We start from the raw sequence: 121,896 nt of genomic DNA, 5'->3' as shown, positions 1-121,896 counted from the left end.
TCCACCGTCGCTGCTGCGACTTTCTTTCTTCTCAACCTATTCTTGATCCACTCCAATCTGGCTTTCGTCCCCTTCATTCAACTGAAACAGCACTTGCTAAAGTCTCCAATGATCTATTCCTGGCTAAATCCAAAGGGCTCTAATTCTATCCTCCTCCTCCTCCTTCTCGATCTTTCTGCTGCTTTTGACACTGTTGATCACAGCCTACTCCTTGACACGCTGTCCTCACTTGGATTTCAGAATTCTGCTCTCTCATGGTTTTCTTCCTATCTCTCACAGCGTTCTTTTAGTGTGTACTCTGGTGGATCTTCCTCTTCCTCTATCCCGCTGTCAGTGGGTGTACCTCAAGGATCCGTCCTAGGACCTCTCCTTTTCTCCATCTATACTTCCTCCCTTGGTGCTCTGATCTCTTCCCACAGTTTTCATTATCACTTTTACGCTGATGACTCCCAGATCTACCTCTCCACACTAGAAATTGCGGCAGAAATCCTGTCCAAGGTATCTGCCTGCCTCTCTGACATTGCTACCTGGATGTCTCACTGCCACCTGAAGCTCAATATGGCCAAAACTGAGCTCCTTATCTTCCCACCTAAACCAACCTCTCCCCTTCCCCCATTCTTCCTGTCTCATCTGCTCGTAACCTTGGGGTCATCTTTGACTCCTCCCTCTCCTCTGCACATATTCAACAGATTGCTAAAACCTGTCGTTTCTTCCTTTATAATATCGCCAAAATTCGCCCTTTCCTTTCTGAACACGCTATCAAAACCCTCATCACCTCTCGCTTAGATTACTGCAACTTGCTTCTCACAGGTCTTCCACTCAGCCACCTCTCTCCTCTTCAATCTGTTCAAAATTCTGCTGCACGACTAATATTTCACCAAAGTCGTTATGCCCATATCAGCCCTCTCCTGAAGTCACTTCACTGGCTCCCTATCCATTTCTGTATAAAATTCAAGCTCCTCTTATTGACTTATAAGTGCATTCACTCTGCAGCCCCTCACTACCTCTCCACCCTCATCTCTCCCTACACTCCTGCCCAGGAACGCCGTTCACTAGGCAAATCTCTCCTAATTGCACCCTTCTCCTCCATCGCTAACTCCAGACTCCGTTCCTTTTGTCTCGCCACACCTTATGCCTGGAATGGGCTTCCTGAGCCATTACGACTAGCTCCATCCCTGGCCGCCTTCAAATCCAGGTTAAAGGCCTACCGGTTTGATGCTGCTTTTGACTCCTAACTTGTCACTTGCTCGTAACCTTTATCTTGTCTTTCTCTTTTCAATAGTCCCTTTTCCTATGTGTCCTTCTGTCTGTCTTACCCTTATTGGTCCTGTCTGTCTGTCCTGATTTAGATTGTAAGCTCTTTTGAGCAGGGACTGTCTTTTCTTCATGTTCAATTGTGAAGTGCTGCATACAACTGGTAGCGCTATAGAAATGATTTATAGTAGTAATAGGGATTCCAAGATGTGTTTTGTTTCCTGCAGAATTTTGAATCTATTTGATTCAAGGCCCTCCTTAACATATAATGCTACCCCCCTCCTCTTCGATATAATTTGTACCCCGGTATGACAGTGTCCCACTGGTTATCCTCCTCCTTCCACCAGGTCTCAGAGATCTGTGTATTAGAATATATTGTCTAAATGAAAAATTAGATATAACTCTCTCATCTTATCTCTTAGGATTCTGGCATTCAGACAGACATTTCAAACTATGTTTGTTGTTTCTATTTACATTCTGCTCAGTAGTTGACAGTATAAATTTGCAATATTTGTCTGACTTTTATTTAAGGCCACCTGCTCTACTATGATCTCTTTTGCAACCTCGCTATCTGGATACCCTATCTTCCCTGTTTTGGTGATATCTTTGAAAGATATCTTGTTCTGAACAATGCGTTTTTGAACACCTGTCAGCATTCCCCCCAGATTCAAGTTTAAAAGCTGCTCTATCTCCTTTTTAAAGGCCGATGTTAGCCGCCTGGTTCCACCCTGGGTAAGGTGAAGGTCCATCCTTCCAGAATAGGCTCCCCCTTCCCCAGAATGGTGCCCAGTTCCTTACAAATCTAAAACATTCATCCCTGCACCATCACTTCATCTCTTGGAACTGGTAGCACTTCAGAAAATGCTACCTTAGAGGTTCTGGATTTGAGCTTACTACCAAACAACCTAAATTTGGCTTCCAGAACCCCTCTCCCATATTTTCCTGTGTCATTGGTACCCACATGTACCAAGACAGCTGGCTCCTCCCCAGCACTATCTAAAAGCGTATTTAGGTGACATGTGAGGTCTGCCACCTTCGCACCAGGCAGGCAAGTGACCAGGCAATCCTCATGTCCACTAGCTACCAAGCTATCTACATGCCTAATAATGGAATCAGCAACTAAAACAGCCGTCCTAACACTTCCCACCTGGGCAGAAGCTCCTGGAGATACATCCTCAGTGTGAGAGTATATTGCATCCCCTCGTGTTGCTGGTCCTGTCTACAGGATTACTTCCAGCTCCACCAGGGTGATGCTCTCCTTTTAGAAGACCTCCCTCCTCCAAGGCAGCACAGGGGCTGCCAGATTTGAGGTAGGACTTCTCTATGTACCTCTCTGTCTCCCTCAGCTCCTCCTCCTGCTACTCTAGCATCAACAGACTCATGCTCTGAGAGCTAGGAGCTCTTTGCATCGAGCACAAACATATGACATCTCACCAACTGGGAGATACTCCATACATGTGACACTCAATACAAAAGACTAGATAGCACCCCTCTTGCTGATTGTTGAGCACCTGATTCTCATAACATGTCTGCTTTGGTGGCCCTTTACTAGGTGAAAACAAGGGAGCCCCTATAATCAGTCCTTCCAAATGACACAATGATTATGATTTAGAACTAATTACTGCTCTGATCAATGAAACTTCCTCTGTGTACATACATATGCTGCATAAGCTGGCATGTTTGAAAATATAAGTGAGATCAAATAAAAATGCTACCAACAATAAAGAATGACGTAGATGCAGCAGCTCATAGGTTTGTTTGATTTGTATTCGGTGTATGGGAATGACAGCTGTATTCATACACCACAGGATTCGGTAACTTGACTTTTACTGCACATTGAAACTCTTCCCCCCACCCCCCCAAACTCCTGCAATTAACTACATTTTTTTGTACCAACTTCCACCTCACAAGCACTGCATTAAACCTCTATTATTATAAAGAAAACAACAAAGATCAATTTGTATCTTTTATTCCTTTTATCTAAGAGGTCACTATTAAAAACAAATAATTATAATGCAGTTCTTCCTTGATGTCATAAACTAAAAGAATTCCCTATCCAAGCATTAAATTTTATTAAAGGAAAATGAAAGTCAAGGTTGCCTGTTGGTCAGTAACATATCATACAGGCCTCTCCTAATCAGTGACAAATTTATTTACTGATCAATCTTCCAACTCCTTTCTGAAAAGTGCTAGACAGAATCATAGAACAATTTATTTACAATTTGTAACTCTAAATATATTTACATATTAACAATGCATTTAAAATCATTAAATACTGTTCAACTTTGCTATATGTAGTGTAAACTTATATAAAATTCTTATTAGAAAAGCACAGCCTTATTTGTCCACTCCTATTCATTCTCCATGTCACTTATGTTTACGATGTGGCCATGCCATTCCCCAAATGAAAACTAAAACACACTTTCTCTTAAAAACATCATGCATTTCCAAATAGTGAAATAACCACAACTAGCAAAACTTCTGAAACAGAAGTGCCACAATCACTGGAAAATGATGATCCAAGAGCTCCAGGTCTCAGTTGCAAGGCTTTGCTTGTTTTCAATTTGAAAGTCCATGTATTGTGGGACTTTGTCAATTTTTTTTTTCTTTTTAAAGGCTGCTCAGAAATCCACAACATTCCCCCCAAAATCAGGTTTTTAAGATGTTAATGCATATTTGACCAGTAGGGATAGAAATTAAAAACAAAATGTGGCAAAGAACTCACTGGAGTCAATTTACATTATTAAACTTGTACAGTCGCTGCCACAATTGTTATCTGCACCAGTCCAAAAGACAAGGAAGGAAACATCGTAAGTTATGTCCTCATTCTACTTTCTTACATCACAGTGTGTGCAGCACTTCATGCTGTTAGGTGTGCAGGGGTTTCTCTTCTTACTAAAAGGCTGCACTGAGCCGGGGCTCCACCAAGACAGCCCAGGACACATGAAGACCTTTGCCATGCTGATCCTCAGATTTTTTCTACACAAAAAGAAATGAGAAGTTTTCACTTTTCACCACGACAGCAGACCAGTTCAATTAGATGTAGGTATTTAAACTGTACTCCCACTACATATCAATACTTGCTGGTCAACACAGCCAACTTTAACACTTAAAAGTAACGTAATTTATTAATATATTGTTCAGACAAGCATTAAGCACAATGGGGCCCTCTTACTAAGATGCGGCAAAAAGTGACCTTAGTGTGGCCGAGCATGGGTTTTTTCTGTGCACTAAGGCCATTTTTAAAGCAGCAGTAAAAATCTTTTTCTATTTTCTGTATTAATGGCCATGCACTAAATGTTGTGATTAACTCACGGTCATTATTAAAACATTACTGTATACGCACTTAATGACACCCATTTTGTAGGTGGTAAGAAGGTCTCATGTGCTAGTATATATAATGTAGCTGCTCTGATTAGTGCCCTCTGCCCCCAACATGCCCCCTCAAAACAAAATTCCAAAACAAATATTTAGTGTGTGGACATTCCAAAACTAATCATGAGACTTTTAGCGTGTCCTGCATTAGGTGCGTTAGTGAAATGACCCCTAAAAGCGCTGTCCTATGTAGAAGACAAAATAAAGAGGTAGCTGCAAAGAAAAAAAAAAAAAAACAACCCCCCCCCCCCCCAGGTTTTCAAGGAACAAGTAGGTCTATAGTCCAGTCTATTGGCTAAATAGGATGGCATTTCTTTATAAAGGACCTTGAACATTGTTAATTAAAATCGAGTGATTCAATTCTAACTCGGTACCACTCACTACTGGCTTTAAACATAGAAAGTTAGAATAATGCCACAATACACTGCAACAGATTTATTGAATTTAACACCAATAAACAATCCAAACTGTTCTCTTCTACATTTCAAAGTCAGCCTGTCTCTCTCATGTATATTGATTGTGGTAAAAGAAGGCCAATGCAGTAGCCATGTGGTAGAACCGCATGTGGATGGCTGAGTAAGTAGTTTCTACTGTGAACTTAAAACTGCAGTATGCAGAAATTTAACTCTATGCAAATATTGTGTGTACAGAACTCACGCACTAGTTGGCAGATGCCTGCTCGACACATGAACACAAATGTGCAGTGGCATTCACGGCTTCTTGTGCTCCTGTCCAAAGAAAAAAGTGCTACCACCCATTTGCAGCAACTGGTCTGCACATGAATATTAGCCTCCCAAACATTTCTTACAGAGTTTTATGAGGTTGATATAAACAAAGCAGATATTGAAATTCTCCAAGTGCATGGGGTCAGTACAAGTGAACTTGTTTCCCTGTTATTAAACACAGATGAGAGAATTTCAGGAAAAGGTTGCTCCAACTGCACCCGGTAGAAGTGGTGGAGACAAACACAGTATCTGAATTCAAGAGAGCTTAGGACAAGTACATAGCATCTCTATGGGAGTGATAGGGAGAGTAGATGGCATGGATGAGCAGACTGGATAGGCCATATGGTGTTATCTATCTACATTTTTCTCTGTTTCTATTTATGCATCAGCAGCTGCAGATATGTGCTGTCACTTGCATTTTTGTTTGGATATTGCTGTTTCCTCCCTTCTATAATTTTTATACAAGTTTTTAAAATAATAAATACATTTGCTTATAAACAATTCAGAAACGTATGGTCTTTAGTTCTAGAATTTGCTAATAATGGATCTGTCTGATTGCCACATCATGTTCCATGTTCCTTTTTCTTTAAATTTGTTAAGTTCTTATTTTACCTTTTTAATATAAATATCAATTATTATTATTTGATATTTTATCTTAATGAAAATGCAATTACTTGTGCTATGTATTCCACTGTCATGCCTAGTACTGTGATATATATCATAAGATACTAATTATCATTCTTATTACCAAGAGTATTACACAATAGAATTTATGTAGTTTCATTTCTTTATATCATATGTCACTGCACCTTTGACAACAAACTTACATATATTACAATGAGGCATATTTTCAAAGCACTTAGCCTTCCAAAGTTCCATAGAAACCTATGGAACTTTGGAAGGCTAAGTGCTTTGAAAATATGCCTCAATACATACCAATAAAAATTATTTGACCAAAAAAAATAAAACAGGCATATAAATTACAAAAAGGGATGAAATCCTCTCAACCAACCCTTCCTAGTTGCTCAAACACTTGGCAAAAAATTTCTCTTATTCTGCCATCGAAAGCCACTGTTTCCTTCTATACATTACAGTGGAATACTTAATGATCTCATTACCGTGTGTTTTAATGCAAGGTGCAGCGATAACTAACAAATACTCAAGTTAACACCCATGCTTATTTCAGTATTGTTTCATCAGTAATATGTTTGTGGTAGCTTTCTGCATCAATCCCTAGGTGTACCTCCCATGAGCTGAGAAACATTGCCCTAATGTGTGCATAAAAAAAGCGAAGATACTTACCTGTGGCGGGTATTCTCCGAGGACAGCAGGCTGATTGTTCTCACATGTGGGTCGGCGTCCACGGCGTCCCAGGAACGGAGACTTTTCCAGCAAAAATCCATAGAGCTTTGTGACAGCTTCTGGAGTGCGGGGCACTCACACCGCACATGCACAGCCATCTTCCCGCCCACGCGCGTCTGTTCCCGCCTTAGTTATATCAAAAAGCAAATAAAGAACAACAACAACTCCAAAAGGGGGGAGGTGGGTGGGTTGGTGAGAACAATCAGCCTGCTGTCCTTGGAGAATACCTGTTACAGGTAAGTATCTTCGCTTTCTCCGAGGACAAGTAGGCTGCTTGTTCTCACATGTGGGGTATCCCTAGCCCCCAGGCTCACTCAAAACAACAAAGAAGGTCAATTGGGCCTCGCAACGGTGAGGACATAACAAAGATTGACCTAAGAAGAAACATCTGAGAGTGCAGCCTGGAACAGAACAAAACTTGGGCCCAGGGGGGTGGAGTTGGATTCTAAACCCCAAACAGATTCTGCAGCACCGACTGCCCAAACAGACTGTCGCGCCGGGAATCCTGCTGAAGGCAGTAATGAGATGTGAATGTGTGGACCGATGACCACGTCGCAGCCTTGCGAATCTCTTCTATAGTAGCTGACTTCAAGTGAGCCACCGACGCTGCCATGGCTCTAACACTATGAGCCGTGACAGGACCTTCAAGAGTCAGCCCAGCTTGGGCATAAGTGAAGGAAATGCAATCTGTTAGCCAACTGGAAATGGGGCGTTTCCCAACAGTGACTCCCCTTCTGTTGGGATCAAAAGAAACAAACATTTGGGTGGACTGTCTGAAAGGGCTTGTCTGCACCACATAGAAGGCCAACGCTCTCTTGCAGTCCAATGTATGCAACTGATGTTCAGCAGGGCGGGTATGAGGACAGGGAAAGAATGCTGGCAAGACAATTGACTGGTGCAGATGGAACTCCGACACCACCTTCGGCAGGAACTTAGGGTGAGTGCGGAGGACTACTCTGTTGTGATGAAACTTGAGGTAAGGAGCATTGCACTACCAAGGCTTGAAGCTCAAAGACTTTACGAGCTGAAGTAACAGCCACCAAGAAAATGACCTTCCAGGTCAAATACTTCAGATGGCAGGAATTCAGTGGCTCAAAAGGAGGCTTTATCAGCTGGGTGAGAACGACGTTGAGATCCCATGATACTGGTGGAGGTTTCACAGGGGGCTTTGACAAAAGCAAACCTCTCATGAAGCGAACAACTAAAGGCTGTCCAGAGATAGGCTTTCCTTCTATACGGTAATGAAAAGCACTAATTGCACTAAGATGTACTCTTACGGAGTTGGTCTTGAGAGCAGACTCTAAGTGTAGAAGGTATTCAAGCAGGATCTGTGTAGGACAAAAGCGAGGATCTAGGGCCTTGCTGTCACACCAGATGGCAAACCACCTCCATTTGAAAGAGTAACACCTCTTCGTGGAATCTTTTCTGGAAGCAAGCAAGACTCTGGAGACACCCTCAGAAAGACCCAAGGAGGCAAAGTCTACGCCCTCAACATCCAGGCAGGAGGTTGGGATGCAGAAGCACCCCCTCGTTCTGAGGGTTGGAAAACACTCCAATCTCCACGGTTCTTCGCAGGACAACTACAGAAGAAGAGGGAACCAAATCTGATGCGGCCAAACAGGGGCAATCAGAATCATGGTTCCGCGATCTTGCTTGAGTTTCAGCAAAGTCTTCCCCACCAGAGGTATGGGAGGATACGCATACAGAAGGCCGTTCCCCCAATAGAGAAAAGCACCTGATGCTAGTCTGTCGTGGGCCTGAAGTCTGGAACAGAATTGAGGTACCTTGTGATTGATCTGAGTGGCGAAAAGATCCACCAAGGGGGTGTCCCACTCTTGGAAGATCTTGCGCACTATGTGCGAGTTGAGCGACCACTCGTGAGGTTCCATGATCCTGCTTAACCTGTCGGCCAGACTGTGGTTTATGCCTGCCAGATACGTGGCCTGGAGATACATTTGGAAATGGCGAGCCCAAAGCCACATCTGGACAGCTTCCTGACACAGGGGGCGAGATCCGGTGCCCCCCCTGCTTGTTGATGTTGTACATGGCAACCTGATTGTCTGAATTTGAATAATTTGATTGGACAGCCCATCTCTGAAAGCCTTTAGAGTGTTCCAGACCGCTCGCAACTCCAGGAGATTGATTTGAAGACCGGATTCCTGGAGGGACCAAGCTCCTTGAGTGTGGAGCCCATCTACATGCGCTCCCCACCCCAGGAGAGATGCATCCGTTGTCAGCACTTTTAGAGGCTGAGGAATTTGAAAGGGACGTCCCAAGGTCAAATTGGATCGAATTGTCCACCACCGAAGGGAATTGTGAAATTCAGTGGACAGCTGGATCGTATCCTCTAGATTCCCTGCAGCTTGATACCACTCGGAAGCTAGGGTCCATTGAGCAGATCTCATGTGCAGGCGGGACATGGCCGTCACATGGACTGTGGAGGCCATGTGGCCGAGAAGTCTCAACATCTGCCGAGCTGTGATCTGCTGAGACGCTCTGGCCAAGGAAACTAGGGACAGAAGATTGTCTGTCCTCGCATCGGGAAGATAGGCGCGAGCCGTCTGTGAATCCAGCAGAGCTCCTATGAATTCTAGTTTTTGAACTGGAAGAAGATGGGACTTTGGGTAATTTATAACAAATCCGAGTAGTTGCAGCAGTTGAATAGTCATCTGCAAGGACTGTAGAGCTCCTGCCTCCGAGGTGTTCTTTATCAGCCAATCGTCGAGATAAGGGAACATATGCACTCCCAGTCTGCGTAGCGACGCTGCAACTACTGCCAGGCATTTTGTAAAGACCCTGGGCGCAGACGCAAGACCAAAGGGTAGCACACAATACTGGAAGTGATGTGTTCCCAGATGGAATCGAAGATACCTCCTGTGAGCTGGAAGTATCGAGATGTGTGTATAAGCATCCTTTAAGTCCAGAGAGCATAGCCAATCGTTTTTCTGAATCATGGGAAGAAGGGTGCCCAGGGAAACCATCCTGAACTTTTCTCGGACCAGGTATTTGTTCAGGGCCCTTAGGTCTAGGATGGGACGCATCCCCCCATTTTCTTTTGCACAAGGAAGTACCTGGAATAGAATTCTAGTCCTTCTTGCCCTGGTGGAACGGGCTCGACTGCATTGGCGCTGAGAAGGGCGGAGAGTTCTTCTGCAAGTACCTGCCTGTGCTGGCAGCTGAAGGACTGAGCTCCCAGTGGGCAATTTGGAGGTGTGGAAATCAAATTGAGGGAGTATCCTAGCTTGACTATTTGAAGAACCCACCGATCGGAGGTTATAAGAGGCCACCTTTGGTGAATAAATTTTATCTTCCCTCTGACCGGCAGATCGTCCAGCACAGAAACTTTTATAGTGGCTATACCCAACTGGAGCCAGTCAAAAGCCCATCCCTTGCTTTTACTGGGGAGCTGCAGAGGCCTGTCTAGGCGCATGCTGTTGACGAGAACGAGCGCGCTGGGGCTGAGCCTGAGAAGGCTGTCGAGAAGGTGGATTGTACCTACGCTTATTGTAAGCGTAGGGAGCATTCCTACTTCCTCTGAAAAAACGTCTACCTAATGAGGTAGATGCTGAAAGCGCCCGGTGGGAAAGTTTGTCGAGGGCGTTTTCCCGCTGGTGAAGCTGCTCGACCAGCTGCTCGACTTTCTCACCAAAAATATTATCCCCCCGGCAAGGAACATCCGCAAGCCGCTGCTGGACTCTATTGTCCAGGTCAGAGGCACGCAGCCATGAGAGTCTGCGCATCACTATACCTTGAGCAGCGGATCTGCATGCAACATCAAAAGGGTTGTAAGCACCCCTGGACAGGAATTTACGACACGCCTTCAGCTACCTGACCACCTCTTGAAAAGGCCTGGCGTGCTCCGGAGGGAGCTTGTCCACCAAGTCCGCCAGTTGCTTGACATTGTTCCGCATATGGATGCTCGTGTAGAGCTGGTACGACTGAATTTTGGACACGAGGATGGAGGACTGATAGGCCTTCCTCCCAAAAGAGTCCAGGGTTCTAGATTCTTGTCCCGGGGGCACCGAGGCAAAATCTCTAGAACTCCTGGCTCTCTTGAGAGCGGAATCCACAACCATAGAGTCGTGAGCTAACTGCGACTTCATCAACTCAGGTTCTCCATGAATCCGATATTGGGACTCAGCTTTTTTGGGGATGGTGGGATTACTTAGTGGTTTCATCCAGTTCCTAAGCAATGTCTCCTTAAGGACATTATGCAAAGGGACAGTGGATGACTCCTTAGGTGGCGAAGGATATTCAAGGACCTCCAGCATCTCAGTCCTGGGCTCATCCTCGGATACCACAGGGAAGGGAACAGCCACAGACATTTCCTGGACAAATGAAGAGAAAGAAAGGCTCTCGGGGGAGAAAGCTTTCTTTCTGGTGAAGGAGTAGGATCAGAAGGAAGACCATAAGACTCCTTGGAAGAGAAATACCTGGGATCTTCTTCTTCATTCCACGAGGCATCCTCCTCGGAATCAGACAAGAGTTCTCTAACTGCAGTCCGAAACCGGGCCTGTCTCAACGCCGAGGAACCCAGTCCTCGATGGTGATGCCGAGAAGTTGACTCCCGTGCCGGCGGCGATGAAGCTCCCTCCAGCGACGTCGACGGGGAGTCGACCTGGATGGCAGCCGAGGCCGATGTCGCAAGCGGTACCGGCGTCGGGGACTGCACCACAGACCTCGAGCCAGCTGCCGTTTCCATCGACGGTACCGAGGGCGCAAGCACCCCCGGTACAGAGGCAGACTGATGCAGCAACCCCTCCAGAAGGCCTGGAATAATGGCTCGCATGCGCTCGACTAGAGTCGCTGTCGAGGAAGGCTGTGGGGTCGGTGGAGAAGTCGACATCAGAATCTGTGGAGGCCTGGGAGGCGGTACCGGGCTGTCCGAAGATCGACACACCAACACCTCTTGTATGGAGGGTGAGCGCTCCTCCCGGCGTCGACACTTCTCGGGTGCCGAATTCCTCAACGCCCCGGAGCTCCTGGTACCGCGTCTCGAAGGAGACCGATGATGATGCTTCTTCGCCTTCGCTCGAAGCATGTCACTGGTACTCCTTGGTACTGACGAGGAGGACGTGGAATCCACACGCCTCCTTGGGGGGGGGGGGGGCCTGCACAGCAGGAGCCTTCGAGACAGGTGGAGACCCACTCGACGGCTCGCTACTCCCCAGCCAGTGGTGATGTCCGGACAGCCATTACCTGCACTCCCGATGTCGATCTCGACGCCGAGGAATCAGTTGGAGCTCCGAAAAGACGGTCCCAAAGAGCTCTTCTTGACGCCTGTGTCCGCCTTTACAAGCTGAGACACAACTTACAAGCGTCTGGGCGAAGGTCGGGCCCAAGGCACTGGATGCACCACATGTGCGGATCAGTACCCGAGATCGACCGCTGGCATCGAGCACACTTTATGAAGCCGCTGGGAGTCTTCGATGACATGGGCGGAAAAATTGTGGCAGCGAAATCAAAAGGCTTGATTGTGCCAACAGAGGGGCACAAAATGAGAACCGCGTATGCGCAGCCTAAGAAGGCTGCTACGAAATCGAAAGGAAACTTAAAAAAAGGGGAAAAACTAAGAATATAAGGTTTGTTTGTTTTTTTTGAAAACTGGAAAAAAGAAAAAGACAAAAGAGGCAACTTAAAACAAAAAGAAAGCATGAATAAAGAGTGCGAAGAGCGCTGAAGTCTTTCTCTGGCCTGAGAGAGAGGAGACCGACATGCAGCCACTCTCCTCCGTGGAAAAAGAAAAAAAGAGGCGGGAACGGACGCGCCCGGGGCGGGAAGATGGCCGCGCATGCGCGGTGCGAGTGCCCCACGCTCCGGAAGCTGTCGCAAAGCTCTAAGGATTTTTGCTGGGAAAATCTCCGTTCCTGGGCCGCCATGGACGCCGACCCACATGTGAGAACAAGCAGCCTGCTTGTCCTCGGAGAAGAATGCTTACACCTGATGAAATGAACAATTCATATGCAAATAATTTTGCACATTTTTTTTGAGCACACAACATGGAGTGTGCACAGATCACCATAGAAAGATGCATACATTGAGCATGCATTAGCAGCCAAAATCTCTCTCTATATATATTTTTTTATAATTCAATCTAGAGGAGCATGTGCAATAGGGTGTGTATCTGTTATGCCATTATATGGAATGTGTGAGTTATTGAAAGGTGATCTTCTTTCCTAGGCACAGTTACTGAAACATGATTCATGTCAGTAGCTGCTTCTTGACTGCTTCTTAAGTTATGATTTAAAAATTTTTTTTTGCAATATACAACCTTGTGTTTCTGCGACACTAATAATTCTTTAAAATATTGAGGTTTATATTTAAGATATGGATTAATAAAAAGTTTACAGATCATAAACTGGACCAACAAGGATGTGTGACGATGGGACACTTTTACTGAAGTTGCAAATAACTTTACCATAGTCCACATTACTACTTTGTTGACCTAAGTGGAGTTAAAAGATTTTATATCACGCTGGGATATTTGTGTGATTGACTGCTATATCCCTTGTGCTAAAAGTTAATGTTTTGACTAGTTTTAAATTTTCTGTGCATTAAAAAGGTAAAATATTTGCAGTTGATCATCAATTTTACAACCATGACGCCTCTTTCTTAACCCTGCATTTGACAACACCATCACCTCATTCTCCTGAGGGGTTTTTTTTTTTTTGCCTTCATTTGTCCACCATTCCCTTCAATAAAACAAAAAGAAAAAAAAAGTTGCTGATACTTCATGTTGGCACTAACCCTCACTAATTCTAGGCAGAGAAAAGCAAGCTAACCTTTTGCTCCACCTCAGACTACACACTAACATCTCAACATTAGAAAAAGAGACTTAAGCCTTTAGCCATGTGTGTAGTTCTTTGCATCCAGGTTTAATAGCTAATGGATATAAATGAGCAGTGCTTTGTCATCTATACAATCCTTTGGGCAAAATTTCTTTTGCATCCTAAGCTGAAATTCTCAACCAGCATTCATCAGGCCTCCACTACCACATACAAATATGTGCTCTCTAAACACAAAGTGCAGAGATCTCTCTTGGCTGAAAAAAGTAGTATGAAGCCCTCTAAATACTGCTCTATAACTGGATAGCACAAATTTCCAACAGGACTCCCTACTCAGCAAGGTGAATCCAGAATAAAATCCAGCAACCTCCTGCTTGCCATCACATAATACTAATCTCCCATTCCTATATTATTCAAAACGTTAGGCCCTTAACTTTGATAATATGGCTTCTAAAATAGCTTCTTTGAAAATGTAATAAGTCTAGGAGCATAAATTTAGGTGCTTACAATTTCTTTTTTAATATTTGGTCTCATATTTTGTATTCAAAGAATAATTATGTCAAATTCACCATGAAGGATTACACGGTAAGTCAGATACAACAGAAAAACTCTTCCTTCACAGTATAGTTGTACGAAGTATTCAAGTTTGAGAAGACTTACTTTCTGACTCAACATCTTCTCTCTAGCTTCTTCGTGCACAGCTGGATTCCATGGAGAAAAACTAGAAGAAAGCAAAAAAACAAAAAAAAAAACACACACAAAAAAAAGGTTTTGTAGCTATGACTGGAATTCAACTGAGTGAAACACCCTCCCAATTTTGGGACTACATATATACTAGTTGGGATTGAATAATAAGTAATGCATAGAAACACTATGCATGCTATTGCTAAAGATTTGCTTCATATAAGAGATACTCCAGAAGAAGTAGAAATATTTTTAAAAGATGTTAGCAAATTATTTCTTGAGGGAATGAGAGACTAACTTTTGCACTGGAGATTCCAAGTCACATTCAAGACCAGTGGCCTGAGGTATGAGAGAGACCTTCATGATTCTAGAAATCCAGTAACATATGTGAAAGTGTCAGCTCTTCAGCAAAAGAACAATGTTTCCATCTTTCTAATTTAGGATGGCTGGAAAACCACTGCCTATATTTTCAGTCACGGGACAGCATCATATACTGAACAGCATGTGCCCGCCTGCATTATGGACAACAGGAAGGTCATTTCTTTTGCCATGCTGCAATAAGATTCAAGATTTTTAGTTCTGCCTACGTGAGGATAATTATCTACCAAATACATCTGGGTTTGGATTAGGAATAATGTACCAAAACATTATTATACATTTTTAATGAGGTACGTGCGATGGGTCGCATCTGTTGCGACCTATCACACACAATAATGCTATTGTGCATGGTACCCACAGGTTTGTGGGCTCTTTTACCACATGCCTCTATTTGTGATACCTAAGACAAAACAAAACAACAACAAAAGAACTCCAGAAAACCCACAGATTCAGGTGGGCTTACAGGAGGTAGGGATCCTGAAAAATGGTTAGGGCTGGATCTAGTTTCATATTTTTAAACGTGTACTCTATAGGATCATTTTCATTTGGATTCAGTAGGTTGATGTTAAGAACAGATTTGGGGGATTGATATGAGAGAGAGAGATTCTGAGCAGTATAGGCAGAGGACCACTGGGGGACAGAAAAAGATGGCAGGATTACCAATCCCCTTATCATTTAAATCTGTGTGTAATGATTGAACAAACCCCCATCCCAGCCCTGGATATGACGTGTTTCATAAACTCAAGCACCATATGTCAGATGGCACAAAGATTGAGACCCTCTGATGTTCAGTATGTTTTTCAGATATCTGGTTTGCAAAGACTGAAAATAAAAGATGTAAAAAAAAAAAAAAAAAAAAATTTCCTTCAAAACTCATGCACTCCCAAATACTAACTTGGAGAACATCAGCAATGAATATCTGAAAAAAAAGTGATCTTCAAGAACTTGATTTGCTTTAGTTTGTGTTCCATGCATACAGAATAGAGAGCTTAGCTAGTTAAACAGAACACTTACCTAATTGCATAGGGATCAGCTATTTTAGGCTGATCAAATAAGTGACTGTTGCATAGTCTGACACTGTCCACTACTTTACTTTTAAACAGCTGAACATCCTTTTCATACCTAAGGTGAAAAGCAAGACAAAGATCAAAGATTTAAGATTCAATGCCCTCGAAATTTCAACATTTAGTTGATGACCAGTGGATCTCATCCAGGTGATGAAAACCATATAGTATAATTGCACAAAATAAAACAGAATAGGCTTACAGCACAGCAGCTTCTGGGTTTAAGGGACTGGTTGTATCTATCTTGTAGAAGACTCGCCGGGCATACATGAGTACTTGCCATATGTGATTATGATTTCGCCTAATTGGAAAAACAAATCAACCATTAAATCAGCTACATTTACTGGCTTTCAGATGATCATTATTTTAACACAATCATGCTTTAAAAAGAAGACTGTTTTCAATCATACACTATAAAAGGAACCATTAAGTGGCTCTCCTCAATAACCAAATATTCACATTCCAATACTTGTACAGGTTGTTGTTCTATGAGCTCTTAAGCAGCAACATTAATGATGTCAAGAAATACAATATATAAAAATGAACACCTTACACCAATATGGAGCTGCACCCAAGTTGGACTTAAGCATATAAAACCCAATCCAATGCAGAACATACAGATTACTTTTACAAGCTTAAGTACTACAGGTAAACGACTTAGAATGTTAGCACTCATACTGAGATCCTTTTAGAGCATCAAACCAGAGAGTGGGTTCATAGTTTATGCAACAATTTTAATAGTGGAATTCTCCAGAGAAGTATAAATCACCATTATTTAGAAACAATCCTAAATGTAAAGCAGTAGAGAGTGCATGTGTCAAGCTGCATGTGTGCCCACAGCAGTATGTGATCATTTTTACATTTATGAATGTAACCTGTTGCTCTGAATGGACATTTCTGAAGTAAGCATTAGTATGGACAAAATGCTAAGCCATAGATCATGTCCTCAAATAGATGCATATACAGTGGGGGAAATAAGTATTTGATCCCTTGCTGATTTTGTAAGTTTGCCCACTGACAAAGACATGAGCAGCCCATAATTGAAGGGTAGGTTATTGGTAACAGTGAGAGATAGCACATCACAAATTAAATCCGGAAAATCACATTGTGGAAAGTATATGAATTTATTTGCATTCTGCAGAGGGAAATAAGTATTTAATCCCTCTGGCAAACAAGACCTAATACTTGGTGGCAAAACCCTTGTTGGCAAGCACAGCGGTCAGACGTCTTCTGTAGTTGATGATGAGGTTTGCACACATGTCAGGAGGAATTTTGGTCCACTCCTCTTTGCAGATCATCTCTAAATCATTAAGAGTTCTGGGCTGTCGCTTGGCAACTCGCAGCTTCAGCTCCCTCCATAAGTTTTCAATGGGATTAAGGTCTGGTGACTGGCTAGGCCACTCCATGACCCTAATGTGCTTCTTCCTGAGCCACTCCTTTGTTGCCTTGGCTGTATGTTTTGGGTCATTGTCGTGCTGGAAGACCCAGCCACGACCCATTTTTAAGGCCCTGGCGGAGGAAGGAGGTTGTCACTCAGAATTGTACGGTACATGGCCCCATCCATTCTCCCATTGATGCGGTGAAGTAGTCCTGTGCCCTTAGCAGAGAAACACCCCCAAAACATAACATTTCCACCTCCATGCTTGACAGTGGGGACGGTGTTCTTTGGGTCATAGGCAGCATTTCTCTTCCTCCAAACACGGCGAGTTGAGTTCATGCCAAAGAGCTCAATTTTTGTCTCATCTGACCACAGCACCTTCTCCCAATCACTCTCGGCATCATCCAGGTGTTCACTGGCAAACTTCAGACGGGCCGTCACATGTGCCTTCCGGAGCAGGGGGACCTTGCGGGCACTGCAGGATTGCAATCCGTTATGTCGTAATGTGTTACCAATGGTTTTCGTGGTGACAGTGGTCCCAGCTGCCTTGAGATCATTGACAAGTTCCCCCCTTGTACTTGTAGGCTGATTTCTAACCTTCCTCATGATCAAGGATACCCCACGAGGTGAGATTTTGCGTGGAGCCCCAGATCTTTGTCGATTGACAGTCATTTTGTACTTCTTCCATTTTCTTACTATGGCACCAACAGTTGTCTCCTTCTCGCCCAGCGTCTTACTGATGGTTTTGTAGCCCATTCCAGCCTTGTGCAGGTGTATGATCTTGTCCCTGACATCCTTAGACAGCTCCTTGCTCTTGGCCATTTTGTAGAGGTTAGAGTCTGACTGATTCACTGAGTCTGTGGACAGGTGTCTTTCATACAGGTGACCATTGCCGACAGCTGTCTGTCATGCAGGTAACGAGTTGATTTGGAGCATCTACCTGGTCTGTAGGGGCCAGATCTCTTACTGGTTGGTGGGGGATCAAATACTTATTTCCCTCTGCAGAATGCAAATAAATTCATATACTTTCCACAATGTGATTTTCCGGATTTAATTTGTGATGCGCTATCTCTCACTGTTACCAATAACCTACCCTTCAATTATGGGCTGCTCATGTCTTTGTCAGTGGGCAAACTTACAAAATCAGCAAGGGATCAAATACTTATTTCCCCCACTGTATGCTTAATCAGAAAGGAGGTGTGTAGTATCTTGCTTTTAAGTGAGGTAAAAGGCAATGTGTGTATTGTACATATCTACATGAGCCACTAAGTTTATAATCAGCATGTATAAATCAAGTTTAATACCAACCTCTAAGATAGTGCTGTACAGTTTGCTGCCAGAAAGGAGTGAGAAATTTTATCCTACTGTACTTAAAGGACATGTATTATAGCACAGCAGTTAAAGCAACCAGAGAAATTAGGGTTCAAGTCATGCCGATATGCCTTGTGACCTTGGGCAAGTGTCTTTTCTCTCTGCTGTTTCAGGTAGAAACTTAATGCAGGGTCGTGAATGAGGCCCTAACATTTTAATGCGTGTTAATGTACATTAGTAAATAACACACGCTCACTAAGCAAAACTTGTATTAAGTTCCTTTATGGGCATGTGTCCTGGATAAGAGCATTGGAAAGACAAATCGATTAATAAGCTTGCTGTCTAATGCATTCTTAAGTTGCATGTGCAGAAAACTTTATGAAGAAAATACCTGTAGGGCAAATAAGTTATAAGCACTGGAGTTTACTGAACTCACTGCTCAAAGGCATGAGCTGACCTGATGTGTTTACTTTGTTCAGCATTACTTTGCGGCTGTTTTAATAGGTCTCCTGCCTTGGGGGAAGACCTAACAAGGATGCTTCTTCTGTAGACAATGGCACACTAAGAGGGGACATTTTTCTCTTATGAAAATGAGCCCCTTAGTGTACCATATAGAGACGATGTACTACTACTACTACTATTAAACATTTCTATAGCGCTACTAGACTTACGCAGCGCTGTACAAATTAACATGAAAAGACAGTCCCTGCTCAACAGAGCTTACAATCTAAATTGGACAGACGAACAGACAGCTAGGGGTAGGGAAATTGAGGGGTGATAAGTGAGGGTGTTGAGTAAGAGAGTCATGGTTAGGAGTCGAAAGCAGTAGCAAAGAGGTGGGCTTTAAGCCTAGACTTGAAGACAGCCAGAGACTGAGCTTGACGTACTGGCTCAGGGAGTCTATTCCAGGCATAGGGAGCAGCGAGATAGAAGGAACCGAGCCAGGAGTTAGCAGTGGGGGAGAAGGGGGACGACAGGGGACATTTACCCAGCGAACGGAGTTCACGAGGAGGAGTGTAGGGAGAGATGAGAGCGGAAAGGTACTGAGGAGCTGCGGAGTGGATGCACTTGTAGGTCAAAAGGAGAAGTTTGAACCGTATGCGGAAGCGGATAGGGAGCCAGTGAAGCGACTTGAGGAGAGGGCCAACGTGAGTATGGCGACTCTGGCGGAATATAAGACGCGCAGCAGAGTTTTGGACAGATTGAAGAGGAGATAGATGGCTGAGCGGGAGACCAGCGAGAAGCAAATTGCAGTAGTCTAGGCGACAGGTGATAAGGGATGTACATCATGTACTGCCACACTCATGCTCAGCATGGATCCTTAGAAAATCTTTAGAGAGAGCAATCATGTAACCAGAACTATTTTTCTGAGCCCAAAGTGGGAGCAAAGAACTTTGCCCTCTCTCTCCCCAAGTACCTGAGCCCTTAACATGAAGAAGACATGGAAAGTTGAATGAAAGCAGCATTCCTTTTTAAGTGGTGCTGGGTGGTATTAAGTATTAATAAGGGACCTCACAAATCAGGTGAATAACTTCCTCTTGTTTCAGAAATTAAGGGACAATTTGAGAAAATATCAGATTTCTTGGAGTGGTTGGAGGACAGCAGTCAAAATGAACATTTTACTGAAATTTCTGTAATATTTTCAGGCTCTGCCACTGGAATTACTGGCAGAGGATTTGAATGCAGTGCCAAATCAACAGGTCTACATTATTAAACTCTCCTGAATAGTGGATATTATTTAGGAGTAAGACGTTGAGGAGATGGCCCTGCCTAGCTACTGCCAATACTATTTGGCAGCTTAGCTGAAGCACGTCATGGAGTGGAAGTTAAAGACATATTCTGGACAGTGAACTAAAGCAGAAACTGGCAGAGAGATTGTCTCTTGTAATGGGCTGACAAGCTTTGAAAATCTGAAACCTCTTCACCAGGTACCTTAACACCTTAGAGATAATAATTTAGCCCCATGGAGAGATTCAGCAAGTTATAAGGCTTACCAGAATTGAACAGCGGGAGGGCTGCAAACTGATGAAGAATGAATGGGTTTCAATACGTTACATGAGGAGTAAGGCCTGACAGGGAAGGAATTTTTCTATGTCACAAGTCTATCATAATTTGAAGCAAGCAGGCTTAGTGGAGGAAGGGGAAGGTCTTACAGGAGGTAGAAAAGGTTCGGCTGGAAGCCTCTAGTATGACAGGGACAATCATTACATTCTATAAATCTATGAAAGGGGCGGATATAATAAAATATCAGTTTAGGAGGGCATAGAAAACATTTGGGATGGGAATGTAATAAGAACCAATGGGGGGGGGGGGGGGGGGGGAGAAATTCTTGAAGGAGTGGTTTCAATACTGACAAGAGAATTGCTAAAAAATACTCTATCAATAGTATCTCACTCCTGACAGGCGGTTCAGAAAATGTACCCTGCTGCATGGCATGGGCAATATATTTATATTGGAGGCAGTGCTCCCAGATACAGAGCTACTGGAGAGAGTTCACCTGCTAACTGATGAAATGCTTCAGATTTCCCTACCATATACAGCCCCAAATTGTCAGATTGGAAATGGGACGAGAAAACTGATAAAGATGAGAATTGTGGCAGTTACGAGCATCTACAAATATGGGTGAAGAGACTTTGGATGTAAATGTAGGAACACTGGACAAGTTGTTTTATTGTGTTTTATATGTTAATTTGTTTTATGATTACATATGCTACTTTGTTACGTGCCTTGGTTAAGGCGAGCTATAAATGAACATAAAAAACAAGATGTAAACTGGCAGCACACTGAGGGGTCTTTTACTAAGCTGTGGTAAAAGGGGGCCTGTGCTAGTGTCAGCACGTGTTTTTGACATGCGCTAAACCTTCCTTTTACTGCAGTGGGTAAAAGGCTGTCACTGTCTTTTTTTCACAAAAAGAAATGGCCGTGCGGTAAGTGAACTATTTACTGCCACCGCCAATTACCACCAGGTAAGCACCGGTGCTACAAAAAATATTTTTGTAGCACCAGAAATGGCATGCACTGGGGGTGGGAACTACTGCTGTGCTCTTGCAGTAGCCCAGTGGCAGTTCCAGATTGGTATGCAGCAAGCCTGTTGCCGCGCACCAACCCTTTAGTAAAAGAGCACCTGAATGAGGACAGAATTACCTACCTTGTGAAAGTGAGAGTTTATCAAATTGAGGTGATGGAAAACTGACAGTAATAAGAAAGATGGGATAAATACAGGGAAACCTGGAGGGTGCTATTAGAGTATGCAATCTAATCAGATGTGTAGTGAATGATGGGGAATTGATGAAAATGGATGCTTCAGATGGGAAGGGATGGAGTGATGAGAAAATAAAACAAAACAATGTAGGGCTTGGTTAAGAGAAGCTTTGTGTGAAAAGAAACAATTGAATGCTGGACTGTTTTTCTTTTTGTTGAAAACAAAGTTAAAAAGAAAATCTTAAGACAGTACAAAGGCTTGGGATTATTTTCCATATAAGGCCAACTATACCACCACCAGATGTTGGACAACATCAAACCTGGAACTGGGTTGGACCTTGTTTTTAAGTTCAGCTTCCTTGCTGCTGGTGCACAGGTGATAGGATCCCGCCAAATGTGTTAACATCTCAAACCAGCCTGTACTGGTACTGCAACTAAATTTCTACAGGACATCTATGTAATGTAGGAGGCCAAACATATCTAGTCTAGGTTTCTTTTCTTCTTATAAAGAAATGGTGGAGACAGCCCCATTTTCTTACGAATCTTGGGTAAGAAACTTTCAGGTGACAAAATACTTCTTGGTCAGGAAAAACACCCCCCCCCACACCCAAAAGGAAAAAAATAAAAATTTGAGAGCAACCCTGTTATGTCTCCCTTTTTGACCACTCAGGTGTCTCCAGTCAGGAGTCATCCATGCCTCTGGCTCTGCTTGCATTAAAAAGGAAATAGAGAAGGATTGTGATGTACACTGCTCAAAGTAAGGGTAACTGAGAAGCAGGCAAGAGCATAGATCTTATAGTTCCTGAACATCCTGGCAGCAAAAGCAGTTTAAGAGGTAGAATCAGGCAGTGTAAGTCTTCCAGTACAGATTGCTGGCAGAGGTTTCTACCTAGTAGCAAAACTTCTTGAGGACTATCTAAAATTCTTCCTTGCTAGCATATAGTGGGACTAATTCTGAGAAGGAATGATAAGAGGGGCCTAGTGAGGAATCATCCTCTTCTGAGACAAGGGTTACTTCAGATAGTGATGGTGCTAAGTGTTTTGGCACAGATGGAGTCTCTTGTGCTGATCCCATTTGGCAAAGAGTGGTCTGACAGTTCTGATCCCCAAGTGTGCACTGCAAAGGCTGAATATATCATTGTTTTTGATGCCTAACATCTCTTCCAGTGTCTGTTTTCAGTACTCAAAATCCTTGTGTCAAGACCTAAGGCATAGTGGGATTGAGCATCTTTTCAATATCCTCCTCCTGATGGCCATTTTCTCTGAAAAAGGACAACTTCTCATCAGCCAGTGGGACATGCATTCTGGAACAACTAGAAATGCACCTGTCTCCCCAATGCTTAGACCTATGTTTGTCTGTGGGGACATTAAATGAGAATACAGTTAAGTGCAGTTTCTAAACTTTGGAACACTAGGGCCTTAGACAATTGCGCACGCAGTGGGAGCAGTTCAGAATGTTGTCGTGTGAACCAAGGCACCTACGCATTTGTAGGCATGGGTCTCTGCCACTCACAAGTACATCTTTTGAACCTACTGGCAATGTTTGTCAAAGGAAAAGGGGCCAAATAAATTTAGTTTTAAGGAATGAAGTAATGTTTTCCTTACAGGCAAAACAGAGCAAGAGTAGATGAAAATAGATCGAAGAATGTGTGAGACAGAAGCTGCACAAAAACTCCTATGTTTGTTTAGAAAAATCTTCTAGGTTTTCTGAACTCAGAGCCAATTCTGTGTTGGTACTGTAACAAATTTACCCACCTGTGTGGCTAATTCATCCTGTACAGAGAAGGGCAACAAAAATGATAAAGGGGATGGGACGACTTCTCTACGAGGAAAGGCTAAAGCGGCTAGGGCTCTTCAGATTGGAGAAGAGACGGCTGAGGGGAGATATGATAGAGGTCTATAAAATAATGAGTGGAATGGAATGGGTAGATGTGAATCATGTGTTTACTCTTTCCAAAAATACTAGAACTAGGAGGCACGAAATGAAGTTACAAAGAAGTAAAATTAAAATGAATCAGAGAAAATATTTCTTCACTCAATGTGTAATTATACTCTGGAATTTGTTGCCAGAGAATGTAGTAAAAGCAGTTAGCTTAGCAGTATTAAAAAAAAGGTTTTGATAGCTTCCTAAAAGAAAAGTCCATAAGCCATTATTAAAATGACTTGGGGAAAATCCACTGCTTATAAAACAGCATAAAATGTATTGTACTGTTTTGGGATCTTGACAGGTACGTGTGACCTGGATTGGCCACTGCTGGAAAACAGGATGCTAGGCTTGATGGACCTTCGGTCTGTCCCAGTATGGCAATACTTATGCACTTATTGGCAAACATATTCTATTCTGCAGGTGTCCTTTGGATTCAAGGTGGATCACAAAAGAGATTCCTAACGCATTTAGGGAGAAATTACAATCTATTTCAAGACAGTTACACAAATAAAAATATCTAGCCTACTGTTGAAAACAAATATGTCTTTAGAGCTTTACAAAATAACACCACCTTGAGTGAATTTCTTCAAAAAAGGCAGTAAGTAAATCCTAACAAATAAGAAAAAAAAAACAGCTTTTACTTTTAAAAGTATTTTGTTCCAAATTTTTGCACTCTGATAATCAAAAGAATCCTATATAATAAAACGCACCTCCAACGCTCTGAAGCTGACTGCATGGCTGAGGCATTCCTGCTCTCTGTATCCATCTCCTGAATTGACATCATGTACTGCCGGGTTCGTCACAAGCAGAAGTGACCAACCACACGAGGTTTCTCGGCTTCAGAATGTTGGAGGTGCATTCTATTAAATAGGATTGGTCAGTTCCTTGAAGCACAGCCAAAGCTCAGCGTCCTGCAAAGTAACGCTCAAGACACCAGAGAGAGAGAGAGAGTGGGGGTCTCACACCAGAGAGAGGGAGGGAGGGGGCATCTCTGTCACACACATACACACACACACACACACTCTCTCTCTCTCTCTCTCTCTCACAGTCAATGTCTTTCTCTCTCTCACTCTCACACACTCTATGTCTCAACACTGTATCACATTCACTCTCTATGTGTCACACAGTCACTCACACACTCTCTTGGTCTCATACACTCAGTCACACAGAGAGTCTGTGTCTCACCACACTCTCTCTCTCTCGCTCACACTGTATCTGTGTGAAACACACTCTCTCTCTCACAGTGTCTCACATATGCACTTGCACACACTCATTCTCACACACACACTCTCTCTCTCTCTCACACACACACTCGCACATTCTCTCTCTCTCACACACACACTCGCACATTCACTCTCTCTCACACACACACTCGCACATTCACTCTCTCTCACACACAGTCACTCTCACATACACTCTCTCAAACATACACACTCCGAGGAAAACCTTGCTAGCGCCCGTTTCATTTGCGTTAGAAACGGGCCTTTTTCACTAGTATTCTAGATTTATATCAAATCTTATGCACCGAGATATTCTAATTAAAAAAAAAAGTAGTAGTACGAGCCAAAGAATAATTGTTTCAATGAAGTTTCCATCCGAGAGAGAGTTAAAGAACTCATACCAAATAGCGATTTATAAGTTAAAACAAGCCATTTAAAAAAACAATTCTAAGTTTTACAGGAAGCCAAGCTTAGATATTAATTTAGATGATATAACACTAGGGCATTGCAATAATCAAATTGGGGGAGCAAAATAGCTAGTGCTATAATCCTAAAATTTTCCTGACTCAGAGTAGATCTAATAAATTGCCTGAGCTTAAAGAAATGTTTCTGGGTAAGTTCCATTATCTGGGCTTCAAAGGTAAGTTTGGAACCTAACATTATACCCAATACTTTTTCCCAGTTGATAATACAGTTCAAATATTTATGGATTAAAATTTTCCAAACCAACCTACCTTAGGGAGTCTTTTCCTAAGGTGTGTTAGCATTCTTAGCTGGCGCTAAACACTGAGATGCCCATTATATTCCTATGGGTGTCTCAGCGTTTAGTGCCACCCGATTTGCAGCACAAGCTAAAAAAAACGCTAATGCACCTTAGTAAAAGCCCCCCCCCCCTAAGTTTTAGCATCAGAAAGTTAACCTGATCCCAACTATCCACATCATATTATCTACCACTGCAGTGCCGTAGCGAGGGCGGCTGACACCCAGGGCGGGTCGCCGCTGCGCACCCCCCCCCCCCCGGGTGCAGCACGGCGCACCCCCCTTCGGCGCACGCACCCCCCCACCCCCCCGGGAGCACATTCTTACATGCATTGAGAAGAGAAGCAAGGAGAGGGCGGGAGGGCCGATCCGCCCCCGTGTGCACGTCGCTGGGAGCTGCATTGGCTCCGCTGGTTCCCTGCTCTCTCTGCCCTGGAACAGGAAGTAACCTGTTCCAGGGCAGAGAGAGCAGGGAACCAGCGGAGCCGACACCCCCCCAGCAGCGTGCACCCGGGGCGGACCGCCCCACCCCTTCCTACGCCACTGTACTACTGTTCTCAGAATTTCTTGGATATGCCTTATAACAGGAATTAAAATAAATCTCTCAGCATACAGCATAAATATCAAATCCAGACAGACTTTTCTCCAATGGATCCATATGTATATCAAAAAGAGGGAACGTGGGGAGCCCCATATGTAGCCAACCACTTATCCAAAACTGATAACTGCCTGCAGACACTATAGGAATGTTTATTCAGAAATTCTGAGAACCAATTAATAATTTGACCTGTTAAACCTCTCTCGCCCAAACTATTATAAAGTATTGTGGAAATAGCCCCCAGACAAATTACTGTTATATTTAAAAAGCATACAAAAATTCTTGTGAATTCAGATACCAACCTCCACCTTGTAAATGCTCTTTTCACATCCAATTCTCCTGTCACTGGATCTACCAACGGGTGGAAGACTGGGATGTCAAACAATAAATGCTGAAGAAGAAATGTAGAATTATTTTTAGATAACAGATTTAGATTTCAAAGCATTACAATTTTTTTTCAAGACTTCGGATGTCTAAATTTGTTAAAGGCCCTCTTCATGTTTGTGTTCCTTAAAATAACAGTTGGCACATCTTTAAAAAAATACAGCAAGAATGCTAACATTCTCTAGAAAAATGCCATGCATCCAAATATATGTGCACGTTACAAAAAAAAAAAAAAAAAAATAGCCAGATGTTCATTTTTTTTTTTTGGGGGGGGGGGGGGGAGGGCAGAGGGCACAACATTTTGCCCCAGCCCCCAACAAACCCTAACTCAAATTGTAAATATCTGAGATGATAAGTATCCCCATGCTCCGCCAGCTGAAGAGGTCCTCCTCCAGTGGTTAGAAACTCCCTTAAGTTTGCAGTCAGCAGCAATTTCCATGGGCTGTCTACGCACCACCCTCCAATGCGAACGATCAGTTTTTGTGTATGTGCAGTGGGGAAAGGATCACCGACTGCAAGCATAGAGGAGTTTCTGGAGGTCCTCTTCTACTGGCAGGGCTTGGGGATCCCTGCTAGTCATAGAAGTGATGCTGCAAATGGGAGGGGGGGGGGGGAAGTGGGTAGGCCTGAGCCTAAAGTTGGTAGGACTGGTACTCACAAATGGAGCCTATGTGTTAATGTCCAGATAGATGCTCAGTATAGCAGTAGTGACCAGCTAAAAAGGAAGCTGAAAGTGCTGCACAACATGCTGACAGATTAGAAGGACACAAGGGAAGTGGAAGGACAACAGGTTAAAATGAAAGGAGATATAACAATGGTAACTGGTCTTTATGTACGGAAAGTAAAGAAAAACTAGAGGAAAAACTTAAATGAAAGGAAAACATTTAACAAGGTACAAAGGATCACAGAAAAAGGAATATAGTAACAGAATTCAAAAAGGTATTAAATAGACAGAATATCCCTATATTTATTTATTTACTGCACTTGTATCCCACGCTTTCCCACCTATTTGCAGGCTCAATGTGGCTTACAAAGATCTGTTATGGCATCGCCGTAACAGGGAAGAAATACAATTGGTGTTACAATAACAAGAGGATGGAATAAAAACCTAGTGCATTTCCACTCAAAGCAAAACAAATGACTTTCACACTTCACTGAACTATCTGGCCAGGTTTGGCGATGCTCTGACCCTAAGCAGTTTAAAGAAACTTTTGAAAACAAAACTGTTTTGTTTCTGTGTTTTGGTAATTATACATGAGTCTGCCGTTTGATGCTGAGTAATGTCTTCGTATTTGTAGTTGATTATGAATGTTTTTATGGAAACCAATAAGTGTTTTTAAATAAATAAAACAAAAAAACAAACAACAAAAAAAGGCATTGAAGGGGTTACCTGGACAGAGCAGCAAGTACAACCATACCTACTATTATAGGCAGATTAGAAAGGCTCTGCTATCATTTACTATGTTACTATGAGAAGAATATCAAGTAATGCTGAAAGAGGCAAAGAAAAATCAGGAAGGCAAAAAGCATTGGCAAAAGGTAACTGAAGAAAGAAACCTCAGGATGACAGTGTCCAAGATGTCAAAGTTGGAAAAAAATGTAACAAGGTGGTGAGAAAAGCTAGAAGGATACCAAGACTGAACTCAGAGGCACAACCAAAAGAAAGTTGGCCTGTGATAATGTCTCTGTACAGGTCACTGGTGAATCATTTAGAGTAGAGCAGCGAGTTAATTTTGGATGCTGTGTCTCAGTAAATACAGAGGCAGTCCAGAAGAAAACAACCAAAATGGTAAAAGACCTGCAAAGGTTGACATATGAACAGAGACTAGAAGTCCTAACTATGTATACACCATAGAGAAAAGGAGGAATTATGATGTAAAACCCTTAAATACTTGAACAATACTGTGAACAAATGAATCTTTTCCAAAGAAGGAAAGCTGTAGAAATAAAAGACATGATATAAAGATAGAAGGAAGCAGACCCAATAATGCTTGGAATGCCTTCCCAGAACAGGTGGTGGAATGCAAAAAAGGAGTGGCTTATAGAGTATAAATACCTAAAAGGGCAAGAGGATGGAAATTAAGCGTTGTGTGCTTCAGTTCAAAACAGCAGTGAAATGACTTATGCTTCTAAAGAAGGGACTGGAGAGGTAACCTGTACAGTGGCAGTTGCAATCTCAAAAATGAAGACATGGGGGAGGTAGCTTGCATGGAGTGGCAGACTGGATGGGCCACCACTAGTCTTTCTTTACCTGTTGTTTTTTTTAACACTACATTTTTGTTGTAAACAGAATACAGAAAGGCAACAGCGCCCCAGCAAAAGCAGTAGAAAACAATACAAGAATATTCTCAAAGGAACAACCAGGCAATGTAGAACTAATCCTTGCCCCGAACATAAAGCAGCCCCTTAAACCCCTTCCTTCCAAATCAGCACCATAATTTTGGCACTGACAACTGGGACCCAGGTACTCTTCAGCGTCCAGAACCAAGTATCCCCCCCCCCCCCCAACTCCCAACCCCTCTAAGAAGAGTTCACAAGTTGTAGCAAATTGTCCGGGCGAGTCCATTCTTCAGCAGTCAAATCAAACGTCCCAAACATCTGACAGTCATTTGCTCCATTTCCCCAAGAAACTTCAACATCACGCTCCACTATAAAGGGTGTTGAGCCCTCAGAACGATTTCAGTGATCTGCAGTAACAGATTTAGCAGCTACCAAGCACATCCTCCATTGGAGGAGTAGCCTAACGGTTAAGTGCAGTGGGCTTTGAACTCGGTAATCTGGGTTCGATTCCCACTGCAGCTCCCTGTGACCTTGGGCAAGTCATTTGACCCTCCATTGCCTTAGGTACAAAAAAAAACCAAAAAAAACTTACCAACTGTAAGCCTCTAGAAACAGAAAAAGTACCTGCATACGTGTACAATGATGCATATGCCTAGTGACGTTATAGAAATGATTAGAAGTAATAGAATAAACAGTGCAGCCACTTAGGACCCCTCTAATTATCCAACCCCAGCAAACACCACTTGGGATCCAAAAAGAAAACACATTCAAAGATTGTGGAAATACACTGTTACTGTAGTCCAAAAGTCCCGTATAGGCCTACATGTCCACCAAATTTTATTTATTAGGATTTACCACCTTTTTGAAGGAATTCACTCAAGGCAGTGTACAGCAAGAATAAGTCAAACATGAGCAATAGACCAGTGGTTCCCAAACCTGGTCCTGGAGGCACCCCAGCCAGTCAGGATTTCAGGATAGCCACAATACTCATGAGAGAGATTTGCATGCAGTGGACAATTTGTTTTAGTAGCTGTGACCCCATAATTGTGGCCAAATAAAGCTCCAATACTCTCCAATCCAAGATGGAATGCCCACCCAGACTGTGACCTGAGCCCGAAACAAGGGTTTTATGACCCTCATTTGAGGTCCCAATCCCAACCCCAGTTTGGGAAGCTCTGCTCTAGCACTTTCTTTTAACTTTTTAAAAAATTATTATTTCAAACAAATGGTACACACTTCCATGAGCATATAGTACCAAGAACATGAATAAAGCTGCACAACAAAATGCTTCTTTACAGCAATCAAAAATTGAACATAAAATTCTAGTCTTTTCATATATAAATAGTTGTATACAACAGGCCCAATATGCAGGTTCCTTTACTGAACAGCAGGTGTCAATAACTGACAAAATGCATTATAAAGTACCATATGAAGACATTTTGCTTGGCATACGAGTACCAGGACCACTGGAAACAAGAAGTCAGCACCTCCCCTCTGGGCAATTAATCTACTTCCATGCTTGTCAGAAAAAGATTCTGCTCTGAACCACTAGATCCCCAATATCTTGGGAGTACTGGATGCAGGTTTTTTTAATGCACTGCTGTAAAAGCCTAAAGATGGCCAACCCCTGTTGTCATAGGTGCTAGCTCTGTGGGTGTTCAATATTGGGAGTGCTTGAGCAAACTCCTTTACTCTGTCCAATGAAGGGCAGTTTACCCCCATTTCAGTTAAGTTTAGGGTTTGAAAAGTGAGATGACAGTACAAGAAACAAATCCTGCATTTATCCAAAATAGTAGAGCAGAGCTACCCAAATCTTTTTGAAAAGTTAGCTTCTATGATTGTAGTAATTAAAACTATAAGTAAGCAGAACTGCTGCTTGAAACCTAATTTCAACATCAAAGTCAAGGTCTCATACAACTTTCCTTTTCAATGCAGCAACTAAAAGCAAAGATATTACAAGTTTTAAACTGTTAGCCAAAGCTTGTATCATTTCTTGACCTCCCAAAACAATATTTTGACATTTAAAAAGCTACGCACTGAATCAGGGAAGCTAAGGTTCAAATCCTGCTTCTCCCACCAATGCATCTTTTGAGCTTGGACTGGAGGCTGACCGAATTTCTGTTTCAGTTATGGTGCCGAAACTGGACCAAAATCCTTTTTCTGCCCGGTTTCAGCAAAAAGGCTATGGCCATGGTTATGGTCGAAATTGACAATGAGTTTTCATCGGAAGTTGAAAATTTGCACTTTTCCTTGTTTCCCTCACTCTCCACTACAAACAGAAGTTGCCTTTCCCCCCTGCCCATGTGTAGGTGCCCCCCTCAAGCCTGCCTTAATCTCTGGTAGTCTAGGGGTGTAAGGGCAAAAGTGATCCCCAGTCGCTCCTGCTCAAGTTGATTCTGCTCTCAATATGGCTCCCATGACTTCTAGTGGCAATCGCATGAGACTGCCCCAAGAGGTCACAGCAGCCATTTTGACAGGAGAGCCATCATGGGCAAGAGTGACCGGGGATCACTCCTGCCCTGACTACACTACAAGGGATTGTAAGGTAATCTGGGGGGCTACTCTTTGCAATTACTTTATTTATTTATTTTCTGAAATGAAGTTACAAGTAATTCAGTTTGATCTTGCATATTAGTTTATATGGTAACTAGAGTGCTCCAAATAAGGTTTAGCAGGAATTTTAAGTCAATAAATTTGGGATAAGCTCCTCAGGAATTAGCGCTCTGTGGAGATATGACATCAGCTTTCATTCCAAATGTGGAATAAAGTCAGCCATTGTAAAACACTGTGGCTTGTATGTTTCAGTTTTTATTAGCTGAGGTCCATCTGTGCAAAGGGTATTTTACTTGGAGGTAAAATATGGTCTTTCATTATTTAAATTATTCTGACTTGGATACTGCTTGAGTGATTCTGAAGAATTTCCAGGCTCTGTTGTGTGTGATGGTTTATAAGTATTTGTTATGCCGCCTGGATGGACTGGCAGGTCACTGCTGTTTACAATAATCCAAAATACTTAGAAAAAAAAAAAAAGAAAAGGAACTACAATTGGAAGTGGACGAGGGAGAGGGGAGGCTTACAGAGAAAGGGACCAGGCAGGCAGAAAGGAAGGAAGGAAAGAAGGAGGGGGAGGTAGTTAAGGAAGGTGTGCACGAGAGAGGGAGAGGACAGCAGCTGCTAACCCCAACATTTTAGGAGAAGGTGAATGCCTGGGTAAAAAGCCAGGTCTTTAAATCCAGATTTGAAATTCTTAAATGAGAGTTCCGGATGGAGACTCAAAGGAAGAAAATTCCAAAAGAAAGGAGCAGCAAAGAAGGCACAGTGTTGAGTTGACTCCAGCTGAGCGAGTTTAGGGCCCGGTAGAAATAAGCGGTGACCGTTTATGGAACAAAGGAGGCGAGCTGGTGAATATAGAATGGTAAAGAAAATAATGGCGGAAGATCAAGCCCGTGGCCTTGAACGTAAGAACCAGTAGGTTGAAGAGAATGTGCTGGTGGACAGGAAGCCAATAAAACTTCTGGAGCAGTGGAGACATGGTTGTAATGAGCATGACGTGAAGTATAACTTGTAGTGTGCTGAAGCTAGATTCTATGAGAAAGGAACCTATAGTGATTGTTTTCAAGCACAAGTACTTGTTGAGCTTATAGTGTTAGTAGGGAAATATTACAATGAAATTAAATGTATATATTAGAAAATAATTTGAGAAATGCATTGCTCGATTGTAATTTTTCAAAGCATATAGTCCTTGCATTCAGTAACAATGTGATTTTTTTATTGTGCATTAGGCAGGTATAATGTCCGCAGTGTAGACCAATGTCTGAACTTCTTTACCTTATTTTAGTAAGAATCTACACCATGCTTGTCTTTTAAATACAAAACAGGAAACATCTCAATGTTACTTTCTGTTATTATTTGTGCACGGTTTAAGCATAAAAAGCTGGTAATCATGTTTATTTTCTTACACATTCTCATAAAGGTCCTGTCTCAGAGGATATTTAACTATATATCTGCATTGACTTGGGAACCTAAATGTGCCAGACTTGAGAAGTCTTTGTTAAAATGGCTCTCCCAGTTATCAGCCTGTGCTTGCAGTTCCTGGGACTGGAGGGTAATCTCCTGTGGCTTTAGCAGAGGGCTGCTAACTGCAAGCTCTGACAATCCCCAGTGGGTCTCATTGGTTCACATTCACACAATCAAAGGTCAGTTTTTGGGTTTGGCCAAAACCAGGCAATACATTTTGGATGCAGTAAAACACAGTTTCAGTCGGCCTCTACCTTGGACAAATCACATCATTCTCTATACTTGATACCACTAAACGGAGAAATAAAAAAACATAGAAACATTTTCTCTCTCAGGACCAGGTGAAGTCTTATTTTTATTCTTTTTTATTCCTATTCTTTTTATTTTATACTAGTAATAATGGCCCTTTTCTGGCGGCGATTAAACGGGCGCTAGCGGGCACAGGACTCCCTTCCCCTCCCCTTACGGTACCTGTTCGGTCAGGGCAGGAAAGAAAGAGCCCCCTCTTTCCTGCCCGTAGCGGTGGTGGTAGCTTGCATCGTGTGGGAGTCCGGCTCTCGGCGTTTCAAAATGGCCGCCGAGAGTTGAAGTCTCGCGAGGCAGCTTGAACTCTCGGCGGCCATTTTCAAACGCCGAGAGCCGGACTCCCACACGATGTAGCAAGGAAGCCACCGCTACGGGAGGAAAGAGGGGACTCTTTCTTTCCTGCCCCGACCGAACAGGTACCTCTAGACCACCAGGGAGACACGCGTAAGGGGAGGGGAGGTGGCAGGGGGGGAGGGAGGTTGGTGAGGTTAAGAGTGTGCTACCGTGGGCGGGGCGGTAAGTTGTAAGGGGTGGGGCTATGTGGCGAAAGGGGCCGGGTTCATGTGCACGTCGGAGGCGACTGGGATTTGTTGGAAGGGGAGGAGTAGGGAAACACTGCTCCCCATGCGTTAATTTGTTTTGGTGTTCCGCCCTCGACGTCATCATGTGTGACGCGAGGGCAGGGCATGAAGATGTGTGGCTTCACCACCATGAAACCACGAACCGGTGTGTGAGTGACTTCAGTGACGTCAGTGTCCTCAGAACGTTGAGGCTGCGTTTTATTATAGTAGATTATCTTTAATTTATATTTTCTGTTTTAGTTTACTTATCCTGTCTCCAATAGCTCTTGTGAGGGTCCTTTTTTTCCTATTTTTATTAGGGCATTGTCCAAACCATATTCAGATAACCTGTAAAGTATATGCCTCTGAAACAGGCAGGAACAGTTTTTTATATAACTATTGACAAAATGTTATGAGTTTGAAGTGGCTCACTTAACATTGGGCTGCTGTGTTTTATGAAATAAAACTATATTTTTTGGTCGAGTTAGTCTAACAGCCACCTTCTTTGCCTGTATTTATCCTTGGGTTGGGTTAATTGACTTCTGTACAGTATTGTGTACATTGGTATGTGTAATATAAATGATTAATAATGAGAAAAGTATTAGATAACTCATCCTATGTGATTAAAATTGACTCTTACTCACTGGACAATCTCCATCAGGGTAATTATCAGGAATATAAACCGTGAATTTGAACACACCATCTTGATAGAGTCCATTTCTTATGAATATCACACCAAACCACACTGTAAATTTAAAAAATACTCTACTTAGTTAACATGAATATTTTCAAAAACAGGTAATCTAAAATGAAACAATATGGTAATTCTGAAGTACCACCAGCCTTAAATAACCTTCAAGATTGCAAATCCATGTATCATGACTTCCCCTCACCCCCCAAGTTAAGGACTAGGTGGTATGGAAAAATTCTCCCCATTTTAGTTAGGTTTAGGGACTGAAGTGAGATAGCAGTACAAGAAATAAATCCTGTATTTATCCAAACTGGTAGAGCACAGCCAGCAAAAAACACCTCATCTTTACTCAGCAGGGAGCATGAGAAATCTTTGGCACTGCCAATGCACCCAATTGTAAGGGTGGTTTGAACTTGAACACTCATCTTTTGGAATACAGAGACTAACAAATCATTTTACAAAGTCCATAGTATTTACCTAAGTTTGGATTTAAATTATTGAAACAATATTTATTTTCAGGAGCCCAGCCATGCTAGCGGCTTAGTAAACCCCAGCAATAATATTAAAATGCCATAGGTCTTTACCAATCCTGTCAGGGCTCTAAAGGCTTTGTATTACCTCTGCTAGAGTTCCTTAATTGTTGTGTTAGGAGTTTACAACCAACTGGGCAATGTAATATGAATGCCCAGGTTCTTGGGCATTTTGATAATTGGAGGAGGTCTTGTTTTCCTGATAAATAATTTCCTTTTAATTAAAGGGACAGTATATTAAAAGTTCAGGGTGATCAAACAGGAAACCATTTTGTTTTGTAGAACATGCAACATTCCAGTCACTAAACCTAGCACAAACCAAAATCAAATATACTCACCCCCCAACCCAGGTTTTATTTCCTTCCATTTTCTAAAATCTCTTTGGTAGAGTGTGTGTCAGTCAATACCTTTGGCACAGAATATAACTGCTAGAGTTGCAATGAAAATAAGTAGCCTCATACTTGAGGGACTAATACATAACTGGATTTCAACAAACTTGTATAAAATTAAATTTCTGGTATCACAACCATGCTTAAATTTTTCTAATATTAAAGGATTTCTACTATTAAAAGCCTGCTTATTTTCCTTGATTTTAACAAGTCAATAAAGGCTAAATTACTAAAAGGTACTAGGACTAAGGTGTACCTCATGTCCAGTAGAAGGAAACATGCATTGGTTAAATGCCCTATGCAAAGATTTTTAAAACACAACAACCAGTAAATAAATAAATAAAACACAGCCTTACTTAATGCAGATTGATAAGATGGCTGAACGTATACTCCAGGTAGTCTCTGCTTTACAACTAATGTGCTGTAGAACAAAATAATACATAGCAGTTACAAAATATAAAAATGAGAGTGTACAAATAAATACTATCAAAACCAATACTCATTTACCCTCAAAGATCAGCGAACAGTATTCTAACATATGCACTTATATATTTTGAAACCAGAAAATGAGCTTGTACTGAAAGAGGACCTCTAACTGTCCTGCCCTCCATTACAGAACTCTCTTGGTATAGATCAGTGCAATTCTTCAGGTTTGGCCTAGTATTTCCAGCATGTTTTGCATCTTAAACATCAACAGTGCAAAAAAGAATGTGTGCAATTACATTGCATAATTCTGCAATGGACACAGCGTTTCCATCTGCGGAATCGGAAAGAAGTAGAGAGATCGTAGATGCTTTCCAAAGTGCTCTGCTCAGACAAATGGTGACGGAACCCACGAGAGAGGGAGTGACGCCGGATCTGGTGCTCACAAATGGGGATAGTGTGTCTAATGTCCGAGTGGATGCCCACTTGGGCAGCAGTGACCATCAAATGGTTTGGTTTGACATGACAGCTGAGTGGAGGGCGGCCACTCAAAGTCCTTGATTTTAAGCATGCTGACTTTAGTAAAATGGGGGAATACCTGAAGAACGAGCTGATGGGCTGGGAGGACGTACGAAAAGTGGAAGGGCAGTGGTCCAGGCTGAAAGAAACTATAAATAGGGCCACAAACCTTTATGTAAGGAGAGCAAATAAAAGCAAGAGAAAAAGAAAACCGATATGGCTCTCCAAGCAAGTGGCTGAGAAAATAAAGGCTAGGGTTGGCGTTCCAGAAATACAGAAAAACTGAAGAGGAGGAACACGGAGAGGAATACCGGATGAAACTGAAAGAAGCCAAGAGAGAGAGAGATGTCTGGCGAAAGCGCAAGTGGAAGAACAAATGGCTAGAAAGGTAAGGAGGGGTGACAAAAATTTCTATATTACTGAAAGGAAATGACTAAAAAGGGAATTGTGAGACTGAAAGATGCTGCGAACCACTATGTAGATGATGATAAAGAAAAAGCAAATTTGCTAAATAGATACTTTTGTTCTGTTTTCACTGAAGAAAATCCTGGAGAATGACCGCGATTGACTGGCAAAAGTACATATGAGAATGGAGTGGATATAGCACCGTTCACAGAACGGTGTATGAACAACTAGGAAACCTAAAGGTGGACAAAGCCATGGGACCGGTCGGGATCCATCCCAGGATATTGAGGGAGCTCAGAGAGGTTCTGGCGGGTCATCTTAAAGATTTGTTTACTAAATCCTTGGAGATGGGAGAGGTTCCGTGGGATTGGAGAACGGCGGAGGTGGTCCCTCTTCACAAAAGTGGTGATAGGGAAGAAGCTGGAAACTACAGGCCGGTAAGCCTCACTTCAGTTATTGGAAAAGTAATAGAAGCGATGCTAAAGGAAAGGATAGTGAATTTCCTGGAAGCCAGTAAGTTGCAAGATCCGAGAAAACATGGTTTTCCCAAAGGGAAATCGTGCCAATGAATCTCATTGAATTCTTTGACTGGGTGACCGGAGAATTGAAACAGGGGCGTGCTATAGACGTAATCTACTTAGATTTCAGCAAAGCTTTTGACACGGTTCCCCACAGGAGGCTCTTAAATAAACTGGACAGGCTGAAGATAGAACCTGACATGGTGAACTGGATTAGGAACTGGTTGACGGACAGACGCCAGAGGGTGGTAGTTAATGGAATTTGCTCGGATGATGGAAAGGTGAGTAGTGGAGTGCCTCATGGATCGGTGCTGGGGCTGATTCTGTTCAACAGATTTATGAGTGACATTGCCGAAGGGTTAGAAGGTAAAGTTTGCCTTTTTGCGGACGATACTAAGATTTGTAACAGAGTGGACACCCGGGAGTGGAAAACATGAAAAAGATCTGCGGAAGCTAGAAGAATGGTCTAAGGTTTGGCAATTAAAATTCAATGCAAAGTGATGCACTTAGGGAGCAGAAATCCACGGGAGACGTATGTGTTAGGCAGTGAGAGTCTGATAAGTTTGGACAGGGAGAAGGATCTTGGGGTAATAGTATCTGAGGATCTGAAGGCGACGAAACAGTGCGACAAGGTGGTGGCCGTAGCTAGGAAGTTGCTAGGCTGTATAGACAGAGGTGTGAACAGCAGAAGAAAGGAAGTGTTGATGCCCCTGTATAAGTCGTTGGTGAGGCCCCACCTGGAGTATTGTGTTCAGTTTTGGAGGCTATATCTTGCTAAGGATGTAAAAAGAATTGAAGCGGTGCAAAGAAAAGCTACGAGAATGGTATGGGATTTGCGTTACAAGACGTATGAGGAGAGACTTGCTGACCTGAATGTGTATACCTGGAGGAAAGGAGAAACAGGGGTGCCATGATACAGACGTTCAAATATTTGAAAGGTATTAATCCGCAAATTAACCTTTTCCGGAGATGGGAAGGCGGTAGAACTAGAGGACATGAAATGAGATTGAAGGGGGGCAGACTCAAGAAAAATGTCAGGAAGTTCTTTTTCACAGAGAGAGTGGTGGATGCTTGGAATGCCCTCCCGCGGGAGGTGGTGGAGATGAAAACGGTAACAGAATTCAAAAATGCGTGGGATAAACAAAGGAATCCTGTTCAGAAGGAAGGGATCCTCAGAAGTTTAGCGGAGATTGGGTGGCAGAGCCGGTTGGGGGGGGGGGGGGGGGGCAGACTTCTACGGTCTGTGCCGTGAGGATGGCAGATACTAATCAAGATCAGGTATACAGAAAAGGTAGCACATATGAGTTTATCTCGTTGGGCAGACTGGATGGACCGTGCAGGTCTTTCTATGCCGTCATCTACTATTTTACTATGTAATACATTAAGAATATGTAGAATCTTCTCGTCACCATTGATGCACTAGTTATACATCTGTAACTTTCAGCTCCAGTGCCCCATGTGATTTTTAATTTGATTTATCAACTGCCTGTTTGAACACAGATTTGTTTACGTGAGGCCAAATGGTAAAGAGAGGAGTGGCCTAGTGGTTAGGGTGGTGGACTTTGGTCCTGGGGAACTGAGTTCGATTCCCACTTCAGGCACAGGCAGCTCCTTGTGACTCTGGGCAAGTCACTTAACCCTCCATTGCCCCATATAAGCCGCATTGAGCCTGCCATGAGTGGGAAAGCACGGGGTACAAATGTTACAAAAAAAAAAAAAAAAAAAAGATTCCCAGCACAGCGTAGCTAGCTTGCATATTATCTATCTATATGGCTGAATGCTGGTGAACTGACCTTGAACACTATAGGAAAATTACCCTATTCAGTCAGTCTGCTGTTCACTGAAACTTAATCTTAAATGTATCATCCTAAGTTTAACTAACTAGGCTCTGGGCCTTCTGTCATTCCTAGAACATAATTAACGCAATACAAAAAACAAACAAGCACTCAATCCTAAACCCTAAAGAGGAAGTACTGCAGGGAAATTTCTGCAGAAAAGAAAAGGGAGCTCTAACATATGTATGGTAGATCTCCTTTCTTAGCAGCCCCAATCATCAGCAAGATAAAAACTGAATTTTTAGAATCACCGGTCAATAGCAAGGTTCTAATTAGACAACAGTAAACATACAAGTAAGAACCTGAATATGGCAAAATCATATTTTCTCAGCTTCCAAATATTGCTATAAACCCATGCCTATTTTGCTTAGGTCTGTAACTGAGTTTAAAGTTCTGTTAACTCCCTTGTAATTTATTTCTTCCCCACCCCAGTAGGTAGTATAGCATGTTGCTGCCTTTTCTTTTGGTCCAGGTTGAATCTTTCACAACTTTGTGACTCCCTTCCATCTACTCCACATCTCCTCTGGTAATAAGCACATAGCATTTAACACTGACACCCTTACTCAATTGTCTCATCTCAGTCTTTCTACAGCATTCTGCTATATTTATATTTAGTTTTCTCCCTGGAACACCACATTGTAGACCATCAGTCCTCCTTCAAGTCCATACTGTTTTGACTTAAATTCACCCGTTTTTTTTTTAATTGAAAATTTTGTAATGCCATACATAATATAGCTGAAAAATCTGTTACACCATATAGAAGCTAATACACGGGGCTCATTTTCAAAGCACTTAGCCTTCCAAAGTTCCATAGGTTTCTATGGAACTTTGGAAGGCTAAGTGCTTTGAAAATATGCCTCAATGTCATCTAGTTTCCCCCCTTCCCCCTGGACATCATGGTGGTGCTGACAACTGTGCTTTTGACTGTTCGTAGGGCTGCCAAAGTTTTTAAAAGTCACCAAGTGGCCTCTTCTCATTGCAGTAAGTTTCGACATTTGGTATAAGTAGTCCACTTTATGCAGTATAAGTTGCATGGAAGATAGAGACTGTTATTTCCAAGCCCTTGCCAGAGACAGCTTTGCAGCAACAAAAAACTGGATCGCAAGCTTATGGTGGGAGACACGAATCTCCAGAGGATTAAAATGCAGCAGGCAATATTCCGCTTTGCAAGGATAATGTTGTTGCAACACTTGATGAACCATCTGGAGAACCTGTTTCCAATAAGTCTGGGCCATCGGGCACTCCCACCATGTACGTAAGGAACCCTGAGAACCACAGTTACTCCACGAGTCTGCAGATACTTTGGGATACATTTGCTGTAATCAGGGGTGTGATACCACCAGTACAACATTTTAAAAACATTTTCTACCATAGTGTGTGCTAAAGATGGTTTGAGCAAGAATCTATACCCCCTCGACCAAGTTTCCCATGGGTGGGTGCTCTATAGTGCTACCTTCCATCTTTCATTATAATATAACTAGTATAAAAGACCCGTTTCGGTAGGCAATGAAACGGGCGCTAGCAAGGTAATCCCCCCCCCTGCAGCGTCCTTCCTGTCTCCCCTGCCCCCCCTGCAGCCACCCATTTGGTCTCAGGACCCCTCCCCACCAACCCTCCTCTGCCCATGTGCAGCGGCCCTCCTCTCACCTGCTCCCCCTGCAGCTACCCATGTCCAGCGACCCTCCTCTCCCCTGCCCCCCTGCATCCACCCATGTCCAACGACCCTCCTCTCCTTTCCCCTTGCCCCCCTGCAGCCACCCATGTCCAGTGACCCTCCTCTCCCCCTGCAGCCACCCTCCTCTCCCCCTGCAGCCACCCTCCCCTCCCCCCTCGGCGCATCACCCAAACCCCTACCCCCCCCAGCGCATCACCCAAGCCCCTACCCCCCCCTCGGGCACATCAACCCCCTCGCCACCAGCAGCCGCCAATACTAACGCTGTCCGGCCGCTGCTGTGTCTCCTGTTGAGCAGCAGCGGCTGGTACAAAAAGAAAAAAGCCAAAAAAAGATTTTAAACCTGAAACATGGCTCCATAGACAGCCATCTGGCATTGGCTTTCATCTCTGCAGCCGCTCCTCCTCTCCCCTCTGACGTCACTACGCTCCTCCGGGGTCTTCCTGCGGGGGCAGTGACGTGGAGGGGAGAGGAGGAGCGGCTGCAGTGACGACAGCCAATGCCAGATGGCTGTCTACGGAGCCGCGTTTCAGGTTAAAAATCTTTTTTTGGCTTTTTTCTTTTTGTACCGGCCGCTGCTGCTCCACAGGAGAAGCAGCAGCGGCTGGACAGCGTTAGTATTGGCGGCTGCGGGTGGTGAGGGAGTTGATGTGCCCGAGAAGGGGGAGGGTCTTGTGTGATGCGTCGAGGGAGGGGGTAGGGGCTTGGGTGCTGCGCTGGGGCGGAGGGGCTTGGATGTTGCGCCGAGGGGGGGCACTGAGAGCTGATTGGTAGGCAGGGGACGGAGTAGCCTACTCCTCCCCCTGCCTGGCTCGCGGTTTTGCAGGGCAGGGGCTTGGGTGTTGCACCGAGGGGGGGGGCACTGGCAGCTGTTTCCCAGGCAGGGGGAGGAGTAGCCTTGCCTTGGAATCAGCTGTCAGTAACATCACTGACGTCAGTGCATTCTAAACTGCCTAGCAGACCACCTCCGAGGGAGCCACGGTACCAGGCACATTAGAACGTTGGAGGTGAGATTATATAGGATTGGGGGGTTAGTGTAGAATAGTAGAGCTAGATATAAACGAGATACAATTCCTTTTCTCCCCCCATTCCGTAGGGCCTTCTCTAATGCTGTTTCGGTTAGGTCCAGTTCCTCCCGTGCCCGTCTGTGGATAAAGTTTCGTAGGCAGCTATAATAAAAGAGGTCACTTTCAACCAACCCATATTCCTCTTGGAGTTCTTCAAAATTAAGTATCCTCCCATTGGCCCATACCTGTCCCAGAGAATACAGACCTGCCCAGGCACACCGTTCATATACCGGTTCTGAGGAGCCCAAAGGAAAACCCAGGGCCCATCGGATAGCTGTCTGCAAGTAGTATTTCCGATCTGGAAAGAATTGCTTCCGCATATGGTACCATGTGGAAAGCAAGTGGCTCACCCCCAACGGGACTCTCCGCATTATAGCCAATAAAGCACTCCCCAGAAGCCAAATAACATCTCCCAAGGATCGGCTCCTCAACCAGGCTTGCTCCAAGTGGAGCCATTTCTTAGTAGCAGCTGGGGTCCAATCCACTAATACTTTCAGCTGGGCCGCTTGATAGTACAGATAAAAATTGGGGACTCCCATACCCCCCTAGCGTATGTCTGGTACATCATGGCCTGGCGCACCCTAGGTGGGCGCTTCCGCCAGATATAAGCAAACATTTTGTGGTTAAGTTGAGAAAAAAAAAACTGCGAAGAATTGGGATTGGGAGAGCTAGAAATAGATACAATAATTTAGGGAGCAACATCATTTTGACTGCATGAATATGCCCTGTCCACGATATTGTCAGTCCCTCCCACCTATCGAGCTCCGCAAAAAGTTCTGCTGGCTTCTTAGGGTTGTTAGCTGAGAATAAGCCCTCCAAAGTGGGCGTTATGTTTATCCCCAGGTATTTAATAGATTTAGCGGCCCAGACAAACAGGAAGGCCACTTTTAGTTGAGGAATTTCCTGTGAGGGAACAGAGATTAAGGATTTCCGATTTGGTAATGTTGATCTTAAACCCTGATAACTGACCATATTGTGTAATAGTTTCCATGGCCTGTTTCAGAGAACTCCGGGCGGGACACGGATCCCTGTTCTTCTCGACTTTGCACATGCCATTTGTAGTGCACAGTTTAGAAATATATATATGTACTTATAAAAGGTAGTGATACAATGATCCAACTGGTTGGGGGCTTCACAATAAAAGTGCAACAAAAGTATAAGTTTCATTTGGCCTTGGGGTGATGTCTCACCATGTTGTAGGTACTAGTGCAGAATATATCCCCTCCCCTCAATGTCAATATGAGCTCTTTGCTCATCCCAAGCAAATCCCTGATGTCTGATACTGGTTGAAAGCTTCCTAACTTTTGGAGGATGAGAAAGTATCCGGAATAAAAGTAAATCAGATGGGAATATAGTAATATAAGTGTTAGTTTATATAAAACACAGTCTCATGTTGGTTTGTTTTCAATGTTTATTCTTTTAATAAAGCGAAGATATGTACCTGTAGCAGGTATTCTCTGAGGACAGGAGGCTGATTGTTCTCACATGTGGGTCGGCGTCCACGGTGGCGCCAGAAACGGCAAATTCTTGCACAGCAAAATTTAAAAAGTTTTGCCAGAGCCTTCAGGCACGCGAAACGCTTGCATCGCGCATACGACTTCCCATCCGTTGCGTGAGCGTTCCCGCTCAGTTTAATCAAAAAGCAAATAATAAACAAACAATAACGGGAGGTGGGCAGGTTTGTGAGAACAATCAGCCTGCTGTCATCAGAGAATACCTGCTACAGTTATGTATCTTCGCTTTCCCCAAGAACAAGCAGGCTGCTTGTTCTCACTGATGGGTTATCCCTAGCAACCAAGCTCACTCAAAACAATGAACATTGGTCAATTGGGCCTCGCAGCGGCGAGGACATAACATAGATTGGCCTGGAACCATAAACAACTAAGAGTGCAGCCTGGAAGAGAAGAAAAATGGGTCAAGGGGGGTGGAGTTGGATTCTAAACCCTGAACAGATTCTGCAGCACCGACTGCCCAAATCGACTGTTGCGTCAGGTATCCTGCTAAAGGCAGTACTGAGATGTGAATGTGTGGACAGATGACCACGTTGCAGCCTTGCAAATCTCCTCAATGGAGGCTGACTTTAAGTGAGCCACTGACGCAGCCATGGCTCTAACATTGTGAGCAGTGATATGGCCCTCAAGAGTCAGCCCAGCTTGGGCGTAAGTGAAGGAAATGCAATCTGCTAGCCAATTGGAGATTGTGCGTTTTCCGATGGCGACTACCCTCCTGTTGGGATCAAAAGAAACAAACAACTGGGCGGACAGTCTAAAGGGCTTTGTCCGCTCCACGTAAAAGGCCAATGCTCTCTTGCAGTCCAAAGTGTGCAAACTGCTTTCGCCAGGGCGGGTATGAGGACGGGGAAAGAATGTTGGCAAGACAACTGACTGGTTCAGATGGAACTCAGACACCACCTTTGGCAGGAACTTAGGGTGAGTGCAGTGGAACTTGACATAAGGTGCATGCACTACCAAGGCCTGAAGCTCACTGACTCTACGAGCTGAAGTAACAGCCAGCAAGAAAACAACCTTCCAGGTCAAGTACTTCAGATGGCAGGAATTCAGTGCCTCAAAAGGAGCTTTCATCAGCTGGGTTAGAACGACGTTGAGATCTCATGACACTGGTGGATGCTTGACAGGGGGCTTTGACAAAAGCAAACCTCTCATGAAGTGAACTACTATAGGCTGTCTAGAGATAGGCTTACCCTCCACACGGCGATGATAGGCACTAATCGCACTAAGATAACCCCTTACTGAGTTGGTTTTGAGGCCAGACTCTGATAAGAGTAGAAGGTATTCAAGCAGGGTCCATATATGACAAGAAAGAGGATCTAAGGCCTTGCTGTCACACCAGACGGCAAACCTCCTCCATTTGAAAGAATAAGACTTCTTCATGGAATCTTTTCTGGAAGCAAGCAAGACTCTGAAGACACCCTCTGAAAGACCAAGGAGGCAAATTCTAAGTTCTCAACATCCAGGCCGTGAGAGCCAGAGACTGGAGGCTGGGATGTAGAAGCGACCCCTCGTTCTGAGTGATGAGGGTTGGAAAACAGTCCAATCTCTATGGTTCTTGCGGACTACGCCCATGTTCAGTGACCACTCGTGAGGTTGCATTATCCTGCTCAACCTCTTGGCCAGACTGTTTATGCCTGCCAGATAAGTGGCTTGGAGAAACATGCCATGACGGCGAGCCCAAAGCCACATCTGGACGGCTTCCTGACACAGAGGGTGAGATCCGGTGCCCCCCTGCTTGTCGGTGTAATACATGGCAACCTGATTAATCTTAATTCAGAAAGACACTCGGTTGGACAGCCGATCTCTGAAAGCCTTTAGAGTGTACCAGATTGCTCTTAATTCCAGAAGGTTGATCTGCAGACCTCTTTCCTGAAAGGACCAGGCTCCCTGAGTGTGGAGCCCATCCATATGAGCTCCCCACCCCAGGAGAGATGCATCCGTCGTCAGCACTTACCCTGGCTGAGGAACTTGGAATGGTCGCCCCATGGTCAAATTGGATCGAATCGTCCACCACTGAAGAGAATTCCGAAAGCTGGTGGAGAGTTGGAATACATCCTCTAGATCCCCCGCAGCTTCAAACCACTGGGAAGCTAGGGTCCACTGAGCTGATCTCATATGTAGACGTGCCATGGGCATTATATGAACTGTGGAGGCCATGTGCCCCAGAAGTCTCAACATCTGCCAAGCCGTGACCTGCTGAGACGCTCAACCCACGGACACCAGGGACAGAAGGTTGTCCGCCCTTGCCTTGGGAAGATAAGCTCAAGCTGTCTGAGTGTTCAACAGGGCTCCGATGAATTCCAATTTTTGGACTGGGGTGAGATGGGACTTGGGATAATTTATGACGAACCCCAGTAGCTCTAGCACACGAATAGTCATTTGCATGGACTCCAGAGCACCCTCCTTCGAGGTGCTCTTCACCAGCCAATTGTCGAGATAAGGAAACACATGCACTCCCAGTCTGCGTAGCGACGCTGCAACTACAGCTAGGCATTTGGTAAACACTCTGGGCGCAGACGCCAGGCCAAAAGGCAGTACACGGTACTGAAAGTGCTGTGATCCTAGCCGAAATTGAAGATACCTCCTGTGAGCTGGAAGTATCGAGATGTGTGTGTAAGCATCCTTTAAGTCCAGAGAGCATAGCCAATCGTTTTCCTGAATCATGGGAAGAAGGGTGTCTAGGGAAACCATCCTGAACTTTTCTCGGACTAGAGATCTGTTCAGGGCCCTTAGGTCTAGGATGGAACTCATCCCCACTGTTTTCTTTTGCACAAGGAAGTACCTGGAATAGAATCCCAGCCCTTCTTCCCCTGATGGAACAGGTTCGACCGCTTGGGCCTGTAGAAGGGCAGAGAGTTCCTCTGCAAGTACCTGCCTGTGTTGAGAGCTGTAGGACTGAGCTCCCGGTGGGCAATTTGGAGGCTTGGATTCCAGGTTGAGGGTATATCCTAACCGGACAAGCTGAAGAACCCACCGGTCGGAGGTTATAAGAGGCCACCCTTTGGTGAAAATACATTAACCTCCCCCCAACTGGCAAGTCGTCTGGTACGGACACGTTTTCTGAGGCTATGCTGAACTGGAGCCAGTCAAAAGTTCGTCCCATGCTTTTGCTGGGGAGCCGCAATGGCCTTAGGCGCACACTGTTGACAACAATGAGCGCGCTGGGACTGAGCCTGGGCAGGCTGCCGAGAAGCAGGAGTGTACCTACGCCTAGCATAGGAATAGGGAGCACCCCTCTGCCCTACAAAAACACTCCTAGATGAGGAGGTAGTAGCACAAGATGCCCGGTGGGAGAGAGAATCCATAGCATCATTGTGCTTCTTGAGCTGGTCAACTAGATCCTCTACTTTCTCACCAAAAAGGTTATCCACCCAGCAAGGAACATCTGCCATCCGCTGCTGGACCGAATGATCCAGGTCAGAGACACGCAGCCATGAGAGTCTGCGCATCACTATACCTTGGGCAGTGATCCTGGATGCTACATCAAAAGTGTTGAACGTACCACTGGCCAGGAATTTTCGACACGCCTTCTGCTGCCTGACCACCTGGCGAAAAAGCTCAGCCTGCTCCAGAGGGAGTGCATCAACCAAGCTAGATAGTTGCCTCACTGAGTTCCGCAAGTGGATGCTCGTGAAGAGCTGGTATGTTTGGATTTTGACAGCGACCATAGCGGCCTGATACGCCTTCCTCCCAAAAGAGTCCAAGGATCTAGATTCTCTGCCTGGGGGCGCTGAGGCATAGTCCCTAGTACTCTTGGCTCTTTTGAGAGCGGAGTCCACCACCATGGAATTGTGAGGTAGCTGAGACCTCATCAATCCAGGCTCCCCGTGGATCTGATATTGGGATTTAGTCTTTTTCGGGATCACGGGATTAGACAGAGGGAACGACCAGTTTCGCATAAGGACTTCCTTCAGTACATTATGCAAAGGAGCCGTTGCAACCTCTCTATGCGGAGAAGAATAATCTAGGATCTCGAGCATCTCAGCCCTAGGCTCATCCTCAACCTCCATAGGGAAGGGAATAGCCGCAGCTATTTACCGGACAAAGGAGGTGAAAGATAGACACTCCACTGGAGAACGTCTCCTTTCTAGTTGAGGGGAAGGTTCAGAAGGAATCCCATAGGACTCATCAGAAGAAAAGTACCAGGGACCCTCCTCTTCCTCTCACGAATGCTCATCTTCAGTATCGGACAAGACATCCCTCAGAGCAGTCCGAAACTGAGCCTGCCTCGACGCCAAGGAACGACATCCTCGATGGTGGTGCCGGGAAGTCGATGCCCGCCTGGTCTCCGGTGAATCTTCCTCCACCGACGTCAGAGAGTCGACCTGGGTGGCAGGCGGCACCGAGGTCGGGGACCTCACCATAGACGAAGAGCCAGATGCTGCTGCAGCAGACGGTACGGAAGGCGCAAGCACCCCCGACACCGAAGCAGACTGGCACAGCAACCCTTCCGGAAGCTCTGGAAGCAGTGCCCTGATGCACTCGTCAAGAGCTGCTGTCGGACAAGGCTGCAGGGTCGGTAAAGGAGCCAGTGGCAGAATCTGTCAAGGCTCGGGAGCTGGTACCGGGCTGATTGACCGACACATCGGCACCTCCTGAATAGAGAGCGATCCTCTCTGCGCCAACGCTTCTCGGGTGCCGAATCCCTCAACGCCCCGGAGCTCCCGGCATCGTGTGTCGAAGGAGAACGATGACGGTGTTTCTTCGCCTTCGCTCGACGCCCATCATCGAGACGCCTCGGTACCGATGAGGAAGACATGGAATCCTCACGTCTCCTCGGGGCCGGGTCCAATGAAGGTCGGTCCCGGCGGGCCTGCATAACAGGAGGCCTCGAAACAGGTGGAGACCCACTCGATGCCTCACTGCTTCCAGCACGAGTTGGTCGTTCCACAGCCATTAGCTTCACTCCCGACGTCGATGCGTCCCTCAATGTCGATGCCACCGACCTCGGTACCGATGTCGATGTTGACGTCGAATGACTGGACCGAGCCCCAAAAAGGTTCTCTCACTGGGCTTCTTGAGACTGCAAGCGGCTGGGCTATGGTAGAGCCCAAGGCACTGGATACACCAAGCATGGGTATTGGTACCCGAGATGGTCAGGTTGCACCGAGTACAATGTTTGAAGACGCTGGGCGTCTTCGATGACATGGAAGAAAACATAGCTTCGGCGAAATTAAACGACGCGATCCTGCAAAAAAGTAAAGGCACAAAAGGGGAAAGGCTGGCCGCGTCGAAAAGAAAGAAAACTTAGAAAGTGGCCAAATCTAAGACAAAATACCGTTTAAAAAAAAAAAAAAAAACGAATAACAATAAAAGACAAGAAATATAAACGCATCGTCAAAAGACTCTTTTTCCTGGGCCAGCGAAGCGAACAGGGAAAAACCTCTTCACCTCACCGCGGACAAGAAAAAAAACTGAGCAGGAACGCTCACGCGATGGGCAGGAAGTCATCCGCGCAGTTTGCGCGCCAGAAGGCTCTGGCAAATCTTTTAAAATTTTGCCGTTCCTGGGCCGCCGTGGACGCCGACCCATATGTGAGAACAAGCAGCCTGCTTGTCCTCGGAGAAAAACTGTTTCAACATTTTAAAAGTATAGCAGATGGGGGGTAAAAGCTCTAACTTTTGCCTGCAATTATGCCTGTGTTCTGCAGTGAGACCGGGCCATTACTGAGGCTGGCAAATGTTTTTTGGCCAAGATAATTCAGTTTTTTGGGTAGCCACTTGTTTTATGTTATACTAGTAAAAAAGGCCTATTCCTGACAGAAATGAAATGGGTGCTAGCAAGGTTTTCCTCGGAGTGTGTATGTTTGAGAGAGAGAGAGTGTGTGTGAGAGATGGAGTGTCTGTGTGTGTGAGACAGAGAGATAGAGTGTGATAGACAGAGAGTGTATGTGAGAGACACTGTGTGTGCCCCCCCTCTCGCAGGTCCCCCACACCCCCTCTTGCAGGTCCCCTCCCCACCCCCACCTCTCTGGTCTCAGGACCCTCTCCCCACCTCCCTCTCCCCTGCCCCCCTTTCCAGCCATCCATGTCCAGCTACCCTCCCCTCCCCCTGGCCCCCCTGCAGCCACCCATGTCCAGCAACCCTCCCCTCCCCTCCATCCAGCCACCCATGTCCAGCGACCCCTCCCCCACCGCGCATCAAACCCCCTTGCCACCCGTAGCTGCCACTGGTAACGCTGTCCGGCCGCTGCTGCTTCTCTTGTTGAGCTGCAGCGGCCGCTACAAAAAGAAAAGAAACCATAAATGTTTTTAAACATCAAGCGTGGCACCGCAGACAGCCATCAGGCATTGGCTGTCGGCTCTGCAACCGCTCCTCCTCTCGCATCCACGTCACTGCCCCTGGAGTAAGACCCCGGAGGAGCGTAGCGACATGAGAGGCGAGAATGCCTGATGGCTGTCTGCGGTGCCGTGCCGGGGGGGGGGGGGGGGGGGGTGATGTGCCGGGGGGGGGGGGGGGCTTGGGTGATGCGCCGAGGGGGTGTTTGAGCGGCGCACTCACAGCTGATTCCCAGGCGGGGGAGGAGTAGGGAAACACGCAGAGCAAGTTCCTCCGCGTGTTTCCCTACTCCTCCCCCTGTCTGGGAATCAGCTGTGAGTGACGTCAGCCTGGCTACGGAGCCTAGCTCAGCAACTCCAGGAGCCACGGACACAGGCAGCTCCTTTAGAATGCTGGAGGTGAGAATTATTATATAGGATTGTATCACTGTTTGCTGAAGTATGCAATCTTTCCACACGATGACTGGAAAAAACAGGTCCCCCAACATTTTTCTAAAAAACTAAAAAATAAATGTATTATTAAAATATTACTATTATTGACAGGTGTTACTGCAAGATGCTGTACAAAACTGGATGAAACATGTTTTCAAAATGATGTTGTTCAGGAACGGACCATTAAGATCCATTTTGGCAAAATGGGGCTTAGCAAAGAAGAAAGTTGCGATTAATTTTTTCAACAAAATAAGGCATACAGTGTAAAGTGTTTGCTAAGGGAGTTTCCTAATACAGGTTGGACTAATGTATATTCAAAGGCCATACTAAATGTTTAAACAATTGCAGAAGTATTTTGCAACTATGTAAGGGGACCTCCTTTTTTCCCCCCAGACACCATGTATAAAAAGCAGCAACAAGTCCTGTCATAGCAACTCAGCTACTGGTCAAAACTTAAATTCTCCTATGTCAACCACAACATTCCAATAAAATGTAGATGTTCAGAACTGGAAGCACTGAATATTTTGATACAGTGGTGCCTGGCACCTCTATTCAGACAGGGGAGATACTGAGCCCATTATTCAGACAGCCACTATATAAAGTTAGGACAGTTATCTGGTTAGTGGGTAACACTACCCATAGTGACAGACAAGAAGATGGAAGTATAACCTCTGCAGAAGCAGCAAGCCAAACAATAATAGCAGAAGAAGCCCAAGAAAGGATGAACAAGTCAATGGTGCATAAAACAGTTAATTGAAGAGAGACCCAATAAACTATTTTATGCACTACTGACTTGTCCTCTTTCCTTGGGCCACTTCTGTTATTATCGTTTGACTATCCAGATAGCACCACTGAATGTCTTTACTGGCTGCCTCTGCATATCTGGATAGTGCTGCTGAATATCCCATTCAGCAGAACTTCTGGATAACTAGTGTTGCTATTCAGATAACTGTCGCCGAATACTGATCCATTAATTGCTTCCTTGTTTGCCTTAAACAGGTAAAAATCAGTTAAGTGAAAACATAGGGACGTACAATTCTGCAAGGAGAGAATATTCCAAGTAGAAAGGCCCATAAGATGCGTGGGTTCCATTTGTAGACTGCACGGAAGGCACGGGAGACACAGGCTTTGTTATTGGCACAACATTTTTTGGGATAGAAGGAAGTTGTTTCTTGGCAGATGCTGTACGTGGAGGACTTGCTTTCACTTCACCTGTCACATTCTTATCTTCACTCTCAGACCTCTAGCAAGAATATTAAAAAACGAAGTTCATTAATTCCATAATAGGCTGAAAAAGAAACCTATTCATATTACCAGTGACCTACTGCTTCAAGGACTCCTGCTACATTCTAAGCATATTAATCTTCCTAACAGAGGCCTTCAGTACTTCAGGATACATCAGAAAAGTAATCAAGGTCAGTCAGTGCTCTTTCCAGACTGCTTTACATATGAGACAACTTAACTACACCATGCCTGCGTGGACAAAGCCATATAAGACCCAAATAGTCAAACAAACAGAGTTATATGTTCATCAACTACTGGTGAATGTATAACTCTGCTATTCATGGATTTTCAGCCAATATTCAGATATCATTGGGCCAAAAATCCCTCCGTTACTATTCCAATAAAACTGAGCCAAAGAGGCAGAGGGAGGGCACAATCAAAAAATTATCTAAATAGTGGTGATATTCAGCCTCTATCCAAAAAAGCTATGCGGCTGATAGTCCAAGCAATTTAAGCTGGAAGGAGCCTCTTCCATGCACTTAAATCGCTTACCACCACCTAACCCCCGATATTCAGTGGCACCAAAGTGGGTAGTGCCGCTAATATCACCTCTGACCGGCCCTAGAAAAAGTGGTCAGGTCAGGGACAGTATAAGGGGCAGCATTAAGGAGGCACTACGGGTTATGTGGGTGCCGGGCAATATTGAGTGCCGGTGCTCGCATGGCTATTGGCCAGAAGCCACATATAACTGTTTGCCCTTTAAAGCCCTCCCCGCCCTCCAAAACAGCCCCCAACTACCCCCTTCCCACAGGAATCAAAGGCCCTCCTCTCCCCATCCAGTCTACCTGATGTCCACGGGGGTTGTTGGGGGCAGAAGTGAAGGCCTCTCGTAGCTTCCTATAGAAAATGACTGTCTCTCGAGAGCAGGTGTAAATTTACACATGTAAATGGAAACTGCATCCAAACTCCACCCCTAAGAACGTCTACTGTGCAAGTATACACCAGTGTGCACCATGCTTACTTTCAGGAGTGACTTAATTTTATAAGAGCCCATTTATATAAGTAAACCAATGTTTTACACTTTCTCCATGACCACCTGCATTGTATGAGAGTTGCAGTACAAGGTTGCTTGAAGGAGGAAGGGTATCACCATTAATCCTGTTCACCCCATAGATCCTGCCTATGATGTTAGTGTCAGATGGACTCAGCAAACACAAGTGCTTAAAAAAAAAAAAGTGTACTTAATATGACAGTGCTTCTCAAGCACCCTCTGGAGGCATACCTACCAGCTGGGTTATCAGTGTTACCATAATGCATATGTATGAGCAATCAGCACATACTGGAGACCCAGTGTATGAAAATCTCTTGTATATTCATTGTGATAACCCTGAAAACCAAACAATCTCCAGGAGAGGCTGAGAAGTACTGGAATATGACCCCACCTTTTTAACATGGACTCAACTATCAGTCTCAAACAGTTAACATCAGGGTAAAAAGACTGAAGTCTACCTTGCGGCCAGAACTTGTAGACATGCTCCAGAAAGAGTTCATAACCTGCACTCCAAACGAAGGATGGCAATCTCTCCCAGCTCTTGGGACTGACCAGTTTCACTAACATTATAAAAGAAAATTAAGGTTAATTTCAGAATGTATAATCTTGCACATGGTATATTTCTCCCCCCAGCCTTCAAGTTCAAAGGTGCTTGCACAGTTAGGTTTTGGGATATGCACGACGATATGATCAAGTCACTCCTTTGCTCATAAATCTTCATTGGTTACCTATCCATTAAAGGATAAAGTTTAAATTCTCTGTATAGCATACAGAGCATTTTATGGATCGTTTAATGATTCCTTATACCTCAACTAGATGCCTTAGGTCTTTACAGGATCACAAGATGAATATGCCACATTTCTCTAGGCACACTGTGGAGCTACAAGAGAAAAAATATTCTTTTGAGTTGCACCCATACTCTGGAATAGGCTACCTAAGGAAATTAGATCTGTAGAAAATTATAAGGTTTTCAAGACTCAGATGGAGGAGTGTGGTAGCCAAACAATCTCCAGGAGAGGCTGAGAAGAACTGGAATATGACCCCACCTTTTTAACATGGACTCAACTATCAGTCTCAAACAGTTAACATCAGGGTAAAAAGACTGAAGTCTACCAAAGGGCTCTCATTCTGCCCATCGAATAACCTAGATGAAATCCAGCTATATTCAGACCTAGAAGAATTCTTCAGAAAAATGCGTCTTAAAGCACATTTCCACAATAGAGAGACATCAAATGATCCGAAATACAGTCTTAAACAGAAGAACACTTATTTCACCCCACAGGAGGGACAAAACTACAAACTGGATAATTACATAGAAAGTTTCAGGCATAGGGTTAAATCACAACTCTCCAACAAACAAAAAAGAATTCTGTACAATCTTACCCCACCAGAAAGAGCGGCCATAAGAACCCTACAAACTAACGAACGCATTATCATCAAACCCGCAGACAAAGGAGGCGCAGTGGTAATTATGGACATACAAAAATACATTGAAGAGGGGCACAGACAGCTCTCAGACAATAAATACTACAGGAAACTAACTGAGGACCCCACACAGGATTACACAAAACAGCTGAAAGACCTTATCAAAACATTTCCTACACAAGCGCAACCTCACCTGAAGAAACTCATACCAAATCAACCTTCCGTGGGCACATTTTACATGCTACCCAAGATCCACAAACTGGGAAACCCTGGCAGACCAATCATATCAGGTATTGGCACACTCACGGAAGAAATATCTGGATTCATAGAGGGAATTCTGAAACCTCTCGTACACAAAACTAACAGCTTCATACAAGACACCACAGACTTTCTGAATAAATTGAAAAATATCAAGCAACTACCACCTAACACCCTTCTGGTCACGATGGATGTAGAATCACTATACAGCAACATTCCACATGCGGATGGCATAGCTGCATGTGGAAGACTCCTAAAAAAATCCACACTGGACCATCAATACTCACCAGAAACTATTACAAAATTAATCAAATTCATCTTAACTTACAACTACTTCCACTTTAACAATGATATCTATCTGCAAATAATGGGCACTGCGATGGGCACCAGGACAGCACCCCAATGCGCCAACCTTTTTATGGCTGAGCTGGAAGAGACATTTCTGAATACACACCAGACCAAACCTCTAAAATACTACCGGTACATCGATGACATTTTTATGATTTGGACGGAGGGTGAAGAAACTCTGAAACAAATTTTATTCTGCATTCAATACATACCATCCTACAATCAGATTCAAAATTGACTACTCCCCAGAAAAAGTCAATTTTTTGGACACCACGGTCTCAATCAGTGATGGCTGTATACAAACATCCATATACAAGAAACCCACAGACAGATGCAGCTACCTCCATAACTCCAGCTTCCATCCTTCACATACAAAAAGATCCATCATTTACAGCCAAGCCACAAGATACCACCGTATCTGCTCTGACCCAGGGGACAGAGACAGACACCTTAAAAGCCTGACTGAATCCTTCAAACAGAAGGGCTACAACCCCAAAATAATCTCCAAGAATATTGCCTCCTCCCTCAAAACACCCAGGGAGAATCTGCTACAGTACAAAAAGAAAAAATCCACAGACAGAATCCCTCTTGTAGTGACATACAATCCAGAGCTGGAAAAACTGAGGAAAATCATAAGAGATCTACAACCTATACTCCAGGAGGATGAATTACTGAAAGAGATATTCCCATCCCCACCAGTACTGGCCTTCCGACAACCACCCAATTTAAAACACAAGCTAATCAGAAGCAAACTTCCATCACAGACTGAAAAGGAACAGAAGGGCACACTTCCCTGTAATTTATCCAGTTGCAAACTATGCCAAAATATTTCACAGGACCCCAAAGTCATCCACAAAGGAAAGATATTCAACATAAAGGGATCTTTCACTTGCTCATCTTCCAATGTGGTATATATCATTCAGTGTAAAAAATGTAACGAAGGATGCTATATTGGAGAAACAGGCCAGATGCTTAAGACAAGATTCAATTTACATAGACATCACATGAACAATACAGCCAGTAGGGCCCCCACCCCGGTGGGACAGCACTTCACAGAACCAGGACACTGTATCAGTGATTTCACAGTGAGAATACTGAAAGGTAACTTTAAAACCATACAAGAACGTAAAACCTTTGAAGTCAGAATGATTGAATATTTTAACACCCAACAGAAAGGACTTAACAAGGACCTGGGGTTCCTAGCCCATTATAAACCATAAAACTGTATGTCTCTGTTGATCACCCTCCCCTCACCTACCCACACCCATCCTGTTAGAATATCAATGATATGCTTTGATGTCCCCATGCATACCTCCGACCCAACCCCATCCTCCCACCCTGTCAGACTGTCATAGTAATGCTTGAATGTTTTCACTTATATACACTGTCAGCTAGCACATTTGCTTATTTCCGATCTGACGAAGAACGGCAACCTTCGAAAGCTAATCAAGAAATGTATTAAGTCATGTCTAATAAAAAAGGTATCATTTTATTTTATTTTCCATGTTTTATTTTGTTTGATTTCTATTGATAACCAAGACTCAGATGAAAACTCTATTTCTTTTTAAAACAAGATTTTGGTATAATAGATTAGCGCAAAGTGTAGATGGGGCTTGAAGAAGTCTTGAGAGCTGTTTTCATGTGTTATCTTGGGACTATGTCTGCTGGCTTTATTGTACTGGGATGAAAAGACAGACTATTCACAGTGACATCAGGCCTGTTAATTTTTTCTAGTTCCTTTCCTCTTTTGTGGGTTTTTATATTGTAAACTACTTTGTTACATTTGTACCCCACGTTTTCCCACCTATTTGCAGGCTCAATGTGGCTTACATAGTACCGTAATGGCGTTCGCCAAGTCAGTTGATAATACAAGGTTATATTGTGGTCTGATGAGGTAGGTGTGTGTCAGGCACCATAAGGGTCGATGGGAATGTAAAATTGTTTACTGTCCCATACGATCATTGGTTATGCTGTGTTGCTGGGTATGGTGATTTACGGTGGATCGGTGGGGTAAGCCTTTTTGAAGAGGTTGGTTTTTAGTGATTTCCTGAAGTTTAGACGGTCATGGATTGTTTTCACAGCTTTTGGGAGTCCAAAGGGAAGCGGTATTTAAAAAACTTAATATAAACAAACAACAAACATTGTAAAAATTCAGAGGCATAAATAAAGTAGTGTGGTTGCCATGTTTGTCCATTTGAAAGTATAGCAATAAAGGTGATACCTTTTTATTTGGAAACTAAAATACTATTCTTAAAATTAGGACAGAATGAGCAAAAGAGGACAGTAATGACATTTGGGCTTACCTGCTAATTTCCTTTCCTTAAGTGCCACTAGACAAGTCCAGATAAGTGGGTTGTGCTTCCTAGCAAGCAGATAGAAGGCAGAGAACACTTTCAGTGACATCACCACAAGGATTGGTGCAGTCCTGGAAATTCCCAATAGGGTTTTACCAAAGCTAAAAACTGAACTTCTAACCACAGTTCAAATACTCATAAAACAAAATAAAATGAAGCCCCTATGCTTTAGGATCTGGTCTCAAACCTCTATCCTGAAGCCAAGGAGTGAAGGACAAACCCTGTTAATCTTCAGGATTTCAGGACAGATGCTGGATTGGTCTAGCAAGACACAAGGTAAACTTAAATTTTTAACTTTCCTTACCCAGTTAGACCAATCTAAAAATAGCGGGATGTTCCTAACTTTACTGTTCCATGGGAGAAGACAAGGGTCCCCTCTAGGATAGCCCTTCCAAAGGCGTAATCCTCCTTAGCATAAGCATCCAATCTGTAGTGCTTGAAAAATTAACAAGCGACAACCGCATCACCACCCTGCAACTACCCTTTGAGACAACAGCCCTTGCTTCAGCCCGGAAGTTCACCTGCACCCTTGTGAAATGCGCTTGCAATTTGGCAGAGCTTTCTTATGGCTTAGACGGTAGACCAACTCAATTGCCTCCAGGATCCAAGAAGCTGATAAAGCCTCAGATACTGCTTCACATTTATGCAGGCTGCTGTATAACGACAAACAAGTGATCCAATTTGTGAGTCTGTCAATTTCAAATAGTGAAGTAAGACTCTTCAATCAAAGGAATCAAGAATCATGCAGCTGTTCAAGTCCCTCTTAAATGGCTGCTGGAAGGGCGAGATTACCTTGGGTAAAAAGGAAGGCACTGCACAAAGACACCAAGCTTCCAAAAAAACTAGGTAAGGGCCCTTGCAGGAAAGGGCCTGCAATTCTCATATGCACTTGGCTGAGGAAATTGCCACTAAAAATACTGCTTTCATTGAAAGATCATTAAACATGGCATTATTCAGAGGTTCAAAAGGTAAGTCCAAAGCCTTCAAGACCCAGGGTAGGTCTCAGTGATGAACTCCTGTTTGGAGTGGCAGGCATTATTTGACATCCTTAAAAAAAAAAAAAAAACACATGAGGTCTTGCTGCAGTGCCAGTGAACCAATATCTACCTGGTCCAGAAAGTAGGCCAGTACCACCACTTGCAACTTAAGAGAATTAAGTCGAAAAAGCTTAACCAAAACCCTCCTGCAGGAAGTCCAGAATTGTAGAAATATCCACTCCCTGCACCAAAGAGCCCTGGTTTGTATTAAGCCCTGCATGCCTTCAGAAGGGTGGCTACCACAACTAAGGAGTAACTCTTGTATGTCAATCTACATAAACAGCCAGGTTGTATGACAAAAGGGGTCCAGATTCTCCATGAGAACAGGTTCTTGTCTTAAACCAAGACCCACAGGAAATCAAAGTGGTTCCTCCATCAACAGCTTTATCAGTTTAGCATCCCGCAGCTACCGAGACCAGTCTGGAGCCACCAGGATTACCAGAAAAGGATGCCTGTTAGTTCTGTGCATTACCTGGCTAAGAAGCAACCACGATAGAAATATGTAGGTGACTCTGTCAAGGCCACAGCTACAACAGAACACCAAGTCTTGTACACTGACTTTTCTCCTTTGATTGAAGAGCCAGTCAACCTTGGCATTCCTGAGTGACACCATCAAGTTATATCAGACTCCAGCACTCCAACAACATCTGGAATTCTTGGGTCCCCAGCTCCCACTCACCTAGATACAGGGCATTCTAGATGAGGAAATCCACCTGAAATTTTCTCCACTCCAGGAATGTGAACCACTAGAGCTAGGAGACCTCCAATGCCACTACAAAGAATGCATGTGTGGTGGAAGTCTCCTAGCTCTAGTGGCCCACATTCCTGGAGTGGAGAAAATTTCAGGTGGGTTTCTTCATCTGGAATGCCCTGTATCTAGGTGAGTGGGAGCTGGCACAGGCCAATGCTGTTGTCTGTAGACCCATCCCCAAGAGGATGGAGGAACGCACAGGAGTCCAATATTGACCAGGACACACAACAATCCTGCTGTACCAATCTACACTACAATCATCTGCTGGAAGCATAAAATTCTGGCAAGCTCCAGGGCCACACCAATTCTTATACTAGTGATGGATGTCGCTGAAATCCATCTGCCTCCAGCAGATGGTTAATGAGTATAAAGCAAATCATAAAAGCATTCCAATGATAGCACAAAGGAGAAAAGGTAGAGGGAAGGGTGATCAGAAAGTGACAAAGTAGTACAATTTATATAGCTTTTTGTTTGAAAAGTTCAGTCAAGACTATGAGGTATTTATCACCGTATATCGAGTCTAAGCATATACAGTGGTATTGTGTGGCTTGTCTGTAAATAAAGGACTCTTGTGTTCCATTCCATTAAACTTTGAGTTACTTTATACCAAACATAAATAAGAGACCAAGAATGTCTCTAAGTCTTTCCAACTTCCATCGAGTTGAAATTGGAGGGAGGGGGCCCCCAAACACAAAAAACCCACACCCCTGCGATTTATTTTTAATAATCAGCACATTACATATAGAGAGGGTAAAACAGCATACAACCAAAGTATACAGACAAAGTAACAGTGGACCTTCAAGACTAGGACAACAGGAGAACTTTGTCCTAGTCTTGAAGGCCCAGTGTTACTCTGTTTGTCTGTAATAATCAGCACATTCAATATACAGTAAAGTCTCAATTATCCAACCTAAATGGGACCGACCCATTGTCAGATAAGTGAAAAGTCAGGTAATATGGAAAACAATGCAGAAAGAAAAGGCAGTAAAAGCAGGGTCCCGGCTCATAATGGCGCTGTTTTGTGGTAAAAGTAGATCTCGGGTTCAGAAAACAGAAAGAAGCTGCACGACTTCACCGGGGGTCTGTCGGATATGCCGGATGGGCAAAGGCTGGATAACTGAGACTGTACTGTACTGCTTAACATAGAAAACCTCAAAATGGTTTACTGGCAATACGTAATGCACTCAAAACCCAATCAAAAAAATCTTTAATTTAAAAACAAAAAAAAAAACAAAAAAAAACCTTCAACAGTCTTAACTGTTTATGAAATAAAATGTTTTTATCCTGACAAAAAAATAAATAGAAAACTCATTCTACAGTAACAGGGTTACACAACTAACTAATCTAGCAAATCCTGTTGCAAGGAACACAAAGCCACATCCATACATACAACTGGAAACCAAATTTCACAATTAGATTGGTGCCATTTGCTTAAAACTTTTAAAGGCCAGCATTATCTTGAACTTAACCCTTCACACTATTGACAACCAGTGCAACCTATGAGGAAGTAAAGCAACTTAGGCTTTGCTCCCATTAGAATTTTAGAAGCTGAATTTTTCAACAGCTGTAATGTATACACTGAGTAATGGAAGACTTGACAATAAAGAGTTACAATAAATCACATCTGTTTAACACAAATGCATATAGAACCATCTCCATACCCGTTGGCTCTAAATAAGGCCATATTTGCCTAATCCTACCTACAATTAAAGGGAGGGGGGGGGGGGGGAAGAGAGAGAGAAGCAAGCATTATTAACTAGTTGCCATAGCGTACAACCCTTTTCCCATAGTTTTAAACTGAAACCTTTTCTACAGGTAGAACCTAAACAGCCAAAACCTCTTGCTCTAAAAGGCAGTTATTTTCTGTTCTTTGGCTACTGGAAAGGTAGCACATCCAGCACTCTAAATTAGGTGTTAACTAAGGTATGGGGAAGTAGAATATTTGCATATGTTGCTGAGTTAGCGTCAAAGAGCCTGTTTTAAAAAGGCCCCTTAGATTCAAAACTATATGAAGAGGAAAGGTCACACTGAACTTTCTTTCTGAGAAATTCTGAGAGAAGAGGACATTTCTCTGGTAAGTGAACACTATTTTGCTTTGGGAACTTAAAGATTGGGGTTTAAAGGAGAAATTGTAGGTTAGTGATAGGCAAAATAAAAATATAAAAAAGCAAATGTTATCAACTAATCTCCATAGTCTTTTTCCTTAGTTTTACTTGAACCTTGTACCACAGCATTAACAGATAGACTCTAGCAGGCACTACAGGATCTAGTTTAGAGGGACTTCGAAAAAAAGATAGCATTGGAGGCCAAAACACATAGTAAAATTTTTTTTTAGGTATATTAAAAAACAGGAAGCCGGCAAAAGAATCCTCTCATCCCAATACAGCGCGGACAACTCCACAACCACCAACACCCCAGACTTCACCCTTCCTATCTCAGAGAACCTGAAAATCCTTGGCATTACAATAGACTAACTTAACAGTGGAGAGCCAAGTGGCATCCACTACAAAGAAAATGTTCCACTCAATGTGGAAACTCAAAACGCTTGAAACAATTCTTCACGAGGAAAACATTTCGCAACCTGGTACAATCAATGGTACTAAGCCATGTAGACTACTGCAATGGAATTTATGCGGGATGCAAAGAACAGACCTTAAAGAAACTTCAGACCGCTCAAAACATAGCAGCTAGACCTATATTTGGAAAAACGCAATTTGAAAGCGCAAAACCCCTCCGCGAAAAACTACACTGGTTCCCAATCAAAGAATACATTGCCTTCACAATCTGCACCCTGGTTCACAAAATTATCTATGGTGAAGCCCCGGGTTACAAGACAGGCTTGATCGAGTTACCAACTAGAAACACATCAGAATCTACACGAACATATCTAAATCTGCACTACCCAAGCTGCAAAGGCCTCAAATACAAATCAACTTACGCATCCAGCTTTTCCTACTTAAGCACACAACTGTGGAACACATTACCAAAAGCCTTGAAAATGACGCACGACCACCTAAACTTCCAGAAATCACTAAAAACTAACCTGTTTAAAAAGGCATACCCTACCGATCCAACTTAAATGCCTGATCTCTGCGACACAACAAAACTAAAGTATGTAATGGACATAACTCTTCCGTTGTACAATTCCCTAACTGTGGCTGTGCCACACGAACTTTATCTTACCACAACATCACTTTGTATTTGTTCTCACCGGAGTCAGCAAACGCCTCTCCGGTACTATGTAAGCCACATTGAGCCTGCAAATAGGTGGGAAAATGTGGGATACAAATGTAACAAATAAATAAAATAAATATCATCCTCAAAATCTCTCTCGTGTTTAGGGTTTAAAAAAAAAATCCCAAAGAAAACAAAAAAACTCCCCCACCCTAACAAAACACCATATCTAATGCTCAGATACGTCACTAAATCTTCAGAAGAAAATTTCAAAGAAAAAGACCACCAAAGGCCTGAACATCTTGACTCGCCTGAAGAAACTAAGTCTATTTTGTGTCTACATATAGACCCATCAGGAAATGCCGAAACTTGCTGACCCAAAAATATTACCAACTTTAAAACTGTAAAAAAACAACAAAAAGTCTCAGATTAAAAAAAAAAAAAAAAAAAGACTCTAGAGTGTGGCACAAGGCCTTTCTTCAGATGTTTCCAAAAGCATGGTCAAACCACAGAGATAGAAATCTATACCACTGCTCCTTCCACTCACTTCTTAAAATGGAGATAATACACTTTCTGCAGGGGGTGAGGGGGACCCACACCACCACCTATTTTAGTGATTTCATCCAAAAACCTTGATTAGTTTCCTCAGTGAAACTGCAGACATTTGTGAAAAATTCAGGGCTCTTACATTTAAGCATCACCATCCATTGCCCAGTGCCACTCATTTAAAATGCAGCAGTGTTCTATACTACATCAAGACAGATCTAGAAGCTTGAATGACAGCAAACTGGGTCACCAATAGCCTAATTTTTATTCCCTGCTCTGCAGAAGCTCTCTCCTTACATGACCTTTAATATTTTCCAGTTTGGCTTCCATCCTGGTGACCTTAGTATTTGTTTTCTCCAATCTTACTAATGCTGTACAAATGCTTTCTAGCAAGATGATAGCTGTACTCTGAACTGGAAAGTGAATGCGGGGCTCTTATCCAGCATGAACCAATGCTAGTATATTCTTCCTGAAGCATTAAATCTCCTCGCACACGCAGGGCATGCCAACAACTGACTCATCCACAGTACTGAGTAATGCTTATTTTTGTTTTATGGCTAATATCAGGCAGTGTGGTTATAAAACTTATACATATACAAATAATATACAATTCATTACCACTTGTAAATACACTTTGGAGGTTCTTGAAGAAAGCACCAATAAATGCATATATAACTTAAAAATTGGCTTGATATACGTAGACAAACATTGCAAAAAATAGAGATATTTTACTGGATGCTAATTCACTATGGAAACTCAAGTGACAATGGTCATCCATAAATGATTGGAAGAAGATGCAGCTGATTCACTAATTGCATTCATCTTTGAGCAAAGGACTAGGACTGTAAAGCAGACAATGGTCTCAAGTACTTTTGATTAAGTGATGCAATTTATACTAGGCTCCCTAAAAAGATAAATATACTAAAAGTCCAAAATGCAGCAGCCAAGGTGTTAACTAGAAATTCAAAGCATTATCAAGTTACCTCCGTCTTGCATTCACAAAGAACAACAGATGAAGTTCAAAAACATCTGTTTAGCATTTAAAAGTTTGGACCATCTAATCTGAGAGGAAAACCGATTATACACCAGCCATCAGACCCAGGATTACATCAAGCTGTTTTTTTTTTTGTTTTTTTTTTAACTATACTAGGACCTTGGACATTTTACGTAATCAAAACACATAGCAAAGAAGCTTTTCAGGAGTTGCAAGGACACCGAATAGTCTGCTGTAGGGGCCGAAGCAAACTTATTTGGACTCTCAAGTAGCCCAATGTACATAGCTTCTAGAAGGTAAACTTTTTTTTTAACGTAATATTATTATACTGAAGTCACACAAGATAATATAGTGAGATGAAATAATTATACAGAACAAAAAAACAAACAGAAAAATCATCCACAAGCAGCTTCCATTTCCCCCCCCCCCCCAAAAAAAAAAAAAACAGGTACACCCAACTCCCACTCTACCCCAACTCCTCCCGACTTCAAGAAATTACCAACCAACAATTAACAGTAAGCCATCCTGATCTGAGCCAAGCATATGGTTCCTCCATGGTGATCCAAACCTTAGGATAGGTCCCCCCCCACATATGACATGCTCCAATTTAATTTAATAGGGAACTATGGGCACGATGTGGCAATGCATCCCAAAACAAGGGCCAGGTCTGCTGAAAATGTCACCAGGCCCTAGGTAAGTCCCGCTTGGCATCCAAGTGCTCCATCTTCAAGAGAGATAAGTGTTCATTTTTCCAAAACATAAATGATGGTACATCCTGTTGGCACCAATGCAGCAAGATGCACTTCTGGGCCAAAACGATGGTCTTATGTAGCAATAAATTCGGTCCCTTACACATTCCCAAAGAGAATAAATTAGCAAATAGTAAAATGTCTGCTATCAAAGGAATTGGACAAAAATAGCTCAAAATACTCCCAGCAAACTAGTCCACAAGTCCAAAACATATGCCCCAAATATGCCAGTGAAGTCCCACGTTTTGGGCAGGCAGCTGAACCCGCTAGTTTAGCCAAATAAGCGCAATGTGGAGACATGTAAAGCCTCAGAAAAAATATATATTGCTGTTCCTACAGCCTCACCGAGTGGGTGAGCCTGTTAAGATTTTTCATCAACAAGCACAAGCCATCACCTGTGACATGTTCCTCAGGTAGGAGCTCCATATACCACACCGAGGCCAACTGCTCATAGTCCCAATTAGGAGCCAGGCTCCTCAAGCTGCTCTGATGAAAGGACAAGCTGGCCTTCTTACTGTGGAAAAGAGCAAGTTTCCTTTAACAAATCTACTGAATCCTCATTCAATTAGGCTGCATTCAGCACAGCCACATACTGCCAGATTATATATATCGCGCCTAGAATTCTACGCCTAAATCTAAGTGTATTCCATAACAAGCCAATCAGTGTTAACAGCACTTAACAAGCAATGAGAACTAATTGGCAATAATGAGAATTTATACAAATAACTCGCCTAAATTATAAGTATGCAGTTCAAAAGGGGCGTGGCGTGGCTATGGGCAGCTGTGGGTTACAGAATATGGCCCAGTCTGCATAAACCTATGCGCATGGATTTACACCACATTTTCGTTGGTGTCAATGGATGTGCGTAGTTTTAGGTGCTGGGATATCAACTAAGAGTATTCTATATATGGGCCTAAATATTATAGAATATGCTTAGGTGAAAATGATTTCCATGCAGATTTTCCAGGCACCATATATAGAATCTTCCCCATAGTTCTTAACCCGATTAAAAGGTTGATTCACTCCATTTGTCACCAAGTCGCTAATTTAAATCAATCCTCTAGCAGCCCACTGTTTCAAGTTTGGAGAAGTCAGGATCCAAGTCTCAATTTCCCCACAAGGGGAGCAGCATAGCACTAGAAGTGAAAGCTGCAATTGTTTACATACTTTTATTTTTATTTATCTGTTACATTTGTATCCCACATTTTCCCACCTACTTGCAGGCTCAATGTGGCTTACATAGTGCCGTCAAGGCGATCGCCAAGTCGGTTGATAACAAATACAAGGTTATAATGTGGTCGGATGAGGTAGATGTGTATCAGGTATCATGAGGGTCGAAGGGAATGGAGGTTGTATGTTGTCCATTACAATCATTGGTTGTGTTGTGTTGCTGGGTTTGGGGATTTACGGTGGGTCGGTGGGGTAAGCCTTTTTGAAGAGGTTGGTTTTTAGTGATTTCCTGAAGTTTAGGTAGTCATGGATTGTTTTCACAGCTTTTGGGAGGCCATTGCATTGTTGTGCGCTTATGTAGGAGAAGCAGGATACGTAGGTTGTTTTGTATTTAAGTCCTTTACAATTTTGGTAATGTAGGTTAAGGTATGATCGTGATGATCCGATTCTGTTTCTGGTTGGTAGATCTATGAGGTCTGTCATGTATCCTGGGACTACTCCGTAGATAATTTTGTGGACCAAAGTGCAAATTTTGAAGATGATCCGTTCTTTGATTGGGAGCCAGTGCAGCTTTTCACGGAGGGGTTTAGCACTTTCGAATTGTGTTTTACCAAATATCAACCTGGCTGCTGTGTTTTGGGCGGTCTGGAGTTTTTTTTGTGAGTTGTTCTTAGCATCCCGCATAGATTCCGTTGCAGTAATCTGCATGGCTTAGGACCATTGATTGTATTAGGTTTTGAAAAATTTCTCTCGGGAAGTAAGGTTTTAGTCATTTGAGTTTCCACATTGAGTAGAACATTTTCTTTAATATGGAGTTTACTTGGTTCTCAAGGGTGAGGTTGTGGCCGATTGTGACGCAGAGTATTTTTAGGCTGTCTGAAGTGGGGAGGGTGTGTCCTGGGACGTTTGCGGTTGTGGGTTTGTACTTATTGTGTTGAGATGAGAGGATGAGGCAGTTTGTGTTTTCAGTGTTCAGTCTGAATGAATTTGCCCAAGAGTCCATGATGTAATGGAAGGCATTAATTTCATTGGTTATTTCTGTTAAGTCCTGTCTGAAGGGAATGTAGATTTTAATGTCATCTGCATAGATGAACGGGTTGAGGCCTCGATTGGATAGGGACTTTGCCAGTGGGATCATCATTATGTTGAAGAGTATTGGTGATAATGGTGATCCTTGAGGTACTCCGCAGGCTGCTTTCCACAGTGGTGAGATGTTAGAGTTAGATTTTACTTGGCATGTTCTGGTGGTTAGAAAACCCTTGAACCAGTTAAGTACGTTTCCATCAATCCCAAAGTGGCTAAGGGGTCTTATTACTATATTGTGGTTTACTATGTCGAATGTGCTCGACATGTATGCTTTTACCTGTGGCTATTTCCTGCTTGAATTTGGCCAGGAGTGTGACTAGGCCAGTTTCAGTACTATGGTGGGAAAGGAATCCTGACTGAGTCGTGTAGTAGTGAGAACTTGTCCATGTATTCCGTAATCTGTTTGGTCACCAGGCTTTCCATCAGTTTGACTACAAGTGGGATAGACGCAACTGGGCGGTAATTGGTGAGATTGTTTCTGTTTTTCTTAATGTCTTTTGGCATTGGGGTAAGTAGGATGTTGCCATATTCCTCGGGGAAGAGACCTTGTTGTAGCATGAATAGGTGGGACGTGAGGTCTGCTATGAAGCGGCTGGGGGCAGATTCGAGTAGATGACTGGGACATATATCCAGTTTGCAATGGGTGTTGGCAAATCTGAGTCGCTTGTGTAACTGATTCAGTGGAGGGTAAATGTTGACCAAATACGGTCAGCTGGGTATCCACCAGGGGTTAGGTCCAGTTCGTTGAAGAAGTTTTCGATGTCGGTGTTGTGCTGAGGAAGTGTACCTCATAATTTTATTATTTTTTCATTAGTTAGCAAGTTTGTCTGCGGATGGAATATCTGTGTTGGTTGTGGTGGTAAGGGTACTCTCCTTTATGTAAGGAGAGTAAATAAAAGCAAGAGAAAAAGGAAACCGATATGGTTCTCAAAGCAAGTGGCTGAGAAAATAAAGATTAAAGAGTTAGCGTTCCAGAAATATAGAAAATCTCAAGAGGAGGAACACGGGGAGGAATACAGGATGAAACTGAAAGAAGCCAAGAGAGAGGTACGTCTGGCGAAACCGCAAGCGGAAGAACAAATGGCTAGAAATGTAAGGAGAGGAGACAAAAACTTCTTCAGGTATATTAGTGAAAGGAGAAAGACTATAAAGGGAATTGCGAGACTAAAAGATACAACGAAACACTATGTAGAAAATGATGAAGAAAAAGCCAATTTGCTAAATAGATACTTTTGTTCTGTTTTCACTGAAGAAAACCCTGGGGAAGGACTGAGAGGGACTGGCAAAAGTACACCTGAAAATGAGGTGGACAGAGCGCCATTCACGGAAGAGAGTGTGTATCAACAACTTGGAAAGCTAAAGGTGGACAAAGCCATGGGGCCGGACGGGATCCACCCCAGAATACTGAGGGAGCTCAAAGAGGTTCTGGCGGGTCCTCTTAAAGACTTGTTTAATAAATCCTTGGAGACGGGAGAGGTTCCGAGGGATTGGAGAACGGCGGAGGTGGTCCCTCTTCACAAAAGTGGGGATAGGGAAGAAGCTGGAAACTACAGGCCGGTAAGCCTCACTTCGGTTATTGGAAAAGTAATGGAAGCCATGCTGAAGGAAAGGATAGTGAATTTCCTGGAAGCCAATAAGTTGCAAGATCCGAGACAACATGGTTTCACCAAAGGGAACTCGTGCCAAACGAATCTCATTGAATTCTTTGACTGGGTGACGGGAGAATTAAATCAAGGACGTGCTATGGACGTCATCTACGTAGATTTCAGCAAGGCTTTCGACACGGTTCCCCACAGGAGGCTCTTAAATAAACTAGACGGCCTGAAGATAGGACCCGAAGTGGTGAACTGGATTAGGAACTGGTTGACGGACAGACGCCAGAGGGTGGTGGTGAATGGAGTTCGCTCGAAGGAAAGGTGAGTAATGGAGTGCCTCAGGGATCGGTGCTGGGGCCGATTCTGTTCAATATATTTGTGAGTGACATTGCAGAAGGGTTACAAGGTAAAGTTTGCCTTTTTGCGGATGACACCAAGATTTGCAACAGAGTGGACACCCCGGAGGGAGTGGAAAACATGAAAAAAGATCTGAAGAAGCTAGAAGAATGGTCTAACGTTTGGCAATTAAAATTCAATGCGAAGAAATGCAAAGTGATGCACATAGGGAGTAGAAATCCAATGGAGACGTATGTGTTAGGCGGGGAGAGTCTGATAGGCACGGACGGGGAGAGGGATCTTGGGGTGATAGTATCTGAGGACCTGAAGGCGACGAAACAGTGCGACAAGGCGGTGGCAGTAGCTAGAAGATTGCTAGGCTGTATAGAGAGAGGAGTGACCAGCAGAAGAAAGGAGGTTTTAATGCCCCTGTATAAGACGTTGGTGAGGCCCCACCTGGAGTATTGTGTTCAGTTTTGGAGGCCATATCTTGCGAAGGATGTTAAAAAAATGGAAGCGGTGCAAAGAAAAGCTACGAGGATGGTATGGAATTTACGTTCCAAGACGTATGAAGAGAGGCTTGCTGACCTGAACATGTACACCCTGGAGGAAAGGAGGAACAAGGGTGATATGATACAGATGTTCAAATATTTGAAAGGTATTAATCCGCAAACGAATCTTTTCCGGAGATGGGAAGGCGGTAGAACGAGAGGACATGAAATGAGATTGAAGGGGGGCAGACTCAGGAAAGATGTCAGGAAGTATTTTTTCACGGAGAGGGTGGTGGACGCTTGGAATGCCCTCCCGCGGGAGGTGGTGGAGATGAAAACGGTAACGGAGTTCAAACATGCGTGGGATATGCATAGAGGAATCCTGTGCAGAAGGAATGGATCCTCAGAAGCTTAGCTGAAATTGGGTGGCGGAGCAGTTGGGGGGAAGAGGGGGTGGTGGTTGGGAGGTGAGGATAGGGGAGGGCAGACTTATATGGTCTGTACCAGAGCCGGTGGTTGGGAGGCGGGAAATACTGCTGGGCAGACTTATATGGTCTGTGCCCTGAAAAGGACAGGTACAAATTCAAGGTAAGGTATACACATATGAGTTTGTCTTGGGCAGACTGGATGGACCATGCAGGTCTTTTTCTGCCGTCATCTACTATGTTACTATGTCTAGTAATTTATTTACAAGTTGATATAGTTTCTTCAGATCTTTATAATCCGGTCCTATGTTAGTTTTGTAGTAGGACCTCTGGGCTTCTCTTATTGCATATTTGTATGTTCTATGTATTTGCTTCCATGCATTGAGTGTATGTTCATCTTTTATTTTTTTTCCATGCTCATTCACGTTTCCTGGTTTGTTTTGAGTTTTTTTAATTCATTGTTGAACCATGGTGTCGAGTTTTGTCTTTCTGATATTCTTGTCTTTAGAGGAGCTATTTCATTTAGTACGCTTCTGCATCTATTCTCCCAGCGATTGAGGTAGTGTAAGGAATCCGTTCGTGTTGTCCATTCGTGGTCATATATCAGTTGCCAGAATACTTGTGGGTCTATTTGCCCTCTCGTAGTGTACGTTGTGTGTGTTGGTGTATGGTTTAATCCCTTCTTCCACCAGTCTAGGGATAGGTTCAGTTTGTAGTGGTTGGTCCATGGTGTTTCTGTCCATTTGATGTCTATTGTTAATAGGTTATGATTAGTGGACAGTTTGTATAAGAGGCCCAGTGTGTGACCCTTGGTGTGGGTAGCTTGCATGTGAGGCCATTTGAGATCCCATGACTGTAGGAAATCTTTGCATTCACATGCATTAGTGGAGTTGGGGTCTTCTAGATGAAGGTTTATGTCACCTAGTATTAGTGTATTGGAGTTGTTTACACAAGTGTGAGAAAAAGTCCGTGAAGATAGGCTGGCTTTCGTTCCAGTTACCGGGCGGTCTGTAAAACAGAATGCAGTTCAGATGATCATTCAGGGATTTGTTATGGATTCTGAGTGAAGCAATTTCTAGTTGGGGTGTCCCCAGCCTTGTCTCATGGATTTCAACAGAGGATGGGTTTCAGTAACTATGATATGAGAGGGTGCAGACATATGAAGAAAGTATAACACCTGAGTGGGATCCAGTAGTTGCTGCTCCAATGCCAACGGAGTATAAAAAGAAGTTCCACTAATCCAATCCACCAGATAGTAACATACTAGCATAGTAACATAGTAAATGACTGCAGATAAAGACCTGGATGGTCCATCCAGTCTGCCCAACAAGATAAACTCATTTTACATGGTATGTGATGCTTTATATGTATACCAGAGTTTGATTTGTCCCTATCTTTCTCAGGGCACAGACCGTAAAAGTCTTCCCAGCACTGTTCCTGTACTAAAAGTTCTGAAGCTAAAGTCGACGCCCCTTAAAATTTACACTTCAGCCCATTCATATCTATTCAGCCACGATCAGGGCGCAGACCATAGAAGTCCACCAAGCACTGGTTTTACTCTCCAATTATCAGTGTTGCCACCCAATCTCCGCTAAGATTCCGTAGATCCATTCCTTCTAAACAGGATTCCTTTGTGTTTATCCCACGCATGTTTGAATTCCATTAACGTTTTCATCTCCACCACCTCCTGCGGGAGGGCATTTCACATATCTACCACCCTTTCCGTGAAAAATACTTCCTGACATTACTCCTGAGTTTGCCTCCCTTCAACCTTAATTCATGTCCTCTAGTTCTACCACCTTCCCGACTCCGGAAAAGGTTCGTTTGCGGATTTATACCTTTCAAATATTTGAACTTGGGTATCATGTCACCCGTTTCTCCTTTCCTCCAAGGTATACATGTTCAGGTCAGCAAGTCTCTCCTAGTACGGTTTGCAACGCAAATCCCATATCATTTTTGTAGCTTTTCTTTGCACTGCTTCCAGTCTTTTTACATTTTTAGCAACACACATCCTCCAAAACTGAGTACAACACTCCAAGTGGGGCCTCATCAACGACTTGTAGAGGAGCATGAACACCTCCTTTCTTCTGCTGGTTATACCCCTCTCTATGCAGCCTAGCATTCTTCTGGCCACAGCCATCGCCTTCCCACATTGTTTCTTCACCTTCAGATCCTCAGACACCAACACTCCAAAGTCTCTCTCCTGAGTCGAGCTTACTAATCTCTCCCCTCCTATTCAGTATCTCTCTTTTGGGTTTCTGAACTCCAAATGCATCACTCTGCATTTCTTGGCATTAACTTTTAACTACATTCACAAATTCATACCAGTCCTTGTACTTCTTACATTTATAACTTCAAACTATCACACAATCCTTTTCATAGAATTTTTAAAAATTTAAATTAGTTTTGTGCTGTGTGTATTGTAGTGCCTAACCACCATTTGTGACTGCTCCAGCTCATAGCACAACAATATTATAACATAATCACACTAAACCCTGCCTATCCCTTCCACACAGCACATCTGGGCGCTACTTAAATTATTAATAGCCTCTGTTTGTTATCAATTGTTGAAATAAGAATATTTTTTTTACTTATCTGGTTAGTTCTTATAACAGATCACCATGTGGAGTTCAGTGTGCTATCTTGTAGTGCTCGCCGGTCACAGTTATGTGTTCGCGACTTGCTTTTTAAAGCATATTTGTAGATCCTTAATGTTCTCTCTTAAATATGGCTTGATGTTCTCAAATAAGGCTTAATATTCTCGACCATTCTTCTAACTTTTGGAGACCCCCCCTTCTCATCGTTTCTACTCTCTCCTGGGTATCCACTCTATTGGCTATCTTCGTGTCATCCGCAAAAAGGCAAACCTTTACTTCCAATCCTTCAGCAATATCTCACACAAATATATTAAACAGAACAGGCCCCAGCACCGACCCCTGAGGAACTCCACTACTCACCTTCCTTTCCTCCACGCGGATTCCATTTACCACCACCCTCTGCCACCTGTCGGTCAACCAGTTTCCTATCCAGTTCACCACTTTTGGTCTTAAGTTCAGCCCTTTCAGCTTATTCACGAGTCTTCTGTGGGGGACCATATCAAAGGTTTTCCTGAAATCCAAGTAGATTATATTTAGCACACGTCCTTCATCAAGTTTTGGTCACCCAGTCAAAGAAGTCAATGAGATTCGTTTGGCAGGATTTTCCTTTGGTAAAGCCATGTTGCCTCAGGTCCTGTAACCCGTTGGCTTCTAGAAAGTTAACTATCCTTTCTTTCAGCAGCGACTCCATTATTTTCCCTACCACAGACGCAAGACTTACCAGTCTGTAGTTTCCCACTTCTTCCCTGTCTCCACTTTTGTGAAGAGGGACCACATCCGCTCGTTTCCAATCTCACGGAACCTCTCCAGTCTCTAAAGATCTATTAAATAAATCTTTTTAAGAGGTCCCACCAGGACCTCCCTGAGCTCCCTCAGTATCCTGGGATGTTGCATAACTGTATCTATACAAATCCAGGACTGCCAATTGTCCATTATCAAAAGACAATTGTTTCAATGAGACTCGTGGCTTATTATTCCAGAGAAACTTTAGCAAATGTTTTGTAAAAATACATGGGAAGTGTTTGTAAAACACATAACCTTCTAGGAAGAAGGATCATCTTGTACAACACAATACGGCCCAGTAAGGTTAAAGGTAATGAGGTCCACAATTGTAATACATCAACTGATTTTTAAAGTAATACATTGACATTTTCAGAATATACATCAATGACATTCTTAGTGATATAAACCCCCAAGTATTTCAGTTTGTATCTACTTCGCTTAAGAGGAAAAGGATCAGACCAGTCATAAGTATTGCCATAATGGGACAGACTGAAGGTCCATGAAGCCCAGCATCCTGTTTCTAACAGTAGCCAATCCAGGTCACAAATACCTGGCAAGATCCCAAAACAGTACAATACATTTTATGTTGCTTATCCTAGAAATATGCAGTGGATTTTCCCAGTCCATTTTAATAATGGTCTATAGACATTTCCTTTAGGAAGCCATCCAAACCTTTTTTTAAACCCCACTAAGCTAACCGCTTTTACTACATTCTCTGGCAACAAATTCAAGAGTTTTAATTACATGTTGAGTGAAGAAAATTTTTCACTGATTCGTTGTAAATGTACTACTTTGTAGCTTCATCACGTGGCCTCTAGTCCTATTATTTTTTGAAAGAGTAAACAAGTGATTCACGTCTACCTGTTCCACTCCACTCATTATTTTATAGACCTCTATCATATCTCCCCTCAGCCGTATTTTCTCCAAGCTGAATACCCTAGGCCGCTTCAACTTTTCCCTCATAGGAAAAATCTTCCCATCCCCTTTATCATTTTTGTCACTCTTCTCTGTACCTTTTCTAATTCCACTATATCTTTTTTGAGATGTGGTGACCAGAATTGAACACAATATTTGAGGTGGTCGCACCATGGAGCGATACAAAGGCATTATAAACATCCACATTTTTGTTTTCCACTCCTTTTCTAATAATACCTAACATTCTATTTGCTTTCTTAGCCGCAGCAGCACACTGAACAGAAGGTTTCAACGTATCATCAACCACGACACCTAGATCCCTTTCTTGGTCTGCGACTCCTAACGTGGAACCTTGCATTACGTAGCTATAATTCGGGTTCCTCTTTTCCACATGAATCACTTTGCACTTGCTCACATTAAATGTCATCTGCCATTTAGAAACCCAGTCTCCCAGTCTCGTAAGGTCCTCTTGGAATTTTTCACAATCCTCTCGTGATTTAACAACTTTGAATAACTTTGTGTCATCAGCAAATTTAATTACCTCACTAGTTACTCCTATCTCTAGATCGTTTACAATCAGCCCCCCAATTACATTGCTTCAGATTTATCACGGTTAAGTACTAAGCCTGACGTTCATCCATGATAAGTTCACCAAATGCAGGAGTTGCAGCAATGAGGGGCCTGGGTTGAGTCAAAAGAAAAAGCATATCAGCAGCAAAGGCCATACATTTCAGACACTTCCTGCCCACCTGTAGACCCCACACATCTGGATCTGCCCAAATTGTAATAAAGGCTCCAAAGCAAGGATAAACGGGGGATGGGGGAAGAAGTTGAGGGCAGCCTTGATGAGTATTACGTACCCCTAGCTAAGGGGAAGAAATGAGATAAGGTCCTATTGATGAGAACTGCCGAAACTGGACTAGTATAAAAAATGTTTATCACATCAACAAAGGGTTCTCCCATCCCATATTTTCCCAGCACTAAAAATAAATATTCCCAGTTGATACAATCAAACACCTTTTGGGCATCTAATCCCACTACTAGGGCAGAAACATCCTTAGTGGCACAATGACCCAAAGCTGCTGTAATATGGCGAACACTCCACACTGCCTGCCTATTGTAGACAAAACCAACCTGATCTTCATGTATCAGATCCTGCAACAGGTCTGCTAGTCTACCAGTTCAAAATTGAGCAACGACATTGGTCGATTAGTGTAGATGTGAAGAATTCTGGCCTGGCTTAGGTAATACCATTATAACAGATCGATCAGCATATGCTGGAAAAGAATGGTTTTGACATATCTCAGCATAATAGGCCTCTAATGGCAGAGAAACATGCTCTTGTAGCAGTTTATAAAATTTGGCAATCATACCATACAGGCCAGGCGCCTTTGCCAATGGGGCCTAACAGCCACAAGTATCTCCTATGCCGATATAGGTGCATGCAACAAGTCTAGATCCTGGGGCAGGTGGTGTCCTTATTTCTCAAATAAGGACACCACCTATTTTTCCAGGGCATGCTGAAATTATTTGAAAATTGCTTAGATATTTTATTTGTGGTATAGTAAATAAAGATAAACTGAGCTATGCCCTTCTCTGTACCTTTTCTAATTCTGCTATATCTTTTTTGAGAAGCGGTGACCAGAATTGCACGCAGTATTTGAGGTGCCATTGCACCATGGAATGATACAAAGGCAATATAACATTCTCATTTTAGTTTTCCACTCCTTTCCTAATAATTCCTAACATTCTATTTGCTTTCTTAGCCGCCACTGCACACTGAGCAGAGGGATTCAATGTATCATCAACGATGACACCTAGATCCTTTTCCTGGATGGCCACTCCTAATGTGGAAACAAAAAAAACAGCACCACGGGCCTTTAAAAATGGAACACAGTTCTTTAATGAATGAGCCTTGACAAAAAGACCCGACACGGGCCGTGTTTCGGTAACTAGCACCTGCGTCAGGGGTCACAGTGATGACGTGAAAAACTTGGGGAATAACTCGAATATATTCCTCTACAATATATTATTCCTTACCCCACGTCACATGTAGTAAAAGCTACAAAGCACCAAGGCACTTTCACTTTCTGTATCAAAATGGATGAGGGGCGAGGGAAATCATTTCATATATCTTTCATATGGTACCACATGCTTTTAGGCACTGCTGATTTGAAGGAAGTTTAATACCAAGATGCTGCCAAATAACTAAAATAAATGAAATAATTGTCCTGGTGTCACACCCGCTACAATAAATAGTGAGTCCTTGCGCCAAACAATGTTTGGCTGCCGAACAACTCTGGCCTTACCTGCGGTAGAAAATGGAGAGCAGGGCACTAGAAGCCGGAGATGAATCCAGGAAAGGTCTCTAGGCATGCAGTAAGCAGAAGCAGAAGTCAGGTCGTCTCTAGGCAGGCGGCAAGCAAAAGACACAGTCCAGGTCCAGGCAAAGTCTCTAGGCAGGCAGCAAGCAAAGGCAGTAGTCAGGTCCAGGCAAAGTCTCTAGGCAGGCGGCAAGCAAAGCAGTAGTCAGGTCCAGGTAAGGTCTCTAGGCAGGCAGCAAGCAAAGCAGTAGTCAGGTCCAGGCAAGGTCTCTAGGCAGGCAGCAAGCAAAGGCACAGGCAAAGTTCAGCTCAGGTCAAGCAGCAAGGAGAAACAGGTAAGACACACAAATGCTCTGGCTAAGTCTCTACACAAGTAGGAGCCGAATAAAGTTTGTGGAGGATAGCTGTGCCTAAAATAGCCCACTCCATCGGGTCGACAAGCATCAGCTGGCAAGAGGAAGGCTCGGATAGGTTGGCCCGCAGGAGGAGGAGGAGTCTAGCCAGCAGCGGCCAATCAGGACACCGAAGGCGTGGCCTGTGATCCCAGGCTCTGCACCCGGAAGGGAAGAGCCTCCTCCTGGAACACCGGCACGGACAACATGGCCGGCGTTCCGCATGATAGCAAGGGTTAGGGCAGTGCACCAGTCCTACCCCGACGGCCGGAAGAGCCAGCGGAGTGGGGAGAGGTACGTCGGAGTGTCAGCCCGGCCAACACGGTCGACGCTCGCCTCACTGAGTCAGGACCGAGAGCGGACCGGCCGTGAGGAGCGTGGAACAGGTGAGGGACGCGACACATGGCCCCTCTGGCTACCAACAGACTTCAGTCTGTCTCAGATTAATGCACAATATATTAACTTTGTCTGTAAAATAAAGAAGCGCACGCCGACACAGGCCATTTCTCCTTGGAATGAGGTTGCAACTGATTGGCATTTAAAGGATCCCAGGAGAGTTCCAGCATGCAAGCCTTCCAAGAAAAATTTCAGCTGATTCTTAGTTATCACTGGGCAACACCCAGTTCAGAAAGCTTTTCTTCAGCAGAACACTTGGCAGACATAAGCATGTCTATGAAACGTTCTAGTCTGGAAGAGATACATCACTCACTGAATGACACACTAGACAGACTTAAATATAAAAACCACACAGCATGGAATGACAATTCTGGCGGATTATAACAGAGGGGAAAAAAGCACGATGAGCTTTTGTTTTGAAAGGAATACTGCATTTATGCATGTAGATCCATTTCTTATGCTCCACCCTTACATACTTTTCTTGTATTCTCACTCATACTAAAGACATGTTGGAACAATCATTTACTGTTCATTGAGTTTCTCCATTTGCTGCTATTTTCTGAACAAAGCTTCTATGGAAGGGCATTTGGAATGAAAAGCAGTTCATAGAACAGAAGGGGACAATCACTTTACATCCGACTATGATGATGACCGCAGATATGGCAAAATACATTCAGTGTATAACCCATCTTTATGCAAGCCTAAAGACATGGAAAATCCATAACATGCCTTATGGTTTTTGAACCACCAAACCCTGGTCTATTTGGTTCAGTTATGCAGCCTTCCAAAATAGTTGCAGTTTAGACTTTTGGCACAGTTTCACAGTTACCAACATAATTTCATTCTCATAAAACCAACTCCCAATTCATATATCCCATTTTAGCTTTCTAGTCTAAACTTTATTCAATTTATTATTTACAAATAAAACCTTGTCCGATAAGACTGAAAACAAATTGGCACCTACTATTTCTGAAAGATTCAAAAGGGCATTTTCAAAAAAACATCTAAGTCAAAAAAAAAAAAAACCCAAACAAAACAAAACAAAAAAGTCCATCTTACAGCCATAATCAAACAGGAAAAACGTCTAGACTTCTTGGTTGATTATGGCTGCGAGATGAACATTTTTGAACTGAAAACATCCATGTCCAACTTTTGAACGACAAAAAACCAGGGACGCAAATGTCTGGCATCATTTTCAACACAAACATAGACATCCCTGCAGAACAGAGTAGCAGCCTAGTGGTTAATGCGTGGCCTGTAAACCAAAAGGACACACGTTCAAACCCCACAGTAAAACTCTTTTTCTAAGTGTGATCCCTCCAGGACTTGAAAACACCTACAGTACCTGAATGTACGCAACTTCTACAGCCTTCAGGAATCTTATTTATTTAGGTAGTTATTTTTCTGTTTCTGGACAGTTCAGAATTATTAAAAAAAAAAAAAAAAAGGGAGAAATGGGACTTGAACCTGGGTCCCTCGGTTCATAGTCCACTAAATTAACTGCTAGGCTACTCCTTTGACCTGCTTGCTGCTTTGTTTAAAATGGCCATAATACCTGCACCTGACAGAGCCTGATTTTCCTTTCCGGTTTTGCGTTCAGGAGAGAGGGAGACGGAACAGCAACCACTGGGTGATTAAGGAAGGGTCATACCTTAATCCTTCCAGTGATCAGTTGCTCAATTAGAGCAACTTTTAATAACTTGGACTTGACTGAAAGAGGTCTAGATAAAAACGTCCTCCTTTGCTTTGAAAATGAGTACCATAGCATCTCAGCAGAAAACATACAAATTAGTGGTAAAGGAATTGGTTTTACAGATTTCTGTTACAAAAATGCAATGCTCTTCACCTACTCAAAGCACATCTAAAACCAGCTACCTAACATTTATTAGCTTTAAACAGTTTTTATTAACCTTTATTATTTTGGTCACCTAAGGAAAACTGAGGAAGGTCATAGGTTTGTAAAGCTCCTGTGAACCTTTTATTAAATTACTAGTAAAAGAGGCCCGTTTCAGATCAAATAAAACGGGCACTAGCAAGGTGTTCGTCGCCAACACCCCCCCTCCCTCCCTGGCCAACCCCTTCGTTATTCTTCCATTGCTCCGCCCCCAACGTCATGACGTTTGACACGAGGGCGGGGCCCGGAGCGATTCCCCCCCCCCACGCCTCCCTCCCTGCCAACCCCTTCGTTGTTCTGCCATTGCTCCGCCCTCGAGGGCGGGGCCCAGAGCGATTTTGGTGGCTTCACCACCACGAACCTTCGAACCTTTTTGAAGGAAGTCAGGGCTTGGCTTCACTGACGTCAGTGTCCTCAGAATGTTGAGGGTGAGTTTTATTATAGTAGATCTTTTGGAATGTATAATAATCTGCCAAACTGTGGTTATAGAGGAGTCTATGAAAAATGTGGTGTTAAAGGCCATCTTGGTAGACCAGCTGGCTAAAATACAGCAAACTTAAAAAAAAAAAAGTGGCGAAACATTTAGCTAGACAGAAGACTCAGCCTCTGAAGAAGGAAATGGCTAGGTAGCCCTTTTTATCCTGCTTGTCTATGATTATTGATATGTGTTTTAAGTATCTATGGGATTCTATGGTGTGTTTTATGATTGTGAATATTTTATTGTGAACTGCCTTGGTTTAGGTGGATAATAAATATGCAAATAAGTAAATAAATAATATCCAGCCTTATAGCACTTCTGAGGTGGCTGTAGAGAATGTCATGCAACTAGTCGCTGCCTTTTACAAGAGATGGGCAACAGTAACCAGATTGAAGGCAGAGCTTCTAGAAAGCAACTATATAGGGAATGCCCAGACAAGACTGGTGAAATCAAAGCCTTTGGTCTAAAGTTGCCAGAATGGAGGGAAAAAAAAAAAAAGATCCAATATCAGGCATATGTAGTCAGTCTATGCTCTCAGTAGGACGGTGAACTGTAATGCAGCAATTCACAACAACATAGGGAACAGTAATTACTCAAGTGCAAAAGGTACAAAAGTAAAAATACACACAACATAAACAAAAAAAACTGTACTGGTTCATATGAATTTGTACTGTATTCAAAGCAACAAAAAAAGGATACTCTTTTGAACAAGCTAGGCTGTTTTGACCTCCCCCCACCATGCTACTTTACAGTTTTTTCTCCAGCAAACTGTTTTAGCCTCACAATTATAGAGAAGAAGAAAGAGAGAAAGCTGCTTTTAAACCCCATAGCACAACTCTACAGCCATCACATTTAAGCCAGCAAACTAAAGGACCCGTTTACTAAGGCGTGCTAGTGTTTATAGCACATGCTAAAATTTAGCACTCACCAATGCTAGAGGCACCCATATATTCCTACAGGTGTCTCTAGCATTATTGCACACTACAAATGATAGTGCACCTAAACAGGGCCCTAAGTTCTACTGTTCAACGGCAACAAAAAGAAGATGCTACTTTACAACTGGCAAGGCTGCTTTTAAACTTCTCTGAGGAAAGGGAAGTTACCAGTGGTAAGCCACAAAGACAGGTCATTGGTCTAATTCTTAACGTTTTTTTGTGAGCAACGTTGTGGAACGGCTGTTTGCCTTTTTACAGACAATACCCAAAATATGCAATAGAGTAGAAACCCTAACCCCTGGTGGTGTGGATAACATGAGAGAAATCTAGTGAAGCTTCAGGAATGGTTCAGAATTTGACAGCTATGTTTTAATGTTAAAAAAATGCAGGGTATGCATTTGGGCTGCAAAAACCCAAGGGACTGGTATAGTATAGGTGGGTGAAGTATTTCTGTGCATGAAAGAAGAGTGGACTTGAGCATGAACAGGTAGAAAAGGTGACAACAAAAGCCAGAAGGATGCTTGGGTGCACAGGGAGAGGAATGGGCAGTGGGGAAAAAGGAGATGATAGTGCCTCTATATAAGCCTCTAGTGAAACAATTTATTATGTAACTCTCTGGAGATCACACCTTCCAAAAGATATAAACAGGATGGAGGGTGGCTACTAAAATGGTCAGTGGTCTTTGTCAAAGTGTATAGGGCCAGGCTTAAAAATGTACTTTGGAAGAAAGGTGCGAGAGGGAAAAATAGTACAGACACTTAATTTCATAACATAAATACAAAAGAGGCAAGTCTGGAATGAGGGCGCATAGGATAAAGGTGAAAGGGGATGGACTCGGAAATTTCTTTACATAAAAGGTAGTGGATGCGTGAACGGCCCCCTGTTGGAGGTGGTGGAGATGACTAAAATTTAAAAAAAAGGTTCTGACAAACATGCAGGATCTCTAAGGGAGCAGAAAGGATGGTGGACAGAATGGAAATGCAGAATAGATGGACCATGTCTTTTATCTGCCATCATTTACTATGTTTCTTCTAGGAATTCCATCTCTTCCTCGTCAGTTGGGGAAAGTGCCTCTCAATTAGGATCCATTTCTATAAACTCTAGCCACTCCTTACCATAATACTTGTTAGTGCGATGCAAGCTCTCAGTCAGTCTGCTCCCCACCCTTCTTGGCTCTAGTGAATATGAAATATGCTCCTACGGGAATTGGCAGTCTTCTCCCTCCCACAACAATTCTGGTTAACTGCTGACTCATTCTCTACTCCTAAGAGAATTCTGTGCAATGCTAAATTCCCTACAGAATTCTGTGCAAGCACCAACATCAGGTGCTCTCCTCAATTTCTCTCCCCCTCTCCCAGCAGAGATCACAGGGGAGGAAATGAATGGTTGTACACTAGGCTACTTCCTCCTCCTGTGCCATCCTAGATCCAACCATTTATTTGAACTGAGCAGGCTGTATGGAGGCATGGGCAGTTCACATGAACAGTTGGGCCTAGACCGGCACAGAAGGAGGAAGCAGCCCAATATGCACCAGTTCATTTCTTCCTCTTCTTGTCCAGAGAAGGAAAGGCATAGAGTGATAAGAGCAACTGATTGTCACCAGCATCAGTTGGCACTCTGGTGACAGAGTGTGCCAGATAGATGGGGGGGTGGGGGCAACGGAGGCGTGCCATGTAGGAGAGTGGAAGAGAGATAAAAACGATAACTTGGGAGGGCAGGGGGAAAAAAAAGGTAAGTGTGTGTGCCTAGGGGGAGAGAGAAAAGGTGGGGGTATTGCATACAAGAGAAAACTTTGGGGGCAGACAGAATTAGAAATCTTGCAGAGAAGTAGAGGGAGAACTGCAGTTGAAGTGACAGGGAAATGGGGGGCTGGAGCCAGAGGATAGAATTCAGAACTTATGATATGCAAATACACAGACTACTAGAACTATGCAGAATTTTTAAAAATAGTGCACAGAATTTTCAAAACATTTGCACAGAATTCCCCCTAGGAATAATTCTCTAGCCTTATCTAGATAAGAGGAACATGGGACCAGGGACCTGATCCTTTTCAGAGTCAAGCATGCCCTAGACTGAGTGGTTTCTCTTTAAAGTTCCACCCTCCTTCTAAAAGTAGTCAAACTGATGATAATGGCCTAGTGGTTAGGGTGGTGGACTCTGGTCCTGGGGAACTGAGTTTGATTCCTACTTCAGGCACAGACCACTCCTTGTGACTCTGGGCAAGTCACTTAATCCTCCATTGCCCCAGGTACAAATAAGTACTTGTATATGTAAGCCGCATTGAGCCTGCCATGAGTGGGAAAGCGTGGGGTACAAATGTAACAAAAATAACAAAAAAAAAATCTCTAACACTAGGCTTATCATATCATATTTGATTGGGATTCATTAACCACCTTTATGAAGACATTCACCCAAGGTAGAGTTTAACATAAAACTTACAATTTTGTTAATAGCATAACAACAGTAAAATAAACAACAATAAATATAAATACAATAAATTAGGTAAATTTGAAAACAGTAAAATAAAACCCAATAGAACTACTATGAAACAGTTATCAAAAATATACACATTTAATAGCACTGGAATTCAAATACCAGAAATATAATTTCAATGTTAGCATAATACTAATGATACATAATTTACCTTATAAGTGTATCATACCTGATAATTTTCTTTCCATTAATCATAGCTGATCAATCCATAGACTGGTGGGTTGTGTCCATCTACCAGCAGGTGGAGATAGAGAGCAATCCTTTTGCCTCCCTATATGTGGTCATGTGCTGCCGGAAACTCCTCAGTATGTCGATATCCAAGCTCCATCCGCAGGACTCAGCACTTAGAGAATTACACCCACAAAGGGACACTCTGCCCAGCTCACCACCGCCGAAACGGGGGAGGGGAATTAACCCAGCTCATCCCCACACAAGTGGGGGAGGGGAATCCGTCCAGCTCATCCCCGCGGAGCGGGGGAGGGACACCACACCCGCCGATGCGGGGGGATCTGGCTTATCCTGCAACCGCGGGAGGAGCTGACTGACCCTAACACCGCCGAAGCGGGAGGGGTACAAAGCTGCCCTACTGCCGCACGAAGCGGGAGGGAGCGCCGGCAGAATTTAAGTCTCAATCCAGCCCCGTAAAACGGAGGGGAGAGAAATGCAGCAGCTCACTGTAACACAAATTCGTCTCAACTCTTGAAGAATCCATTGAAAAACTTGAACACGAAGTCCTCCTGAACAGGAACTGAAGACTAAACTTGAACCTGAAATGCAACCAGAATATAAACAATACAGATATCTGGGAGGGGCTATGGATTGATCAGCTATGATTAATGGAAAGAAAATTATCAGGTATGATACATAATTTTACCTTCCATATCATCATGCTGATCAATCCATAGACTGGTGGGATGTACCGAAGCAGTACTCACCCAGGGCGGGACATAGAAATCCCTGACCGCAACACTGAAGCTCCAAACCGGGCCTCCGCCCGAGCAGCCACAGTCAAGCGGTAATGCCTGGAGAAGGTATGGGCCGATGCCCAAGTTGCCGCCTTGCAAATCTCTTCCAAGGAGACGGACCCGGCCTCTGCCATCGAGGCCGCCTGAGCTCTAGTGGAGTGAGCCTTCAGCTGGATAGGCGGCACCTTCCCCGCGGCCACATAAGCCGCTGCAATGGCTTCCTTGACCCATCTTGCCACTGTAGGCTTAGCAGCCTGCAGACCCTTACGAGGACCTGCAAACAGGACAAACAGATGATCCGACTTCCGGAAATCATTGGTCACTTCCAAGTATCTGATGATGACTCGTCTCACATCCAGATATTTGAGAGCAGAGTATTCCTCTGGGTAGTCCTCCCTACGAAAGGAAGGGAGACAGAGCTGCTGATTCACATGGAAGCGAGAAACAATCTTGGGCAGGAAGGAAGGCACTATGCGAATAGACACTCCTGCCTCCGTGAACTGCAGAAAGGGCTCCCGACATGAGAGTGCCTGGAGCTCGGAAACTCTTCTGGCTGAAGTGATAGCCACCAAAAAGACTGCTTTCAACCTCAGGTCTTTCAGAGATGCCCTTGACAAGGGTTCAAAAGGCGGCTTCTGCAAAGCTCTTAGCACCAGGTTGAGATTCCACACAGGCACCACTGAGCGCAGAGGACGGCGCAGGTGATTAACTCCCTTGAGAAAGCGCACCACATCTGGCTGCGAAGCCAGGGAAGCACCCTTCAGGCGGCCCATGAAGCAAGCCAGAGCCGCTACCTGGACTTTAAGGGAACTGAGCGACAGGCCTTTCTCCAGACCTTCTTGCAGGAACGCCAACACTGAAGAAATTGGAGCAGTGAAGGGAGAAAGTGAGCCTGCTTCACACCACGCTGCAAAGGTACGCCAAACCTTGGCGTAAGCAGTAGAAGTAGAGCGCTTCCTCGCTCTCAGCATAGTGGCGATGACCTTGTCTGAGAAGCCCTTCTTTCTCAGACGCTGCCGCTCAATAGCCAGGCCGTAAGACCAAAGGGGGAGGGATCCTCCATCACCACGGGACCCTGATGCAATAGGCCCTGCTCCACTGGCAGCTGCAGAGGATCGTCCACTGAGAACCTGATCAAGTCCGCATACCAGGGACGTCTGGGCCAGTCCGGACCCACCAGGATTATCCGGCCCGGATGCTTTGCCACCCGGTCTAGCACCCTGCCCAACATGGGCCAGGGCGGGAACACATAGAGAAGCTCCTGTGTCGGCCACTGTTGGAGAAGAGCATCTACTCCCAGGGATCGAGGGTCCCGTCCTCTGCTGAAAAAGCGCGGCACTTGGCAATTGGCCGATGACGCCATCAGATCTAGGATCGGCTGGCCCCAGCGCTTCGTGATGTCCAAGAACGTCTGAGCAGATAGCTGCCACTCTCCGGGATCCAAGGTATGGCGACTGAGAAAGTCCGCCTTGACATTCATGACTCCGGCAATGTGGGCCGCTGACAGCTGTTCCAGGTTCGCTTCCGCCCACTGGCATAGATTCATGGCCTCCTTGGCTAGAGGGGCGCTCTTGGTACCTCCCTGGCGGTTGACATAGGCCACAGCCGTGGCATTGTCCGACAGGACCCGTACTGGCTTCAACGCCAGTACCGGGATGAACTCCAAAAGCGCCAACCGAATGGCTCTGAGTTCCAGGAGGTTGATAGACCACTTTGCCTCTGCAGGAGACCAGAGCCCCTGCGCTGTCCTTCCCAAGCAGTGGGCTCCCCAGCCCGACAAAGAGGCATCCGTCGTGACGACAATCCACTCCGGGGTCACCAGAGGCATTCCTGCAGACAACTTGTCTGTCTGCAGCCACCAGCTCAGCGCCTTGCGCACTGCTCGGTCTAAGGGAAGGCGCACAGCATAATCCTCCGACATCGGAGTCCAGCGCTGCAGCAGAGAGAGTTGTAGTGGTCTCATATGAGCCCTGGCCCAGGGCACTACTTCCATCATGGCCGTCATAGAGCCCAACAGCTGCACATAGTCCCAAGCCCGAAGGGGAGAGGCTACTAGGAACTGGTCCACCTGAGCCTGAAGTTTGACAATCCGATTGTCTGGCAGGAACACTCTGCCCACTTGGGTGTCGAATCGAACTCCCAGATACTCCAGGGACTGAGTCGGGCGCAGCTGGCTCTTCTCCCAGTTGATGATCCACCCCAGGGAGCTCAAAAGAGCAACCACCCGGTCCACAGCTTTGCCGCACTCTGCATAAGAGGGGGCTCGGATCAACCAGTCGTCCAGATAAGGATGGACTTGTACTCCTTCCTTTCGCAGGAAGGCCGCGATGACCACCATTACTTTGGAGAAGGTCCGCAGAGCAGTAGCCAACCCGAAAGGGAGGGCTCTGAACTGGAAGTGTCGGCCCAGGACTGCAAAACGCAGAAAGCGTTGATGAGGAGGTCAGATGGGAATATGCAGGTACGCTTCCTTGATGTCCAAGGAAGCCAAGAACTCTCCTGCCTTCACTGCCGCTATAACAGAGCGGAGAGTCTCCATGCGAAAGTGCCGCACTTTCAAGGCCCGATTGACCCCTTTGAGGTCGAGGATAGGCCGGACAGAACCTCCTTTCTTTGGTACCACAAAGTAAATGGAGTAACGTCCCTTGCCAATCTGATTTTCTGGCACCGGAACGGCCGCACCCAGGCGTATCAGGTTGTCCAAGATCTGCTGCACTGCCACAGCTTTGACCGGAGACTTGCAGGTAGAGAGTACAAACCCGTCTCTTAAGGGTCGGCAGAACTCTAACTTGTAGCCGTCTCTGATGACTTCCAGCACTCAAGCGTCTGAAGTTACTCTGGTCCACTCGCCCAGAAACGAGGACAGGCGTCCTCCAATCCGCACTGGGCCATGGACCAGGACCCCGTCATTGGGTACGAGACCCTGGGGGAAGACCGGAGGGCGTACCTCCGGGACGGCGGTCTCTGCGAAAGGAATGCTGCTTGGGGGAGAAGTTCCTTTTGAAGGAAGAGGGGGCAGAGGAGCCCGACTTGCCCGGGCGGTACCAACGGGCTTCCTGAAACCGTCCTCTGGAGATACCGGGGCGAGCACTTGCCCGAGCCCTGACCTTTGGTAACCTCTTGCCCTTAGACGTGCCGAGATCGGTCACGATTTTGTCCAGCTCGACCCCAAAGAGCAGCTTGCCTTTAAAAGGCAACTTAGCCAGGCGGGACTTAGAGGCGTGGTCCGCAGACCAATGTTTCAGCCAAAGCCAGCGCCGCGCAGAGACTGTCTGAGCCATACCTTTAGCCGAGGCTCTCAAGACATCATACAGTAAGTCTGCCAAATAAGCCAGGCCCGATTCCAGGGCCGGCCAGTCAGCCCTCAAGGAAGGATCCGAGGGGGAAGCCCGCTGCACCATCGTCAGGCACGCCCTGGCCACATAGGAGCCGCAAACTGAGGCCTGCAAACTAAGGCAGCCGCCTCGAAGGACGACCTTAAAGCCGCTTCCAATCTTCTGTCTTGGGCGTCCTTTAGTGCCGTGCCACCTTCCACCGGCAACGCCGTTTTCTTAGTCACCGCAGTGATTAAAGAATCCACGGTAGGCCAAATAAAGGCCTCACGCTCACTTTCAGGCAAAGGATAGAGGCGGGACATAGCCCTAGCCACTTTGAGGCTCGCTTCCGGGACATCCCATTGAGCCGAAATAAGGTGTGCATGGCATCATGCACGTGGAAGGTTCTAGGCGGGCGCTTCGTCCCCAGCATAATGGCAGAGCCAACAGGGGCTGAGGGAGAGACGTCCTCTGGCGAGGAAATCTTCAAAATGCTCATGGCCTGCAGTAACAGGTTGGGCAAATCCTCTGAGCGAAAGATCCGCGCTGCAGAGGGGTCATCCGCTCCAACCGAGCGGGAATCCGTCTCCTCCAAGGAATCCCCAAAGGACCGTTGGGAGAACTCAGATACGCTGCCCTCATCTACATCAGAGGAAACAGCGTCCTCTAAGGCCTGGGAATCCACCCGAGGGCGTTTACTTCCGGGGGCCTCAACCCCGTTATCGGACAAGGGAGAAGGGGCAGCGTTTTGCATAAGGAAGGCCTGATGCAGCAGCAAAATAAACTCGGGGGAGAAACCCCCCAGACTGTGAATTTCAGCAGCCTGGGCCACAGCCCTAGACGCACCCTCAACCGGCGCTCGCAAGAGCGGGGGAGCAACATGCTGCGCATCCAAGATGGCGTCCGACGCAACACTCCGCGAAGGAGCCGCGCGGGAAGAACGGCGCTTAACTTTAGCCGCTTTTTGCCGTCGCCCAAATCAAGGGCGGCCATGGCATGAACGTCTCCCAGCTCAAGGGCGGCCCAAGAGAAGCCGTCCGAGCAGAGTGGCCGGCCAAGATGGCGGAGGCGAGCAAGCGGGGGATGGGCGCTATGGCGGGAAAAAACCGCCGCGCCGGAGGAAGACCCGGGACACTGAACGGCCTCCAAACTGACACCCAACAAGGGCGAATCAGACTTTAAAACCCCCGCATCCCCGCTAGAAGCGCACACGCGGTCCGGGGAGCGATTCTTCGCGCCCTCGCCCTCCGACGCCATAGGCCACGTGGAGATCAATCGGGGAACCCCTGCCCGCTATAAAAAGGTAAAAATTACCTGCTTCTCGCTCCGAGCTGTAACGACCTGGTGTCCCAGTGAGTAGCTGCAATAAACGTTTAAATAAACGTCGAAATAAACGCCCTTAAGGACGTCCAAAATTTTTTTTTTTTTTTACGGAGCCAGCGGGAGGGGGGAGAAAAGGAGGGACCTGGCGCCACCAGGTTTGCACTTGCTCAAGAAGAGCCCTCAACTCCAGGCACTCAACAAAACCTAAAAATTAGGCTTGGAGGCCTAGCCAGAGCTGCTGCTGTGTGTGACCACCACCTGCTGAGATAGAGAACATACTGAGGAGTTTCCGGCAGCACATGACCACATATAGGGAGGCAAAAGGATTGCTCTCTATCTCCACCTGCTGGTAGATGGACACAACCCACCAGTCTATGGATTGATCAGCATGATGATATGGAAACATGTATTAAAGCATTCAACATTGATATGATGTTAAAGATTTTCTACAATACGGCTTACCATATAGCTAAGGAATCAGCAATATGATGGGAACAAGATGCGTGGTACAGAGTTAGTTGGGATAATTTGATGGTCAGCTAAAATCAAGGCAAGTTCTTTGTATAGTTAAGCAAGAGATAAAGAACTGATTTAAGTTATAGTATGTGTAGTAAGCTAGTTCAGGTGCAAAACAGGTGCATAGCAGTGGTTCCCCAAACTTTTTCAGTTCACAGTACCCTTCGTGTCTGAGCAATTTTTCACAGCACCACCCCCCCCCCCCCCCCATGGGTCTCCATCTTTTTCTATGCACAAATATAACAGTGCTAGGGTGTCCCTAAAACCAGCCCCTCAAAATGACACACTAATTACAATTTATAACAAATTACTACTCTACCTATGAAAAGTTGTTATACTACTCCTCTTGTACATCTCTATGCTGCACAAGCCAGCATGTTTAAAAATATAAGTGAGAATAAATTTAAAAAATGCTACCAACAATAAAGAATGACAACTCGGATGCAGCAGCTCATAGGTTTGCTTGCTTTTTTTTTTTTTTTTTTTGAATGGGAAGGGAAAGAGAGACTGACTTATTGGCTTCAACTTTTTACTTCATCCCATCTCCTGTTTACACCCAACCTTCTTGGCAGTTGCCTCTGCGAGTACTGAACACCTTCTGCTCCCTGTCCCCAGTGGCCACGACAAAAAAATAAAATAAGAGCGGGGGCCCATTACTTCACACCTACTAAAAACATCTCAGAAACCTCAGGTGGGCCTCTGGAATAGTGGGAAGGACTAATAGAAAGAAAATTGATTAGGTAAAACCGAAATTTCTCCTTCCATTCGTAGCTTCCCACTACCTGTGGGATGTTCAAAAGCAATCCATAGAGTGGGTGGGAGCCTGGTGCTGCTACTCTAAAGACCAAAGCCCCCCAAAATGGCTTCAGTGTGCACCGCAACATCTGCCCTGCAGTGCTTGGCAAAAGGTATGCAGCTTGACTAGGTCACTGCCTTGCAAATATCTGCGAAGACGGCCAGGGTAGTTTCCACTCAGGATGTTGCCGTGCGCCTCGTAGAAAGAGCCTGAAAGGGCTGAGAAGCCTGCTTCCCCACAAGCAAAATAAGCTGGCACAATAGTCTCCTTCGGCCATCTAGCAATTGTGGCTTGGAAGCCACTAGGCCAAGTCTCTTTAGCAAAAAGCACAGTCTGTCCAATTTGCAAAACTCATTCGTGACTTACAGATACTAATGAGGACTGTACACACATCGAGAAGATGCAAGGAAGAATGCTAAGCCTCTTCATCCTCTCTGCAAGAGGACGGACATTCCACAGATTGGTTGAGGTGTGTATATTCTTCCCTATGCTTGGTCTGCAAGTCTGGCCTGCAAGCGCTCAGATCTGCTGTCATCAGCACAAGTTTTGTTTCTCCCTACTGCGACCTGTATACAGAGTGCATGAGCCTTGATTATCAGTAAATAGCAAATATTGTTATGCACCTCTGGTAAATCACATGACAAGGAGAAACACATGCGGAACTAAGGATATGTGGCCCATATATGGCAGACACAAACTGATATAAACTTGATGGTGAGACTGAGGACCCTCCAAAGAAGGAGATGTTCCTCCACAAATATGTGTTTAGAGAAGAAGCAGCCAGGTGTTTCATGCTAAAGCAAGTTGCATGCTGGGATCATGTGTATGGGGTAAGGGAATTAGCCAATGAGCACAGAGTGTGCATGTGAATAGGAACAGGAGAGGTTGGTAAAATATAGGAAAATCCTTATTTGTACAAGGCTAATAAATATAAAAGAAATTATCTTTTATGTATTATAAGAAATAATCAGAAGAATATTACCTTTTTTGTATAATGAAGAAAACAGAAAATATCCTTATATGTACAATAAGTTAGAATAAGAGGAATCACATGATTTAGGAGAAATGAAACAAAATAATATATAAGTGCAGAATGAGAAAGCCTAGCTGAGCGGCCTTGTAGCTCTGCCTGAACACCTTGCTGGCTGTGTGACAACAACTGCCTCAGAGGGATCATCACTTTTGTACTGACTTAGAGAAATAACAATAAAGATTTTACTTGATTGCGCCTTATCTGAGTCTGATTGTCTCTCTTATTCCAGCCAAGGAGTTTACCTCCGAGGGCTGGTGTTTCCCCTCATAAAGGGCAAAGGAGGATAAACAAGTGAAATGCTGATACCACTTTTAGAAGAAAGGAACTGTGCGCAGGGTCACCCCTGCCTCCAAAAGCAAGAAAGAGATCCTTACAAGAGAGCCTGAAGCTCTGAAACCCTACTTGGTGATGTTACAGCCATCAAGAATAATGTCTTTCGCATAAGATTTTAAGAGCCCTTCTGAAGTGATTCAAACGGAGGCTTCCAAGGAGTCCAAAGGACTAAATTAAGGTTCCACTCTGGACACAGCATGCAAAAGGGAGGTTGCAAGTGGCTCACTCCTCACAAGAAATCAAACAATATCCAGGTGAGCCACAAAGAGATCTTCTGTAGTCAGCTCATGAAACAGGCAAAAGCTGCAACCCCAAACTTTTAGAGAACCCAATGCCAATCCTTTCTGAAGGCCTGCCTGGAGAAACGTAGGATATGCATGATCTGAGCAGAGAAGGGAGAAAGTCTGTACTCAGAACACGAGCCCTCGAAAGTCCTCCACACCCTCGCATGCACCATGGATGTAGAGCGTTCCAGAGCCTGAAACAAGGTAGCAATGACCGATTCAGAATAACCTTTTTGTCCCAACTGAGCCTTTTCAATGGCCAAGCCATACGACCAAAGGGACACGGATCCTCCATGAGCACAGGACCTTGCTTCAGTAGGCTGTGTACCTGCGAAAGACAGAGAGGACCCATGTCTAGCAGTCGATTCAGGTCTGCGTACCACAGCCTCCGTGGCCAATCCAGGGCTACATGAATTATTCAACCTCAGTGCAATGCAATCCTTTCAATACGCAACCTACCATGGGGCAAGAAGGAAAGACATATAGTAGATGTGTCTCTGGCCAGGGTACAGTAGGGCATCGAACCCCATCGAACCTGGTTGGTAGGAGAAACTTGGACTGGGCCCCCACCAGAAAGGGAGCAAAGTCACATAATGCATTCTTCACTGCCCTGAGCTCCAAGTGATTTATCGACCACTGAGAATCCTGTTCCATCTAGGTGCCGTGGGCCAGATGGAACTTGTAATGAGCTTCCCAGACTTGCTGGCGTCCACAGCACCTCCCATTCTGTTATCGGAAAGGAAGGTCAGACGGTCAAATTCCTGGGCGATGAACACCACCGCATACTCCATTATTTCCTCAATAGAGGAAGGTAAAGTTGGTCATTTAACCCAACTTTCTGTTTTCTTTTAACCAGTTCTCAATTCACAATAATATATTGCTTTCTAATCAATGGCTTTTTTAAATTTCCTCAGGCATGAGTTATGCTGTCTTGAGTTTTCAGAAAGTATCCGACACAGCCTCCCCTTTAACCATGTTTATCACACCTTCAAAAAGGATAGTATATTGGTGAGGCAAGGCTTCCCTCGGCCTAAAACCCACTAAACCATGCATATGTGTTCAGTAATTGTTCACAGTAATAGTTTTTTGCCAGCACTGAAGTTAGGATCACCAGTCTGTAGTTTCCCAGTCATCCTGGAAATGTTTTAAAAATTGGAATTATGTTGGCCACTCTCCAGTCTTCAGGCACTGCAGCAAATGTGCATAAACTGGCTGCCACCTTTGCCATCTCCCCCATGGTAATATGCAGATCTAATTGTTATGAATTTTACTATTTCTTTGTTTGCTGCCTAGTACCAGCATTGTATAGGCAAGTTACAAATTGTTTAATAAAATAAATGACAAGTGGTGGTCACGACAGCCATTAATCATAAGGACCCCAGGAGTGGGGAATAATGCAGAATGGGAAGGGAAGGTCCCGATACCAGGAGTGGGGAATAATGGAGAATGGAAGGAAGGTCCCAAAACACAGCGTTGGCTGGGTGTTTTAAAAATCGCAAGGTTTGTTTGTTGCAGCAAGTAGTTAAGAAAGAAAGGGAGAATTAAAAACACAGGTTAGGTATCTTCTTTAAGCTGCTAATGTGACTTCCCACCCAAATCCATTCCTTTTATTACCCTTTTTTGTGCCTTCTCTTTCCATTATCTTTGCCTGCTGGGCTAGTGAGCAAAAAAAAAAAAACAACAACCCACACACACAAAAAAAATTTGCAATACAAAGTACTACAATGGATTAAAATAGGATATATTCTAAAGCCTCATCAACAGTGTAACAGCTTTGGAATTTAAATTTAATTACTCACCTTTGCCAAATGAGAGCAAGGAGGATTACATATTCTGGTACAGCAGTATCACTTTCAGTGAAATCAAAATAAGTTGATCATTCTCCTCCTCTGATATTACTCAGTCAAGAAACTATCGACATTTCCAGAAAATGCTAAAAAATAAATAAAGGCTGAACAGTAATTAAAATGTCACTTTCCAGCTTACAGAAATTTAGGAGTATAGTTATCAAAGTAGGCTACCATTAAGACTTATTTTACTTTTAACTCCAGTTATTACTAACTAGATCTCACTGCATAAAATGGGACCTGTGATTAATAATAAGTTTTAACAGTAGTCCATGTGATAACTATGCTTCTCTGTATTTATCAATATATAAAAAACCTGAATATGAAAGTTTTAGAAGCCATTACTGTCCTAAGGCTCACTACTTGGGATTCCATATTGCCTGGGCATGAATTGTTAGTTTGAAACAATTTTTATCGATGACCATATAGAATAAATACAAGAATACATTCCAAATGTTCAGGTTAACAACATTACCAAACACAAATATGACAACATTTGTCTACAAAAGATAAATCTAGATAGTCATCATTTCCTTATTAATATAGCAAGAAACCTATTCACCACCCCAAGCTCATCTCCCACTTCCTCCTCCCCCAAAACATAACTAGGCCTAGATGAAGCCAGATCTAGACCCCAATAAAACAAAACAAAAAAAACAACAAAAAAAAACCACACAACTGACCAGAAGACAGTGTTCCTTCAGCCAAGTTCAAATAATACCCCTATTGTAACTTCTCCCCCTAACACCCTTATCTCCACCCTCACCTTGTATGCCGCCTCTGCCATTTCTTTATAAGCGCAGTTTATAAGGCAGACTCAGGGACTAATGTCGGGAAGTATTTCTTCACGGAGAGAGTGATGGATATGTGGAATGCCCTCCCGCGGGAGATGGTGGAGATGAAAACGGTAATGGAATTCAAACATCCGTGAGATAATCACAAAGGAATCCTGTTTAGTAGGAATGGCTCCGTGGAATCTTAGCGGAGATTGGGTGGCGATGCCGGTAATTGGGAAACAAAATGTGAGCTGGGCAGACTTCTACAGTCTCGCCTTGATCATGACTGAATAGACAGGGATGGGCTGGAGTGTAAATTTTAAGGGGCTTCGACGTTAGCATCAGAACGTAGTACAAGAACAGTTCTGGACAGACTTCTACGGTCTGTGTCCAAGAGAAAGGCAAGGTAAATCAACTCAGGTATACATATAAAGTATCACATACCATGTAAATGAGTTTATCTTGTTGGGCAGACTGGATGGATTGTACAGATCTTTATCTGCCATCATTTACTATGTTACTCTTTGGGGTTCTACATGGAATGTTGCTACTCATTGGGATTCCGGCATCTTGTAACTCTTTAGGATCAAGAATCTTCAGAACTTTTAATACAGAACAGTCTGGGCAGGACTTTTACGGTCTATGCCCTGATCGTGATCTGCAATAGATAGGGATTGGTGGAGTGTAAATTTTTAAGGGGCTTCAACGTTACCTTCAGAACTTAGTAGAACAGCAGTGCTGGACTGACTTCTATGGTCTTTGCCCTGAGAAAGGCAAGGACAAATCAACTCAGGGTATACATATAAGTATCACATACCATGTAACATGAGTTTATCTGTTGGGCAGTCTGGATGGACCGTAAGGTTTTTCATCTGCCGTCATTTACTATGTTATTACCAAAGAGTTATGATCCAGAGGTGTCAGTATGTGATAAACTCCTCCCAAATGAGCAAAAACTTCTGTATATGTATAGGAGAGGGAGACGTGTCCTGAGCACCCCCCACATGGCCAAGGCATGCACCTGATTCCGCCAACTCCAGAACAATGGAGCTTCTGCAGATATCCAGACCTACATTATACATTTAATCGCAACTAACCTCAATTTTCAAAATAAAGTACATTTTTCCCTTTCCCTCCCAAAGTTCAATATACACTATTCCAACAATAAGTATGTGGGAGTAAAGAAATTGTCATATGAAGGGTACGACCTAGGTACTAGATGAAGTTCACTCCAAAAAAGCTGTATCTTCCTACAGCTCCAAGCTGAATGATAGAATGAATTTTCCTCTGCAGCACACTTAAGACACTGTGCAGTGGGTGTAAGCCCTGCACAAAATAGTTGCAACTGGAATGTATATGCTCTATGTATGAATTTAAAATGTGTTTCTTGTAATGCAGATGTTCTATCTGTGGCGTTTTCCACAAAGCTACAAGTATCTTCCAGTTCCGCAAGGGGGTACCTAGGTCCCGTTCCTCTCGTAACCATACTCCTTCTCCCCCACTTGACCACTAAGTGCTTTATAAAGGCCCACAATAGATAGTCTCTCTTCCACCAATGAGCTAAAAAAAAAAAAACAACCCGTATTTTCTCCCTATCTTTGCCCCAAGCTCTGATTGTGATAAACTATTAATATTTGAGCTAACATGCAAAATGGTCTCCTCCAACCTGGGCCTGAATTGTTAATGAGGGTCCAATCAGTGAGCTACTTTATTAAGTATGACTTTTATCCTAATGTTGGACAAAAGACCTACTATTTTATAACATAGCCACTAACATATCTCTTAAAATGCATCAATATTGATCTTCAGTGACTAAGATTACCTGCTCCTGTTTGCTTGCAAGTTTCAAAGTTTTCATTTTTTTAATAGAAAACAAAATCAGTTCAGAAGAAAAAACAAATGGTACCTACAACCACTGAAGCTACAAAGAAAACACAAATCAGAAGTGAACACATCTTTAAGTTATACACAATCTATGTGTATATACAGGGATAATTACCTGCAAGTGAATTACCTCATACCAAGCCAATTAAAATTTCAATTCCTTTCATAGCTACTGAAAGGCTAAACAGGTTTTCACAAGAAGCTATGTTCACAGGAGACGCCTCAAACCTCTTATCCAGAAGACTTCTAATCTAGAAGTATCTGAAGTTCTGACTATTATGCCAACCACTGCGTACGCCTGCAAAGTTTCATATCGGGCAGCATATTCATTAAAGGGCTGAAGCGAGTTAGAAGGGCTCAAATTAAACATTAAAATTGTTTGCAGGTACCAAAAGTTACAACACAATAATTCGGAAATATTATTAAACTCCGGATTTTCACAAACAACTTTAATATGTAGCAGGTTTCCAGCAGCTTTCCAGTTGTATTGCTAGGAACTGAAATATAGGCTGGATACGCCAGTAAAATACAAAAGCAAGATCTTAAAGAAGATCAGTTTACATGAGTTTGAAATATCATTAAAATTAATAAAACAAATGTGGCAAGACGTCATTGAAGAACCTGTTGTCACGTACACATGTATTACGTGAACATTTACTTTTATGCTGTAATCCCAGCAACAGGTACCGGAAGGGACCAACTTTTTTTTTACCGATTTTCCACTGCGCTAGCCCAAAAGCTAATGAAACCATGAGGCACACACACGGCTGCCTGGACTCTGACACTAATCTTACGAGACCAAGTTTGGCCAAACCTGCCCTGAAAATACAACAGCGTTGCCAAATAATCAGTTTCCTCACAAGATTGGGCTCTCTTTTTTCCTACCTTTCCACCTCGCTACCGTTGACAGCCAAGCCAACCACACCTCCTTCCCTGATTTCTGCGCTTAACTCCCGCGATTACCGGGAAGGAAATGTGTACGTTTGACGTCACACCCTGTAAACCAACCCGGCTTCCGGTTCCGCAGTCAGTGACTACAATTGCGCATGAGCATTGTTAGCGTTGTTGGGTTAGAAAGAACGAGTGCGGGACTTAAGGCGGCGTGGGTGGGTTTATGGTTTTGACGTGAAGAAGACGGACTAGGACAAATCGAAGTACTTTTTTCTTACTTGTGTTCTTCCGCCTTTTTCCTGTTGGTGTAGCCTGTGTGTAAATAGTTTTCTAACAGCTGTTTGCAGCTTCCTCTCCTCTCCCAGTCGCCTTACTTCCTCAGACTTCCTCTTGAACAGGGAGTATGGTCTGTTCTCACACTCTTTTGCAGATATGGTCATAGTGATCAATCTAAAAATAAAAATGTTTAAATTGAAATGGGCCTTGGTCATTTTATTTTAAGAAAAGTAGCTTGTGTCTGATTTATGATCACTTAATTTCATTTTACTTATGTTTAATTTTAGATGATCAATCTTAAAACTTGAGCTCCCCGTCCCTGCAACAGCCTTCTTCCCGCTTTTTACAGATCTCATCCTATCGTTTTAGGTAGGCTTTTGAAAAGAAATTGTATTTTCTACATATTTTACAGTGTGATGCTCTTAATTTCTTGGAAAGAACTTGAGTAGGCATTAGTGGAAGGATTTTTTAATGTAAATTCTGAACAGTATTGTGCTGATACTCCTAATTGTTAGTCATCTTAGACTATTGGGATGAAATGGGTTATAAATGATCAGAATAGACTAGGTATTGGTATATATGTCATCTTGTGCTGGCTTTCCTAAAGGACTCCAAAGTTCAGTTGTAAAATATGGTCTTTGAAATATCTTTAATATTTTATTAATCTGAAAGGTACTTGAAGTAGCATATGAAAGACATGCACTAGCCTGAAGGCTAGATATGATTAGCTTGTATTTTTATTTTTCAGTAGTAAAAGTTCAAGGTAGGTACATGCTGGTATGTTAGCTATTTCTCCTACCTTTTGTACCTGAGGCAATGAGGGATTAAGTACCTTGCCCAAGGCCACAAGAAGTATCAGTTAGTTTTGAACATTGACTTTACTGGTTCATAGCCTGTCACTCTAACCACTAGGCTGGTGGTGGAATAAACTAATGTTATCCAAGAGCAAATATAGCTGTACAAAGGTAGTAGTGAAATTTAGGGAATGGAGAAATGTGGGTTCAGCATTTGTGTGATAGAAAAACTGCAATCTCTTATCTACCTCATTTTCTGCTATCTACTATAGTGGTAATACCCCATCATATCAGTTATTTGGAAGAGTAATATAGCCAACACTATTGTTTGGAAGGACCCAAATTAACAAGTAGGGATTAGGCACACAGCCCCAGCGGTGACCACACAAACAGCAGACCTTTTACTGTTCCAGTTCTCAATATGTAACAGTATCAGTGATGAGTGACAAATCTTGCTGTTCAGCTCGCAAGTCAGGATCAGGGGTAGCTCCAAAATGCAAGGTAATCATTTAAAAACATTTTTGTTAATGCATAAGATTAAGCCCTCAACTGTTACATGTATTTTTATGCACTATTATGTTTATTAGACTTTATAGGCCACCTTTCACAGTGACTAATCAAAGTGGTTTCAAAGTAAAACACAAAGAAAGGACAGGAGAAAAGACAGCTGAAGGAAGATATGATAGAGGTCTATAAATAATGAGTGGAGTGGAATGGGTAGATGTGAATTGTTTGTTTACTGTTTCCAAAATACTGGGACTAGGGGGCATGTGATGAAGCTACAAAGTAGTAAATTTAAATGAATCAGAGAAAATATTTCTTCACTCAGCGTGTAATTAAAACTCTGGAATTCAGTGCCTGAGAATGTGATAAAGGCAGTTAGCTTAGCAGGGTTTAAACAAGGTTTGGATAGCTTCCTAAAGGAAAAATCCATAGACCATTATTAAAATGACTTGGGGAAAATCCACTGCTATTTCTAGGATAAGCAGCATAAAATGTATTGAACTTTTTTGGGATCTTGCCAGGTATTTGTGACCTGGATTGGCCAATGTTGGAAACAGGATGCTGGGCTTGAAGGACCTTTGATCTTCCCAGTGTAGCAATACTTATGTCAGAAGAAATAGGAGGAAGTGACCCAAGATTGGAGGCAGGAACAGGGCCGTGGTAACACGGTAAGTGGGATAAGCACCGCAGGGGGGCGCCGACCTCTAGAGGGTGCCTACCGTTTCCTGAGGTCAGCTCACTTGCAAAATGTTTACCTGAAGCTGTGATTCTCCTCTCTCCCCTGCCCGCCCCTCTTCGAGCACAGTGCTCACTGAGGCAGGCAGGCTCTGCTGAAGTTGTTTGAAAGAATACAACCAGTGCTATTTATGTCTTTGGTGTGGGACGAACTCCTCATTCAGGATGAGCTTGAACAACATTCAAATTAAAGAGAACAGCCAGTTTCGGAGGGAGGTGTGCAAGTGAGACTGGGGAGAAATAAAAACTAAATAGTGTAGTTGTTAAAATCTGTAAGTGTTTTTTTTTTCTCTGAGCTTGTACACGGAGAGGAGGGCATGACTGCAATGATGTTTGCATATAATTATCAGGTAACCCGATAGCTACAGCTAAAAGCCATTTCATTGGCTGATGGTTCCAACAGTAGTTTCAGAGGAAATTTAGCTGACGTAGTGTAGAAGAGCTGGTAAGTGAAAATCTGATTGGGTTTTTTTTGGTGTTTGTTTTTATATAAAAGATTCTCCTTGGATAGGGAAGAGTCTGTGATATGTGAAAATATATTTTGCTTTAATGAAATTGCTAAACTTTAGAGTCAGAGACTTATCAATGATCAGAAAAAGAAAGTCACCAGACAACAAAGAGAAAAATCATTTTATTTTCATTTTAGTGTTTGGAATATGTCCACTTTGAGAATTTACATCTGCTATCTTATTTTGCAATGTATAGCAATTTGTTTCTAAGAATATTGCTGACAATTCCTGTCAGTGTGGCAAGTGGTGAGCGATCATTTTCACGGTTAAAAATAAAAAAAAACTAGTAAAAAATGCCCGTTTCAAAAGGGAAGGAAACGGGGTGCTAGCAAGGCCATCCCCCACCCTCCCTTCCTCGCTGTTCCAGACTCTGCCGTCCCTCCGTTTTCACCCCCCTTTCCGCGACCCAGTCGACCCCCCCTTCTCGGCAACACCGTCCCCCGCCGCCGTCCAGTACCTGTGCTGACGGGGGACCCCAACCCCCGTCAGCAAAGTCCTGTGCTGGCCTTCGAGGCGTTGCTTCTTCAATGATTTTGTGTCCAAGTTGCTCTGTGTGCATCTGACATCAGACGCATGCAGAGGAACTTGAACCGAAGATCATTGAAGAAGCAACGGCGCGAAGGCCAGCACAGGACTTCGGCTGACGGGGGTTTGGGTCCCCCGTCAGCACAGGTACTGGATGGCGGTGGGGGACGGTTTTCGCCAAGAAGGGGGGTCAACTGGGTTGCAGAAGGGGGGGGTGCAGTGGGCTGTAACACAGGGGGAGGAGTAGGGAAACACGCTCCGCATGTTTCCCTACTCCTCCCCTTTCTTTGGTATCAGCTGTCACTGACGTCAGTGCGTGCCTGCCTAGCAGACCACCTCCGAGGGAGGCACGGTCCCAGGCACATCCTGTTGGAGGTGAGAATTATTATATAGGTTATTTGCGATCAAGTATTTCGCAAGAAAGGCTTGTAAGCCTTGCCATGATTGCTATTGAGAATGATATATGTGCCCAGTTAGATATCAAAGATTTAATTACTAATTTCGTGAACATGAAAGCACGAAAAGCTAAGTGGTTGTAAACCCTCTATTTGTTCAGCAATCCCACAAAGATGCACTCCATCTTTCAGTTCCTATTTCCTTTACATCTTGTGCCACACGGGGGGGGGGGGGGGGGTGCCAACTGATAGTCTGCAGGGGGGCACCAGAGACCCTAGGCACGGCCCTGGGCAGTAAAGCCTTATAATACTCTAGTGAAGGAAGCCTACAGAAACAGGCTGCAACTCAAACCATTAGCTTATGCCTATGGTGTCCCATGTTCTGCCAAAGGCCTGGGGTCAAACGATACTGTAGGTCTTGAGACCTGAAGTATTTGCTGTGTTTTTTGGTGATTCAGAGGTATAAAATAATGTTAAGTAGTAGTAGTAATATGCATAATTTTGTGGTTCCTATACAAAATACATAAATTTGTGGTTTGTATACAATAATCTTATGTTCCAGATCTGGCAAGTTTGGTGAGACATTTGATGGAAGAAGTGAGAGAGCCACATTCAGGTGTTAGGGGTAAACTAATTAGAACAACTGTTGGGGACTGATGCAGTTTCCAGTGCCACGCCCAGAAAATGCCTGATGAAAGTGCTGTTATAGCACTTGGACAGGAGATTCTGTGGGATAATGTCCAAGAGGTAAGTCTTGTCTGAAAATTTAGTAGGAGAACTTGTTTATATTGGTGCACTATCAGTATAAGCAAGGATTGCACTGCCTTTTGGCCTAGTGTCTGCACCCAGAGTTTTCACCAAGTGTCCTGGCGGTAGTGAAAGCATATCTGCAAACTGGGGGTGTATGTGTTTTCCCCTGCCTGGACTATTGACTGGTCAAGAGCACATCCCAGGAAGGAGTCAGTGAGATGATTATTCAGGTGTTGGAGCTACTGGGGTGTCTCATCCATTACCCCAAGTCCCAGCTACAACTGGTTTGTCAATTTGAGTACATAGGAGCCCTGCTAGATGCAGCGCAAGCTCTGGCCTTCTTCCTCAAGCGAGAATGGATACCTTGGTAATGCTTGCCTCACAGGTCCACAGCAGCCATCGGGTTTCAGCTCAGCAAATGTTGACTGATGGATCATATGGCCTCCACCGTGCATGTCACTCCAATGGCACAGCTCCATTTGAGAGTGGCCTAGTGGACCTTAGCTTCTCGGTGGTCTCGGGCAACAGGGAACCTAAAGTATGTCATCCAAATACCACCAGAACTGGCTCATGCACTTCTCTGGTGAACAATTCGATCCAATTTAAACTGTGAGGCTTCTATTCCAAATTCCACTGCCTGAGAAGATGTTGACAACGGATTCATCCACCTGGGTTGGGGAGCTCTTGTAGATGGACTCCACACTCGGGGCTGGTGGTCCGCTCAGGAGTTTCAATTCCACATATTCCACATCATCTCCTCGAGATCAGGGCTATTTGGAATGCCCCTAAAGGCTTCAGAGATCGACTGCAGGAATCAAATTGTTCTCATTCAAAAAGACAAGCAGGTTGTGATGTTCTATGTCAACAAGCAGGGGGTACAGGATCTTACCCCTTGTTGGGAAATGTGGCAGTGGACCCTGCTTCACGGGAATAGACTTCCATGCTAGTTACCTACCCGGCAAGAACTGCCTGGCAGACAGATTGTCAGGGTACTACATTCACACAAGTGGTCTCTAAACGTGAGCGTAGCCCGGAAGATCTTTGATAGTGGAGCACCCCTCTCAGTGGATTTTTTCACCACTCATCTCAACAATAAAGTCCCTCGATTCTGCTCCAGGCTTGGGTCACATGACAGACTAGCGTCAGATGCCTTTCTCCTACATTGGGAGAGGGTCTTCCTATGAGAGAGTACATATACAGAAGACTTTGCTGAAATTCTGGCAAGATCAGGGCACCACAATTCTGATCGCTCCTACTGGCCGCTGCAGATCTGGTTCCCTCTTCTCTGGAGTTGTCCTCTGAAGATCCGTGAGATTGAAGTGTTTTCCGACTCTCATCACGCGGACAAGGTTCCCTTCTGCATCCTATCCTGTATCCCTGCCCTTACGGTTTGATGTTGAGAGCGTAGAACTCGAACCACTGCGATTGCCTGTGGGTGTCTTCCATATAATGTAGGCTTCCAGGAAAGATTCTGCTATGAGGTGTCTTCTTTTAAGTGGAAGAGTTATGCCTTCTGATGTGAGGGCAAGGCCTTAGATCCCTTCTCTTGTCCTACACACAAAACTGCTTGAATACCTCCTACACCTCTCTGCTTTGAAAACCAACTCTGTAGGGTTCATCTCGGTGCAATTAGCCTATCACCAGGACATGAGTCCATCTCTGTGTACTGTCTTTAGTTTGCTTCATAAGAGATTTGTTGCTGATAAAGCCCCCCACCAAACCTCCCACTGTGTCATGGGATCTCAACATAGTCCTCACCCAGCTGATGAAAGCTCCTTTTGAGCCTCTGAATTCCTGTCATCTGAAATATTTGACCTGGAAAGTTATGTTTCTGATGGTAGTCAGTGAGCTCCATGCCCTGATAGCTCACCTGCTGGATACTAAGTTTAATTGCAACAGAGTAGTCCTCCACACCCCCCCTAAGTTCCTTCCTAAGGTAGTGTCAGAGTTCTGTCTTAGCCAGTCAGTTGTTCTACCAACGTTTTTTCCAAGGCCTCATGCCCATGCTAGCGAAAGTGTATTGCATACCTTAGACTGCAAGCAAGCATTAGCCTTCTATCTGGAATGGACTCAAGCCCGTAGATAGTCCACCCAGCTTTTTTCTTTTGACCCCCAACGGGTTGGGGTGGCCTTCAGCAAATGTAGAGTTTCAAATTGGATAGAAGATTGCATCCCCTTAGCTTATGCCTAGGCTGGGCTGACTCTTGAGAGTCATGTCAAAGCTCACAATGTTGGAACCATGGTTGCGTGCAGCTAGCCCACTTGAGATTGGTACTTCAGTCCACACATTCCAATCACACTGGTTGTCTGGATCAGGATACCTGATGCGACAGTCGGTTCGTCAAGTAGTACTTCAGAATTGGTTCCGTGTCTAGAATCCAACTCCCCCTCTTAGGCCCTGTTTTATTCTGTTCCGAGGCTGCACCACACAGCTAGTATGTATATAGTTTAATGTCGGTTGAAGTTTAGTCTCAGCTCTTTGAAACTCATTTATCATAGCTTTCTTGTTTTCAGTGAGCCTGGTTAGCTAGGGATTCCTTGATGGTGCGGAATATGAAGGCCAGCTTGTCCTCAGAGAGAGTAAAGATAACTTACCTGTAGCTGGTGTTCTCTGAAGACAACTGGCCGATTATTCTCGCATACCTCCCACCTGCCCCTAGGAGTTGTCTTAGTTGTAGGCTTTGGCCTTTCACCTGACTGGGGGACCTGTTTCTCGTGGTGGATGCTGCTAGAACTTTCTATCTTATTAGCTAGTCTGCATTTGCACTGGGCACCGTCAGATGATGTCACCCAGATGAGAGAAGAATCGTCCTGTTGTCCTCAGAGAACACCAGCTACAAGTAAGTATCCTTTCTAGATGGTTGTAAGCGTTTGAGCAATGAGATTGAGGCTGAAATAAACCATATTACAGTAATGTAATCTAGAAGCAATAAGGGTGTAGAGGAGTGTTTAATTGAGAGGAGACATCAAGGTAATACGGAACACTAACGTGAAGGTCAAAAGAGAGTTGATAATTTGAGGATGATTTCTAGATATTTGAAATGATCCACAATGCAATTGGGGAACCACAGAGAGAGGGGAACTAGTAAGCTGCAAGGTTGTCCAGTTAACCAGCAAACTAAGGTTTTGAAGGGCCTATGAATGAGACAGTTTGAAAGTAACCATGAAGAAATAGCAGTCAGACCCTGGCTTAACGGAGAAAGATCGGGTAAGATTTAAATGTCTTTATCATTTCTCTTTCTACCATCCTTTCAAAGTAATATTATATTATCAACAGTTATAAAAAGCAGACCCTGGCTCAACGGAGAAAGATCAAGAAAGATTTAATGTCTTTATCGTATCTCTTTCCTGCCTTCCTTTCAAAGTATAATATTATATATCAACAGTTATAAAAGCCAGAAACTATTGCCAGAGTATACCCTCGCAATATAAATATGACTATCAGTCAATGTAAATCAGCGGTTTTCAACCGGTGTGTTGTGTGTGCACCTAGCTGGGTGTCACAGAGCAACAACTCCAGCGTCGTCCTGTCACTGCCTGTTTTTTCCCCTAAAGGTAGCAGCGTTGTCATGGTCTCCAGCCCCCCCCCCCCAACACACATTACATGTCCAGCACCTCTCTTTCTGTCCCCCTTTCCTGGTCCTTCAGCAGTGGTAACATGCTACCTGGCTGGCCCAACCTGGAATTTTTACTCTTCCAGGATCATGCCCATGCATAAACAAGGAAGTTGCATCGCAGGGTGGGACTGAGAGAGATAGGCTACAGGTTGTGCCCAGGCAGCATGTTATTGCTGCTGCGTTAGAAGAGTAGTGAGTTTGAAGGATGGGGGGGAGAAGAGATTGACCGAGCAGGGCTTTTTTTGAGGGGGTACTTGGGGGTACTGTGTACCGGCACCTTTTCCATTGTCTGCTAAATGGACCCATGACCCCCAAGTTTAATAAAAGAGCTCAGGCTCTACACACCAATTCTGCCTGTCATAGATTCTGTGACTGGTTGCAGGGGGCCTGGCTATGTGGGATGGGTCCTTGAAGGGTGGCCTGCATTTGAGTACCAGGCACCTTTTTTGAAAGAAAAAATAGCACTGGACCTGAGGAAGGATAAGGGAGAGGTGCTGGACTCAGGAGGGGGGTGAGGGGGCTGAAGGAGAGGTGTAGACTTGTTGGGGTGGGGGTCTAGCCAGGATGAAAAGGAAGGTGACATTTTATTCATTCCTTCCAATTTCCTTTCCTTGAGTCTAGTAGACTATCCCACCCTGGAAGACTGTAGTTTCAGATACCTTTGCCTGCTCCCTCCCTGTGTTTTGTATATAGTGGCTTTAATATTGTTGTTGGCTGATCATATATAGAAGTAGTTCCTTATGGAGTATGAATTCCCTATACTGCATTAGCAGCTGCATGCTGATGAAGGATTCCAGGTTGCACCAGCTCTTATTACTAGTGCTGTCCATTGGAGGAATTGAGTATATCTCTACCTCTGTCTGCTGGTCTGGACAGGTCTAGCAGGACTTAAGGAAAGGAATTTACAGAAATTAATAATTAACTATTTTCAACAAGAGAAAAAGGTCCAAAAGTGTCATAAAGCACCATTTGATGGATTTTTTTTCTCAAAACGTCCAATCACAGTTTGGCAGATGTTTATGCAAGGTGGCGTGTTGGCGATTCAGAGATGGGATTTAGGTGGACTTAAGGGTATGCCTAAAACTGGACGTTTTACAGCCATAATGGAACAAAATTAAAATGTCTAGGATGAAAAACCAACATTTTGGTCTAGACTTGATTTTTTTTTTTTAACAAATAAGGCACAGAAGGTACCTTAAATGACCAGATGACCACTGAGAGAATCAGGGATGTCGAAAGAGAAAAAGGTCAAAAAAGTGTCATAACACATTTGGACAGAGTTTTCTCAAAACATCCAAATCTGCTTTCAAAACCTATTTTGCAGATGTGTATCTATGCATTTTGTCTGCAATGCATCCAAATCATAAGGGGGCGTGTCAGCGTTCAAATGTGGGATTAGGGGTGTGCCTAAACAGTTGGATGTTTACAGGCATAATGGAACAAAACAAAAATGTCTAGGGCGAAAACTTCAATGTTTTAGTCTAGACTTGTTTTTTGTAACGAATAAGGCACAAAAAGGTGCATTAAATGACCAGATGATCACTGGAGGGAATCGGGGATGACCCCCCTTACCCTCCATGGTCACTGACCCTTTTCCACCCCCCAAAATGTGAATACAAATAGTACTCACCAGCCCTCTATGACAGCCGCAGGATGTTTAGGTCGGGTTCATTCTAGCAGCATGCAGGTCCCTGGAGTAGTGTAGTGGTGGGTGCAGTGCACTGTAGACTGGTGGACCCATGCCCATCCTCCCCCCACCTGTTACGCCTGTGGTGGAAACTGTGAGCCCTCCAAAACTCGCCAGAAACCCACTGTACCCACATGTAGGTGCACCTTCACACATAAGGGCTGTTGTGGTGTACAGTTATGGGTAGTGGTTTTGAAAGAGTAACAAAATAAGGGAGGCAATGATGAGCTATACCTGGGGTGGGGGGTCTTTATATGACATCCAGAGCAGAGCCCCCTAGGGTGCCTTGTTGCTCTCCTGGGAAGTCTGGGGGACCAGTTTACTAACAATGCTGGCTCCTCCTATATCCCAGTGGCTTGATTTTCTACATTTTCACTTGTAGTCTTTTTTTTTTAAATGCCCTTAAAAATAAGCACACAGAGCACAAAACCTTGTTACAAACTGTACTTTTTCGGGAAAAAAAAAAAAGTTTTGCGGTGTTCGAAAGTGGCCATATTTCCTATTCAGATTTTGGATGCTTAGCATAAATATCCAAAGTCCGCTTAGATGTCATATCGAAAATGCCCTTCCGGTGTATTTGTATGATTTGGAACTGCAAAACAATGGTTTGATTAATGAGTTCACATGTAACACCACCCTCTTGTGTGGAAAAGTAGTGGTTGAGGTTAATAATTAATTTTATGGTTTTTGTTTGTACCTATACTTGTCGCCTCTGTTCCTGGAGAAACGTCGTAATGTAAGAATAATTTTTGTGCACTACTGAACCAGTTCCAATAGTTCTTTTTGATACAAATACAGAGAAATTCAACATTTTGATATAATGCAATTAAAACTAAAAGCCAACACATTTGTTTGTGTCTGTGTGTGTTTTTACTGTTCTTTCTTATTGTAGTGGGAGGGAGATTTCAGAAGAGCAAAATAGCAAAAGTAGTCACCACCAAAGAATTGTAAAAGATGAGTCTGACAGTAGTCAGAGGCATAGTGATTCCTCATCACTGGGCACTTCCTGCTTGTAGCATTTTGCTCAGTGTTTCTCTTACTAATGACTGATTTTCATTTGTGTGTATGTATATAACTTTCATTCAAATGAAAAATGTTCATAGTAGCTTAGGAATTATTACAGTATCACTGGATATCCTATATTTATTTATTTATTTGTTACATTTGTATCCCACATTTTCCCACCTATTTGCAGGCTCAATGTGGCTAAGTTGCATAGTACCATAAAGGCGTTCGCCAATTCCAGTATAAACAGATAATAATTTGCACCTCCAACGTTCTACGTCTGGATGGCTGGGTTCGTAACACAATTCCCATTGGTCTGCCCTCGCTTCGGAATATGATGACGTCAGAGGGAGGATCAATGAGAGGGAAGGGAAACCAGCACCAGCCAGCCACAGAACGTTGGAGGTGAGGATTCAATTGCGGGAGAATTGCTCCCCTTCCTCCCCCCCTGTCCTCCGAGTTCCAGGCCCGCCCCCTCCCCTCCCCTCTGAGTTCCATGCCCCCCTCTCCTCCGAGTTCCAGACCCCCGCGCCTCCCTCCCTCCCTCCCTCTCTCTCCCCTCCAAGTCGCTGCCCGACCTGCATTCCCCACCCTCTTCTCTCAGTCTTCCGCCTGCCCCTCGCCTTCGTGTGTGCCAGCCTGAATTTAAAAGTTCTTACCTCAAGGTCCGCCGGCAGCAGTGAAAGGCGAGCAGGCACGGCACGTCAGCCTGCCTTCCCTTCTGTCTTTGCTCTGCCTCTGGTCCCGCCCTCATTTCCTGTTTCAGGAAGGGCGGGACCAGAGGTAGAGCTGAGACAGAAGGGAAGGCAGGCTGAAGCTCGTGCCTGCTCAACTTTCACTGCTGCTGCCAGACCCCGAGGCAAGAACTTTTAAATTCAGGCCGGCACGCAGGAAGGCGAGGGGCAGGCGGAGGACTAGGAGAAGAGGGCGGGCAATGCAGGTCGGGCTGCCACTCGGAGGGGAGAGAGAGAGAGGGAGGAGTGTTTATCTCTGAGCACTCTACCAGAACCCTTATCCACACTCTTATCACCTCTCGTCTTGATTATTATAACCTGCTTCTCACCGGCCTACCTCTTAGCCATCTCTCTCCTCTTCAATCAGTCCAAAACTCTGCTGCGTGACTCATTTTCCACCAACGTTGCTGTGCTCACATTAGCCCTCTCCTTAAGTCACTTCCCTGGCTCCCTATCCATTTCCGCATTCAATTCAAACTTCTCTTATTGACCTATAAGTGCATTCACTCTGCCGCTCCCCTGTACCTCTCCACTCTTGTCTCTCCCTACGTCCCCCCTTGGGTACTCCGTTCTGTAGATAAATCTCTCTTATCTGTCCCCTTCTCCTCTACTGCTAATTCCAGACTCCGTTCCTTTTATCTTGCTGCACCTCACGCTTGGAATAGACTACCCGAGCCTGTACGTCTAGCCCCGTCTTTGGCCGTTTTCAAGTCCAAACTTAAAGCCCACCTCTTTACCACTGCTTTTGACTCCTAACCGCTACTCACTTGCCCTGTCCTTTTATCCTCACCTCTTTATTCCCTTACCCTTATTGTTCTGTCTGTACCTGTCTTATCTAGATTGTAAGCTCTTTGAGCAGGGACTGTCTTTTTGTGTATGGTGTACAGTGCTACGTATGCCTTGTAGCGCTATAGAAATGATAAGTAGTAGGAGATGGGGGCATGGAACTCGGAGGGGGGGGGGGGAGGGAGGGGGCCAAGCTGGAACTCGGAGGATAACCTTGCTAGTGCCCGTTTCATTGTGTCAGAACGGGCTGTTTTAGTCGTATATTAATACATCCTCATTTGAAAGGTATGCTATAAAGGGGTGCCTTTTCTTAGGTGCCAAGAACACATGTCATTGACCAGAGTGCTGGCAGTATAGAGCATATGTGTGCACATTTGTATGTAATATCAATACTCCAGCTATGTGCTACCCTATAAAATGGTATCTAATGCAGTGGTGCATAGCTGAGGATAGGCATACATATGTACATAAGTAATGCCATACTGGGAAAAGACCAAAGGTCCTTCGAGCCCAGCATCCTGTCCCCGACAGCGGCCAATCCAGGTCAAGGGCATCTGGCAAGCTACCCAAACGTACATACATTTTATACAAGTTATTCCCGAAATTGTGGATTTTTCCCAAGTCCATTTAGTAGCGGTCTATGGACTTGTCCTTTAGGAAACCGTCCAACCCCTTTTTTTTTTTTTTTTTTAAATTTTTATTTTAATGCATTTAAATTTTTTACAAGTCATATACATACTTGAACAAGCAATACGGAGCTTAAATTATAAACACAATTATATTTTTATAAGAAAAACTTGTTCCCCCCTCTTTAGACCACTATAGAGAAAGCCACATGAAAGAAATTACATAGAGAAATATAAGGAAAACATTAAACAATATAGCTTAGCACACATCTATCCAAACTAATTATACCCGATTAGTTGGTTCTAGCCAGCAACCAATTTCTTCATTTTTATAAATTCACTAAGATGTTCAGGCTGAAAAAAAATATATTTTATCCCCAAAAATTTAATCACACATTTACAAGGATAGTTAAGATAGAATAACGCTCCCAGAGCCAAAGATTCAGCCCTAAGAGCTAGAAAAGCTCTCCTTCTCTCCTGGGTTGATCTAGTTACATCTGGAAACATCCAAATCTTTTTACCCAGGAAGAGTGTCTTTGAATTTCTAAAATATAGGCGTTTGATAGCCTCCAGATCTTGTTCAAATACAAACATCACTATCAAAGTCATCCTTTCAGATTCCTCGGAAATAGAAGCCTCTAGGAAATCAGTCAAATTCAAAGTATCTTTATGTAGTCTTAGTGGGTCAGAAACCTCCGGAGATTGTAAATCTTTCTTTGGTAAAATATAGTAAATTTTACTTATAGGCGGAAAAGTTTCTGGGGAATAATGTAAAATCTCCATTAAGTATTTCTTAAATGCATCCAGAGGACTGACTCCCACGGACTTTGGAAAATTCAAAAAACGTAGAGTTAATCTGCGCTGAAAATTTTCTATTTGTTCTATTTTCCGGTGAATAGAGGTTCTATCTTTGATTGTAGTTATATTAAACTCCTGAAGAGTTTTCAATTCTAATTTTAAATCTTTAACCTGCGAACCAAGTTCTTGTTTTATATTTTCCATATTTATAGATAGTGAATCAACTTTACTCACAAGAGATGAAACTTCTTTAGTTGAATTGACCACTGACATGTCCAAACGCTGGAGAGTTTCCCAAATTCTCTCCAGCGTCACCGTCCCGGTTCTAATGATTGAAGCACTTGGTTGAGGAAGGGGAACATTCTCTCCCTTCCCTCCGTCGGTAATCGCCACCTCCACTCCTCGCTCCAAGGGCCCCTGCAAAACCACTTCCGGTCCCGGGAACCCTGTCTGAGGGTAGCGTCCTTCGGGCTGGGGCGGTGGGTCGAGTTCCGGAGGCGATAAGGTGACATCGGGTCCAAAGCTCCGTTGGTCTCCTCCCAATGGGGCAGCTGGACTACCTCCGGATTTCGGGGTAGATGTGGTCGTGGTATATCGCTCCATTGTTTGTTGCCGAACAGGCTGTCTGGGCAGCGAGGACTCGCCCCTGACAGAACCTTTTCGCTTTGTATGCGGCATACTTAGAAGAAAAAGTGTCTTAGCAAACTAAACTCTGGAGTTCTCAACCCACGATCTTACGTGCCGCCATCTTGTCACGTGACAGTCGAGGTGCCCAACCCCTTTTTAAACTCTGCCAAGCTAACCGCCTTCACTACGTTCTCCAGCAACGAATTCCAGAGTTTAATTATGCGTTGGGTGAAGAAACCCTTTCTCCTATTTGTTTTAAATTTACTACACTGTAGTTTCATCGCATGCCCCCTAGTCCTAGTATTTTTGGAAAGCATGAGCAGACGCTTCACATCCACTCCACTCATTATTTTATATACCTCTATCATGTCTCCCCTCAGCCATCTCTTCTCCAAGCTGAAAAGCCCTAGCCTCCTTAGTCTTTCTTCATAGGGAAGTCGTCCCATCCCTGCTATCATTTTTGTCGGCCGTCGCTGCACCTTTTCCAGTTCTATATCTTTCTTGTCGCCCTTCGCTGCACCTTTTCCAGTTCTACTATATCTTTCTTGAGATGCGGCGACCAGAATTGAACACAATACTCAAGGTGCGGTCGCACCATGGAGCAATACAACGGTATTATAACATCCTCACATCTGTTCTCCATACCTTTTTTAATAATACCCAACATTCTATTCGCTTTCCTAGCCGCAGAAGCACACTGAGCAGAAGGTTTCAGTGTATTATCAACTACGACACCCAGATCCCTTTCTTGGTCTGTAACTCCTAACGTGGAACCTTGCATGACGTAGCTATAATTCGGATTCTTTTTTCCCACATTCATCACCTTGCAATTGTTCACATTAAACGTCATCTGCCATTTAGCCGCCCAGTCTCCCAGTCTCGTAAGGTCCTTCTGTAATTTTTCACAATCCTCTCGCGAGTTAACGACTTTGAATAACTTTGTGTCATCAGCAAATTTAATTACCTCGCTGGTTACTCCCATCTCTAAATCATTTATAAATATATTAAAAAGCAGCGGTCCTAGCACAGACCCCTGAGGAACCCCAATAACTACCCATCTCCATTGTGAATACTGCCCATTTAACCCCACTACTACTACTATTTAGCATTTCTATAGTGCTACAAGGCATACGCAACGCTGCACAAACATAGAAGAAAGACAGTCCCTGCTCAAAGAGCTTACAATCTAATAGACAAAAAATAAATAAAGTAAGCAAATCAAATCAATTAATGTGAACGGGAAGGAAGAGAGGAGGGAAGGTGTTACAAGTGGTTACGAGTCAAAAGCAATGTTAAAGAGGTGGGCTTTCAGTCTAGATTTAAAGGTGGCCAAGGATGGGGCAAGACGTAGGGGCTCAGGAAGTTTATTCCAGGCGTAGGGTGCAGCGAAACAGAAGGCGCGAAGTCTGGAGTTGGCAGTAGTGGAGAAGGGAACAGATAAGAAGGATTTATCCAAGGAGCGGAGTGCACGGGAAGGGGTGTAGGGAAGGACGAGTGTGGAGAGATACTGGGGAGCAGCAGAGTGAGTACATTTATAGGTTAGTAGAAGAAGTTTGAACAGGATGCGAAAACGGATAGGAAGCCAGTGAAGGGTCTTGAGGAGAGGGGTAGTATGAGTAAAGCGACCCTGGCGTAAGATGAGACGGGCAGCAGAGTTTTGAACCGACTGGAGAGGGGAGAGGTGACTAAGTGGGAGGCCAGCAAGAAGCAGATTGCAGTAGTCTAAACGAGAGGTGACAAGGGTGTGGATGAGGGTTTTGGTAGAGTGCTCGGAAAGAAAGGGACGGATTTTACGGATGTTGTAAAGAAAGAAACGACAGGTCTTGGCAATCTGCTGGATATGAGCAGAGAAGGAGAGAGAAGAGTCAAAGATGACCCCAAGGTTTCGAGCTGAGGAGACAGGGAGAATGAGAGAGCCATCAACAGAAATAGAAAATGGGGGGAGCGGGGAGGTGGGTTTGGGGGGGGAAAATGAGAAGCTCGGTTTTGGTCATATTTAATTTCAGGTGGCGTTGAGACACCAGACAGCAATGTCAGACAAGCACGCTGAAACTTTGGTTTGGATGCAAGGTGAGATATCAGGGGTAGAAAGGTAGATTTGGGAGTCATCAGCATAGAGATGGTAGGAAAAGCCATGGGATGAGATTAATGAACCAAGGGAAGAAGTGTAAATAGAAAAGAGGAGGGGACCAAGAACAGAACCCTGAGGTACGCCGACAGGCAGAGGGATAGCAGTAGAAGAGGATCCACCAGAGTGAACACTAAAGGTGCGGAGGGAGAGGTAGGAAGAGAACCAGGAAAGGACAGAGCCCTGGAATCCAAGTGAGGACAGGGTATCGAGAAGTATGCTATGATCGACAGTGTCAAAAGCAGCGGAAAGATCAAGAAGAATGAGGATGGAATATTGACCTCTGGATTTAGCCAGTAATAGGTCATTGGAGACTTTAGTAAGCGCAGTTTCGGTTGAGTGGAGAGGGCGAAAACCAGATTGTGGTGGGTCAAGAATAGCATGTGAGGAGAGAAATCAAGGCAGCGGCGGTGAACAGCACGCTCAAGTAATTTGGAGAGAAAAGGAAGGAGGGAGATGGGTCGGTAATTAGAGGGACAAGTAGGGTCGAGTGAAGGCTTCTTAAGGAGAGGTGTGACCACACCATGTTTAAAGGCAGCAGGGACAGTCGCAGTGGAAAGTGAGAGGTTGAGAATGTGACAGATAAAAGGAATAAGAGCAGGAGAGATGGCATTAAGAAGGTGGGTGGGAATGGGATCAGAGGAACAGGTGGTACATTTTGAGGAAGAAAGGAGAAGTGTAGTTTCCTCAATAGTAACTTCAGGAAAGGAGGAAAGGGAATGAGGGGAAGGAGAGAGAGGGGAACGGACTAGTGGAGGGAGAGGTGGTGAGGTAGAGAAAGCAAGGTTTATCTTTTCAACCTTGTGAAAGAATTCAGCAAGGGTCTGAGGAGATAATGAAGGGGGAGTTGGGGGAGGGGGCACCTTGAGGAGAGAGTTCAATGTGGTGAAGAGAAGTCGAGGATTAGAGCCAAGAGAGTTGGTCAGTTGGATATAATAATCCTGTTTGGCACGTAAAAGAGCAGATTGGAAGGAGGTCAGCATGAACTTAAAGTGTAAGAAATCAGCAAGGGCCCGAGATTTCCGCCAGAGGCGTTCGGCGGAGCGGGCACAGGAACGTAGGTAGCGGATATTAGAAGTCAGCCAAGGTTGAGGTTTTGTACGCCTTACAGGGCGGGGTCATCAAAGGTGCAAGAGTGTCTAAGGCAGAGGATAGAGTATTGTTGTAAGAAGAAACAGCCTCGTTGACAGATGTGGATGGTGCCACAGTAGAGAGGAGGTTTGAAACATGGGAGGATAGAGATGAAGGGTCAATATCGTGAAGATTCCTAGATAAATTAGATAAGATAGGACGGGACTGTTTCCTATCCTTCAACCAGTTTTTAATCCACAATACATTCTCTTACTAACATTCAAACTATAAGAATTGTACTTGTTATCATGAAATGATTATGTCATAACCACACTCTGTAAGCCACTTTGAGCCTACAAATAGGTGGGAAAAGGTGGGATACAAATGCAATAAATAAATAGGACATTTCCTCCTATCCCATGACCCTCCAATTTCCTCTGTAGCCTTTCATGAGGTACCTTATCAAACGCCTTTTGAAAATCCAGATACACAATATCAACCGGTTTCCCTTTGTCCACATGTTTGTTTACTCCTTCAAAGAATTGAAGTAAATTGGTCAGGCAAGATTTCCCCACACTAAAGCCGTGCTGACTTGGTCTTAGTAATCCATGTCCTTGGATGTGCTCCATCTTAACCAGGGTGGGACCAGGCTGCGGGCGTTGGCATTCAAAAAAGAGATAGAGCAGCTTTTAAACTAGATATGGGGGAAAGGCCGACAGTCGCACAAGAGCACATGGTTCGGGATAAGGTATCTTGCAAGGATACCTCACAAACAGGGAAGATAGGGTTTCTGGATAGTGAGGTTACACAAGAGACCGTGGTAGGCCAGGTGCCCTTAAATAGAACTAAAGATCAGACAAAGACGGCAAATCATAGTGTCAAGCACTAAGCATCATGCAAATAGGAACAACAAACATACTCAGAAATTTTTATATGCAAATGCTAGGAGTCTAAGAAATAAGATGGAAGAGTTGGAATATATTCCACTAAATGAAAAATGGACATAATAGGCATTACTGAGACCTGGTGGAAGGAGGATAACCAGTGGGACACTGTCATACCTTAGTACAAAGTATATCATAGTGATAGACTGGACTGGTGGAGGGGTAGCATTGTATATTAATGAGATCTTGACTCAGATAGATTACAAATTCAGCAGGACACAAATCACACCTTTGAATCATTGTGGGTTGAAATTCCATGTATAAAAGGGAAAAGGACGGTGATAGGAGTGTACTACCGTCCACCTCACCAGGATGAGCAGGTAGACGCAGAAATGATAAAAGAAATCAGAGACGCAAACAAAATGGGTAATGTGATAATAATGGGTGACTTCAATTACCCAAATATAGGCTGGGTAAATGTAACATCGGGACATGCTAGAGAGGTACAATTCCTTGATGAAATCAAGGTCAGCTTTATGGAGCAGCTGGTGCAGGAGCCGACAAGAGAAGGAAAAATTCTAGACTTGGTCCTTAGTGGAGCGCATGATCTAGTGAGGGACGTTATGGTACTGGGGCCGCTTGATAACATTGATCATAATGTGATCAGTTTTGATATCAACCTTGAAGTAACAATACATAGGAAGTCAAATACATTAGTGTTTAACTTAAAAAAAGGAGACTATGATAGAATGAGAAGAACGGTAAAAAAAACCTTAGAGGGGCAACTGAGAGGGTAAAAACTGTACAACAGGTGTGGATGCTGTTCAAAAATACCATCCTAGAGGCCCAGGCTAAACATATTCCGCGAATTACAAAAGAAAGATGGAAGTCCAAAAGACAGCCGGCGTGGTTGAAAAGTGAGGTGAAAGAAACTATTAGGGCTAAAAGAAATGCCTTCAGAAAATGGAAGAAGGAACCGTCTGAAAATAACAAGAAGCAACATAAGGAGTGTCAAAGCAAATGCAAGGCACAGATAAAGAAGGCCAAGAGGGATTATGAAAGAAAGATAGCATTAGAGGCAAAAAACATAGTAAAACTTTTTTTTGGTATATTAAAAGCAGGAAGCCGGCAAAAGAATCGGTTGGGCCGCTGGACAACCGAGGGGTAAAAGGGGCGATCAAGGATGACAAAGACGTAGCAGAGAGATTGAATGAATTCTTTGCTTCGGTCTTCCCCGAGGAAGATTTGGGTGGGATACCGGTGTCGGAAATACTATTTCAAGCGAATGAGTCAGAGAAACTTACTGAATTCACAGTAAACTTGGATGATGTAATGGGGCAGTTCAGCAAACTGAAGAGTAGCAAATCTCCTGGACCGGATGGTATACATCCTAGAGTACTGATAGAACTGAAAAGTGAGCTTGCGAAGCTTCTGTTAGTGATATGCAATTTATCCTTAAAATCGGGCGTGGTACCGGAAGATTGGAGGGTGGCCAATGTAATGCTGATTTTTAAAAAAGGTTCCAGGGGAGATCCGGGAAATTATGGACCGGTGAGTCTGATGTCGGTGCCAGGGAAAATGGTAGAGGCTATTATTAAAAACAAAATTACAGAGCACATCCAAGGACCAGAGTCTGTGCAGGGTGCACAGTTCCACATGTAAATTATGTTTGTTTATTCCACACTTATAGAATACTATATCTTGCTCACACATTACACCTGCTTTATTGCTGGTGTAAGTTGTCATACCTAAAATATACATAAAATATAGAAAAATGAAGACAGATAAAGATACGTGATCCATCCAGTCTGGTCATCCATGCCATCTGCTCTCTCTTTCACTCCTTTAGAGATCCTATGTACTTATCCCAAGCTTTCTTGAATTCAGATACAGTTTTCATCTCCACCACCTCAGGTTGGTTCTTAGTGTATCCTCTTTCATCTTCATCCTATGCTCCCTTCATTCCAGAGCTTCCTTTCAGTGAAAGGAGACTTGCCTCCTGTGCATTTGTGCCACGTTTTTGCCCTGCTCACTACTTTTCATATAATTTATTTGTTTATTTATTTGTTGTATTTGTATCCCACATTTTCCCACCTATTTGCAGGCTCAATGTGGCTTACCACCGTTTCTGGGTTGAGAAATACAAAGTGATATTCCATTAGAGTTCATGAATGATAAGGTAAATTACAAAGTAGTTTTGCATTAAAGATCATAAATGATAGAGTGGTTATATAGTAAGTTAGACGATCAAATATAGAAGTTCATATCCTGCATGAGAAGTAGAGTGGTGGTGAGTAATGTGTAGCGTTCAATGAAGTAGTCAGATGTAGAGAGTTCCGTTTTGTGGAGTTTCGTTTTCTAGTATTTAGGATGGATCATTGTGGTATGCTTTTTTGAACAGGTTGGTTTTCAGTAGTTTTTGGAAGATTGTTAGGTCATGCATTGTTTTTATAACATTTGGTAGTGCGTTCCATAGTTGTGTGCTTATGTAGGAGAAGCTGGATGCATATGTTGATTTGTATTTAAGTCCTTTGCAGCTGGGGTAGTGTAGATTCAAGAATGTGCATGCTGACCTTTTTGTGTTCCGGATTGGCAGGTCTATGAGGTCTGACATATAGATTGGGGCTTCACCGTGGATGATTTTATGGACCAGGGTGCAAATTTTGAATGCAATTCGTTCTTTTAGTGGGAGCCAGCGTAGTTGTTCTGTTAGGGGTTTGGTACTTTTGTATTTCATTTTTCCAAATATGAGTCTGGCTGCTGTGTTTTGGGCAGTTTGGAGTTTCTTAATGATTTGTTCTTTGCATCTGGCGTAGATGGCATTGCAGTAATCTAGGTGGCTTAACATCATTGATTGTACCAGGCTGCGGAATATTTCCCTTGGGAAGAAAGGTTTTACTCTTTTGAGTTTCCACATTGAGTGGAACATTTTCTTTGTTGTATTTTTCACATGGCTTTCTAGTGTGAGATTTTGGTCTATTGTAACTCCAAGAATTTTCAGGCTGTCCGAGATCGGGAGGGTAAAGTCTGGGGTGTTTATGGTGGTGGGTTTGTTCGTGTTATATTGTGAGGAGAGGATGAGACATTGTGGTTTTTCTGCATTGAGCTTTAGTTGGAATGCATCCGCCCATGAATTCATTATTTGAAGGCTAGTTTGATTTCATTTGTGATTTCTTTTAGGCCATGCTTGAACGGGATGTAGATCGTGACAGCGTCTGCGTAAATGTAAGGATTGAGGCCTTGGTTGGATAGCGATTTGGCCAGAGGAGTCATCATTAGGTTAAAAAGGGTTGGTGAGAGCAGTGATCCTTGTGGTACTCCGCATTCCGGTTTCCATGGTGTTGATGTATCCGAATTTGATATCACTTGGTATGCTCTTGCGATTAGGAAGCCATTGATCCATCTAAGTACGCTTCCTCCAATCCCAAAGTATTCTAGGATATTCAGTAGTTTTTTGTGGCTGATCATGTCGAACGCGCTGGACATGTCAAATTGTAGAAGTACACTGTTACCAGTTGCAATTGTTTGTTTGAATTTGGTTAGGAGAGTAACTAGTACTGTTTCGATGCTGTGTTTGGATCGAAATCCTGATTGTGATTCATGTAGTATTGAGAATTTATTTAAGTAATCAGTAAGTTGCTTGGTTACCATACTTTCCATTTGTTTGACTGCTAGGGGGATGGATGCTACCATGCGGTAGTTGGTTATGTCTTTTGCTTTTTTCTTTGAGTCCTTAGGTATTGGGGTAAGTAGTATATTTCCTTGGTCCTTAGGAAAGAATCCATGTTGTAACATGTAGTTAATATGTAATGTTAGGTCTGTTATGAAGCGCTGAGGGGCTCATTTTATTAGGTTATTGGGACATATGTCTAGTTTGCAGTGGGATTTGGCAAATTTTTTGATTGCTAGGGTGACGATTTCGTCAGTCAGTTCGAAGTTTGTCCAGATTCGGTCTGCTGGGTATTCATCAGGGATTGGGTCCAGACCGTCAATTAATTTTTCGTGGTCTGTGGTGTTAAGTGGTAACGTGAGTCGTAATTTTGTAATTTTCTCATTGAAGTATTTAGCAAGGTTGTCTGCTGATGAGGTGTCTGTGTTGGTTGTGGTAACCGGTGTGGTGTCTAGTAGTTTATTCACAAGTTGGAAAGGTTTATGAGTGTCTTTGTAGTCTGGGCCTATTTTGGTTTTGTTGTATGACCTTTTGGTTTGTCTTATTGTATATTTGTATTTTCTTTGCATTTGTTTCCATGCATTAAGTGTGTTTTCATCTTTCACTTTTTTCCATGCTCGTTCGAGTCTCCTAACTTGTGTTTTTAATTTTTTCAGTTCTTCGTTGAACCATGGTATCGAGCTGTGTCTTCGTGAGGTTCTGGTTTGTAGTGGTTGCAATTTTGTCTATATGCTCCTGCATCTGTTCCAGTTTAGGAGGTTTGTGTTTGGAGTCTGTTTGTGTTATCCATCGTTCTTGTAGATCTGTTGCCAAAATATTACAGGGTCGATCTGGCCTCTCATGGTGTAGGCTATGCGTTCTTGCTTGTGGTATGAGCCTTTTTTTCGCCATTGTAGGGCTAGGTTTAGTTTGAGGTAGTCAGACCATATTATGTCTGTCAATTTTGTATCTGTTAGTATTAGGTTTGATTCTGAGGACAGTTTGTACGTGATGAGGTCAAGTGTGTGTCCTTTAACATGGAAAGTAGGTGCCTACTTTATAGAATTGGCTCATGAAAGGCTCTTAAAAGTAGGCATCCGTTTATAGAATTACTCTTTTTGTGTCTGAAGTACCAGGTAATACTGGCAGTGATTTATAGAGTAAAATGTCAAAGATTTCTGAAGGAGAGGCTTTGTTGTGTTTGCTTTCTTCACACCACCTTTTAAAATATAAATCTAAATTTTCAGAGGACAAGCAGACCATATTCTCATATGTGGGTGATGTCATCCATGTCGCCTGTTGCGGAGCTTAAACAAGATACTAGAGCTTTAAGAGCATGAGTGCCTTCCTTCCCACCGCAAGAGCATGGGACCATTAGTCTCTTCTCATCTGCAGTGAGGAGAGAATGTGATTGTCCTACACTCCTCACATTGTCATTTTTGGGTGCATGAGCATATTTTTTCAGTTTTGTGCCTTCCTGTCAGGGGGGTGGGGTCCCTGACTTTTTATTTTTCTTTCTTTGGAAAAGTCCCTCTCCCTTCCCTTGTAGTTTTAGTTTATTTTCCCTCCACCTTTAGGTTTCCTTTATTTTTTGCATGCTCAGTGGGCCCTCATAGGCATGAGCTCCGTTTGGGTATTTCTCCCCTGATTTTTCTGGTGCATGCCCCTTTTGTTTAGTCACCATTGAGCCATTTGATTTGGCCACAGCTGTTTTCCCTTCCATGTCATTGAAGGTTCCCAGTGGCTTTAAATGCTGTAGCTGGTGTAATAAGACCATCTCTGGCAAAGACACTCATTCTTGGTGTCTTGAGCCTGAACATACCTCTTCCAGCTGTGTTCTTTGCCTTTGTATGAAGAAAAGAACCCAGCTGACCAGAAAGGCTCAAAGGGAAAAGATTTTTGGAGCCAAGTCCAAAACCTTGGCATCGACTTTGAGTGCTGCATTGGGTGCATCGGTCCATATGGCTGAGATGCCTGTCTCAGACACTGGGAGTGGATGCACATCAAGTGGGTCTCCATGGCTTCTGTGCAGGGCCCCCAGGACTAGTCACAATGAGACTTCACACCGAGGTGACTTGGGGATTCGACATCCTTGTCGTCACCAAGGAACATTGATGTCTGGCATCGGACCAAGGCCAGGAAGAGAAAAGTCATGGAATAAGAGGCAAGGTTCTGGTGTGGATTAGGAATTGGTTATTGAACAGAAAACAGAGGGTATGGTTAAATGGTCATTTCTGTCAATGGAGGAGGATGAACAGTGGAGTGCCACAGGGATCTGTACTAGGATGGGTGCTATTTAACATATTTATAAATGATATGGAGATTAAATTTGTAGATGATACAAAACTATTCAAGGTTATTAAAACGCGTTCGGACTGTGAAATATTGCAGGAAGACCTTAGGAATTGGAAGACTGGGCATCCAAATGGCAGATGAAATTTAATGTGGACAAATGCAAGGTGATGCATATTGGAAAGAATAATTCGAATCATAGTTAACTGATGTTAGGGTCCACCTTGGGTGTCATTATAGATAATACGCTGAAATCTTCTTTTCAGTGTGCAGCGGTGGCCAAAACCGCAAACAGGATGCTATGAATTATTAGGAAAGGGATGGTGAATAAGATCAAAAGTATTATAATGCCTTTGTATCACTCCATGGTGTGTCCGCACCCAGGGCCGCTGAGAGCCAGAGCCGGGCCTGGGACAAGGATGCCCCCGGGCCCCCCCACCCCACCCGAGGTCATCGTCGCTGCCGGGGCCCCCCCCCACCCGATGTCACCGGGCCCCCTCCTCCACCCGCTACCGGGCCTGAACTAACCTTAAACGCCTCCTTCCTTTCCTTTCACCACCTTCGCGGCAAGCAGCAGCAGGGCAGACCTCTCCTTCCTTCCGTGCTCCGCACTCGCGGACGTTACATCAGGCGAGGGCGGGACACGGAAGGAAGGAGTGGCCTGCCCTGCTGCTGCTTGCCGCGAAGGTGGTGAAAGGAAAGGAAGGAGGCGTTAAGGTTAGTTCGGGAGCGACGGCGGGCGGGCCTGACTGCGGTGGCGCCGGGCCCCCTCCGGAGGCCCAGGCCCGTGGACTTTTGTCCCCCCTGTCCCCCCTTCTCGGCAGCCCTGTCCGCACCTTGAGTATTGCATTCAGTTCTGGTTGCTGTATCTCAAAATAGATATAGTGGAATTAGAAAAGGTTCAAAGAAGAGCAACCAAAATGTTAAAGCTGAGGAAAGGCTAAAGAGGTTAGGGCTCTTCATCTTGGAAAAGAGACAGATGAGGGGAGGTATGATTGAGGTCTACAAAATACTGAGTGGTGTAGAATGAGTAGAAGTAAATTGATTTTTTTTTACTTGTTCCGAAAGTACAAAGACCAGGAGTCTAGAATCCAACTCCACCCTCCCTAGGCCCGTTCTGTTGTGTACTCTTACCCAGTAGTATATAGTTTCAGGTTAATTGCTATTTTATCCTTTCTGTTTCAAGGCCCAATTGACCTATGGTGGTTGTTTTCAGTGAGCCTGGTAGCTAGGGATTCCAAAAATGTGAGAATATTGCCTTCGTGTCCTCGGAAAAAGTGAAGGTACTTACCTGTAGCAGGTGTTCTCGGAGGACAGCAGGCCGTTCATTCTCACATATCTTCCCACCTTCCCTTGGAGTTGTCTCCTTTTTGTAGTATTCTTTAGTATTGTACTGATGGTCACATGCTCTCGCAGCAGGCGGGAAGGCACTCTCAAATGCATGATGGGAATGCTGCTTATGCTGTTAAAGCTCTGCACCTG

General features: G+C 44.0%; 1 protein-coding gene across 1 annotated transcript; it reads right to left on the bottom strand.

Moving 5' to 3' along the window:
* Positions 1–3,807: 3,807 nt before the first annotated feature.
* AKTIP (AKT interacting protein) lies at positions 3,808–96,124 on the bottom strand. The gene is given in 12 exon segments (XM_030204317.1): positions 3,808–4,190; positions 4,192–4,233; positions 14,162–14,222; positions 15,578–15,685; positions 15,830–15,928; positions 26,324–26,412; positions 34,213–34,313; positions 35,535–35,599; positions 50,873–51,081; positions 52,572–52,673; positions 92,424–92,557; positions 96,017–96,124. Coding segments are annotated over 10 exon segments (924 nt in total). The 5' UTR covers positions 52,614–52,673; positions 92,424–92,557; positions 96,017–96,124; the 3' UTR covers positions 3,808–4,082.
* Between the last annotated feature and the right edge of the window lie 25,772 nt (positions 96,125–121,896).

This window comes from Microcaecilia unicolor, chromosome 5 (assembly GCF_901765095.1).
Source record: "Microcaecilia unicolor chromosome 5, aMicUni1.1, whole genome shotgun sequence".
Classification (NCBI taxonomy): domain Eukaryota; kingdom Metazoa; phylum Chordata; class Amphibia; order Gymnophiona; family Siphonopidae; genus Microcaecilia; species Microcaecilia unicolor.
The sequence above is the reverse complement of the archived record's forward strand: the minus strand, read 5'-3'. Positions and strand labels throughout refer to the sequence as shown.